Consider the following 144,179-nt stretch of genomic DNA (forward strand, 5'->3'; position numbering starts at 1 on the left):
ACAGTGTCACCAGCAAATGATTCCAGTCACATGCTGTGTTCAGCTCTGCCCAGCCCCTCCTGACGCAGGAGCAGGGACCCTCTCTCACTCCTGTCCCAGCACTCCCCAGGCAGGCACATCCTGCTGCTCACAGCCTGACCCTGGCCAGCACCACACACAGAGAACCTTCTGCTCTGTGCCCAAAGCACTGTCCTGTCACCAGCACTGGCCTGGAAAATAAAAGCAAACGGCAAAACAGCTAAAGAATATCTAGATGTGAGGAGTGAGAAGAGCAGAGATTTGGGCTCTTCCAAAGCCAGAGTGCTTTTCTTCAGACAGGCCAAAGCTCCTGGTCCTCCAGCAGTCTGTGAAGGCAGAGCTGGCCACACAGCCTGCTCCACCCCACAGCTGATGGTTACCTGCAAGACCAGAGGAGGGTTTTTAATGAATTTTAGGCCTTTTAACATCCATTTACTGGATGTTTGAACTAGATAACGGGATCACTCTACTTCTCACACTTCTTCTCCATCCCAAGTGATCCCAGCCAGGACTGCAAAACCACATCCCCTGCCTCTCTTAGGGGAGCCAGAGCCTCCTGAGGGACAGAAAGAAAACAGCGGGATTGGAGAGGGAGCCAGAATCTAACAAAGGTCCCTTGAAGTGCAAGGTTGACCCAGCATGGCAGAAGCCACTACACTTAACAGGACATGTCTGGCCAGGTGCCTGCACGGCCACTACGCTGTTGTGATGTCTCTCTGCCAGGTTTCTGCAAAGTCTTTACACGGCACAAATAGGGGTGAGGATTTAAAGTATATATTTACTGTCAACTTGAAAAAGAAAGTTCTACTGACCAAGTCTAATAGCATGTATTTGATATATAACTATTAACGTGCCATTCTGGACTCCAGCAAATTCCACCTGAGATAAATATTCAGCATTTTTGTTCATGCACTGGAAGAAGAATTCAAACATTTTGTCCATGACATATGCAAAGTAACTAATAGTTCTGATCTAGTATTAACAGTAAATATAGAACCTTAAACTTCACTGCAGTATATTAATATATATTACTTTAAGTACTGGACTGGAAAGACAATTCTTTTTTCTCTTTAAAAAAAACAAAAGCTTTGTTCAGAATGCAATATTTACATAGTCCTTTGACCAACACTTACATTTTTACACAATATATTTTGGCTACAGTTACCCCGTAGCAAAGGTCTGTGAGAGTCACTTTTACACACAGCTCACTCGTTCACTTACAACATTACAGCTGTTTATGGAGAGCTCTGAAGTCCCTGGTTGCATCTCGAGGCCCTCCTCAGCTTCATCCAGTTCCATGCTATTGAACTCATTGCCATTTCTATAACTGGTTAAAGTCAGGTCTTTCCCATACAAAGCTGTTGAGGTCACGTTCAGACACTGGTTCTGCCTCAGGGCTGATTTTTTGCCAGGCCTGTACTGGCAGCGGATGTAGTTGGAGAAAGCCCTGCGGTAGGTTTTGTTGAAGAGGGTGTACACCAGGGGATTGACCCCGGAGCACACGTACCCCACCCAAACAAACACGTCCAGCAGCTCACTCAACAGGTCTTTGTCACAGGCTTCCTTGCAAAGCACAGACATGACATTAGTGATGAAAAACGGGCACCACATGATGAGGAACAGAAAGAAGACGATGCCCAGGACCTTGGAGGCTCTTCGCTCGTTGTTGATGGACTGCATCGTTCCTTTCCGAAACAGCACTGCCTCCTTATTGACAGGGGAGTTCAAGTGGGAGGCCCCCTCGTGATTGTGAAGCATTGAAATGTTCTCTGTGTTGTTTTCCTTCTTGAGGCAGTTCACGCTGCTCCTCCTCTGCTTGGGCACCTCTCCACACATGAACACCGTGGCCTGTCTCTGCAGCACCTGGACAGTCAGGCAATACGTGATCACCATGATGATGAGGGGGATGAAAAACGCCATGAAGGATCCAATGAGGACGAAGTTCTCATCATTCAGGACGCAGGTCCCGTTTACAAACACCCGGGAGTCATCCTGCAAACCAATGACCGGAATAGGCATGGATATCCCTAGGAAAATGAAACCAAAAATGAGATTGTTACCCTTGGAGACCGGGCTCCAAAGAGGCAGCAGAGACAATGCAGGTCCTGCATGCATTCAGCCCACTGCCTAAAGCTGCTTGGAAGAGAAGTTACTGTGTCACAGACGTCTTTTATGAAAAATCCTTTCCTTAGGATTTTTCCTCCTGAGAATCTGGGAGGCCTCAGGAACAAAATGTAAACAATGGTTATCTGCTGCTGTGGAATGCAACAGGTGCATCTGTGATTGGTCTCATGTGGTTGTTTCTAATTAATGGCCAATCACAGTCAGCTGGCTCAGACTCTCTGTCCGAGACAGAAGCCTTTGTTCTTTCTTTTTCTTTCTTTTTCTATTCTTAGCTAGCCTTCTGATGAAATCCTTTCTTCTATTCTTTTAGTACAGTTTTAATATAATATATATCATGAAATAATAAACCAAGCCTTCTGAAACATGGAGTCAGAGCCTCGTCTCTTCCCTCATCCTCTGGCCCCTGTGAACACTGTCACAGTTACTGCTTCCAGGTGAAAGGGAAGCATCCAACAACACTCCTGGGAACACAGCTCCAGGGTAGGACACCCTCCTCCAGGAACAGCAGCAGCTTTGCTGTGCTCCACAGCTGACTCAGTGAGTGCAGCCTAACTCCTACTTTTCTAGCATTAATTGGAATTTGTGGGTGTAGGAAAGGCAGTCACCACTCTGCTGTGTTCCAGCTGACCACTCCATACCCACCAGTTTGAGGGTGGTAGATTGAAATCACTGTCATAGGGTAGAAAGGATCAAATTTTAAAGAGAAAAATGTTCAAATTATGAAAGCACTACAGCTATGAAGATTCAAGAGCAAGATTCTTACAGTAATTAAAATAACCCTGACAGAAAAAGAGCCACTTTTTCATGGCATCACAGACACATGGAAGCAAAGTTCTGGATCTCAGGAGAGTCGTACACAATCTCAGTGCAAACAGAAAGTGGTATCTGCAAGACATCACTCAAATATTTTTCACATGTACTGAGATCCAAACTTCATCCCTTGATCTGTGAAGCTCAGTCCCACATCAGGACGGACCCAAAACCTTCCAGAAGCAACAACATATTTTGGAATGCCACAACCTGTGTGCACAGAAAACACATGGTGGGCCAGATCTAGTTAAAGTATCATGGGTTCATCTAGTCCTGTCTCATATCTTTGGCAAGTACCAGAAGTTTAGGGCCATGGTACAAAATGGGTACAAAATGGGGCAGCTGTAAGCATTATACCTTAGAAAATTCCAAAGCAAGAATTTGCATCCAGATCTCATTTTTAAAATAACCTTTGAGAGATTTATCTTCATGATAAATCTTATGAATCCTTCATCTAATTTCTAACTCCACAATACTCAGTGGCATTCAGTTCCTCAATCTCCCTGTTTTTCATCTCAACCAAGTGCTTCTTGCTCATTTAAATTTGCTGCCTGATAATTTCCTTTGACTCCCCTCTGTACGTGTACTGTGAGAAACAGTGAATAATCACTATCTGGTCACCTTTTCCACCTTCTAAATGATTTTATAGACCTGTTATCATCTCTCCTGTCTGACTTTTCTTTTGGAGCTGAAGGATGCCATTCAATTCACTCTCTCTCCTCATGCCAAATTCATTCTGTGCCTTTGATTATCTTTCTTTATTTAAGTTGTTTTTTGCCCTTTTAAAGAAACAAAAAAGCCCTGCACACCTGAGCAGCTAGAGAGCAACAGAGTGAATTCTGTGCTCCCCTCTGGGCACCTGGCTGCCATGGAGCACCACTGCTCAGTGGTCTGTGTGTCTGTGACTGGCCATGCCCTGCTTGAGCTCTTCCACCCAAGAAATAACAACACTGAGGCCACTGTTGCGTCTGAATTGATTTTTTGGAGTTGCTGTGAACATCACAGGTTCAAAAAGCTAATCCTGTGGGACTCTAAATTTCTTAACAGGAAGAATTACATGCTTAAGAGATTAACCGGGGCATTTTTACTACTCCAGCGAAGTGTTTTTCAGGATTCTGGGGAATTCATCTGCAATTTGTCATTACCAGAAAATTACCATTTGGCAGTAATCAAGTGATGGAATTTCTTCTGAAAATTAAGGATGATAAATGCCTTCTGTGACTGTAGCATGTGTTTTCTTAGCTTAGTACTAGTTCCAGGATTTGCTCTTCCTTCCCTCTACATGCCAATGCTCATGAGTTCACCTTTGGCAAAGCAGCTGCCTCCTTTCTGATATGTTACCTGCTATCTTCCTTGTGCCAATTCCCTGCCACTGCAATAACCTTCACCTCAGAAACCCATCATTAGACATCATCCTAATGCCTTGGCTCCATCAAACCACAGACATTTGGGAGAGGGTGGAAGTTAGACTGAGCACTCTCTACACAAAGAAGAAATCTAAATTAGGTCCATGGCATTACACTGGAGTTATATTTGCATGTATAACTTTATGCTTTAGTGCCCTCTGTAACACCTAACCTTTGAAATGAAACTCCAAAATGAATGAAAGTTCATTCATGAAGTAGTCATCATTTAAGTTGGTGTTATTGCTTTAGCCAAGGGAAATGAGATGAGGTTTTGGGAAATGTTCACACATAAACTGACATTAATGTGGCACACATAAGGTACATTTGGGAAGAATAACCTAGTTCTGGGTTATGATGGATAAACAAATCAAGAGCACTGATGGCAGCCTAAAACTCTGCATGAGCATGAGATAGCTCAGCCTTAATGACAGGGAATGAGGGGGCAGCTGCTGGAAAAGTGGAAAAATGGAAAAGTATCTCTCACCTCTCAGATAAGAAAGTGAGATTTCAAACTGAGAATGCACAGAAGAAAGAGAGCACTAAGTCTTTATTTGCACTTTCTTCCAGTCTGGTAAAATCCCCTCATTAAGAGCAGTAGGAAGAAAGATGCCCTCAGGTGAGCTGGCCACATGCTTTGATTCAGCTGTGAGCTGGATTCAGCACTGCTCAGGGGGCAGCACTACCCTCATCTCTAATGCCTTCCTTCACCTCACACCTCTCCTTTGAAACTTGTCTTTAATACATGATTTATCACCAATCCACTGCACAATTGAGTCTGAAAGGGAACCGATTCTGTACCCACCTTGGGCACAGGGACTGACTCACAGTGAGAAGTGTGAAAGGTCTCAGACACTTCAGAGGAGGTTCCTTCATGGGGATTACTGCAAATCACTGCTACCACCATCCTAAATGCACTAATACCTGCTTGCACAACAGCTCACAGCCTGGCCCTGTTTCAGCAGGGGTGCCTTGATCACCCCTGAGCATTCCCAAGGCTCCTGGATGTGGATGAACATGGATGCCTGCCTGACTTGAGTTCTGCCCTTTGAACAAGTGCAGAGAAGGCATCCAGCTCCACCTGACTCAAGCAATCCACAGCATTAACAATGCAGATTTACCTGTCCATAATTTAGGAACTGAGGTGGTCAGAGAATACCAAACCCCACAGCAGTGCAGGAGGGTGAGTGTCCAATCAGGCCAGAGGCTCTGAAGCTGCCTGCTGTCCACAGCCCATTGTCAGTGCAGCCCCCTGAGCCCCAGTGCAGAGCATTTCCTGAGCTTCTCCCTGACACACATCAGGCTGATGTAGTGAGCCCAAGTCTCCAGCCTCAGAGGCATTTTCCAGTTGTGTCAAATAACCCTTTCTAACTAAGGTGGCAGCAAATTCCCCAAAACAGGCAATGCTGCTCCTAAAACTTGCAAGGTTTAAGTGCTGCACATTACAGTGCTCCTCAGAGCAAACCTGGTCCTGTTGTTTGAAGCCTGAGCAGTGCCTGGCACAGCTGATTTGCCCCACCAAGAAGACACTACCAGCCACTACCAGCCAGTAAGCCAAGAACCATGTCCCTGCTCTGGGCATCCTTCTGCCAGGCAGCAGCTTGAGCAGGACATCCCTTTACACCACAGCAGAGAAGGTGAGTGGGATTTTTTTCCTCCTTTAACTTGTTTGTCAGAGCAGCAGGAGGCCACAGAGAGAAGGATCCTCTGGATTACAAATCCAATTACAAATGTTGTCCTAACTGCTGCCTGTCAGCTTTAAAGATGTCCTTAAGCCAGTAGAAATGTTCACCAAATGGGGCTGAGATGATACTGTGGGCACAGAGTAACAGATGCTCTTCACAGATTTTAAATTAATAAAACAAAACCCAAACGACTACAAATACAGATTTATTAAATATTTACTAGAGAAAAACTTGGCTAAAAAGTCCAAATTTATGTTCACAGATACTTTGACTTAAATGAAAAACAATTTATTTTTTGTGTTTAATACCTTGTTTTCTTCAGTGAAAGCCCAGGAGCCTGACAGAGATTACAGAGATTACTGAATAACTGTGTCTTTGATGGCTATTTCCACTAAAAAAGGCAAGAGTTTCCACTCTTCTACATGAACACATTTTCTCCAAGGACAACTCCCTAACTAAAGAAAACAGAGGCATATGGGTTTACTCTGACTTTCCATGTGTGGAATTCTCAGGTTGAATACAAGAGTGGTCACATTTTGCTGCAGCTATGTGAGCTTGGGAAGGCCAGGGACCACCTCTCCTGGGGTCAGCACTGAATTCAAAGTCTGCTGTGTCCATGGGAAAAGCTCTTTGCACCTCACTGCCACTCTCCTGACATCTACAGATAATTGAAAAGGAAATAACAAAGAGAGAGCTGTGTGCCAAACAAGTCTGTGGCTGCCACAAATACACCAGTGTAAAAACAAGACCACTGCTGAACACTACATGTTCAAATCTACATCTTTAACCTCATATTTAAACAAACATATGTGAAAATAAACCTCATATTTAAACTAAAACAAATCTGTTTGGTTCCTTAACTGTCTCACAAAGTTCCTGCACATTTCTCTCATTCAGACAGCAAGAAGCAAACCCCACCAGCCAGCAGCCTCCTGCAGTGTGCAGGAAAAGACAGTGGGTTTAGAAACCAAAGCTTTTCAGAGGAAAATTGAAGAATGTTGGCTTCTGAAGTGTTCAAAATCACTAGAATTCCATATTGTCCCCATATTTCAGCAGACTAACTGCACTGCCTTTCATGTACTAATATTGCAACAATGCCCCTTCAGGGCTGGATTAGCTCCAGTTTTATCTGACCATTCCAATAAAACAATTGTGCCAGCCTTGTATTGGTTGAAAGCCAAAGATAAAAGGGGGGATGAACTCTGAAGGATCTCCCTGCCCACAGCAAACAGATGAAAGCCATTAGTGGCTGTGCCTGGATGAGCTGCTGACCTTTTCTCAAACCTTGGGAGAGCACTGAGCAACCTGAGCCAGATGGAAAACCAGCAAACAACAGTATAAGACAGAAGAAATAAATTACTTTCGCACTTGCCCTTCTATCTTGCTAAATGACTTCTGTTGGTTTGCACAGTTTCTGACTGTGCATTTGAAGGAGGGTGATGGGGATCCTGCTCACACCAGAGCCCTGCCAGGGCTGAGCTGCCCCAGGCAGTCCTGGACTGATGCTCAGGAGCAGAACCTGAGACACAAACATCAGCATCCCCCTTGCTCATGGGAACAGACCTGGTGGGATGCTCAGTCTAATTTCTGTCCAAATTCTTCACATACTGTCACCATCTGCTGCTGTCCCAGGCAAAACCTTTCACTGACATCCAGTGACAAGGTCAAACCAATCCAAGCACCCTGAAATCACCTGGAATCCCAAGGTACTTCCCTTGCTCTGAATTCAGCTTGTTACCAGCCAATATGTTCTTCCTCACCTTGATAACTCTTGGTACTGTGCTGGGGAGATCAATGACCCTCTTGGGAGTCATGGAACAAGCACTCAATCAAAAAAATGTCTATAGATAAAATAACTTTGTAGACAACTCAAACAAGTGGGAAACAGGCAGATGACACCTTAGTGTCATAAAGCAAATATTTCAGTCTCACCCATGACCAGAAGGCAGGTCTGAAAAAGTTTTGTGAGCAGAAGCCACCTCTACTGCTCCACAGGAGGCAACCTGCAGCCCAGCTTGCAATGCTAATGCCACCTCTGGTGAGGCAAACAAAAATTACCAGATCAGCATCACTGCAGCTCCTCTGCCTACAGGCTGAACTACAATCCCTGTTCTCAAGAGAAGAATTTTATTCAAACATACCCTGTCAGACATTCAATGTCAAATAGAAAAAGGCAAAAAAAAAAAAAATTAAAGCACATTAATACAGTGTATTTTAAATCTCCCAGATCTGGAGAGATATTAAGCTCCCTTAGGCATTCAACTATTTTCCCAGCAATATATGTGGTTGCTGGCCTTCTGTTCAGGCAGTGCTCATAGTCAGGAATGTGTATGTTTTTCCAGGAAATGGAGGGTGATCATCTAATCTCTGCTTTGCCAGTAACAGTGGTTTCAGCACTGCTTCCTTGTGTCGAAGTGATGAGCCACAGAGCCTGCCTGCTTAGTGGGAAAGGTTTGAGCAAAATCCCAGATGAACATATTTTTGACCTTCCATGGGCTGTCTTCTTTATCAGCAGTGGTTTGCCCTTTTCCCATGAAATCTGTCCAGAGGTTTGTGCTAACCTGAAGCCTGCAAAGAAATTCCTGGGGTTTTGGTCTTGTCCTAAAGCATGATCTGCCAGGAGCAGCTCCAGCCCAGCACAGAGCAAAGGGTGCCAGGAGCAAACACATCCCACCAGCACAGGAGCCATGGAAATGCCTTGCTGGGCTGCCCCTGGCCCCAGAGACACTGATGGGCAGAAATGCAAACCAGAACCCTGCATGTGCTCTGGAGCTGTGACCCCAGGGAGCTCTGAGAGCTGTTCCAGGCCCCCTTTGTCTCCATGCACCACCTGCCCTCAGCACATCCCCCTGCCCTAGGGGAGCACAATTCCTTTTGGATCAGTGGTGCCACTCCAGGATTGTCTCCAGTGAGAGAGGAGAAGGCTCAGCTGGTACCTGGAGGCTCTTGAAGGACATCATTAGAGCAGCTTGCAAGCATGAGGCTGCTCAGCCCCTGAGAGACACAAACACTCAGGGCAGAAACAAAAAGCTGTTAGATGTAAGTTCACTTAGGCTGAGATGAGTGTGTACTGATCCTCACAACACACATTTATACTTTTCATATTCTTCCATATTTCTATAAATAGATCTCCTAAATAAAACAATGAAGCACTATGAAAGTTGAATGGGGATTAAAATTTCATTTTTAAACCTGAATGGTTTATCATACACACAAACCTCAGGTACCTCCCTGACATCAAAATGATAATCTCATTAATGAGTCAGAGAAAGAATGAAAAAGTTTTCAAACATGCACACACACACACACACAGACACACACACACAGTTTGTGGCATCTGCCTATGGCACTGACACAGAGCAAAATTTAAAGGACAGCCCTATCTTGGTCACTTATGAACTAAATTGAAGTTACACTGCTTGTGAGGATGTGAAACTGTGAGCTGGAAAATTGGCAGCATGTGTAATTTCAGTTCTCTATAGCAAATGACCAAACCTTGAACACCCCAGGAAGCAGAGGAGAAGCCTTTTAACATATATTTGGGTCACAAGGAACTGAAGAATTAAAATGTTTCAGTTATTTTCATATCAGAAGCAATGTGTGTGTACCTCCACATCAGTGAAGTGCTTTCATTCAGATTTTCAGAGGGATATTTTGTTTATTTTAATGTTACCCAATGAACACTTTCTCCTGTATGACCCCGTGTGCTCCCAGGGTTTGGCTGCTCCTCACCACTGCTGATCCCTGCATGGGGACTCCACTCACCTCCTCACAGCAGGGCAGAGGAGGCTGTGAGATGGCCAAGTCCCCAAGTTACTGGTGAAAACTTTGAAACTACACAAAGTCTGAAATCTTGAAACAATACCAAGACTCTGCCAGCAGGCTCACACCTAAAATTGATTTTCATTTTCAATTGTGAGCATATTTCTGTTGCCTGTGTTTTATTTTCCAGCCTCAGCACAGTGCTATCTACCACAAAACTAATTTTTACAAGCCCAGCCCTTCACAGCCACTTTTCCTCTAACTGACTACAAAAATCTTGCTAAGTTATGTTTGCTAAAGCACAGGACAATTGTCTGTGATGTACTTTTATCTAGAACAAAGAGAACTTTGGAAAAGACCTATTCACAAAGAAATTGTCAAGAGACAGGAGGACTCTGTTATGTTCCCCTACTTTAAAACCTAATCATAAGTTTAGGCTTGTGCACCTTGACAAATTTGTAGCTCAATGAGCAAAAGAACCACTTTTATATTTTGCTGTCAGCATTAATACTTCAGAAAAATGGAATGCAAAGCTACTGAATTAAGATAAATTACATGCTTTTTACTTCTTATTTTGAATTCTGATTCAGAAACTGAATTCAGGATTCTTTGACTGGAATGCATTTAAAAGTTTCTTCATCTGAAGCAGGATTTAGGAATTGCAAACTGACCAGCCTGCACTTGAGCACTGCTTTGAATTTGAAGCTTAATCACAAACAGAAATGCCCAAATTCTTTTGTGAGACTTAACACCAAAGTGAGGATGAATTCATTTAACCTATTTCATCCTCCTGAAATAAGCACAGGATTTCACCAGGCCTTTCCAGGGTAAGGCAGTTAAGAACCAGAAAACAGCAACAATACACTTTGAGTTCTCTTTCATTCCATGCTCAGTTTTTTCCCTTGTCTGCCACATCTCTAAATTCATTTATGAAGTACAAATAGTTATGCTAAAATGAACTAGATACATACCAAAAGTACTTTTCTTTCTCCATTTAATGCACCCTACTGCAGAAAGCCCAAGTAAAAGGGTATCATATGCACTGGAGAGGAAATCTAACAGCATTTCAGTGCCCTGAACAGACTGTCTGGGGAGAATGGATTCTGCCTGTATCTTCAAAAAAATGAATGCAAGAAAAGGCTCTCCTGGGCCAGCAGTAGCTGCATCAAAGAGAATAAACTGAACATAAAGCCCAGATGTGCTGCACGTGCTCCCAGCTGTGATCCCAACACAGGAGGGCACACAGGCACAGCTGCACCTGGGAGGGAAGTGCTGCCCAGGGCAGCCCCCCCAAAGCTCTGTGCACCACAGAAATCCCACAGAGCAGCTGCTCACAGCTTCTTCCTAAAGACTTTGGGCTGCTGGGGAACAGCTGCAACAGCCATTGCCTTATGGAGGGCTGACAAACCATGTGCCTTGTGGAAAAGTGCTGTTTCATCTCCTTTCCAAGCTGTGTCTCCTAAGCTTCATTCTTTCACCTGTTTGAGATCCTATCCAATGCAGAGAGGTTAAATATCTCCTGAGGAAGCTGGGTAGGGGTGAGGTGTTTGCACTGTACAGCAGTACAGCCACCTCCCTTGGGGTGCAGCAGAGGTCACAGTTTTCCTATTTTCCATCATCATGAGCCCAATCGTCACCAAACAACTCCATGAAGAGACTGGCCTGTGTCTTTACTGCTTGGTCAGGCACCAGATTTCCTTACCAGTCTGCTGAATCAGTGAACCATGCATGAAGTAGCTACTTTATCCCTTGGACCCAAGTCCAAACCACAATTTGCTCCTCAAGGCACTGGTGCAGGCAGCCACTTCAGCACTAGCCAAAATTTCTAAGGATACGCCAGCAACATCTAAGGCAGCACAGGCAGAAATCTGCCAGTTAGCTCCAAAAATGCAAGCAGAACAGTTTTATTGCCCAGATTTTGCAATGTGATTTATACATCTCAGCCTGGGGGGGTGTCTGTCAGCTCTCCCTCTGCATTCCAGTGCAACGTGGAGCACAAATTCTGTGCTGACTCTGAGCCTGTGCAAACCAAGCCCATGTGAACTTGTCCTCATGTGACTGCTTATGTATTGAATTCAGTAGCTTTCTTTCCCATGTCAAGTAGAGAGCACAGAGAGTTTAAAATAATAGTAATTTCAAAAAAATCCTAAGTTAATTGATTAAACCAAATCCAATTTCACTGTGGATTATATTACCAGGGGAAATGGAGCAGGCCTGTGACACATGAAAATTTGTTTCTAATAGCTATTCTTGTTATATTAATGAGGAGAGAAAGTATATTTTCCCTATTTTATAATTTTTTGTTTTTTCTCATAGCCTTTTCCCAAGTCAAGCTTCTTCAAAATCAGCCCCTGTGGCACCCAGACATCCAGAATCATATTCCACTTCTAAAGCAGGCAAAAACTCGGGAGAAATTCAAATACCTGGAACATGCTTTTCCTTGCAGTACAGCACTGAAAGCAAAAACCACTTCATAAAACAGAAATGAAATGTTAAATCTCTGTAAGACTGCATTTTAAACAAGCACAAAAGGCAACACAGCAAATGGAAGTGGTCATACAATTCTGCCCCTGCCCTCAAATGTCTCTTTTTTAAAGCACATTTAAAGAGTTCTACAAAACAAAATTTCTTCACAAAATTCTCAGTATTAGAGTCATTTTGCCATCATTTTGTGTCTTCTTCCCTATTTTACTGCTGCTTTATTTATTGTGCTTTATCAAAGTGATACAAACGTGTCTTCTGTTACGCCTACTCCTCATTTACCTTCAAACTTGCTAGCTCAGTACCAGCAGCAGCCCAGCTGTGGCAGGGAGCAGCCCAGGCTATAAGGGCTGAGCAGGAGCAGTCAATACCTGGCTGACAGCCTGCCTCCAACCCTGTGCAGCTCCACTCAGACCATCACCAGGCCTCGAGAGAGCTCCACTGCAGCGACCGTGCGCTCTGAGCTGGCCGCGCTCCCCGTGCCGGGCTGTGCTAATGCTGTTTGCTGCTCTGTTTACACTGCAGTTTTACAGCACCACTTGTCCTGGTATTGCTGTTATCAGCACATTTGACAGGGACACAGCAGCAGTGGTGCTCTGAAAAATGACTGCTCCCACCAGCTGCAAGGAAAGGCTTCCATTTCCAGTTATTGTACTCAGGCATGCAGGCCAGGTAAATTAATTTGAGTATCCTCTTTAAAAAAAAATAAATCCTAAATGAAAATTGGAGTAACACTATCATTCATTCAGACACAGTCAAGAGCCACGTTGCTTACCTATGGATATGGTCCAAACTGCAGCAATTTTCATAATGGCCTTGGTGCGGGAATTGAAGCGGCTGTGCTCAATGGGATTGCGAATTGCTACGTACCGATCAAGAGAGATGGCACAGAGATGCATAATAGATGCAGTTGAAAAGAGCACATCTAGGGAAATCCATATAGGGCACAACTGTTTAGGCAAAGGCCAAGCATAATCTGAAACATAGAGAGAAAAGAAATGAAAGGAAAAAAAGGAAAGGAAGTGATTTGGGAAGCTAGGCCATCATTTCTGAGGAACTGTTGGGATATTTTAGGTCTGTGACACCAGTAAGGGGCACGTGCATGAGGGGTACACAGGAAACCTCTCATGGGACTTGTCTATGGGAAGTTCCTGGCTCTGGACACTCCATAAACCCATAGCCAGTTCCCACACATGTGGTTTCTGTGACCAGTAACTAAAAGGCAGTGCCTGCAAGTGGCCATTTTTGCACTGTTTCCCACTCTTAACCTTTCTTCCATATCTTTACAAAATCATATATTACATTCCTTTATAACTCACTCATCACATTGTTTTCATGGATTGCAAAGAACTTTTTGGCATTAACTTGACTCAGATCCTTTCTAAAACTTCCTTGACATATCAGTCTCAGTTTCTGTCTGCTGAGGAGAAAGGTAGCAGACAGTTTTTGTGCACAGTCTAACACATAGCTAAATGACACTACTTCACCTTTTCTCCCCAGGCAGTGTGCCTTGATATCAAAGGAATACTTGCCTCCTTAAAGAGCAGCTGGGACTGAGTGGCTGGAGTTCAAAAACTGTTCTGAAGGTAGAGTGGGGTGTTATTCTTTACAGAAACTATGTTAGAAAAAAGAACAAACTCAATAGCCACATCTGACTGCAGCTGGTACACAGCTCATTTGGATGCCGGCACTTATTAAACAGTTTACTCAGTGCTGAAGTGACCCAGAAAGATCCTCAAAGGCCACTGATACTTAAATCAAAGCTCAGAGAAAATTGATTTGTGAATGATATCCCCATGTCAGTGTCCAGAATGGATTGTGTGAGATCAATAACATGTCCTGCCAAGCTCTGGGCTTCTTACCAAAACAAATCAAGACTATCTATAGCAGCTGAAAACATGAGAGACTTCATAATAATTGAATAATGAGATATTCTTGTGTCTTCATTCAGAACATGAATGTCTAAAGCAATCTTGAAGTTTACCCCAAGGATCAGAATCATCACTCAGTAGAATCAATGTTATATTAAGAATGGTGCAGCTCCATCCTACTGATCTCAAATGGAAAGGATGAAACATTAGTGTCAGAAATCATAGTTTGAAACAAATTACCCAGCCAAGAGAGACCCAGGATACCTTCATGCAGAAACCTAAGATTAACTGAACCAGAGTAAATTATTATAAATGTCCCAGAGAAGCCGAGGAACCTTTCACAAAGAGCACAGCAGAACGAGATGGACACATTAGCTCATTTTACCAGTGGGAAACAAGCAGATGAAGTGCTAAGTACTCAGCAAACCCACACAGCCAGACCTCAGCTCTGGGGAGATAAGCCACTCATTTCAGGGAGTGTGCACCATGTCTATTAAATGGACTGGGAGTGGACTGAAATCCACAGCAGCAAGCATTTGAGAGGTTCCTGTCAAAGGGAACTAAGTAAAGCACTTTGTGGCTGGAGCATCTTTACTTTAAAATGCACCTCCATCTTTACTTTAAAAGGCACCTCTGCTGTACAAATGAATAGAGCTTGATTAAATATGACTCAGCTCCTTTATAACACTAGGATCAAATTCTCTGCCTCTTGCTCACTTCACACTTTGTTATAGCTGAGGACATCATTGCCATCAGCCTGCAATTGAGCTCAGAGCTGCAGCCAAGCACACCTTGGATTTGCTGGGCGATGCCTCAGTGAATGCTCTGAGGAAGAACAAGTCAGAAATCCCACAAGTGGGAGCTGTGCTCCCTGCACAGCCCCAGGCTCTCGCTGCCAACACACACCAAAGCACATCCATCACACTTTACCCCTCAGTGCTCCTCTGAGCTGCCAGAGCCAGCTTTGTGCTCAGGCTGGGATGAACCAGGAGCACAAAGCCCTGAGTGCTCCCTGATGGAGAGAGCCGTCCCTGGGAGCTTGGGCAGCGTGATCATGGCTGTGCAGCAGCCTCTGCAGAGGGAACAGTGACACTGATGGCTACTCCCCACACCAGGCAGATGGCCAGGAAACCCCCAGTGTCTCCAGAAAAAGCCAGCCAGCCTCCAGGCTTCCTGTGCGTGGGAGCCTCTCGGGCTGAGCCGCGCTGCTGCAGCGGGCACAGTCTGATGGCTGACATTTGCTAGACCTGCAAGAGGTTTCTACAGCAACCACCTTTCCAGCATTACTGAATGATGAACAGCCTCCCTTGCCTCTTCCTTCAAGCTATCCAAACACTTCCAGTGGCTTATTTCCCCCCTGAACAGCCTCTGCTGCTGAAGTGCACTAGCACACATCCCAGTGTGGGGACAGCAGACATCACCTGCTGCCAGCCCTGGCCCTGAGGAACCACAGACACCAACACACCCAAGCCATGCTGCCCTCAAAACTGCCCAGGCAAACTGGCACGATGCTTTTGAGGATAAAAAGTGAGATGGGAGTTCTCCTAATGCCAAATCCTGTTAGTCCTTCCCCTCCCAGAGCACTCTATTACACTTCCAGCTGAACAGGCACGAGTAGACATTTTACTGTCTCAGGAAGTTTCCTAAAATCATCTGCAATAACAAAATGTCACTCTGGAAATTTGTAGAATGGCAGCTTGTAACACATCACAGTAGCTCAATTGGAAGGGCATAATATATATTCTAGCTCGAAATGTAAGTATTTTTAAGTAAGCATGGTGCGTGCCTTTGAAAGACACCTACACAGACTACAAAGCCAGTAATTTGTAAAAAAAGAAAAACAGCTTTATTCTAATTCTGTTTTGAATAAATGTACAAAACATAGGAAATGTGCCCTGTGACTGTGCCAAGATGCAAACAAGGATTAAAAAAAGTCTGTTAACGATGTCATACCTTTAAAACAATTTTATCCTCAGAAACACTCTAATTACAGAGGGTAACATTTCTCTAATTTGTTCTTTTTTCTCTTATTTCATTTAAAAAGAATAGCAATTACCCTATATTTAGAAGAGCAGATGACTGAGTGAAATGAATTCTTAGACCCCAGCACCTCTAAGATATAGTAATTGCATTTCCAGTGAAAAATATTCATCTCAGTCCAAATTTGGCTCCAAGAAAGAAACAGTTCTAAATACTTGCATAAGCAAAAAAACAAATTCTTTGTAACAAACACTGATTTTTGTACCTTGAATTAATCTGAGCCCTTAAAATCATATATTTAATGCACTGGCAGGTAGACAAGTGTCGATAGGTAGACAGGAGAGTGCTGAAGGGAATTAGATGAATGCAGCAGATCAAAACAGAAGTTGGTATTTCTTTACACAGCATGTAATCAAACCACAAATTTTTTTTGCCTCCAGATATTTTGTGGGTGTTGAAATTGACACTGGCCAAATTAGCAGAGAAAAGTGTACAGAAAACTATTGCAGTGATATTACTTTGAGGTCAGTGCTAGCCTCTGGTTCTGATCAGAATAGAACCAGCATGCAAAAATCCTTGCAGGAAGGAAACTTCTGCAGCATATTGCCATCTCCTGGCATCTGTGGTTGATGTGGTTCCTCACAGCACACATGGGACAAACACTCATACTTAACCAGGAGTCATGGTTCCCAGGTGGATTTCATCTCCTGCCCCAGGAGGAAAAAGCAAACCACAGTTCCTGCGTGTCACTGAAGAGCTGAGATGAGCACAGACTGCTGGCAGAAAAACAAAGAAACTCAAAGCCATTTTGGCATAGTCACAGACCATCTCTGTGTGGAGTTAATTTGCTGTCAGATAAGAGTTCCTTACATTTTTTGTGTTTTTCATCAAGAAAGATGGCAGCTATGAAACTGAGTCACTTTTGTCAGAGCTTTATGCATATGGGTAAAAAGAGTTGCTTAGCACGGCTATTGGCATTGTTCAGTGCATGAGAGTCAGAATTACCAGCTACTGAAGAAGGAGGTGACTGAACAATCCAAAACACAGCAAATGGAAGCAAAATTAATTAAGTCAAATGGTAAAACAAAATTACTCCAGATCGTAGGAGAATGGTTGTACAGAAAAAGAAAAAATGTCTGTTTCTTGTACATGTTCAGTACTTCTACAATCTGCTCCAGGATATCTCCTGGGAAAATCTAGTATAACACCTAGGACAAATCTGGAATAACAGCAACAAAATACCTGCTTACACAACAATGAAGTGAAGAACTCTGTAAAATTTATCTCTGTATCTTCAAGAGTTTTTCATGAGAAACTCACAGCAATCTGCATGAATCATTCCTTTTCCAGCCGTGAACAGGAATTTGGAAAAAGTTTCAGCTAACATTTGTTGTGTTTAGCCAGTGCCTTGTATCTATTGGGATGGAAAAATGGATAAAAAAGTATCCTTCAAAATGATACAGGAATAAAAACTATATATTTTGTCTCATTATGACATTTGACATATATGCAGACCATATATACTATTTATAAAAAAGAAACAGAGCTAACACGTGCAAAATAAGTACTAAAGATGCTTATGTGTTCGAAATCCTTTTCTAAAATGTTCATTGGGTTGGCTAAAAACTAAAATATGTGTAATTTTCCTCATTTTAGGCTTCTGATATTTACTGTATTTACGATTCACTTTTAACTACTTTAAGGAATTAAATGAAGACAGGCAGCAGTTTTAGTAAATAAATCCCAGTACAAAGCAGAACCTCCCAGCAGTTAAAAAGGCAACACAGTGAGCTTGAAGCACCTTTATCATCCTGCAGCTGCCACAGGTCTGGCTCGGGCCATTCACTGACGCACTGCTCTGCAGAGTGCTCTGACCCTGGGGAAGATCAGCAGAAAGATCCAGGAGATGCCTCAGAAAACTCCCAGGGAATTCCAAAAGGAGCAGAGTGCCCCAAGCAATGACAGCCCTCACTTGGGTTCCCTTGCAGCAGCAGACAATGCAAACAGCAGCCCAGGACAGACCCCAAACCTGTCACTTTCTGAGGGGTTTTGCTGCTTTTGAAGATTCTTTCACACATCCCAGGGAAAGCCACTGTTGTGGTTTGTAGAATAAAGTTCACACTTTCCCACTGCTTCTTACCCCGCTGCACCGTTGATGCAACTGAAGAAATTTGTACAAACCAGACTTTCCAGTGTTCACTTTAAAGGTTCATAGCTGCCACAGGCTTTACAAAAATAGAAAACAATTACATCCAGTTTTAACATTATTGCATTGCATTATTCCCAAGGGAATGAAAGAATTTAAATTATTCTCTTCTCTCTCTCTTATCTAGGAAGTAAAGCATTTCTAAGTCTGAAATACCACACCAGGAAGTGTAAAACTACGTTATCTCTTCTCTGCTAGTTTGTTTTCCTCAAATTTACATAGACAAATGACTCAGAGACATCCATATCCCTCTGAGAGTCACACACCCAAGGGTGCAGAAAATCTCCATCGTGCCCAAGAAGTACAGAACATTTTGCTTGGTCCCCCACAGCCATCAGTGTTTATACTGTCCAGAGAGGGGCTCAGGGACATGCAGCCTCCTGGCTAAAGCAACAGCTCATCTCAAGGGCAGCACTGCCAATCCTTTTGATTTCATCATCAATAGAGTGGAATTTAAAGTTTTTCCAATATATCCAACTCCTGGGCATCAAGTTACATGAGAAATCATGTTTATCTTTAAGTTTATAGTCTGCATTTTCCTAGAGCAAAAGAAGGCTGTCCTAAGGCCATCTGGATCCCCTAAACATCACATGCTCCAGCACAGTCAAGCACAGGGACATAACCTACACACAAAGAATGATGGTGACTTTTAGCAGAAGGATTCTGTTCTTCAGTGCTGCAAGTTCAAAAAGGCTTGAATGTCCCAAGGGGCGCTTGTCGCAGACATTTTTTTATGAAAATCCTTTCTTAGGATTCTTTCTTCCTGAGAAGCTGTGAGGCCTCAGGAACAAAATGTAAACAATGGTTATCTGCTGCTGTGGAATGCCACAGGTGCATCTGTGATTGGTCTCGTGTGGATGTTTGGATTTAGTGACCAGTCACGGCAGAGCTGGCTCTCTCTCTCTGTCCGAGCCAGCTGTCTTGGTTATCATTCTTTTCTATTCTATTCTTAGCTTAGCTAGCCTTCTGAGATGAAGCTTTTCCTTCTGTTCTTTTAGTATAGTTATAATGTAATATATATATCATAAAATAATAAATCAAGCCTTCTGAAACATGGAGTCAGTGTTCTCATTTCTTTCCTCATCCAAGAACCCCTGTGACCACTGTCACAGGTGCTGAGCAGAGGATGGGCTCTCAGATGATGGGATGGCCAAGGGAATGGAGAGACCACCAAGCAAGAAAAGCAGGTGATGGGATCAGTGTCCAGGGAGACACTGCTGGCATCCCACGCTTGGCTTGAACATCTGGGAGTAGGGGATGCTGCTTTGCCATAGTGCAACACCACACTAACTAGGGATTTATTTGGATCTGTGCCACTGCTCACATCCAGCTGGGCTGTGACACTCTTCCTGAGCTTTGCTTTTCCCCTGAGCTGTTTGTTTTACAGCTCCTGGAGCTGTCAGCATGGAAATGGGCATGGAGCAGCATGATCTCCTCTGGAAACCCCTCACTACTGAGGGAAACTCCAGAGGAGATGAATGGGCCTCCAAAGATATTTTGGTTCTTGTCTCACAAGTTACAGTGATTAATTGATGGGACTGTATTTTATTGCAAATTAAACAATTGCACTCACATGCTGTTACAAGAATTTTAGCTGGTATATTTTTCTTTCTATCCAGTATTGCAATGACTTGCAGTCTTGACAGGACGTGTAAGAAAGAAGGAAAATTAAAGCTAGAACAGATATAATTATCTGAGATAGGGAAAGGTTGCTTGAATACCATTTAAGTACTATTGTAAATGCAAGGAGCCAGTTTTCCATATACTATACTTGGAACAATCCTGTTAATAAAATGGGATGTTTGCTAAGAAGCAAAGCTAGTGAATATTGTTTTCATCCCAATGTCAGCATCTCTTCTCTTATGGAAATATAAAATTATTCTGGTGTGATTTGTCATTCCATAACTCCATGTGTTATATTAATTTTTTCATTTATTGGCAGAGACTAAAATTATGTTTGAAGCCAGAGGATAAATTTCGAGGCTCAGTGCTGTTCTCTGCTCACAGTTGAAGCATCTGTAGCTGCATCTGGAATTTTTGTATTGAGTGATATGGACAGTTAACAGAGCAATGGCACAATTAATTGAATTGTTTCAGCAAGTTCATGTAAAGAGTTCCTTACAGCCTTTTAACTCCAAAAGAGCAGTGATCTCTTCACACATTTCTGAGCGACATGTTTTTCGCAGTAATTGATCTCAATGGAACCACTGCCTAATAAAATATCCATAACAGTAAACATTTTCTATCCACTGATGTTCTGTATGTCAGCACAGCATCAGGAGAGCATCCTCTCCTTCAATTACCTTCATGCAGCTCATAGATCAGCCTTCACCTGTTATTTAAACATGCAATAAAGCAACAGTTGGATGAACACCACACTGTAAGTAAGCCCACAAGCAAACACAGACCTCACACAAATACCTTCTAAACATGAGAATATAAATATTTTCAAATAATCCATCTCATTACAAAGTGCACAAACATGTGTCAGTAACAGGTGGTTTTCCTCGGTTCTGATGAAATTGAGAAAGATTCATTATCATAAGAAATAGCTGCCAAAGCTTACAGATCATCTGAGGAAACTAAAATTCAGAACTGAAAATGATGTGGCATTATTCAATTACAGCTGTCTGCTGAGCAGAAGCCATCTGCTTGAACTCAGAGTTCCTAATACCAAATCAAGTTTTTCAACTCTGCCTCAATCCTAGGACTGCCTCTAGGGCTAGGGAAAGGACACAAAACCATAAAGAAGAAATTTTTTAGGTATTTGGTTTTATTTCAGCATAACCCAGTGGCAACTCAGATGTCTGTGCTATGCTGACAGCTGCCTGGGAGCCTACATGGGATTAATCCTCCTTCTCAGCTCGGGCTCCCTCCTGACAATGCAGCTGGACAAACTGGCTTCCAAATCATGATAAAATACCTGATATCAGTAACAGATAAAATATTCCTTGGATATGAAGGGTTCCTTATTCAGAGAACATAGATCTGTCATCTTTTACTAGCTAACATTTTTATTAAATCTTCCAGGAAGATGACAAATTTGATAAGAATTTGCATACTCACTGCAAACTTTGTACTGCAAACTAGCAGTGCTGGCTTTGAGCATAGGATGCAGATGTTTGGTCTGCTCTACCTGCCATGCCCACTCAGTATTTTTTACCTACGTCTTGGGCTATAGAGCATGAAGTGAGATCTGCTGTTTGAAAAGCGTCAGTGATTTTGCCTCCCTCTTGCTGCAGGCTGCTTGATGTGCCCAGGATGTGATCCTTGTTCTGCCCCCATTCAGTGCAGCCCTGCACCTAAGCAGAGTGTAACCCACACTCAAGAGCTTTGGGGAATTTAGGGATATTGAAGGAGTTCAGTGAATCAGCTTTGCCACTAGGGACAGTGGGTTAATGCTCTGCTGCACTTCATGCCAGTGGGAGGCACAGTTTGCTGTCTGATGAGGTCAAAAGCCAGTACAAGCAGTTGGTGAGACTGATGCTGGCAAGAAACCACTGCAGCCAAAGGAAAGAAGCCATATTTTGGTCGTGCTTAGAGATAATAATTTTCATTCTTGGTGTTTCTCAGGATTTGCAAAACACATGCCACATTTAGTGTCCTCCAAGGAAGCTGATTCCTCCATCTCTGATTCTAAGTGATTATACAGCTAGGAATGCCAGTGTGAGTGTGTTCCACAGCAGCCACTGCCAAAAGCAATTACTTGGGGGTTGCTCAGAAGCCAAGAAATTCTGGTCCTCACCCTTAGTGCCATCTACTGTCCTGCTGTCACTGCATCCCTTGGGTGCACACCTCTGATGTCTTGTGAAGGCTGACCTAGAACAGAGGCTAGAGGGAGTTAAATAAAGTAGAGATTTATTAAAAGACCTCAATGGATCCACCTTGGGCAGCATAAGAGCCCAGCCAGGGCTACACCCAAGATGAACCAAAATGGTCACAAAATGGACAACCAAAGTCATGGGGTCTCTCATTTTTATAAGTTCTGCTGCATTTGCATATTGGTGTTAATTGTCCAATTCCAGCTTTAGGTTATAAAGTCCCATCCTTCTTGTTTTTCTCTCTTCAGTCCATGTTGTTTGTACTCTTGGGTCTGAAATTTTGATAATTTGGCCTTGGTCCCCAGCTGGAGCAGGAATTGTTTTGTCTCCCTACTCTGTGAAGAGAGCTCACTACCCCCTAATAGGAAGCTCAGAAGTAAACACTAAAGCAGCACAGAATCTGAAAAATATAAAAGCTGAAACCTGAGGCATCATCTCCCACTTGCAAAGCCTTCCTGCCGCTGTTCCCAGACCCCTCCTAACCAAGAATACAATTTTCATTACAGCAGAAATGTCAGGCTGGAGCTCAGCACACTGGGAACAGCACCTTCAGGGGCTCTCCCAAGGGAATAATAATAATAATGATAGCTCATTTGCTAATGAACACTGTTCCATGTGCACTAATCCCAAGGAAGTGTGTGAGCATATGAGCAAGTGTCACTTCTCTGGGAGTCTGTTGATCACCATGCACCAGCTCAGCAGAGAAATCTGTGCAGGTGCAACCTGCCCCAATTAAAAGGCAGCACAAGGAAGGATCATGGGCATTCCCTGAAACAGGAGTGGAGGACAATTCATCCTGTGTGTAAGCAAGAGACAGACATTTAATTAAAGAACTCTAACAGCAATCTAGAAAATGCCTGTATTGCTATCAGTTCTGTACTCTATAGCAATAACCTGCTGAACCATGCATGTACACAAAATATGCCCAGTTTGCACCCAGAAATGCACAGTTATCCATGAGGATTCCTGATGTGTGGTGTGGCCCAGATGAAAACTTAGGGAATTTTGCTGATAACTGTCTTCTAACTGAAGAATAAGATGTAGAAATGAGAGGAAGCAAACAAGTGCCACCATAATTTAACTACTTGATCTTGTCTCAAATCTTGAACAATACTTGAAAAATATTATTTCAGTAGCCCTTATCTTCTAGCACAATGTTTCGAAGTCTGAAGTTAACATCAGTTACCTAGCAGTCCTTCTCCACTTCTTCCCCATTTTCCCATAATTCTTAAATGTTTCCTTATTTTGCCACACCATTGAAACCCTGGAGGCTTCTTTCACAGGCCTGAAAATAATTTTCCACAAGGAGACAGGGTCTGAAAGCTTTATTGGCTGGTGATCCTGCCAGGGAGCTCATTTCTCTCAGCAGCACAGGAGGCTTTCCTGGACAGACACCCACAGGACATGGGCAGAGACAGCAGAGAGCTCCTGCTGCAAACCCCCACCTCTGTGGTAGCAAAAATTACCAACATTAAAGGCTCATGATGGGGTGTGTGGGCAGAATCATGGCCTGGGGATGTCTCTGCATCAAGCCTTGGAGGGAAGAAGGCCTGCAGCCCTCACTTGGCATGTGGCAGTGCCTCCCTTTGCACCTGCCAAGGCCTGCAGGATAATTCCATGTTCAGCCCAGGAGCACCAGAGCCACAGGTAAGAGGGGGCTCAGCTGCTGGCCCTCCTGTAGGAGTCTCCATTCAGACTAGCATATGATATGATATGATATGATATGATGCTCAGATAAGGCTGGCTTGTCCCAAGCCCCTTGCTGTGAACAGAGCAGGTCACCCTGTCACAAGCACCCAAGCATCCAAAGCATTCCCTGGGGTCTGGGAAAGCTGTCTGGGAATGAAAACAGGGCCCCTGCAACTCTTCTCATCCCATGCCCTCCCAGAAGAGCTGTTACACCCCAACCAGCCTGATGAAACATCATTTTAAATCATCCCTTTACTCCCAGCAGCAGATTTGTCATTTACTGTCACAGTCCAACTGGTATAACCACGTAATTTGACACTGAGGATTTCCATGATTGTGAGCATTTTGTGCACACCTTGTTACTAGCTAAAACTGCTCATTTCTCTCAGTCGGTTATAAAAGAAGTTGGATGTGATTTAACCTGAGGTTATGGTGTTTTCCTACTGCAGTGCTTACAGCCCATTATATGCCCACTTGTTGTCAAACTGTTGGATGAGGACACATAAGAGTCAACTCAGCACAGCTTTTCTCACAGATCCAAAGGTTTAGAAACACTTCAGACTAAGCTATCACATGTACCTCCATCCTCACATCCTGAAATTCAGGTGGCATCCTCAGCCAAAAAGGAAACAAACAGGCAGCAACACCAGTCCTGCCTGCCTTTCTGTCTCTCTCTCACAAATGATGCAAATACCCAGTTTTGAATCCTGAGAAAATTAAAAAAAAAATCTGCTGAAAACTGCAGTTCAGGACAAGTGATCCCATTTCCCATAGCAATGTTTTGGCATGTGGACCCTATTCCCCATGGGTAACACCAGAGAAAGTGCAAATTAACCTGTGACCACCCTCTGGGTGCAGCTGAACTCAGAGCTCTGAGTTTTGCAGAAATTGTGGACCTATTGTGAGTCCATTCACATGAAGTAGAAGTTTAATTTAACATGGATAAATGAAGCGTGGGTGTACTGATATATTAAAAAGAATACTATTACCCAGAAAATTATAGTGGTCTCATGAGGTGGTAAAGGAAATTAAAGAAATTATATTTAGTTAAGTTATACCATTGGGGGTTTTGATAGTCTTGTTTTTGCTTTGTAATCAAGTGCAACATTATTTTATTATCATGGTTATACTATTATTACTGTGTAATCTTGCACTTGATTACAAATCAAACCCAGTGATAACTACAATAATAAAATAATGTGTTAACATAATAATCTAGCTAAACATAATAAAATAGGTGCTGTTCATCAGGCACAGCATTGCCAGCCAGTCAAGGGAGGGGACTGTCCCACTCTGCTCTCACCTTGAGCTGGGGACAGCTCTGGGTGCCACAAGAAGAGGAGACTGAGGACAGACCTCACTGGGGTCTTCAGTTCCTCATAAAGGGAGGAGGAGAGGCAGACACTGATCCCTTCTCTGGTGACCAGAGACAGGACCCAAGGAATGGCCTGAAGCCATCAGGGCAGGGTTAGGATGGAAATTAGGACAAGATTCTTCACCTGGAGGGTGGTTGGGCACTGGAAGGGGCTGCCCAGGGAAGTGAACACAGCCCCAAGCCTGAGAGATCTCGTTTGGAACAATGCTCTCAGGCACATGGTGGGATTTTTGGGGTTTCCCATACAAGGCCAGGAGGTGGACTCAATCAACCTTGAGGGTCCTTTCCAACTCATAGGATATTCCATGATTCTAAAATTCTAATTGTTGTCTAAAACTTCACAAACACAAATGAATAATATTAGTGCTATAGAACAATTAGCTTTTCCCAAAGTACAAGAGGCACCTATCCCAATATGGACTAGAAAATCGAGGAAAAATCATTATGGAAAGTAGATAAAGTATGGTGTAAAAGTTATATTTCAAGGACTTCACCCTGAAAGTTGTTTTTCCTGTATTCATGCTTGTCAACATCAACTTACTGTGTTCTATCAATCAATTAATCTTGTTCTGCTGCTGTGCATCCTGGATGGACACAGACAGTTGGATTTGAAAGAGAAAGTGACTCACTGCTCTTGGCTTCTCCTGAGTTAAAATGTAAATCTCCCTTTCTGTTAATTTCAAATTGACTGATCAGAAGAAACCAACAAAAGTCCAACTGGCAAATTCAAAATTTTAGCCAACAAATCCAACAATTAGATAGTGGAGAGAGAAGTAATTCCCATTCAGAACAAGTGCAAAGGCAGAAGGGCAGAGCTCTGCTGCCTCCCAGCCCCAGCCATCAATATTCACAGGTGTCAGATATTGCATTTGCTGGGAATGTCCTTAAAGGCAGGAATGATGCATCTGACTCCATGTTCTCAGAAGGCTAATTTAATACTTTATTATACTATATTATATTAAATAATACTATAGTAACTATACTAAAGAATACAGAAAGGATACTTACAGAATGATAAAAAGATAATAATGAAAACTCATTACTCTCTCCAGAGGCCAAACACAGCTTGGTCCTGTTTGGCCAAAGAGTCCAAACAACTCCCACCAGAATCCAATAAAACAATCTCCAAACACATTCCAATGGAGCAAAACACTGGAGAAGCAAATGAGATAAGAATTGTTTTCCTTTTCTCTGAGGCTTCTCAGCTTCCCAGGAGAAAAATCCTGGGTGAAGGACTTTTTTCAGAGAATGTGAATGGCACAGTCAGACACATTTACAGGCTCCTGCATCCCAAGCCTGTCATGCAATTTCATATCTCAGCAACACCAAGACCTTTCCATGCAGCTGCTGCCTCTGATTGAGGATGGAAATAGACGTTTATAAAAACAAGCAAAACACCCCAATCTTACCAAAAATAAACATGTTGCAAAACAAATTATACATCAGAAGATGGAGAGGTGTTGGTCTGAGTAACAACTGGTCTGTCCTGATAACTCCAGCACTGCTGGAGAACTGAGGCTCCCACCAATGTGTCAACAGGAATGGAAATCAAGCCCCCCAAAAAAACAACCATGAGTCAACAGCGCCTTATCAGCCACCCTGCCTTGCCCATTAAATCCCACACCTAAGAGCTGATAGAGGAACACTTCATGTTTGTATATTACTGATTGAACTTTCTAGTCCTGAACCTTTTTCATCTAGGAAGCAAGACAGCATCTTGGGTGAGTGATTCACTCAGTGAACCCACGGCTCTCCCTGTGCTTATCAGACTGCCTGCAGGAAGAGTAAAACTTTTCCTACAAGAAAACTTGTTGCGAGCAGAAAACACAGAGTGGAAAAGTGGAATATATCTTTGAAATTAATGCATGAAACCCAAATTTTGACATAAAACGTATTTTTAATCACAGCCTAGGCTCCATGACAGGTTCATGCACAAATTCCCCTCATGCCATTAGCATCTTTAATGAGAATTTTGGCAGAATAGCCAGTAAGAATGCATTTGGTTCCTCTTGTAAATTGTCCATTCAGGAAAATATTGGATTTTGTCAATGAGGCAGTGTGCAAAATAGTGCAAGGCTGAACAACTGTCACGTGGCCCTCTTCCATCTATATAATTTTCATTTCATTTCCATGCAAGCAGATGAATTACAAAGAGCCTGTTTCCCAGCATGTGCTGATAAAACACAAAGTAGGAACTTACTGCTACTTTTACTGTTATGTGTCAGGGAAGTGAAATAACTTATGAGGGTATTTTAATGAATAATAGACAACTCTAGAACCAGAATTTCAAGGAATATGTTATGTCAATTGGATAGAGACAGTAAAATCATAATTTGCTGAGTAGAATTTAACGATATCAATTCAACTGACGGATGAGAAAGGAAGTAGAATGAAAAAGCTGAGTTAATTCTGAGTAATTACCCCAATCCTGGAAACACGAATAATTTAAACTAATGTTTTACTCTGGAATATTTGTCTTACAACATATTCAGGGGAATGGTAGAGATTTAACCTCACTTCTCTGTATTTCTTTGCCTGTTGTGTAAAGCAGCTGTCTATAGCTGTACTGGCCTGCCTAATGGCAGTGATTTCCCCCATATTTTTGAGCATAAAGGCTAAGCTGGCCCATCACATCCATCTCTTCTAAAAATGCAGCAAACTATTGATCAGGTCTTGGCATTTCACCAGCATTCAGGCTGAGCCCTCAAGGCAAGAAATTATGATATTATTGTATTGATCACATAAAGTTACCATGCACTAAAAATAAATCTTACTTATTTTCACACAGTGCTTCCCATAATATAATACAGCAGAAGCACCAGAAGTGTTAGGATGTACACAAATACACCAAACAGCAAAATGCAGATGAGGCATCCATTTATATCCAACAACAAATGTCCTGAGTGGTGAAGCAGCTTCAAGTTGTGCCATGGGAGGTTTAGGTTGGATGTTACAAAAGAATTCTTCACTGAAAGGGTGGGTGAGCATTGCAAAAGGCTGCCCAGGGAAGTGATGGAGCCACTGTCCCGCTCAGAGAGAGGAGGATGTGGTGCTCAGGGACAGGGTTTGCTGGTGCCCCTGGCTGTGGCAGGTTTATGGTTTGATTTGATGATCCCAGAGGTCTTTTCCTACCTGGATGATTCTGTGGACACAGAACAGACACTGAACAAGAAAGAGCTGTTCAAGGTGAAGCCCAGACAGAGAACACAAACACAGCTGACCAGCCTTGGGGTTCTGGGTTTTCCCTCAAGTTCCTGCTATCTGCAGGTGCAGCCAGGGAGAGGAAGCCATTTGTTCATCTTTACAGCAGACTGCAGTAGGACCATTCCTGGAAAGTGTGGCTGCTCCTTGACAAGTGTGGAGAAACACATCCTACTGACTATTTCCTCAGCCCAATTTCACTCTGCTGAGAGCAAGTTCTCAGCATAAGATAATATGTCCCAGATATTTGGTGCATGGAAGTGTTGCTAGATTTAGCTGCAGACACCTTCTAGGAAGGAAAACAAGGAGCTTGTGGGTAAGAGAGAGCAGAAGTAAAAGCAAAAACTGGTGTGGGGTGTTCAGGATGGGCAGAGTGGCTGAAGTCAATGAGATGCACTTCCCTGTCACAGCTCACCCGTGATCACAGCTTTGTCTTAAAATCTGGGTCACAAATATGATGATTCTAAGGGGGGAATATTTTATTTCTCACTTAACTAATATTAGGGTAAAGATTAGGAGGAGTTGCTGTTCTCTCAGTCAGGTGCAGGCAGCAGCTCCCTGGGCTGCTGGGACACCAGGAGTGAACATTTAACTGGGACCTTCTCCAGATGAGGAACAGAGGAACAGACAGGTCAATCTGTGTGTACAGTGACACAGACTAAAATTAACTCAATCTTGGTAAAATGTTTGCAGTTCTAGTTAAATCCTTCCTCTTGATTTTAGATTTTTAAGGATGGGGATGAAACACACCCAAGGAGGACTCTGGGTCTGTCTCACATGGCTCCTGTACCTGGAGCTGGTGCTGTTCATCCTCTCAGATGAGCTATATCTGTCTGGGTGAAACACATTACCTGTCTTCATTTTATTTGGTATCTCCATGATCTGCCTGGTGCCTTTATGAAGCACCAAATTTACTGCTGGAACCGTTTATCATCAAAGAGTCTTTCTTTTTATACATGACAATTCCGGTTTTCTCATTACCTTGTATCAATTTCTGGGTTGCTACAAAGCATGGGAGTTTATATTTCTTTTCAACTAAACTCATAAAAGTTAATTACAATGAGGCAATGCACTTACAAAACTACTCCTGGATCTAACAGGCCATTGTAATAAAAAGTAAATAAAGATTCATGCATTTTAAAGCACATTTAGCTTCACTGATCTAGAAGCAAATTGGGCATGAGAAGATTGCACTGACGGCATTAAAACTGCTGCTGTATTTAAATTGATATCAGTAAAACAGAGATCTATAAAACAGAAATGTAACTATACACACTGCAGATTTTGGGGACTTTACACTCCTGTGAGTTATAAAACCTGTTGTATCTTCCAAAAATTTTGAGCAAAAGGAGGAAATAAACACTACAATTGGATCTAAAACTTTATTTGCATTAAATAAAAACATTTAAATGAGTGCAATTCAAAATTATTCTAATGAGTCATTCTTGCACATAAAAGATTTATTTTGGTTGGGCAATTCTCAATTTCACCAAGCAAACAAGACAGACCCATCCAATTTGATGTCTAACATATGAAAAATAGCTCCCTGATTGGATGCAGCACATGAGCTGTGGGTAAACTAGAAAAAGATATGGCCTTATGTTCAACAACTGAAATAATCTGAAGTATTTTAACATTTCCCTTCACCTCTTAGGAACAGGCAGGGCAAGAGTGGATTCTGCCAGTTTCTTCTCCACATTTTTAGAGGCAGCATCCCTCTAAAAAGGAAACACCCTGAGATGCCTGGGTGATGGTTTTGCCTCTTAGGAAGTACCAAGGTGAATGAAGGCTCTGTTTTTTCACACTGCAGTGTTAGGATTTTCTACTTAAAAACTGCTTCTTGCAAGAAAGGTAAGGGGGGTTTGATTTCATAATAAGTTACCCAGAGATTTGTCCTGGCTTTCTGTTGCTACACACTAAAACACACATTTTTATCCTCAGCTTCCCAAAAGAAGACAGCTGGAAGGAAAGAGGCTCTGGAAAATGGAAGATATAACTGCAGCAGCTCAGTGATTTAATGATGCTTGCTAGCAAACAAGGACACAAGAAGTCAGAAAGTTCTTTTCAATCCTGCATTCCTGTGGGACAAGGAAACTCCCCTTGTGGTCTTTGTGTTTGCTTTTCCTTATTTGAATTATGCAGCTCAGCACAATATTTTTCTAAGGTGAGTTTGCTTCCTTTATCTTGTAAATATTTTTGGCTTCTAATCAAAACCAATGAAATTAACAAAAACCCCTCAACAATCCCAGCCAACCCAGAAGAGAGGAGTTCACTCCTTTCACAGCAGGAAAAGCAAACCCCAAGTGTCTCAGGGAGAGCCAGCCTCACCAAGCCAACATAAAGAAATGCTTCATGCCAAACCACATTAAGCAAATGGATGCCCACAAAAACACACTTCAGAATCAGGCCCTGCACAGACCAGGAGCACATTTCAGCACTGAGCTGAGTGTTCCACACTGTGCAGCTCTGGGTGACCTCAGCTCGACAAGTGCCAGCTCATTTCTCTCACCTGTATGTTCCACACAGAACTCCCACAGGAGAGTGCCTTGTGCTCTGGATGGTGGTGCTGAAGCCAAGGAACAGCAGTACCATGAAAGGAGCTGCACTGCAGTGCCAGAAGAGATTTCCTTAGGCTCAGAGGAGAGCAGCAAAACATCTCAGACCCTTCAGGCTGAGGGATGCTGCTGCAGTCATGCCAAGAGCTGCAGCCATGGCCAGGCAGGAGGAGAGTAAAGAGGTTGGAGAAGAGAGAAAATTGCCCTGGCAGAAGTCCTAGGCTCTCTGCATGTCCTGTCAATGTTCCCACTGGCTTTAGCACAGTCAGAATCTCCCCTCATGGATGTTTTAGGAGACCATTCCCCAGGTCCCGTATGCTTACAGTTATTTACCTGCAGCCACTGAGCAAAACAGAGGAGCAATCCATCTAGAAAATAAAATCTAAGGTGCTCTGTAGCATTCCTGGTTTTCAATTTTCCATATTTAAGGGGGGAAAAAAGAAAGCACTGGATGTGTCCTTTTAAATCTCAGAAACGAGGTCTCATGCTCCCATGCAGGTCAGAATAACTGCTTTTGTCCAGGCCTTTCTGCAAGAACCTCTGTCTGTGAGAGAACCTGTCAGACCCATGGGGCAAACACTGAGTCCCTGCAGAATCCCTTGGCAAGCTGTGAAAATCTGGGCTTCAGATTTTCCTGGGAAAGGCCAGGCTGAGCCCCCAGTGCTACCACATGCCAAGGCTGTGGCTCACACACTCCTGACCTGCCCAGGGCCAGGCTGGGATGCTGGCACAGCCCCTCATTCCCTGATGTGGAATGCAATGGAGTGTTGCCTTATAGTGCAAGAGTTCTATTGTCATTACACTGCAAGGTTCCATATTGCCAGAGTTTCATACCTCCTTGATGTTTCTTGTAGGCAGCTCCTCTGGGCACTGACTCTTCCTCATCCTCACAGCAGCCATCTGACTCCAGTTCCCACCAATCCACTCTTTTATAACACTCTTCTTATTGGCTACAGCTGTGCCTGTTAACATCAGGCCTGCTCCTAATCCTTAATGACTGGCTCACCTGCAACTCTTTAGGGGGTAAGATTACTTTCTATACTACCTTTATTTACTCATATTCTATCCCCCTGCAATGGAGGGCATACCCAGGGCCTTTGGGATCTCTGCCCCTCTCTAGAGGGGATATTGATCCAAATCCAACACAATCTGACTCAAAGGGTGTGCAACCTGTACATTTTATTGCAGCCATACAATCTTCTCCAAGCTTCTCTCACGATAGAAGCTACCAGAAACAGAGGCTGCTGGAAGTGTTTGTGCTCTGCTCATCTGTGCTGGACTGAGCAGCCTGAGCTCCATGGGCAGCAGCCTCGTCCCTGGCAGATCACAGGCTAAAAGTCCCATTAACCCACAGCAGGCAAAGGAGCTGGCTACTTAACAGCAAGAGGTTTGGCAGAGCAAAAAAAGCATGTTTACAAATGTGGAATGTTTATTGTTCTCTGATGTTTTCTCCTAATGCTGGTGGATTGACAAGATCCTCTTGTCAACAGGAACAAACACAGAGGGGACAGTAAAGAAAATCTCTGCCTGTTCCAAGAAGCCAGCCAGAGTCAGAGCTGGATGATATACAGGTGGCACAGGGTAAAGAAATAACAAGAAAGAGGCAGGTGGTAAAAAAATTAAATCGCAACGGCTCTGCCTTTTTATCTGACAGCAGAATTTGGTCTTCAGAGTCCTATAAACTAATCCTCCAAAATGTGGATAATGGCTGAGCTCAAATGAGTCACAAGGACCTGGCACAGAACTGCCAGGCCCTACCCACAGCAGTGAGCAAGGTGCCATTGAAACTCTCTCTTAAACTGGCATTGATTTATTCCAAAAATTATCTTTGCACCACAAACCCTCTGCTGCATCATCCAGAGCTCAGCAGCAGAGGAAGCAAGATCAGAGACCTAAGGCAAGGGGTCTGCTGCTTTCCTCCTGGAAATAAGAAAAGATTTGCCACGTACAAATGGCCTTGAGCAAAGGGCAAGAAGTTGTAGGGAGCAGCTCCTGTGTGAGATTGGGCACTATTGTAAATTTAGGTAACTTCGATAAGGGGGAGACTGATGAGGACAGCATCTTATCAGAAGGCTAATTTATTACTTTATGATACTATATTATATTAGAGAATACTATACTATACTAAAGAATACAGAAAGGATACTTACTGAATGCGAAAAAGATAATGATGCAAACTGGTGACTCTCTCCAGAGTCCTGACACAGCTTGGCCCTGATTGGCCAAAGAGTGAAAACAACTCACACTGGAGTTCAATCAAACAATCTTCAAACACATTCCACATGAGCCCAACACAGGAGAAGCAAATGAGATAAGAATTGTTTTCCTTTTCTCCGAGGCCTCTCTGCCTTTCAGCTTCCCAGGAAAAAACCCCTGGGTGAAGTTCAGAGAATGTAAATGCCATAGGGCACCTGGGAGCTCAGGCAGAGCTGCTGGCAGCCCTGCCATGTGGGCATACTGAGTCCTTTCCTTGGAGGAAGGTGCTTGCTGACCACAGGAAGCAAATCCTGGTCCCCACAGGCTCCTCAGAGCTGCCCAGCTCATGGCTCACACCAACAAACTGCAGCTCCATGGCCCTGGAGTGGCTCCTGCTGCTTGGACATGCTGGGTAGAATTTGAGCTTCCCAGAAGTGTTACAGGGTTGGAAATTCATTTTCAGCATTAGAATAAATGTGAAAGTTACCAGATTTTTGCAAGAAGGAAGTTATATTAAAAATATATACTTTCAAGACAGAAATTCTAGTTTATGGCTTAAATTATAGTCTGATACACCCCGGTGATTATGGTGCTACTGGCTAAAGCTTTGATTTTTTGCAACACCATAAAGCTGGCAGAATGGGGACTTGGGCTCCACATGCTGCAAAGTATTTTCACCAGCAATGAGAATAACCCATCCCTCTTCCATCTTCCCAGGAGAAGGGCTGCAGACAGGGATACACTTCCACAGCCTCAACCAGAATTAGACAAAAGCACTCTCAACACCTTTATTTGCCATGACAAGCTCCTCAGGATGCCTCCAGAGCAGCAGCCAGAGAGATCCCCTAATTTCCCACTTTTTCACAAGACACCCATGGCAAAACAGAGCCCAGGCTCCCAGGAGCTGCAGGGGAGAGAGGCTGCCCTGGGGAGAGCAGTGGCTTCCAGAGCATCCAAGGAAGAGTAACAGCATCCATTTCCAGAAGGAAGGAGCAGAGCAGAACACCTTGAGGAACGTGACCTTCCTGCCCAGAGCTGGGCAGGGCAGGACACAACAAGGCTTTGCTGAGAGGCCAGGAGGGACATGTGCATTTATATTATATTATATTATATTATATTATATTATATTATATTATATTATATTATATTATATTATATTATATTATATTATAGTTATTAACCCCATGTCATTCACACTGCCTCAGCTAACACACATCAGTGCAGGCAAGATTCCAAAATATTCCAGCTGTCTGCAGCTGGCTTTACCCAGGAGTTGTAGCCCCAAACACTTGCTCTGACTTTGGTCCCTGCACACAGCAGAGAGCCTGGGCCAGGGTTTGGGGTGGTGGCACTCCCACATGGGGTGGGGGAAACACTCAAACCATGCTGCCAGACAAAGCTGGGGCATTGCTGACACCAGGGGCTGCCTGCTGTCCCTCCTGCTGGGGCACAGGGGTCTGAGGATGCAGCTCAGGTGACACTGCCTGCTCCTCTCAGATGTGCTCACATCCTGCTCACCATAACACTGCACATTTACCACAGCACAGAGGGCTGCCAAGGGAAGGACAGATTGTCCTGAGGGAGAGAAAAGAGCATCCATACCATCCATACAGAAGACTTATGCCAGGTCTCCATGGAATTTTTAGGAGGAATTTGCAATTCAAGCTGAGGTTTTACTAAAATCTGAATTTTTATGGGGCTGGTTCTTATTACATTAAAAGTGACAAGCTTTCTAAATCTGTCTGTACAGGTGCAGCATAAGGAGAAAAAACTGCTCAGCTACCAATAAGTACATGACCATCTGCCCAAAGAAGTGATGGCAGGTCAAGTGCTGAACACTGCTATAATTTAATCTACCAGCAGACAGACAGATCTAACACCTGCAGGTGTTAGAAATGAAGAAAAACTGCTTTCCACAAGATCCACTCTGTAGCTCTTACAATATCCAAATGTAGAGACACTGTTCAAAAGACAAATACAAATCCATCTAATACTTTCACATAAATAAAACAAACCTCCAAATGGACAACAGTCGGTTTGCAGACAGCAGAGACTTCCCTGACTTGCTTTCCTGAATTTATACAATTTATTTATGGACTGCTCCATTGCTTGCAAGTCTTGTAACCAAAATCCACTCCCAAAAGGAGGAATTCAGCAGAAAGCAAGCCAAGATATAAGCCTGACCAGGGAATTTTCCCCTGTGCCCTTCCCAGAGCAGAACCTCCCTATCAGTGCTGTCTCACCCAGCACAGCTGCAGCTCCCCATGGAGGAGGTGGAGATGACTCTTCTCCAGTTCTATGGGCTCCTCACTTTTGCATCTTTCTCAGCCTGGTGAGGACCAAAGCTTCAACAGGGATTAGAAAGGTGTGTATGAGGAAGCCACTTCAGTTAAACCAACATTCCCAGACAAGAGGAACAATGAGCATGAGTGTTTTTTACATTTTACTTCATTGAAAATAAACACAAATAAATATAAATAAAATTAAAACTGCTTTAAGCACCATGTCTGCATCATGGGGTACCTGTGCCCCCATAAACAACTTAACTGCACCCATGGTTTTACACCATTTCTGCCTCCCCTTCATTCCTGGTCAGCCCTCACACATCAGGGCTAACAAGCTGGTTTTGGGGTCTTTAGCATAACTACTATAAAACTGTAACGTGCCTATAAAACAATGTCTAGCAGATTTTTCTATGAAACTAATTGAGATAAAAGGAAAGAAATGGAAAGGAGTAGAAAACATTCATGTTAATTTGCTAATATCATATAAAGTATTTATCTCAATGGAGAATGCTGCACTAGAGCCATACACAGCCTGGCTGTCAAAAAAGTCCTGGGGATGGGGCTGCTCCATGGATGAATAAGTGAAATTTTATCAGTTGGACAAAAAAAAAAAAATATATGTATATCACGTCCAAATGACTGCATCCACCTCATATTGGTGTCATTCTGCAAATATCAAATTTTGCTTCTCATCTTTCATAACAGAAGCAAATAAAAATCTTGAGGAGATTTTCAGACAAGACATCACTAAAACACACACATCAAAATAATGAGAAAGAATAACAAAAGGCTACAAGTTAAATTGCTCTGACAATTTTTGAAAGCAATTCTGCTTTAATAAGACTAGAGAGAAGATGACTTTCAAGTACCATAGAGCACTGTGGTCTTTCCTTCAAAGGGCTTTGCACTCCTCAGATAATGACACTCATCTGGCTTCCAGTCTTTATTGTCCAACATTAAAAGTATAAAAAAACAAAAAAAAAATTAAGTAAACTAGATAAAGAGCCAGACATAAAGTATAGATAACCTCAGATAAAATAAAAAATTACATTAAGAGGAAATTTATGTGTGTGGAGAAAATCCAGCTCTGAATATGACAATTAAAAGCTCTGAGTCAAATGTTTTTGAAGAGGGTGATGCAAATATAGGTTTAATAGATTTAATCACTGCTGAGAAAGGGTGTGGAGCAGCATTCCCTCCTCTTGACAGGTATCATCACCCTCTCAGTGCTGAGCTCTTGTGCTGATTTCAGCCCTTCAGCCTTTGACTCTCACTTGACCTGAAACCATCAGTTTTCCCCCAGTGCAAGCCAAAGCTGTGCAGGTTCCTAATGCTGTTTCCAGCAGGGAATCATCATAGGGTGCCACATTTTCAGAGGCTCTGAAAAACCCTGCAAGTTAACATTTAGCTGCCTCAAGGTATTTTACAACCAGGGACCCACATTCAATGAGGTACAGAGAGTATCCATTTAGTATTCCCCCCTCCTCTCACTCTAAGCACAATTTAAACCTTGAGTAGCAGAAAAGAAAGTGTTCTATGGATTCAGGGCACATCATACAGAGATTTCTTTCCCAACAGCAACACAGACACACCACAACTTAATCCCATTTGTCACATCAGGTAAACAGGCAGTTGTTCATGTGGAGAAAATTCAGTAGCAGGACACTCAATATCTCAGCTAAAGTTTGCTATGAATCTAATAATCTGGAAAGAGGGTAAATAATGATGTAGTAGGATTTTCAGATTTCAATTATTTAGGTTAGCTGAGGGACAAGAAAGCTTAGGCACTTGGAAAGAGAATAAATGCTGCTGGGTGAGCACAGAGTGCAGCAGCCTAAGGATCCTACTGATAGCAAAAGATAAACTCACCCTTCCTGTTGGATATAAATTTCAATGCACACACCCCAGGTCCAAGGTGTCATTGGAGAGAAAAAAAATAATCTCCTCTCTGAATTTATGACACAGATAGTGCAAGCAGTGTAGGGGTTTCCATCCACTCACACCCGAGCAGAAGAATAAAATGTAGTGGTTACTTAGCACAAATAGAAACATAACACATTTAAAACTAACAGGAATAAATAATAAATTCTGAAAGTAATGCAACTGTCAGCTGGAACTTGGTGTAGTCAAGACGCATTTAAACCCATGACTTGATCTGGTCTTTAAAATGCCTCATCATTTCCAGATACCTGAGTGTCACATCAAAGAGCTGAGCTGCCCTGCTCCCCCTCTGCAGGGAAACCAGCACCAAAGTGTGCCCCAGTGCCCAGCACATCTCTGCCACACACCACAGTGATGGCAATTATCAACAATAACAACACTGTGGGTGTAAATCTGCTCTGGCAGCTGGGGCTGGTGGATTCTGCATCCAAGAGCAGCCCCTGGCAGCTGCCTCAGCCCCGGGCACCACAAGGGGAGGGAGAGCAGAGCAGAGCAGAGCCTGCCCTGGGAGTGCAGAGGGGCTGCTGCCCACTCCTTGGCCACACTCTGGCAACTTCTGCAAGAACCCAGAAAGCTCAACATCCTCTGCAACTCAGATCAGCTGAGGGGATTCCCTTGCATTCCTGCACCAGCCCTCTCTTTCCTGCTCTCAAACCCATGACACCATATAAACCCACTGCTGCTTGTCCCTAAGTGCTCGGGGGTGAGGAGACAACCTCCACCTGCTCTCTGAAACTCCATCATGTGAGAGATACCTGATGCCTATCAATATTTTTATAAAAATACCAGTATTTTTAATTAATCAGGCATTTCTTCACTGAGATGAAACACTGTGTACATTTCTCATTTACTCTCCCCAATACATGCTTATTAATTAGCAGACTAATTTGCTTACTTCTTTAGGAACTGCATGCCAGGGAAAATGTTCTCAGCTGTCAAATGCAACCCATCGATTACTGTAAGACACTTAAGACTAATTGATAAATATAACCAAGCCCTGATTAATTGCTGCAAAATCCATCATGCTGCATTCTGCTGTCCTTCCCTTTATAATAAGACTCTTGAATTAATTTGAAACTTGATTTTCCCTTCTTTTAATTAAGAAAACCACCAAAAACCCGAAGTATTTGTGGAGGGTGTCTATTCAATTTTCTGGTTATGCTTGAAGTGAAATCTACTTCATTTACCTTATTAGCCAAAAGTAAGGAAATAGCCTACTCTGAAATTAGTTACTCTGTCAACTAGAATTTATCTTTGGGGCTGAGAGAGCTGATGTGGAAACTTGAAAGCAATTTCTTCACTCTTCTGTTTGTTATATGTATTTTTTAAGGTTTCTTTCTGATTACATAAATTAAAAGTGACTTCTACAAAATCTGGAAGAGATGTGCTGCATGCCCTTCTCAGTACAGCATATGGCAGCCTTTGAAACAGCCCAGTGTACAATTATGTAGATTGTTTGGAATGAAAAAGGTAAAAGTTACAGAGTAAAAGCGACTGAACGTTCACAGTGATGTTTCCAAGCAGTAACCCTCTCCCTGCTCAGTCCATGGCCATGCACCCCTGTTATTCTCACAAGAATTCTGCTGATGTAAGAACATTTTACTTCCACAATTTGGAGCTTAAATAGTATTTAAAAAATTATTTCACTGGGGTCCTACTGAGATCAATCCACAAGTTCCTCCTGAGGCTCATTTTTCCCCAAATTGAACTTTTCCTCCTCCTCCTCCCCTCACAAAGCCTGGAGGCAACAAGCTTTGGTCCAGCACCCAGCACTGCCCCAGCAGCCTCCTCATTCCTCAAAGCATTTCCACAAATCTTCCATGAAATTACGATTTTTGCCAAAAAATCTATGTAGTACTGTTTGTCTGTGGAGAAATGTTTGGGCTATCACAGGCAGTGCTGGTTCTCTGGCAAAAGAGGAGGATAATTACAATGCCTCTTGAAATCAGTGATATTTCCTTGCTGCTAAAAGGGTGGCATGCTTTACACCTTTAAACTACCTTAAGTAATCATTTTCTAGGCAGAACAGAAAATCCATTTCTATTAGTTTCCAAAGACCTTGAAAGTATGGATGTAGGAAGACCAGTTCCATAAATTCACCTTTTTAGAGTCACTGGCTAACACAGAATTTATGCAAGTGCAGGTCTGTCACATAATTCAGTATTTATATTCTCCCTTTCAAGCTCCAGGGAGCTGGAGTAAAATGCTAAAAATAAAATACACATGTTATAATACACACAAGATTTAGAGATGGAACTATTCTGACAGTTCAAACTAAAAGATCTTTGTGCATAAGGTCTCCATAGCTAGGCCTGTACTTAAATCACATATTGATTTAACTCACTGTAGACAAGCTATATAAGCTTTGGAATGATGTATGCTTGATCAATGTGTTTTAGAAATTAATCTCTGCCAGATGTACTCATTTAGGCAAGTGAAGAAGTCAGATAAATATCCCTACATTTTACTTTATAGGACAGTAAACCAATTACTAATCAAATTTGTAAGTAAACAACATTATTTGTTTCCAAGAAATATCAATATTAAAATACCTTTCTAAGAAAATCCGAAAACAAGACTTCAAAAATTTAAAGTTTTATCTACGAAATTCACAGATTATAAAATTGATACAAGAGTATACAAACATGATGATCAGAGATACAGAGGAGAACAAAATGCTCCTTTGAAATAGCCAGGGACGGAGACTCCTAGCACCACCCTGAACAAAGGGATCTGGAGTCTCAGCCAGATGAAAGATGTGTTTGATATTTTACTTCTTTGAAGTGCTAACAGTGGTTCCACACCAGAGTGCAGGAGTGATGCCCCACTCCATTGCAAGCACACTGACCCTGACATGGGGAGAAATAAATGTTTACAGCTCTACAGGCAGGCTTTAGAACAGAGCATTCTCCCAGATTAGAGACAGGGAAACTGAGGCACCCCCTGAAAGGCACAAGGCAAGCTGAGCTACAAATGCCAGGAGTGAAGGCTTTATCTGAATGCCAAATCTACTCATGCAAACCTCCTTTCTGATCCATGATTTTACTCAAATCCCGCTGATCCCAGCAGTGACAGCTCAAGGACAGATCCTGACCCGGCTTAGAGCTGGGCAGCTCATGAACAATAAATTAAAATTTCATTACTTTTACAATAAATAAAAGTTAATTACTTTTCTGTGAGCTTTTGTGTCCTAGCTCGGTTTTGGGACAGCCCAACCCAAGGTGAAAAGCTGCCTCTCTGTCTCAGACTCTCGCGTGGCCCCAGCAGTAAGAACTCCTCAGTGTGACATTATTCACAGGTCACTCCTGACACTGAACACCAGAGAATGAACCTCAGCACAGAGCCACGACCAAGGACACACTGACACGCCCCAGGCCACCAGCACAGGGACAATCAGGCTGCTGCAGCCTCGGGGGACTCCCTGCAAAAGCAAAAATTCAAACAAGGAGGGAAGGCACTTACCGTACAGCACTGCAATGAGCGACACGGGCATGACCAGGATACCCACCAGCATGTCTGCCACTGCCAGAGACATCAGGAAGAAGTTTGTGGCATTCTGCAACTTCTTCTCCAAGGACACAGCCATAATTACCAATATGTTCCCCCCAATGGTCAGCAGGATGACAACCAAGATCAGGAGGGCCGGCCAATTCTTCTCCCTGACGGACATCCGAGAGACTTCGCCCTTCTCAGAGGTGTTGAGAGGATCAGATGTAGGCAAACTCTGGTTCAGAGTCAAATTGCTGCTCAAGGACCAAGCCATCAGACCACCATGCAAACTGAAATCCAGTGTAACAGACACTGTTGTTAAGCTGAGCAATATTCCACTGCTACTTAAAGTGCTCATTGTCTGGGGCTGGTTGCTCTGTCTCTTAACCGTGCCTCAGAGACGATCCCTTTTCCAAACTCCAGGTCCAAGGCAGATCACAAAACCTGAGCCAGAAAATAATTTGATCTTCCATAGTGAAGCAGAGCTTACAGAAGTTAGCGTGGAGCTCCTCTGCTTTCCTTGGGTGTGGTAGAGGATGACCATTGACCACCAGCCTCAAGGGAAAGGAGACTTTGCAATCTCCAGCTGGTTTCCAAGTTCACCATTCTGAAAAGTAAAGGAAAAGGATATTCTTCACTGAAACCACAGTAAACACAACACTTTCTTTATTCCCCATGCAACTGACATCCTTATTCTTCCCCTTCCTGCTGGCTAGGACATTCTCCAGACTGCCAGCAATTTATCTGAAGGGTACAGACTATGCCTACAATCATGGGGGAGAGAGGCAGGGAATCACATCAGTGTGCTCTGGCTGGTTAAAAGCTGATTATCACTAATTAAATGTTTTGTGAAACCTGCAAAAGCAAGTCTGAAGAGCAAAATATGTTTCAATTGATATCCACTTCACAGATACTCTGCTGCTGTGTAAAATAGCAATTGCACAAAATTCCAGCCAATCCAGATAGCGCAGCCAAGCACGGGGTAATGCATCACCTTAAATGGAAGGGTTTGGATATATTTTACATATTCTGAGGTGTTGTAAAAACCCTCAGATATTAATGATCAAGTCTCCTATAATAACAAATAATGTTATATAGTATACTGTATATAACAGTATACTGTTATAGAGTTCAATTTCTATTGGGAAATGAATGGTGGATAAGATGCAATATTACTAGGCAATGTTATATTTTATTATATATATAAATTATCAATGTTATAGATATATAACATATCTATATGTTATATAGCAGTATATGTTATATACTGCTATATAAAATATACTGTTATATAGTTCAATTTCTATTGGGAAATGAATGGTGGATAAGATGCAATTTTATTATCAGGCAACATTGTATGATCCTTCTGGAACAAAGAGACAACAAAGAGTTAAGAGAAAAGAAAGGACAAACTTTCATAAAAGCTGAGCACTTATTTCTGGTGTTCATCTATTTTTGTGCCACTGTTTCCTGCTGATCATGAGCTCACAGCCAGGCCAGCCAGCCTAACCCCAGCATTCTGCAGCTCAGGACCACTGTCCCAGCAGCCCCATCCCACACCCAGAGGGGTCAGATTTCCTCACAGCATCTCACTCGATTTGTGCTGCCTCAAAAAGGAGCTGACAGTGAGGGCAAGGCTGATCACCATGCCTGTAACACAGGCCAGAGAACATCATGCTGCTGCTTCTGAGCTCCTTCAGCCTCATGCATTGGGCTAATTGGGTAAATTAAGTGTACTCCTGACTTGAGGCACGTGCTGCAGCCACTGAAGCTGAGGGCATGCATTTCCAGTCTGGTGAAATGAACTCGGTAATCCTGCCTGCCAGTCCTGTCCGGCTGAAGAGAAGCAGCAGCTTTGCTTTGCTCTGCTCTGGGGGAAGCTCCTGACACCACGAGCAGCACAGGGCTGGGAGCACAGGAGGAAAGCACCTGGCCAAGCAGGGGCATGGAAGTGGACAAGGAAGAGAATAAAATCAACAGCAGGCAGCTTCATCTGAGCACGTCTGTGACGGTGTTCACAGGGGTCTTATGTTGAGGGAAGAGACGAGGATCTGACTCCATGTTCAGAAGGCTTGATTTGCTATTTTATTATATATATTACATTAAAACTATACTAAAAGAATAGAGAAAAGGTTCCATCAGAAGGCTTGCTAAGAATAGAAAAGAATGATAACAAAAGCTTCTGTTTCAGACAGAGAGTCCAAGCCAGCTGACTGTGATTGGCAATTATTAGAAACAACCACATGAGACCAATCACAGATGCACCTGTTGCAATCCACAGCAGCAGATAATCATTGCTTACATTTTGTTCCTGAGGGCTCTCAGCTTATCAGGAGGAAAAATCCTAAGGAAAGGATTTTCCATAAAAGATGTCTGTGACACACATCCTCAACTTTTTGTGCAGCCCACAGGAAAAGAGCTGTTCTATCACTGTTAAATAAATAACAAAATAAAAGCCAAATTTTAGCTGTTGAATGCACTGTGGCATACATCTGACACAGCAATCCAGGTATCAAAAGCTAGATGTGATTAATGAAATTACTTTAGATTTCATTTAAATAGGAGGTGCTCAGAATCCTATAATAAAATGTTTAACATTCATGAAGGTTTCAGAACTTTTTTAATGGGCTTTGTGCACAAAAATATTTCTTAAATGAGCAGTTCATACAATGAACCCAGATTTGCTTCTGTATTGTAGTTAATTACTCCCAGAGGGTCTCTAAACCTCATATTTAGGAAGGAGTTTTGCACAGCACAGAAAATAATTTTGCAGCTGCACATGCAGATGAATGAATAAGTGGTCACTGGACCATTTATTCTTTCCAACTTAGCTGGTCTCAAAAACAAACAAAAAAAAGTCTCTAGAAAGTTTCTAAATAACTTCAGATTTTTTTTTCCAAAACACAGCTTTTAATTCAAAGCTATGAGGACAATTTTTCCAAATCACCTTTCCACATTAAGGAGACACTGGGCAGCCAAAGGATCACGGACAGGACATGACTTAACTCTAGATCATGAAAATAAACCAACAACCCCCAAACAAAACCACACCACAAAGAACAACTCCAAGATAAGGCTTCTGAATTAAAAGTGCCTATTTTTGTCACTGTTCATGTCTGCATACTGAAATGGTGAGTAGAGTAATTCTCTCTTGCATTTTACATATTCAGTTTGAAAAATCATGTGGGAATTTGATGACAGGAATGCTCAAGCCTGGGCTCCACCTTCAGAATTAACTGTTCTACTGCTTTGCTAATACTCTTGTTATTACTTTACACAGATCCTGGCTTGAAGTCATCAGTTTTCCTTTTCACTGCATCCCTCAGCCTCCTCAAGGTAAAACTTTGTGACTAATTCCTTCAGCTACAGTCTTCTAAGCACACCACTATACCAGAAAAATAATTCACAATTTATTCATGGATTCTGCATTTATTTAAGAACCATCTCCATAATTTTAAATTGAAACATGGGCCCATCACAGATTTTTTTTCCAATAGTAACATCAAAGTACACATACTGAATTTCGTGGTCAATCGTCAATTCCAGTTCAATCTACTACTGACAGTCCTTAAGAATTATAATTTAAACATTCAGCAAAGCCAAATTCTTTTCCATGCGACTCTTGCTTTTTGATAAAGTAAAACAATGATTTCTTTTGGCACATTCTTTCCTTTCACTCTTTAAGTCCAGTTCAAAATAAACTGAAGGTAAAATATACTGAAGGAAAAATAAAATTACTGAAATAAACTGAAGGAAAAACACTTTTGTCTATCAAGAAACGATTAATTATTTAAATAATAAATAATAACTAATATGAATTATTTAAAGCAGAGGTTGATATGCTGGAGATTTTGGATGTTCCAGAGGGTTAAGCTGGAGTGAAACGGAAGCTGCAATGGTTAATAAGCCTGTACTGGTGGGGCACTGGGTGGGCTCACGTGCCTTTGGGATTATTTACCACCATTACACTTGCTAAAAGGAAAAGAACCAAACCTTTCTTGGAATAAACACAATTATTTTTTCCTTTGAATTAAATGCATTCATCTTTAGCTGTTTTACCCTTCAAAGCTCAGAGCACTTGTTCCTGGGGAGAGGCAGCTGCCTGCTGAGGCTGGAGCTGTTCCCCAGCCCCAGGCAGGATCCTGCCTTTCCTTGACCCTCTGCAGAGTCCTGAGCCCTCCTGAGACACTGAGGGAACCTCTGCATGTTACCAACGTGCACCTGAAATTGGGTGAGAAATCAAGGATTGTCAGCTTATCCCAAAAAAACCAACCTGAGTTTCAGGCAGGCTGAGGTAATACATTAATTCATGGTGAGTCTTGCTGTAAAAAATACCCCAGAAGCACTTAATGATCAAAAGTGATGGCTTTCACCAATTCCCACCCCAAAAAAAAAACCCAAAACATCCAATGGCATCACAAGTACAAAGGCCACATGCAAGAGAGATTTTCTCCTCCCAAAATATTGTCAGTCTCCAGTTCTCCAAGTCACACTCACATCTCCCCAATTACCAGATGAAAGCAAACAAGCTGATAAAGAACAAACATTTGTAAATAAAAAGTTTTTCCTTTAGCCTTGACTTTGATGGTAGACCTACATCAGGGAAGAAAATAAATCTGAAGTCAACTAAACTGAACTGTAAGCACTGCAATTTTTGACAGGAAAACAGTTGCAGATAGTTCACAACTATCTGAGCCAGATAGTCAGATGACATAAATTTTTATAGCTCCATGAAGCCCTTTTCAGAATGGCAAATAATTTAAAATTATATAATAGAATACACAATTTATGTTCAGGAAGGCAGATTTAAGGCTTCATTCTTCACTCTAAACCCTGCATTTCTTGCTATTTGCATCTTTATTTTTTTTTTAATCCATTGCCAATTTAATTTTCCCTTTTTTTTGGAACAGAAGGTTGCTTTAAAATACAGATTTTCATGGCAAACTTGCAAAGGGCTACTTTCCTCTTAGTGATTCAATAAAGTCATATTTTTATATTAAGAGAATTCTATATTTTGGGCAGTTGGAACTCATCTTTCTCCTTTTTGTAGCAGCACTAGGAAACATTCCTATTTCTGTGCAGTTCTCAGTGTGTGAGAATGCTGCAAGTCCAATGGAGATGACCAGGGTGATGTGGGAGGAAGCACAATAAATACTGGGTTTGGTTCAGCCCAGAGAAAAAGCTCTGAACAGGGATGGATTTGCTGCCTACATCTACCTGCTGGTACTTCCAGAGGAAACAGGAGAATTCCAAAAAGGAGAATTCCAAACAGGAGAATTCCAAAAGCTGGGCAGCAAAACAAGAAGCAATTTTGCCAGTGATAGATGTAAGAAAATTGTGTATGAAGTAGGAAAAAAAAGAGATAAATCTCAGTGCAGGTGGCCAGACAGAGACTGTGGGATGTCCATCCTTGCAGAAGCTCAGAACACAGCTGGGATCTAACCCCAAACTCCATCTAACCTGGAAGTCAGCTCTTCCTTGAGCACCTTGAGGACTAGAGACCTTCAAAAAGTCCCTTTCAGGTTGAATTATCCTATAATTGGATCAGAATTGTGTTTCTAAGTAAAGCTGTCCAGCATGGGGATGTTTTTGAGCTCCTACCCTTGGATGCACCCCCTATGCTTGTCAGATCAGACCAGCACATCCTCTCCCCTTTCCCCAAGGCCAGAAATAAAAATGTGCTGCCAGGTGGGCAAACAGAGCTGTGGAACAAAGGGAAAACCAATCCACAAAGGGAAAACCAATCCAGTGTGCCTGGTTTGGGATCCAGGGCCCCAGAGCTGCCCCAGCTCACACCAGGGCCAGCTCCTCACATTCCCCACCTGTGTCTGAGGGTCCCACAGCTCAACATCCTCTGAAATGTGGCAGTTTTGGAAAGCCCAAATTCATTCCAGGCACATGGCAGTATCAGGAAATCTCCTTTCTGTTGGAAGCAATGCCTCCAGTGCCAGCACAAGGGCAGCATTTTCTCAGTCCCTGCAGGGGGAAGGAAAAGTCAAATCCCACTGATTATTCTGTAGATACCCACTGCAAATTAACTCAAGTTGTAACCCAGAGAAGTGGTTATGCCTAATTTGACTATTTTCCTGAGCTACTCTTGAACTTGGGAATATATTATTAGCTCTTTGTTTAGAGATTTTCTTTCCAAGGGAGAATTTGATACGTCTTCTTCTGTTTTGCAAGAAATTCTGGAATTTTTCCCAATAGGAATTGGACATAAATCAGCGTAAAAGCCACTTAATAAAACCTTAGGGAAACCTCCCCAAATACAGCTTTCTACCAATCTTTTTTAATTCTGACACAGAAAATAACTATTTAATTACTTGCAAATTAAAAAAAAAAAAAAAAAAAAAAAGAGTATTTAGTTTTTTCACAGCAAGGGGAAAATGGATTTTCTCAGATATGAGATCAAGCACTGATATTTTGTAGGGTCATAATAATGAATCACTACCATTCTGTCCAAAAGCAAATAGCATCAATTTCCCTCTCTGTATCTTCCCTCATACTGAGTCAGAAAGGCATAAAGGCATTAATTTCTTTTCCAGACATTTCAAGGCAATACAAACACACAGAGAGATCTTAATCCACCTTCTGGCTGTAAGACCAGCATCCTTTTTTATTTTCCCTTTGTGGAAGAGCACCTGGGAACCTCACAAGAAGATGTAGATACTCTGCCACTCCCTGCAATGATAAACTTTCTCTCTTGGCTCAGGCATGCAGAAACACCACAACAGAATAAATCTGAATCTCATCACACACTGCTCTAACTTCTTGGAATGATTGTACCCTAGTTGTTCATATTTTCTATGGGTAGATATAATTCCAACCTGCCTCCTGCCTCTCTGGTTTTTTGTTTCTTTTTTTTTTTTTTTTTAAATCCACATGTCCCCAGTGGCTGAAATCCGAAGCACATATTAACTCTCTGCAGTTAGTGCATTTATCATGGCAGTCCTGACCCTGCTTTCCTGTTGCTTCAATAAATCACTTCATTCATGAATCTGGATCATGCAAAGTCCGGCTGAATGCAATCAAACCCACATTCCTGCACTATTTGTACAGCTGTGCTCCTGGAAGTTCTTACTGAGCTTGACCAGCCCCATAGTCAGAATTGGCTATAACCTGAATTTGAGCCCTGCCTTGAATTCCTGAGACCCAGCTGGAACACAAGGGACATTTATCTTCTGCCAAACTTTTATACCCTTAATGCAACAGCATTGTGGGTATCTGCTCCATGGAGCTGTGAGAGCCCCCAGGATTCCCAAGGCAGCTCCTGTGGTTGTAAGGACCTGGCTCCTGCCTCCACTGCAGTGACTTTCCCTCTGTCCCTTTTAATTCAGCTGCACAATGTGGCAAACATCACGTGTGGCATTGCTGGGAAAATCCTGTGTGACAGCTTTTTTACACTCAGCTTTTCAGGCTTCTTGTAGCAAACTACTTACTCTTTCTAAACTTTTTTCTTACTCTTTCTAAACTTTCTCTCTCTCTAGAAAACCAATTTTTCTTCTCTCAAATGTTTTGCATGGCAGCTCTTTGTTTACATCATTAAAGTCTGGAAGTGAGCACTTATCCAAAATGAAACATAATAAACCAAAGCAACAAAAACACTTGCTTAGGTTTGTTTACCTACCTTTTTTTTTGCACGTTTTAAAGCCAGGCTTACTTAAAAACCAGAAGACTCCACAATTTTCAGCAGTTGCTGATGTACAGTGCTCTATCCCATGTGTGCTTGAATAACTTCATAGCTCTAAGTGCCACCACAACAAAACACATGTAAATACGTACATGCCTCTAAATAAAAAATACTCATCAAGTGATTTACACTCAATTCATGTTTTAGGGGAAATGTCACACCCAGTATCACTGGGATTCTGTAATGACTGTGCATGGTTTGCAGCAGTGCCAGAGAGCAGCAGCAGCATGGCCAGGAGCAGGTGAGCACAGAGCAGCTCTGAGTCACAGCCTGGCACACACTGAGCACACCCACCCTGCCTGGGGACTGCTGCTGACTCACTCTTCACTTACTAAGTCACATTTCTTAATCAAGCAAGAAATCCCTTGATGTTTCTCTCTGAGCTTTCTCTTCATTCCAGCTCTCCGTGCCCTCTGAAATCACAGCTCAGGACCCCTCATTTTCCAGTGAAGACACAATTTTCTGATGCTGTGACATGGTGCTCACGCTGCACCTCATCCCACATGAAATCCAGGGGAGAATCTCCCCTCTGAGCCCTTGGTACATCTCCAGCACAGGGCTGCTCCTGTGGGGGTCCCACAGCTGAAACAGCTTCTCCCCCAAATCTGTTTTCCCAGTGTGTAGTCATGGTATTTCATGAAAAATCTCTTCTTTAGGATTTTTTTCTCTTGAGAAGCTGAGAGGCCTCAGGAACAAAATGTAAACAATGGTTATCTGCTGCTGTGGAATGCAATGGGTGGATCTGTGATTGGTCCATGTTGGTTGTTTCTAATTAATGGCCAATCACAGCCAGCTGGCTCAGACTCTCTGTCTGAGCCAACAAGCCTTTGTTATTCATTCTTTCTTTTTCTATTCTTAGCTTAGCCTTCTGATGAAATCCTTTCTTCTATTCTTTTAGTATAGTTTTAATATAATATATATCATAAAAATAATAAATCAGCCTTCTGAAACATGGAGTCAGAGCCTCGTCTCTTCCCTCATCCTTGGACCCCTGTGAACACGGTCACAGCAGTGAGCACCTCACCCTGCAGAACTCTCCAATTCAAGCCTCAGGGAGCTCAGTTTCTCCCCCAAATCTGTTTTCCCAGTGAGCACCTCACCCTGCAGAACTCTCCAATTCAAGGCTCAGGAGTGATTTTTTCATAGAGGTCTCCTCCCTGCTGTGGTGGTGCACTCTTAACATAGGTTACAGAGTGCCTCTCCTGTTATCATTGCTGTCCAAATGTCTCTAAAAAGAATAAATTGCAGCATCAAATAAGCCCAGGAAGAGGAAAACAAAGCTCAAAGCATAATAAAAAGTGTGCCTAATGAACTGACAAATGGCTCAGGGCTTTTACTGTAATAGCTTAATTAAATATGTGTTTTCACATACCTGTGCAGTGTCAGAGAAAGGATTATTGAAACATTCATAAGTTAATTGACTTATCTTTATCTCATGCATAGCAACAGTTGATACAATAATTACATAGAAAATGCTGCTACTCATAGGGGGTTTTCCCTTTTAATTTCCTTTTCTCTTTTTTTTCACTTGGGAAACTGACCCATAAAAACCCAAAATGGAGTGGCTGACAGGATAAATTCAAAAAGCCAACACTTTTCTGCTCTAAGTATATTATATATACAACCGAATATCCTGATAAATCTGTAGTAAGGGAAACTAATAAAACAGATAGAAAATAAAACTCTTAAAAACTGGTCTTAAAAAAAAAGCCAGGAAAAGGACAAAGAAGATAAGACTGAAACAATTACAGCAACTGGTATTCATTTCAAGATAGAAAATGATCCACGCACTTATAAATTCTTAGTTTGACCTTAACCAGGCAAAAATTCAGAACAGATTTAAAAGGAAAATTTGAGACACAAAAATGTGTGGAAAGTGCTGTGAAAAGCAACATGAGTTTCCCAGATGTACATTGTAAGTCTTGGCTTGGTGTCTTGGGATTTTGCTCATCTGTTCTGTAACACTCCATTCTTTAGGAAAATAAAATAAAATAAAAAAAAATTAAAAAGGCAGTGTCTGTAGCTCACACTTCATTAAACCATTTGATACGGTGTCACCAGGGAAGTTATTATGAAAACTCCAGAGAACAAGATGAACAGAGCAATTGTGAAGCTGCCACGGTATTGGCTGCAAAGGAGATGAAAATGGATTAGACTGGAAAAACAACCCTGGTCTGGAAGGAAGGTGTCTGTTGAGGTTGGTAAGGTTTGATCCTGATAGTACATTGGGATTGGTTTTTTTGTTTGTTTGTTTTAATGTTGCCTAACTAAAACATTTACTTTGAGAACTAAATACATTGATAAAACCAAACCAAGATTCAGCACTCACATCAGTAAAGGTTGGAATGTAACACAGGAAAATCAGGATGACTGAAGGCTGAACAAATCAAATAATAATGAAATATGATAACACAATGAATGTGATAACACAATGAATAACTAAAAGAATTTGGCTGTAAACTTTGAGTTTATCAGTCAGAAGCAAAGATAATTAGTTCAGCATCTGAGCCATATGCAGGCACAAGTGGGACATGAAAGAGAAATACAATCCAAGCTATAGATATAGCAAGCAAGGGATTTTTGTATGCTCCATCACTCCAAAAGCAAACAAATACCTGCCTCCACCCTGTCACACATTGACTGTTTGATGCCATAAGAGGCCACTTTAATCCAGATGCCTTATTCCAGATAAATTCTGCATTGTGATGCTGCTCACAGACCAAGCTAGGGGACACCTCTGAGCTCTTACACTATAGTAAATCACAAGTATTTTCAATTAAATGACAATGCCCAGGGGGCCAGACAGAGCTCAGCATAGTCACTCTTGATTTGCACTAGAAAACAGGCCAATTGTGTTGAAACATCCTCAATGTGATTAGAAGCAGACTCTTTATTTAGGGAAATAATTAAATTTTCAAAGCATTTGACAATTTTAATAGACATCATCTATGAATAAGTCAGGGTGTGTAATATGCCTGGAGCAGGAAGGAAAAGGCTCATTAGCTTTGAGAGAATAGACAGATGGGCAATGCTGGGGCAGGGCTGTGACAGCTCCCACATTATGTAAGCACAGGAGAGAGGAGCCTGTGTGCAGGAGGCATTTCCATGGGAGCAAATTGCACTGACACAAACTGGCATCTCTGACATCAATACATGACTCAGGGAAAATGAAGTGAAGGAAACAAAGCATAATTGAAAATACTTCATTTTCCAGCACGAAATGAAAGGCAATGGAGGGCTGTAAAAGCTGATGTAATTTGGATTAACCTGATTCTCCGTGTGAGCAAACACATGGAAGGATTTTGAACAATTCAGATTCTGTCCCAGCCAAGGTGTGCTGAAGCTGCAGCAGAGGGAGCAGTCCTGAGGTGCTGAAAAGCAGCAGGCAGGTGCTTGGCTGCATTTAACAAGATGGTTAGGAGCACTGAGAAGAACACGGAAATAGGAGAGAAGCTGCAGACAAATTCAGTGTCGCCATGATATTTTCTGAAAAATCCCTTTGCCAGGACTTTTCTCCTGAGAAGCTGAGAAGCCTCAGAGGAAAAGAAAAACAATAGAAAAACAATAATTACCTGCTGCTGTGGAATGCAATAGGTGCATCTTTGGTTGGTCCATGTTGGTTGTTTCTAATTAATGGCCAATCACAGTCAGCTGGCCCAGACTCTCTGAGAGTCACGAGCTTTTGTTATCATTCCTTCCTATTCCTTTCAAGCCTTCTGATGAAATCCTTTCTTGTATTCTTTAGTGCAGTTTTAATATATAATTTTCTTTTAATATAATATAATATCATAAAATAATAAATCAGCCTTCTGACACATGGAGTCAAGATTCTCATCTCTTCCCTTGTCCTGGGACCCCTGTGAACACCACCACAATTCAGCAACAAAACAACAGAGAAAATATGAAGGTTTAAGGCTAACAAAGAAATGTAAAAGACAACCTATAGTCTCAGTGACAGTCTAAGAAGGAAAACTTGCATTTAGAAATTCAAACAGGGTCCAAAGCAGCCACTTCCTTTTTAAAAGGAGTATTCTTCCTACATTTCCCTAAAATGTGGGTGAAATCTCTGAGATGCATTCCCAGACAGGCTGTGGGGTCACAGACCAAGGGAGCTGTCCCCATGTGAGCAATGTGCCAGGGACCAGGCTCTCCTTCAATGGGAGGACACCAAATGCACTTTTATTCAACCCCAGAGAGGAAAGACAATGAAACTATCATAGCAATTTATACACGAATCAGGTAGTGTCTGCGTTTTAATGGCTGAAACAAAGACAGCTGAACTCTAATGGTGTCGATTTTCTCTTGTAAGTGATTACTAAATTGCTTCCACTTTGTCAGCAACGTAATATCTCTGTGAACAGCTCAGAGTTAAGGAAGTGACAAACCACCAGTTGTCAAGTGGAGAAAAACACACATCCACATCCACTGAAAGTAGGTTTGAAAGAGAAACACTTCTGTTCCTCGGGAAACAGCAAGGCTTTCACACAAGGGAAATACTCCATCAGAAACAACAGGGCAGCTCCATCATTCCTGGCTTCTGACCTCCAACAAATTCACTATCACCACAAACCAAAATAATTTGGGTGCTGGCACCATTGATTGTAAGTGAATGAGAGTTTTGCTGTGCCCAGTGAGTGCAGCAAAAGAGTGTTTGGAGGCAACATCTGAAGTCTTTGAGCAAGGAGTGTGTCCCTTTCTTGCCAGAGTTCAAACACTGGAACAGTTTGAGACAGAAATTGCTTTAGTTCAGAAGCACACCTACAGCACACAGCAAGCAGTTCACAGAGAGACATCAAATGAGGCTGGGGAGCCAGGGAATCAGCATCAGAGAAACCTCTCTGGGCACTGAGCCCATTAATGGTCAGTTTTGGGGTGAGGCTCACACCACCCCAGCCAGGCTGTGCTGGGACTGAGCCCTGCCAGGGCTGAGCTGCACCCAGGGGAGTTTGAAATTCCTGATGCACACACTTTCTGACAAACAGATACAACTGCTCTGCGGGCTGGGTGAACTAATTACACTGACTGCTGATCTAAAAAAGCCAGGAAGCAAAAGCCCACAGCCCTGATTCCTGTATTGCTACCAATTTTTGCCCATTTCCTGCACATTACAGACGAAGGAAGGTCTTGTCCCCTGTATGAGCCAGCTTGGAACAGTTGCAGAAATAGAGCCTGGGTATATTTATGCAATAATACAAACACCTCTTGAGTTCTGTGTCAGTAAATTGTATCCTACATTTTCATTTTCCAAAACCACTACAAACAAATTATCATGGAAATATCTAAAGTAACAATATTTTAAGCAGTTTTACACCAGGCAGTGTAACCTTTACAAACACACTTTGATAAATAGTAGTAGTCTAAAATGGAAACAATTATGTTACTCCCATTAATTAGCAGGCAATAAAATACTTTCCTGTTCAGGTGACCTAACAAATATCATCATGTAATTTAAGAATTACACTGGCAATGTTTTTCTCCCACACACATCTGACCCTCAGAGAAGATTTTGGTATAAAGGGCAAAAAAGTAGCCAACACCTTTTCAGATCCAGGTTTTATCAAGCTAAAGATAGAAATTAGAAATCCCAAATAGAAATTAGAAGTAGTAACCACTCAGTGAGGCTGAAATCAGCCTCATCCACACAGGTGAACAGGAGCCTGTCCCAGCCTGTTGATGTTGGGAATCAGTTTGTGGGGCTGAAATTGTGCCCTTCAGTCCAGGGCACATGGCACAACACCCTGCTGCCACCACTCCTTGCTGTCTCCTTAACAAGTGAGAGCAAGAATCTCTGGACCATCATGTGGCTGATGTGTGAGATGCATGGTTTGAACCTGTAGCTTGCAGGGCCTTTAGTGAACCATCTCAGGATACCCCAGAAGTAAAAACAAATTCCCTCCTTTGATATGTGCCCATTCCTTAAGGCTGGAGAAGGTGGGATGCAGAAGCCCACACAGGACTACAGGAACATCTGAACTTCACTGCAGGAAAATTGTGTGCCACAAGCCAGGATTCCAGTTACAGAGTTAAAGCTTCCATGACATTGCCCCAGGCAGAATTCTCTGCTCCAAATTATAACAGACCTCTCAATGTCCTTAAAAATAGTATCTTACTTAAGCACTTTGTTCTGCAAGTCTGAGCTGTTAGAAAGCCAAGGAGCTCAGTACAGACACAGACACAGAACAGGAGGATGCTCTGTGATGGAAAACCCCTCTGGGCAAGAACATCATCCATGGTGGATAGCAAAATCTGCTGGTGGGGATGTGCTACTGCACAACTGCTACACTTCACAAGAGCTTCAAAGAAAGCATGATCTGGCAAAACAGACATGGGAACATTATTCCAGGGCACTTCCAAAATGTGGGAACAGCCATCATTGCACCAGAAGGGAGGACTGGGTGAAGGCACACATGTTCACCAAAGTGGGGAGCACCATATAAGCTGTTAAAAACCTCAGGGATGGATCAGACAAGTAGTTGATGCCTCAGGGTTTAGCTTTTATATTTTTCAGATTCTGTGCTGCTTTAGTGTGTACTTCTGAGCTTCATATGAGGGCATGGTGAGTTCTGTGCACAGAGCTGGGAGACAAAACAATTCCTGCTCCAGCTGGGGACCAAGGACAAATGATCCAAATCTCAGGCCCAAGAGCACAAACAACGTGGACTGAAGAGAGAAAAACAAGAAGGATGGGACTTCATAACCTAAAGCTGTAATTGGACAATTAACTCCAATATGCAAATGGCCCAGAACTGATCCAAGTGAGAGACCCCATGACCAGCTGTCCATTTTGTGACCATTTTGGTTCATCTTGGGTGCAGCCCTGGCTGGGCTCTTGTGCTGCCCAAGATGCATCCATTGAGGCCTTTTAATAAATCCCCACTTTATTCTTTAGCTCTGTCCAGCCTCTGTTCCAGGTCAGCCTTCACAAGGCATCACAGTCATTAAACACAGTGGGTAGCAATATCAGTTTACAGCTTGTGAGCAAAACTGAGCATTTCAAACTTAGCTTCAGCCTCAGTGTTTATCTGTGGCTGTGAGAGCAGTTGAGATGGAAGATGTTAGAAACCAAACATCTCTGAAACACTGGAGAAAGTCACCTATGCACAGCTAAAGCAAACCAAGAAATCCTCTTGCAGCAGTTTGTATCAATCAAAAATAAGCATGGGACATGAGAGGATCCTGTCCGAGCTGATGGCAAGCACAAATTAAGACATTAAATCTCTTTCATTTCTAAAGTTGTGAGACTTTACATTGGCTGAAGACCAAGGGATGATGCAGGTATTGTTACCAGAGCATACACTGATGTAAGGCACAGAAACTTCACCAAATGTAGGGATCTGAGCCCCACAAAACCCACAGACAACTCTGTCCTGGGCAGAGAAGAGCTCTGAAAGTAAAGAAACATTAACTTAATCCTGCTTTCCTTCTCCAGCAAAGCTGTGTGGGAGGATATTGTTCAAGCACAGAACCAAGGATGAAAGCCAAAAAAAAACCCACTACCAAAACCCAGAGCTTGTAACTTCATTGAGGATTCATAAGGCATAACAACACCAAACAAAAGTTTTTCTCTTTGATGCTTCCATAGCATTAAACCCATTTAGAAAACTGAAGCAGATTATACTTTGTGCTTTGCAGATAAAAGCACCATTGTAGTGATTTGGATGCAGAACGGCTTTGCTCTGCCAACAACACCATCCTGGTGGCGCAGAGCAGAGCCCTGAACCACGAGCCCAGCTCTGAATGGGAGCCCAGGGCTCGTTGAGGACCAGGGGCTGCACTCCCCACCCAGAGCCAGCAGAGATCTGCTGCTGCTGAGCAGGGTGGGATAAAACCATCACCCCTCTGAGAGCTCAGGGACAGCATCACTCCTCACCCTGCCCAGCAAGGGCTGCGAGGCTGCACAGCCACAGCCACCAGTGCAGCACGGAGGGCAGGCTGGGGAAAGCTGGGAAAACAAGGCTATTCCTTGAGAAGCAGAGCTATTTTGGTGGCCTGCTTGTTGCAATAATGTACTTCTTTAAAAACGTAAGAATAAAGAGCAAGGAAAAGCAAGAGCTTACATCAAAGCCAAATGCTCCATCCTGCCTTCCCCAAGAGGGAAACAGAGATAGCCCCTCACACTTCCGAGTCTTACACATAAGAGGAAAACACAGAATAAGCTGTTTTTACTGAAATGACTGAAATACAGGACAAGGCTGAACTTCAATCACAAAATTTATTTTTAAAAGATTATAAGGAATTCTTGCAAACAACTTAAAATACTTCTTGTTTTCACTTGCTACTATTTAATACCAAATTATTTTTTTTGCTTCCTTTCTTTTAAGCTGCAAAAGCCCAGACCAGCTATAGCAGTAATGGCAGTGGGAGTTTTTCCATCCCCGCTTTCATATTGCTTTGGTCCAGTACTGCAAACTGCCAAAGGTTTTCCTTGCAAGTCTTTTAGTGTCTTGTGTTTTGGGTTTTTAAATTCCAGTCCTTTGAAACAGAAGGTCTCGGGGCTGCAGACAAAACAAGAAAAATACACCTCCTAAAGGCTTCAGAAACAGAAAGCAAAAATATATTTAAAGGCAGGGTGTGTTATCTTCTGGATTTTCTGATCTTGGGCACTTGACTCATGTTTCTTAAAGTTATCTTAAGGCCAGTGACTTTGCACTCAACAACTTCAATGAGAGATTTTTTTCAAGCTCCACTTTTCTTTCTTTTTTTTTTAATATTTGAAAAACATAACAGAAACCTTATATGAACCAAACTCCACAGAGCCTGAGTAAAACCACAGGTTATACCCCCTAAAAGAGGAATGCGTTTGATCTTTCTCAGCCTTTTGCCTACAGATGTTGTGTCAGCAGTCAGCTGAACATTTCCTTGCTAGTGAGATCACCTCAGATTAGAACCATTTTGGAGAATAAATTCATCTCTGCTGTCAGCATCACAGCAGAAATTAAAGAAGCCAAAATAAAAATTAGAGACACATAGAAAAAAAGGCAACCCCCCAATCCTAACCTGTGCTTTGGGATCACCAAATCTGCACTGACAAATAACAGCACTGCACTATTTCACCCCAACAGCACCTCCTGAACACACTGCACCAGAGGTGAACTCCTGATTGCATTGTTATTTTCCTGACATTCTTTGTGAACTCAGAAAATAGGAGGCCCTCAATGACACAAACTATAGAAAAATAGAATACATGAGCAAAACTCTAATCCTAAACAATTCTGGACAAGACAACAACTAGAAAGAATTCAACAAATATTTTCTTAGATAAATATTATTTAGAAAATTTCTTTATCAATACAGGTAAAAAGAAACACATTTGCTGAGGTATACCTCACACAGAGCCATCAAAAGCAAAGCCATACCCAACCCTGTGTGCCTGGTGTGCTGATTTTTATGAGCTTTAGCCTGATATTTGAGTAAAAATCTCTGTGCATTTAACCACCTTCCCCTCTTCCTGCCATGCTTCAAGGTGCCTCACATGCAGAGCTGATCCAGTGACAGCAACAAATCCCCAGGGAATTCCTGAATTCTTCCATTCCTCCTGCCAGGATATCCATTATTTTATGAGTTGGTTTGTTGGGTTTTGGTTTTTCCGCCTTTTGGTGCTTTTGAGGTTTTTCACAGAGTACCAAGCTCTGCACTGTGCTTTGTGATCTAAGAACAGAGCCTGCCTGCCCTACCAGAACACTTTGCCATGTCAAACTAAGATTTCTTCCCAATTTATCATCATCCAGCTCAGGCTGGAAGGTAATAACTTTTCTGTACATGTATGTGAATATATTTATATATATATAAAAATATATATATATATGTAATCCATGCATGGTTTTGATCTAAATCTACTTGTCATTAATAAATAACTCAGTAATAATTTATTATTCTAAAAAATTTAAGGGCAAAAAAATAAAAAAAAGGAATAACAGCAGGCTTCTGGGTTTGGGTCATTTTTCTTATCACAGTCTCTGCCTTAAATCCCTGTTATTTGTGTAAGGACCTTTCCACTGGAAAAGGTCTGGGAAGAATTGAATGCTGAGCACCATTTTCCTACATGACTTCTTTTTAAAAGTAACTTCCACCCTTCCTTTTCCCAGTGACAGCTGTATCCTGGGGTAACACCAGGTTCTTTCCAAAACAAATGTGGAACAGCTGCTATAATTTATCTTCACAGCTCATAGCTTAGAGTTACAGACAGAAAATACACTTAACAAGGGAATATTTCCACTGTGTGTTCCCACATGCTGCAGAAGTTTCCTCAGTGCAAATTGCCTGAAAGGGTTGGAGCAGCCCTACAAGTGAATAAACCCACATTATGTTTCTCCACAAAATTTGGAGGGTTGTACCTAGTTTTGGTGAGTTCTCCAGCCTCTGCAGCAGGAAGAGTTTCTTTTTGCCCTAGGCAGAGGAAAAGGCTTCTGCAAGTGTGAATAAACCAACAGAGAGCTGCAGGAAGGCTTGGCTGGGCTTTCTAAGAAATTACCTCATAAAATCCCTGCAGTAAATGTCCCAGGTCCAGAAGATTTCATAAAACAAGAGTCAGAAAAGGAACAGCTCTTGCACATCACTTTCCTCTGGCACTGGCTGCGTTTTAGGGGTGCCAGCACCCTCCAGCATCTCACTCACAGATTTGCTCACCACATTTGCTTGCAAATGCTAAGATGGAAGGAAGGAAATAATTATTATTGTAGCTGCTTGGGAATAGTTCCACAAACTTCTTTCTAGTTTACATAAGCCTTCAAACATTTTTACACATTCTGAGATTTCACTCAGAAAAAATAAAAAGATGGACTCCTGAAAAAACAGCTGTGGGCTAGAAGAGCTGTTTGCATCTAGCACTGGTTGAGTTATTAGGCTAGCAGGGAAAGAGAGAGACACCATGTTACTCTCAGGATCCAACAGCTCCTTCTATCACACCAAGATAAAAATGTGTGAACATCAACCACATGGAACACAAGTTCTTTGTTTTTCTTTCCCTAATGAACTCTGCAAAGAATGCAACATAATTATGCCTCCAAAAGAAACTACTATGCTATCAGAGATACTAAAAAAGCTCTGTTCTTTGGCTGGAACCCATCTCTGCAAATGCTGTCACAACAGACTCCAAACTGTCACTTCAGCAACTGCCCCTCACGGGAAAAACATATTTCTTCTAATTAGGCAAAATTCTAACTCCGCATCTGAAGAGTATAATTTGATCTTTTCTCTAGAAACTCATTAACCACTTGAGCTCAATTATTAACATTTGCATTAATAACTCACTGAATTAACTACCCATTGTGTGAGTGCAGCTCCTGCCTTGGCAGGATGATGCTCTGAGGAGCTTCCAATGCTCTGGGGAGGTGGTGAGGGCCATGTCCACCTCAGGAACTCCTCTGAATGTTGCAGAGATGGAGTTCCTGCCTCTGGGGCTGCCATCAGCTCACCAGATGGCTTTGGGCAGCTTTTCCTCTTTTCCTTTCCCTTCTACATCTGTTTAAGACAGCGAACCCATGAGCAGGGACTTCTCCTCCTTCCCTCCCTCCCTCCAGGATTAATAAAGTGCCCAATACAGGACACCAAGGTAAAAATTGCAATAATAACTCCTGGCAAGGGTGAAGGGTATTAGCACCCAGCTCCCAATGCTGGGTCTGGTAACATGAAGCTCCCAATATGAGGAAAAAATAAATAAAAACTTTCATGCCTAGGTAGTGCTTAATGCCACAATTATTCATGCTGGGGCTCCTGCAGGGCCCAGAGCAGCAAGGAACCTGCTGAAAGCCCTGGGGGTTCTGAGATAAACTCAAACTACACTGATTCCTTGATGGAAACCTTTCATGGCAAAAGCAACCCATGATTTATTCAGCAAGAAACAGGTTTTCAAGCAGTGTTGTAAACACTGAACACACAGACATGCTTGCACCTGGCCCTGGTTATGAAATGAGATGAGTTACAAATCCAGGGCACAGTGGGGTGAGGCACAGTACAGCCTTTCAAATGCAGAAATGTATCTTCAGAAAGATATTTCCTCCCAAAGGCTCCAAAATTTGAGTTTAAAAGGGGAAGGGAAGGGAAGGGAAGGGAAGGGAAGGGAAGGGAAGGGAAGGGAAGGGAAGGGAAGGGAAGGGAAGGGAAGGGAAGGGAAGGGAAGGGAAGGGAAGGGAAGGGAAGGGAAGGGAAGGGAAGGGAAGGGAAGGGAAGGGCAATATGCACACACACATACACAACTAATTTCTACTTTTGGTTTAAATCAGATGGGTATGTACATTCCACACTTTCCCAAAAGTAAATGTTCTACAGGTCTTTGTCAGGTAATTTCCCACAACATTTATGGGTGAGTACCTCCATGTTAAGGATTTCCAGAATCCTTTTCAATTCTCCGGCTGGTATTTCCTTCAGTGTTTTGGATATGCAGTAATGTGTGAACCTCAAAAAGCTGAAAGGCTCCAGCACCAGCTCTCTGCTATTTGGATATTAACTCAGACATTTTTGCTTCACAGCAAAGGAATGTAGCAAAAGTCAATTTTTGTTATGAGATTTGACACACTTAAGCAGCCTTAAAAAAAATTTAAAAATCAGTGCTATAAAGGAGCTAGCAGAAAAAAGAAACCATTCCAAATTGCCAGTGCTATGAGATATTTTCAGATGAATAAAGGCACAAACTTACGCAAGAGCTTCTACACAAACTGTAATATCGGCTTGCGTGAGACTCGGCTGCTTTTGTTATTCCTGCAGTTGGTAAATTCAGGCTTAACAATTTCTGAAGTCCTCTGGCTTTTACAAACAGGTGTGATTGACAGCCTCTAAATGCTCTGCTTTTCATAACAACCATGATTGACAGCCCTTTGGTGCACAGCCCAATAACAATGTTATTGTTCTCTAATAATTACCTGATAATTTATTTTTTCAATGCGTTGCCGTTAGTTATGGTTCAACTGAGAGTCCTCTGAACCTCCCAGAAGTTTATTCAACTCGCACAGATTTGGGGCTGCCTCTCTGGGAGCCTCCTTCTGTGGTGGCACCGGGATTACACACGCTGCTTCCCAAGGTGCGCAGGCTGTCACTGTGCCTGTAAGCAATGCTTTCCCTGGCACACCGAACACACCAGAGCCCCAAAAATGTGACAATCCATGTGTCATTCTGGCACGTATCACCCACAAAGTTTTTGTGCAAAGAGAAATGTTTCTTAACCGAGTATTCCCTGGAGCACGGAGAGCACAGCTCGCAGCGTGTGCGCGCCCAGGGCCAGAGCCCCGCGTGGGATGCTCAGCTCCACTCACCACAGTTTACTGCCTCCAAGCTGCTCGAGATGGCAACTCGGTTAACCTCTGCTGAAAGCAGTAATTGAGGTTTTTCCGCTACAGAGAGATCATCCTCGAGAACACTCAGCCAGGGAAACTGACTTGTGTGAATCACATGAAGAAAATCATGACCTGGCAGGGTCCCTTTTCTGGTAGCTACAAAATAAATGTCTGAAATTGGAAAGTGTGGGTTTTTTTCATCTCTTGATTTTCAGATAGATGGGATGGGAGCAGGAAGGAAGCAGCAAAATAAAAACCCACATTGCTTCCAATTTCTGAAACTTTGTGAATATTTTTTTTCTTGAGTGTGTTGAAAAACATGATAAAGGCCACCTACATTGCAAGAAGGGCAAAAGAAAGATTTCTGTCAGAGGGCTATTGGAAGTATATTGTGATGCATTTAGTTACTCTTAAAAGGGCCAATGAAATAAAGAGAACCCTTAAAGAAGGAAGCAAGCTCAGTCTTAGTTTTTCCAAATATCCCCAGTTTTTCAATGAGGGTACTGAAAAAGTAAATAGAGAAGGAGAGAGCTGGGAATTTGCTCTTCAAAACCACAACTGCAGAACTTGAGCACAGCTTTGCAGTTCCCTTGTTGGGTCACCTCTTCAAGAGCTAGTCTGAAGTTTGGCCTCTGCACCAAGCTACCCTGTGCATCACCAAACACCCTGCAGACCCAGGGCATGGATTTGTGTGTACAATGCTGTAATACAGAGAGTTTGTGCAAATTTACTGCAAATGGAAGCAAGGACACAATGTATAGACTGCATAGCCAAACGGGCTAATTCTGCTCATAAACATTTGCTCACAGAGATTCAGGGGCTACACTGGGGCAAATTGAATGGTTAGACCATTGCTATTTGTTAATTTACCTTTCAGTACTTCTGAATTTTAGCCACATATATTTACTGAAGTGGCCATTTCCATAATGTATTAGCCATGAGCACAATCTCTAATTATCTGCTGAGCTCATTTCTTTACTGAGTGTTTTTCCCATCCTGTAAACCTATTGGGCATTTTCTTAAAGTTGGGTTTGGGATGACAAATCATGTAGAGAACAACAGTGAGGTGATGAATCATTGCAGTGACAGCACTGTCTCACTACAGGCTGAGCAAAGTATTCCTTGCATACCAGATACAAAGCAGAGGACAAAAACTCAGCCATCTGTAGCTTATGCCAACATCATGAGCAAGAGCTAAAAACAGCTTCCCACAGATCTTAAGTCAATGGTGTCTCTGACACTTTTTTCCAAGGACTTTCAGGATGCATTACTGAGTTCTCAGCTCAGCACCCTGCAATCCCTCGCCTCCAGCTCAGGCTCAGAGGCTCAGTGCACTCATCTCAATTGCCCAAAGTCTGGTTTGGCACCTAAAATTCAGTTTTTCCACATGCACACAACTTCTGCTTGCTCACCAAAAGGCAGCTCAGAGAACAGAATAATCACTGTGGGGAGAAAACCCTTTAGGGGTGCAAGAGGGTGGAAAGGACCATGTGAAATGGAGATCCACCCCACTGCTAGGAATAAGAATAAAGTCTCCAAACAGATGAGATCAACATCCTTCTCTGCTCTCAAAGGCACAGCAATGTGTGAGAAAGAGGCTCTGTGAAAACAGCAGAGGTCCTGGTTTGCAAGGGATCTCTTGCAGATCCAACACTTTAAAAGAATTATTACAGCAATGGGATTTCTTCTGGTGTTTCATATCAGATTCCCAGACATTGTTTTAGCACAAAGTGACCCCTGCTAGGCACACAATGCCATGGATCCTGTCATTCCTGCCCTTCACAGATCAAGCAGCAGTAGGTTGGCCCTGGCTGGATGCCAGACATCCTCCAGAGCTTCTCCATCTCCCCCCTGCAGCTGGACAGGGGAGAGAAAACACAACAAAGGGTCCAGGACCCAAGGACAGAGAGAGCTCTTGGCCTTGAGGTAACTCTGCACAAAGAAGAGGGAGATGAAGGAAGCACTTCATGTATTTTCAAGATTAAAAGTGAGCATCAGAAGCCACATCACTAACTGTGGTATTCACATTCTCTAAAAAAATCCATTTGCCCAGGATTTTTCTCCTGGGAAGCTAAGAAGCCTCAGAGAAAACGAAAACAATTCTTATCTCATTTGCTTCTCCTGTGTTTTGCTCCTTTGGAATGTGTTTGGAGATTGTTTACCCACAGGTGATTGTTCCATTGTTCCATTCCGTGTGAGTTGTTTTCACTCTTTAGCCAATCAGTGCCAAGCTGAGACTCTGGAAAGAGTCACAAGTTTTCATTATTATCTTTTTAGCATTCTGTAAGTATCCTTTCTGTATTCTTTAGTATAGTTTAGTATTCTTTAATATAATATAGTACAATAAATTAGCCTTCTGAGAACATGGAGTCAGATTCATCATTCTCTCCTTCATGGGGACATCCCAGCAAACACAATAACCAGCTGCCCACAAACACCATGAAGACAACCCTACATGTGGAAGAAGAGTGGAAGAAGAGTTAGAAGCATCTAACAGCTCACACCAAGCAGCTGCAAAGCACAGTGTGTGCTGTATTTGAGATACCAAACTAAGAGAAATTAATGCTGGTATGAAGTTTCTCCCCTGCAGCGGGTGGGACAAGCTTTTCCTTCAGTTTTTGCTGTGTTTCAATTCATTTACCTCATCTTGCTCTCACCAATTCTATGATGCAATCCCCAAAATCCCAGATGAAAAAACTGTCCAGAGAGATTATCCAGAGAATAATCAATAAATTCATTTTTTCTTATTCAATACAAGCTACTGATTCATCTAAGTTTATTCAATAATTCATGGCCCTCAAAGCAGTTTTGATGACCTCCACTTTCATTTCATAACAATGGAAATCTTTCCCTAGCACTGTTTCACTGTGGGAAAAAATTGAATAATGTCAGCTAAGGACATCTTAAATCTTGAATAAATTACTTTTACTCTCTCTAATAATTACTTTCCAACAGATATACTTCCAGCATCCTCTTCCCATTCATATTTTCTTACATTCACAATCTAAAACCAGATGCTAATAAATCAGCATCTCTCTGATTTACAATTTCACTAATTATTTATGAGATCAGCTAAATCACTTTCATTTAGAATTACAGCCTTAGTTACTCGAGGCAGGATTTTCTCACAATTAACATTTTTTAAGCTGCCTTAAAGTAAATAATACAATAACATTTAATCTCTGTTCAAGGTCCAAATATATTATTAATAAACTATTTTAAACTGGCAAGAACATACTTAATTCTAGAGGTATCCTTTTAATCCAAAATGAATTAAACAAGAATGGAAAAATAAAAACGAAAATAAAAATGTGCTATTGAGCTAAAAGACCCTGAAAAATGCATTTTTACATTCCAGTGATAACACAGAAACCAGCCTAGGTTTGTATCTTCTAAATGCTATGAAAATGAACAAATTAATCCTCTCAATAAATTAGATAAAACTTAAGGTGCTGAAAGAGGCAAAGACCTTCAGCTGCCAGAGGTTAACTCCACAGGGGAATGTCACAGCTTTGGCATCAGAGCCCAGCAGGTGACACTGCTCCACATGTCACACCAGCTCCAGGAGGGGCTCTGCCCCACTGCTGACTGCACAAACTCCCTTAATCGGATTCTGAGAACTTGATAAAACTTTTTTAAAGTGTGTTCGTATCATTAAAATAAATTATTTTCCACTCTGTCAAACAATCACCTCTGCTGCCCATAGGTGCAGTCCCAGCCTTCAACCACTCAATTTGGAGAATTTCCCCAAACTCCTGCTCCATTCCTCTCCTGTCCTGACCCCTTCCTCTCTTTCACACACTAAATTTTCACAGATTAAATAACCTGAAACCACATCTTTGAAGCAGCACCTTCCCTGCAGCCCAGGTTTCAGGTCAGGAGGTTCTGGGTGAGTGCTGGGGAGTGAAGCTGCTGGGTGTGAGCAGTTCCAGATCCCCAGCCCACCACCAGCTCCTCCCGAGGCAAAATTCACACCACTTGCTCCTCACAGATTAGCACTTGACTGTTCAATCCATATTCCTCTGCTTCAGTTCTCCAAGGAAAGCCAAGAACTGAGGGGTTTTGTCAGTCACCCTGAATCCTGTCATTTTTGACAACAAAACCACATTGCTGAGAGTTTTTTCCCTTTGGTTTTGTGGACTGTTTTTCTAGCCTGAGGATTTTGGCCAGAAAAATTCTCAGCAAAGTGAAAGAGAATGGAGCAATGATATTACTTTTGTCCCATTTCCAGGCAGAGTGGCAGAGAGCCAGTTCTCAGAATTTTTCTCAGAAGCCAATTGATTCATGTTTGTCTCAAGTCCCAGTATCCTTGTGAGAAGCTGTCAGAGGGCAGCCAAAATTGCTTCACCTACAGATGAAAGGCCACTCCCTTTCAATCATATGCAAAACCAGGCAAGTGCCACAGAGCAAACAGCTTTGCCCAAAATTCAGATTGCACCCAGAAGTTCACCAACCATTAGTCACTGCTGTAAATCAGCATGACTAATCAGCTCAGCTCCACATCCTGATGACACTGATGGATTTTCAGCAGCCCCAGGACCCATCCAACAGGGCCAGGGCAGCTCTGGTGAGCTGCACAGCAAGTGCAGGGTCATGGTGGAGAGGCCTCCCCAGAAAATGCTCAGCAAGTCTTGCTTTAAGCCAAGCTTGAAGGTGTCCTGTGACCAACACAGCCAGCTTCCCACTTTCCTACCTGGCCAGTGGCTGGAGCCATGCAAGCTGTCAAACTGGATGGGAAAGAAAGAGCAAAATGGAGAACACCACAACCTGGCTTTGCATCTTGGAAATCAGCTTGTCTTAGAGAGAAATGGGACTACATTTTAGACATTCTTCAGGTGAACTAATTCACCAGACTATATCTCAAAGTATCTTTATAACACCAATATATAGGTATATTCGAAGGAAAACTCTTACAGAAAGCCTAACAGCTAATTTTGCATGATTCCTTCATTACAAGTTCTTACACAGCTTCTCTATTATCTCAGGCTCTCAAGCAGCTTTTCAGACACACAGTATCTGTACAACATGTAAACACACTTATGTTCACTTTAAAAGCAGATAAATCAAGGCCTGATATCTTGGAAATAAAACCTGGGAGAAGCAATGGAGCAGACACAATGCCCCAGCTGGGTTCATCCTGGATCCTCTCTCCAGAAAGCCTGGACTGAATACACCCAAGATTTTCACTCTTTTAGCTCAGCCACGAGAGCAAAGCACACCTTTCCATCAAACTGGAACTCTTTGGTAATCACTCTGCTGGTCAGACTAGAAGCAGTAACAGAAAGAGGAGATGGCAAAATTAAGACAGTCGTGGCTATTTCACAGAACTTTCATGCTTTGGTGCTGTGCCATCAGACACCGAGGGAAAACAGGATTTTGGGCATGTTTTGGACTGGAAATTCATCAAGCCTGAAATTCAGCACTTTGGAATGAGCTGTATCAGCTCACTAGCCTTTTTCCTTTTTTCTGTCTTTATTTGATTGTTTTTTCTCAGCTGGGAAATATCCCAGCTAATTAATGAGTTGAAATAGTCACTAATGGATTCAGTGAAGGCAGAAATTAATGCAAGAGGAGTGGTGGGATCATAGAGCCATGAGTTAAGGCAGGGTGGGGGAACCTGAAGAGAACCCTTCCTTTTAAGAGCAGCTAAATGCTCAGCAGTTAATTGAGCAGAGGAGCTCAACCCATCTTATTCAACTACAATGCAACCTGAATATCACTGCTGTCTGTGCAACACTGCAGCTGCCTGGCACAGCCTAAGCTCGATGCCTGAATTTCAGCACTCAGTGTGAATGTCTGAAAACAGTCTGATGGCTCATGGACCATTTCTGTTGTGAATTTAAAGCAATTGTAATGTCTGAGGCAGTTTCTTCAATGTCCATAACTGAATTCAAATTAAAAGCAACAACCAAGAGACATGAGTCTAACTATCTCTGCCTGAGGCAGAAGAATTGATGTATTAACTGAAGGATAAGGTGGAACACATTGTTCCTCAGGAAATGCATTTGCTCCAAAACACATTAAGACTGTCAACAATTTGGCTTGGATGTTCACAGCATGGTACACCAAAAAAAAAAATCATTACTGTGCCCCAGTATGCAATAAAACCAGGCTTCAACACAGACAGCAATGCTCTAGAGAGAAAAAATACATGGCCAGCAAATCAAAGAAAAATATTGGAATCATAAGGGATTAAATTTTGTGGTTGATTTGGTGTGACAAGTTCCAATTAGATGCCAAGGTTCCTTCTGGCATGTGAAAGCAGTGCTTGATCCTGGTGCCCACAATCCCCATGTCTGCATCTCCTCTGCACCCACCCAGCACGTGGGGACCAAGGCTGCCTCCTGCACACCCTGCCCATCACAGGCAGCCCTTCCACCACCCAGGCATTGCTGCTGCAGAGCCCACATCACCTGGGTGAGGAACAGAACATTATGGACAAGAATTCTGCTGGAAAGGCAGTGCTGGGCTCTGGCAACCAAAATAAACCCAGTACTACAAACTGGGACTTTGCTGTGTCTTATCACCAACCAAAACACCTACCTAAATAATTATTTAGTGTTCCAGGACTTGCTTGTTTTACTTATAGCAACATTAAAGAAAGAAAAACCAGGCCTGGACAAAAATGCAGTGCATTTTCTATGCAGGAGAATAAAATTTGCTGCTTGCTCACCAAATGACAGAGTGGCTGGTGTTGGAAGGGACATCTGGAGTTTATCAAGTCCAACCCCCCTGCTCAGGCTGGTTCACACAGAGCAGGTGTCACAGGAGGGCATCCTGGCAGGTTTGGGTCTCTCAGAAGGAAACTCCACCATCTCTCTGGGCAGCCTGCTCCAGGCTCTGTCACCCTCACAGAACTTTTCCTGCTGTTCTGATGGATCTCCCTGTGTTTCAGTTTGTGCCCATTGCCCTTGTCCTGTCACTGGGCACCACTGGAAGGAGCCTGAGTGGGTTCTTGTACACAGAGCCCAAAGAAGTCAAGGGGAAATGGCTTGCTGCCACTGAGGGGCGGAGCTCACCACAGATGAGAACAGAAACAACTTTGGATATTTAAATGACACTTTTTTTGCTGCTGCATCCAACCTATTATGTTAAAAAAAATTCACCAAGAATGGTTGATAGGTCTTCTGTTTACCTGCAGCAGATTATATTTTTTGGGGTAAGTGGAGTGTTTTCTGTAGAGGTTTTAAAGAAACTAAAAAAATCATTGAAGCCAAACCAAAGCAGAGCCATCAACTATAAAAAGAATTTCCTCCCTTCTTTCAAGCCAAACACTTTGCTAAGAAGAAAAAGTCCAAATTTTCAGTCTAAAAGTATCAAATAATGGGATCACAAGCTGAAGTTCATGCTGCACTGGAAATTTGCTGTGCCCTGTGAAACCACTGGGTCTGTTTCCTGCATGGTGTGACTGCCTCACTGTGAGCTGGAGGCAGAACAATCTGGTGGGTGTGATGTTTTTCACTTCTCTACAGTTCCTCTCCTTGGAAGCTTATCTTCCCTTATCTTCCCTTCTACTTACTCCTTCAGTGACCTTGGAAAATAGAGATAGAGATCACAGAAGCAGAATCCTGAAAGGATTATGGCTTTTATTATCTTACCATTGGGAAGCTGATTAAAAGCACATATCCTTTCACAGACTACCCTGCCATTAGCACTTTCAGCTCTCTTAAAAAGGTCACTGAGCAGGATATTAAACACAATCTTAAGTACTGAGCACTCTTTATTCCAGTACAGGTGTTGCCATGGCAAATGTTGTAGGAAGTTGTCTATCCCTAGTTCAGGAGTCCTATCTTAATTCCTACACAACACAACAATGGCAACAAGGATTGTGATAAGAAAACCTCACTGGCCTGATAGCGAGGCAAAGAATTGTGCTGGGTGATGGATAGTTACATAAATACTGCTGTTTTATCTGCACAATTTCAGCCAAATCTCTGCTCTGTGATGGCCCCTGAGCCACTGCCCAGGCCACAGTGACAATATGCTTGACGTGGTCTGGGGCCATCAGCAATCCAAAGCCAAAATCACAGCATGAAATCCTGCAGAGATCACCTCACACCTCCACAAGGCCAACCCAAGGACATTGTACAAGGTCTGAAGATGGGGCCTGTGCTGCCTTTCCATTATAATAGCAAGCTGCCTTCTAATGGCATTTCTCTTGAATCTATCAGCTGCTTTGGCATCAAGCAGGGTCTCCTGATGTCTCCTGCTGCCATGCAGAATGGCAAGGTGTGAATTCAGAGAGTCTCTTAAACCCAGCCAGAGGTCAGACAGGGTAAATAATGCTCCCAGCCTCTCCAGGCTCTTCCAAGTACTGGTTATAAAACCAGTGTATTTAAGAATAGACTGCAGCAGTCATCTCCATAAGCACCTAAGTCCTTGTGTGTGGTCACACATCCTCTTTAACCCAGCAGCTTTTATTCCATACCTGGTCTGAACAGCACCAGATCTGCTGGAACACCAGGGCTCTGTGGTGTTTAACTGAGGGAGAGAGCACACTGCCAAATGGACAGAAATAACTCTCAGGAGCAGAAGCTTTTTGTTTTTTTGGCTGACATTAATCCATTGCTGCTCTCAGGGATGAATCCCCCACAAGTTTGCAGAGCACTGAGTCATTCCCATCCCTGGAGTGGATCTGGTGAGGGTCCTGCAGGGTGGGCACAGGGAGGGGAGGGAGCCCTGCTTGCTGACAGCTCTTATGCAATGCAGATCACCCATCTTCCTGCAGCCACTTGTGGGTGTCAGGAGAAGCCAAGAATAAAATAAACCAGGAAAAGCCTCTGGAAAGGTCTGCTGAGCAGTGAGCTGAAAGGAATATCTCTCAAGGTACAGCGAGCACAACCTGTCTTCAGCTCAAAACACAGCCTCAGGTGACCTCTGTTTTGTGATAATCACACATTGCACTCAAAAGTACTGATTGACCTGCCCAGGATGTGTAAAAATCAGCACAAAAAATAGACATTAGGAAAAAATACTTACAGTCCTGTCCATATGGGATAGATTCAAGCTCCTAAGCTAAAGAAAACAGCTAGGTGCCCCCTCCTGCTCATTAAAGGGAGTTGTGAAGCAAATTGCAACATTTAAGATCCTGCTTACCCACAAGCCAGATAAATTCCAATTTCTTTTTCTCTTTTTTTCTTTTTAACAGCTTGTCTCAAACAAGCTACAACAACGTGCATCTCCAGCAGTGAAAGCAGGTCAGCACTGCCATCCAGAAGGAGAGATGGTCCATTAAAAAAAAGAAGCCAATTAAGAGGCAATTGGGCACTCCTTGTTAGGAAGACAAAGGAGAAAAGGAAGGAGATAAGGAACATGACTGTCTGAGAACACCCAGTGTCCCCAGCAGAGGCTGGAGCAAACCTGGGGCTGTGGATGAAATTCATTCATGTCCTTGCCTGCAAACTGAGGAAGCATGCTATGATCAGACAACAGAAATTCAAAATAAAATCAAAATCCAAGCAACAGCACTGTGTTTTTGTCAGCTTTAAGCTTCTGGTTTTCCTTGTTAACAAGATCAAGAAATTTCTTTGCCAGAGAAAGCTCTAATTCTGTAAACTTACAAAAGTTTGTGAAAGACAGCATTACTGATTAACTCCTGATTAATGCTGCAGCTTTAGGGCAGTGTAGCAGCCAAATTAATACTTAAACTGTACATGCAAGATTGGAAACCAACTGTTAACACTCCTGAGTCTCCTGCAAAGCAAGCTTGCTCTCAAGATCTTCAGCATAAGCATAATAGTCAGGGTTTGGTCCCATGCACTGTAAGCACAGTGAAATTGTGGCCATAAAAACCCCTGAGAACAAGGTGAGAAGGAAGCCCAAGCAATAAAAGGTCAGGTCCCATGAAAAGCTGGCCTTCACTTTGCCGCAACTGAATTTTTGCAAAAAAGAAAAAGTTGCAATCCCTTTCAAAAGAAAATGTAAGGTGTAACCTAACCCACATCCACTGCCAAATCAAAGGTCAATAATGTGAAATGTACCTTTCTATATTTTCCAAAAAACCTGAATATACTGGATCTGTTGAAGTGTCTAGTACCAGCTAGAATCAAGAACAGCAGAAGGTAAATTTGGATGAAAAGTCTCTTCTGGAATGTACCAGATAAGGCTTCTTGCAATATCATAAAATATATGGAGAAGAAGCTTTTAATTCAATCATCATTACAGAGTTTCAATTAATTCCAGAGGGGGATCAAAAAAACAAGCACATCTCTGCTCAGCATAAAAAGCAACAGTCTTTGTAATGGAGCAGAAGGACTCACACTTTTCTCTCTTTTTCAGAAATAAAGCTCTGTAAACACTGGGCCTACTGTCAGTCTGTACCTTCATGAATGCCTTGGTGCAATAACAGCAAAGCCACTGCCCTGCACTGCTCAGACAAGGCACACAGCCTGCTTGGACCTGGCCTCAGAGCAAATCAGGAACAGGACATGGCCTATCTCACCATGGGCATGTTTGGAATTTGAAGAAATTACCTTTCTATTTTAAGTTACAAAAACGATCATCCTAAATCTGCATTCGAACTCACAAATGGTACCTAATGGAATAACATGCTGATTAAGTCATCAAACAAAGCACTCTGGTGCTGGGAGCAGCAAGGCACCAGCTGCTTCTGAGAGCAACTGTGTGTGTCAAGGGCAAAAAGTGACAAGTTTTCAGTTCACATCCAGCTACCTGTCCTTTTCTGCACAAGAGGACACAGGCACAGCTCACTCGGTCAGAGCCTGGGTTTGATCCCTCTGTGCCCTACACTCTTTGATCCTTGGGGTCCCTTCCAACTCAGAATATTCTGTGATTCAAATGTGGAATCAGCAGGAATGTCCCTACCCAAAGTGCACAGAAGGAAAGGAACCTCTGCTTTTCAATTAATTATTTAAATCACTCGATGCAACCCTTATGTTCACAATCTGCAGCGACACCGAGAAACATAAGCAGTCCAAAACCTCTAAGGACCTTAATCATTACAGAATATGCAGGGGGAACTTGTTGACAACTGCAGCAGTCATTTAAATCTGCTGGCACTTTTGGGAACAAATGGCTCTGTATAAAATCCAGCTGGAGCTGGCTTCTCCTGCTCCTGGTCCAGAGACAGCAGGGCCAGCAGGACATCCCCACCTCCAGGGCAGGCAGTGAGTCCTGGACACCATCAATGGAGCACACGGGTGTTTTCTCTCCTGAGAAAAGCACAAAGCAATTCTCCTGCAGCTGTCACTGAGAAATGCTTCCCCCAGACACAGCTTGTGTTGTTCTTCACAGCGTTTTCACTGCTGGACAGCAACCATGGGGTTTTTTGTGGAAATAGTTTCCCCTCTCCAAAATTACAATTCTTCACTGTTAAAATCCACGAGTTTGGTGATGTTAAAGCTTTCTGTCTCCCCACCAGAAAGTTATTTTATTGTTAATTTTTTGTCAAAGCCCAACAAATCAATCCCACCCATCGGAGGAGGATGTGCTGCAGCAGTCTGAGACTTCACAAGGCTCCAATCACCAGTGAGACTTCCCTGGAGCCTTGACCTTGTCTGCAGACCTTGTCTTTCTGCTCAAGTGCTGCTCAAAACATCCTTCAAATAGCTACTGATTTTATAGTATGTAAACTTCAAAACATGTCTCTGAATTTTAAAGGACAAGGATAGTACAAGAAAAATCAAGAGGATGAAAGACAAGACCATGCAAAGGAGATAAACAATTTCGCTATCTTTTTTTAGGTTAAGTGTACAGAGTGTTTATGAAGCTAGTGAAAATCTTCTAGATGAGCCCTTAGGGCACATCAATTTCGAATTATTTTCTTTCTGCTCTCTCCTTACTAACATTTCTCAAAAACAGTGCTGAAAATAGTTGCCAGCAATGTAATTGAGCCTGCGAGAGGCACCATAAAGGCTTCTGTACCTCAAGGCACATCACTTCTGCTCCTCCTTTTATTTTTCCATGTATTTAATTGAACTTGGCAGTAACCTTTAGCACATGAAACCAAGATTGCAAAACAGTAGATTTGATCTGTGTGCTGAGTCTGGGCTGCCTTGCTGTGAGCTGCTGGGGGAAGTGGTGCCTGGAGATTCCAGGGTTTGAAATGGAGACGTGTAATAACCTGTCCCCCTGCTACCACTTGGTGGGAAATTTAGCCCCACATCTTTTCCATGTAGCAGCCAACAGCAAAAAAACCAGGATAGCACACCTCTGCAGGGATTTTCCCTAAATGACATGTAACTGTTGATAGGGAGCACTGAGTATCTCACTAGCACAGACAGAGGAACCTGATCCTTTACCCTAATCCTTAAGCTTTCAAAATATTGCAAACCATGGGCAAACCAAATAAAAGCAAAAATATAAACTATCCATCCAAAACTTTGCATTAACATTATATCTACAGACCAGTCTCTCCTTCACTTTATTTTATGCTGTGTTTCACCCCAAACTTTATGTTTGCCAGAAAGATTTTTCAAAATGAAATCAGTATTTTTTGTGTTTGGCTGAACTCCAGCACTGCAGGACATCCTTCCTGGCTGGAAGGTACAGAAACAACTCTGCTAAATGTGCTCAGGACCACAAGCATCTTCCCATTTGCACAGAGAATAAGGAAAACCTCTAAGATAAGGGCCTGAAGTCTGAGATTAGATTAAAGTTCTTAAGACTCACCACATATATCTAATTAGCAGAACATAGTGTACAGCCTAAGAGAGGGCTAACCTTGTGTGTTTGGGTGAGAATGCCCTGAACTGGCACAGCTGGAGGGCAGGGAAGGACACCAGAGACCCCCGGAGCCTGGGCTGTGCATTGTGTGGGCTGGCAGGCAGGGGCTGCAGGAAACACCCCCAAACTGCCCCTTCTTCCCTTTGTACAGGAGAGCAGAGATCAGGGTCCTGAGGGAGGATGGACAGGGCTGGGAGGACAGCAGCATCTTCCTCACCTCCCAGTGCCTTCACTGCACTGCAGCAGCTCAATGTCCAGCCCTGCAGCACCAATCTCAAATTAAAAAACATTTCTAGTGCACAGGATCATAGAAGATGGGGCAAAACCAACTCGGTCCTGAAGTTGCAGAGGAGAAGAAATTCTGGCAATAATGGAAGGACATAATCAGTATTATTGTCATAAAATGTCTGTAGTTACTGCACTGGCAATTTTTCCAAATGGGTTAGCTTAGAGACTGGCCTCTTGCACTGATTACTAAATTATTTTCTTTACAAAGGTCTAAGTGGCTCTGTTTTCCAGATGAATAGCCTGAAGCCACTTGGTTCAGAGCTTCAGTCCCCTGAGATTCATCTTGGACAGTAAAGAAATGAGACAGATGAGCACTAAACTACCCTGTGTACAAATGCAGCAGTGGCTTGGCTGATGAGAACACTTTGTGTTAAGTACCACTGAATATAAAACTAAGACAGAGGTGAACTGAGCCGAGTTGAAAGTTAGAATTAGTCAGAAGCAGTATTTGGTAACAAAGCATTTCTAACCAAATAAAGCTTCCTGAAGAGAATTTTGGCTTCACCACATCTCACTTCATCTGGGAGAGCTGCCTTGCCAGGCAAATTAGGAGCAGCGTGCTGGAGCTGGAACATTCCCAGCCCAGCCCTGCCAGAATTCTGGCGTGCCCTGCTCCCATGGAGCAGCAGTTTCCTCACCTGGACACACAGTTACACATTGCCCCAGCCCTTGCTGAGTAAGCAGCACTTACTTTTTTCTGGAAGGAGAGCACCTGTGCTCAGGGAGGGGAGCTCTCTGCAGCCTCTTGCACATCTGGTGGGTGGAGGAGCAGCTGGCAGGGGCAGGAGCAGCAGAGGCCGTGGGTGAGCAGGGCGAGGATCCCACAGAGGCCCAGCTCTCCTCCACGTGGAGCAGATGTGGCAGCACACAGGAACAGGGGATGCAGCCCCTCTGAGCTGCTCCAGAGCAGGCTGGTGATGAGCTGGGCAGCTTGGGGGCTCAGGGCTCTCCTAGCAGGAACTCAGTGGGCTCTTCCCAAAGCACTCAGAGCCTGGGGTGGCACTGGGCTGAGCTGCTCACCAGGGAGGAGACTCACACATGCCAGGGAGACCTCTGGGGAGAGAGATGGAGAGAGAGAGGTGAACAGAAAACAATATTTATGCTTCAAACTTAAATGTCTGTGGCTTTTCTAGAGTATGTTTGAAACATCCCAATTAAATCAGTCCATTAGACAAAATCCCATTAATTGGACAGCTTGGTCAGCTGTGGCTTACTCAGAATTTGTTCTGGTTTTAGTATTTTATCATTAAACATAGTTCTGAGTGATTCAAACCTCACAACACCAAGGAGAAATTGCCCATAATTAACATATCCAAGTGTAAGCAGCTTTCATCACACAAACACGACAAGTGCTCACACCACTCTCCCCCACTCCACTTCACTTGTTTGTTTAATCTGAATTTCTTCTCTGGGCTCCACTAAAGCAAACTTGCACTGGTTTGAAGGGTTCCTCTGCAAACACAGCAAACCAGCTCCATACAGGAAGGTTTAATCTGTCACCAGAGCTTTTCAGCAATCAGATCCATAAGCATTAGCTTTGTTAATTAAAGTAACACATCTGAAAAATTAGCAGAAGGGAATACACTGGCATATTTCTGTGCAACAGGGAGAATTTATATCTTCAGCAGTCACCAGTGGACTGAAAAAAGCCAGTAGAGCATGCCACATGATGCTGCAGCACCCCTGGGCTAGAAAGGCAAGTAATATGAGTCATTTAAAAACCAGAAACATTCAAAAGATCATTGAAAAGCTACTAAACCTCACAAAATCAAATAAATACATGAATCAATTAAAACCTCTATGAAGCATCCTAATTGAATTTTGCTGTAGTGGTGTCACATGGCTTTGGAAACTGTCCTTCAGTAATCCAATCAAAAACTGGCATGTTCCCATCCCTGCTTACTCTCTCTGATTAGTCAAAAATCAGAAGGAAATAAAAAGCAAGGTGGAGGCATTCAGGAAAAATAAATACTAGGATTTCAAATTTGTCATGTTTTTCTTACTTATGAATCTTAAACTTATTTATCCAAGACAGTGGATGGCATCCTTCTGCAAGAGTGAGTTGTGGCCATGAGCCACTACAGGTATCATGGAACACAGAATCAGAGGCAAGGGGAATCATCTGACTGCAAAGGAGTCTCATGGAGATTTTTATGGCTTTAGGAAGAAAAGTCACCTGTGCTGGCTTCACACAATTCTTCTCAAGCAAGAGTGTTACAATCCTGTTTAAAACAAAAACTTATTCCTTGCACGAGGGTTAGTCAGCTGCAAAGTTTTTCTCTTGTAGTCCTCAAACACGTAAAAATATTTCTTCTATTTGTTCTAGTCTCTGAAAGTATGCCTGCATAGACTGTAGTTGCATTTTTAACACAACATGGACACTGTATTAGATGATTTTTTTTTTTTTTTTTTTGGTTTAAGGGACAGAGTTTGATGTGGGGGGGACAGGCTGTGTCTGCCCTTTACTCCAGAACTGGGAACCAACAAATAGAACCCTAAAAACCAAACAAACAAACAAACAAAAACCCAAGCAAACAAACAATCAAAAAATCCCACAAAACAAACAAACAAAGAACCCCAACCAAGCCATAAAAGAAATAATAAATATTTAAACCCAGTTTTGGTAATTCTGAATGTTACTAACTAAAGCAAAGGAAAATTTGTATTTTTCAGAGTATGGCTTCAGTTTTCCTCTGAGCAGCTTTGTGGTATGTAAAGGCAATAAGAAGATAGCTCTGTACCTCTGGAGGCCTGATTTAAAAAATCTCTAATTCACAACCAACAGCCACTTTCTGATGCAGAAATAAACAGCCCAGCACAAAACTCCAACTCAGCACCCCACAGCAGAGCAACATACACACACAATCACAAGAGGGCCGAGGATTAACTCTCTTTCTGATCTTTTGGTGAGAAAGAGCAGTTTTGACACAAAACTGCATTTTCTCCAGTGGACACCAAAGAACTCAGCACTGTCCAAGAGAGGATTTTCAAAACTGCCATCCATCTGACTTTAATCTGCTCTACCAATTCAGCTGGTGACATCCAAAGCCCTAAGGCATGAGCACACTGCTCCTTCCCTGCTAAAGAGCCAGCACAGACAATATAGGATGTTTAAGTATTTTAGAACACTCTTAGGAAAGAAAATTAAGCAGAGCCAGGAAAAGCCAGCAATAATATTTTCCACCACAGCAGAATTTTCATTCCATGGAAGTTTGGCACTGGGTGCACAGAAGCAGGCTCTCAGCCAGCAAAGTGGGGTACAGCAAATACATTAAACCCACAGCAATTCCCCATGGCTGCATCTTTGCCCTCTGCCATTCTCCTTTTTCCTGCAATCCTTCACATAGACAATGAGACAAATGCCAGCACCACCCTTCACTCTGTCCCTCAGACACCTCTCTTCTGGCTTAATGCCCAATTAGCATTCCTGTTTTATACCCAGTATATCACTCATAATAATTTTAGTGCAGTCAAACAGTTCCTCCCCAAATGAGAGGAAGGTTAACGACACTTCCTGTGGCTGTCACTGTATGCTTTGCATAAGAGAGAGAGAGGGGGTTTTAAATAACAGGAGAAGCCTCTCCTGGAATGTCCCTTCTTCATCACTGACCTTCAGCTGCACTGGCCAGTTTGACAAACCAGGAGATGCTTTTATTTCTGTCCTGGCACTCTTGTACCCTTGTCACAGACATCTTTTATGAAAAATCCTTTCCTTAGGATTTTTCCTCCTGAGAAGCTGGGAGGCCTCAGGAACAAAATGTAAACAATGATTATCTGCTGCTGTGGAATGCAACAGGTGCATCTGTGATTGGTCTCATGTGGTTGTTTCTAATTAATGGCCAATCACAGTCAGCTGGCTCGGACTTTCTGTCTGTGCCACAAGCCTTTGTTATCATTCTTTCTGATTCTATTCTTAGCCAGCCTTCTGATGAAATCCTTTCTTCTATTCTTTTAGTATAGTTTTGATATAATATATATCATAAAATAATAAATCAGCCTTCTGAAACATGGAGTCAGATCCTCGTCTCTTCCTTCATCCTCAGACCCCTGTGAACATGGTCACACACCCTGGGCAAGCAGAGAACGGACCCAAGTGTCCTAAGGCCGGATCCTTGTCTGAAACAGAGCAAAAACTGCCTTGAAAATGGAGCCCAAGCACCCTGGGAGTGTCTCATTCCCTGCAGGAGCAGGCACAGCTCAGATCCTCACACAGCCCTGGGGTCCTGCTGCTCTGGGGCCAGGAAAGCTGACAGCAGTGTCAGGCCCCTGCTTCACCCCCAAACAATGCGTGGGGAGCCCAAGTCATGTACTCAAACACAGAAAACATTGGAGGGAACACAGTGCACACAGGAGGGATGATCTGAATAGGAGTTTGACTTAGGAGCCACGGACTGCAGCCAAAATATTTCCATTTAAGTAACTGTTGTTAATCCTATTGTATTATTCCTGTTCCTTGTTAATCTTTCCCCAAAGAAAAAAAATAATTCTGATTGCCTGCCAAAAGTTGTCACTGGTTGTGGCATTACAGTAACTTCAAATATTTTATGCTAATAGCACACCATGTCAGCAACTATACTTTTTCTTATTTTTTACATTTCTTGTTGTTTAGATAATTAAATTTTTAGCTCCAACTTATGTCAAATTGCTTTTGAATCAAAGTTGGAATTCAATTCACAATGCAGGAAAAAGTATTTTAATAGGTGCAGTGGCTACAAAAGAAACCATTGAGTTTACATTTAAAAAAGAGCACATGAAGAAAATTATCTACACAATTAGTGACTTGAGGCAATTATGGCTAATCATATTATGATCAAAAGATTAGAAAAGGCCTCTCCTCATCTTTACCTAAGAAAGGATTGATGATAGCTGCTGTTTTCATGAACTACAGTTGTTTGCAATTAAGTACATTATTTGTGTGTTTAGCCAGAGAATTCCATGGGTTCTAGCTTTTTATACATGTTCATAGGAAACATCTTAGGCTTAAATATTTGGTTTATCTGAACTTGAGATACTGTAATGGGTTTAAATCTTAATATAGAAATTATGCAATGCCACTTTAATTCCGAAGGGGTATATTTCAAACATTTTTATGCAAGGTTTAAGTTAAAAAGACAAAACCAACCTAAACAAAACCACCAGCAAGCCTCTCCCCCTCCCCCAAGACTTCACATTCCCAGAGATGGAACTGATTTGAATGATGCCATCAACAAGGAAGGTCAGCTTCAAAACTTAATTCTCATCAGAAGCAAAGCAGATGGGACAGGAAATGTAGACCAGCACCCCCACATAAGCATTTCACAGGGGCAAAGGGGTCTTATCCAAAATAGGAGACAGATAGGCTGAGCAGGATATCAGCATCATCTCACTCATCACAAGCTCCAAACACCCACCCCTTCAGTCTCTGCTTCTCACTAGATCCCACTGGCCCCACTGAGTGGGAAATCTCTCTGTGTGCTGTTTGTGATGGAGAATTCATCATGTCACTTTTACATCACAAACAGAAGCTCTGCTGGTCCCAGGAGAGCCCAGATGCTCAGCAGGATCCATCCCCACACCAGGCTGTCTTTTACCCCAGCACAGCACAGCCCCTGCTCAGGACTGAGCTTCACAAACACCCCACAACCCCTGGCACAGGGCTGAGCTGGCCAAACACCCTCCTGGCACAGGGCTGAGCTGCCCAAACACCCTCCTGGCACAGGGCTGAGCTGCCCAAACACCTCTGGCACAGGGCTGAGCTTCCCAAACACCCTCCTGGCACAGGGCTGAGCTGCCCAAACACCTCTGGCACAGGGCTGAGCTGCCCAAACACCCTCCTGGCACAGGGCTGAGCTGCCCAAACACCCTCCTGGCATAGGGCTGAGCTCCCCAAACACCTCTGGCACAGGGCTGAGCTGCCCAAACACCCCCGGGGCTCCCTCTGTGCCCAGCCCAGCCCCTGCCCCAAATCTGGCCTGGGACCTCATTCCCAGTGCCACAGCCATGGGGCAGGCAGCTGCAGCTCTGCAAAGCCTGGCTTAAGCTCTGGCTTTAGTTCAAACAGGAATCAATTCAGGGAAGCCCTCAAAGATCCCTTTTGCCCTTAGGAACACTTAGAGCACAAATCACTGCGTTTTGTCTTGGTGCCAGGCTTTGTACTCACTTTGTGTCACCATGAAGGGCTGCCAAAAGGGAAGGAGAAGGAACTGGGATCCATTAGGCAGACTTTACTTTTTCATGATCTTCCCAGAAGTGGCTGCCTAGGCTGCTCTGGTGCATCTGTGCAGTTCTCATCTCACTGAAAGCTCAGCTGCAGCCCTGGGGTATCTGCAGCCTTTCATCCTGGGTGACAGCAGCACAGCAGCAAAAAGAGAGCTGGTCCTGCAGAAAGGATGAGTTGTGTGTCACCTCACTAGTGTCCCCATGGGATGACACACCCTGCCCAAGCTGCAGACATCCCATGAGCTGCTGGTTCTGAATGTGTGGCAAATGGAGGAAGTGGCATTTCTATCAGCAGGAAACATTTGGGTCCAAGTTAAGACAACTGTTCAGGAATTACAAGTGTGCTTATCCAAGAGGTCATAGCAAGTGAATTTTGTCACCTAAAATTTAATGGACCATTCCTACCAAAAGGGGTGTGCTTTTTTCTGCCCTTTCAAGGGGGACTCACCAAAATAATCTGCTAAGTGCTCACAAAGAGGGGAAGAAACACACACCAGGGCCTCTGTTCCAGCCACCGCCTTCACAAAATGCCTATTTAATGATTAATGGCTCTGAGGTTACACTTTGCACTGTCAGCTTTGAGACCACCCTACCCAGGATGGGAAAAGTGCAGCTTATTTAAATTAGTTATTTATCTTTCAAAAAAGACTCAGGAAAGGAGAACACTGAGCAATACCAATTAATAATATCTGAGTCACTGGGCTGGCTTGATTTTAGACATTAAGGGATTCTCTGTGGATTTTCCCATTTATTAGTATTTTAAATTTTTTTAGATTAGAACATTATTTTTATAACTGCAATTGGGAAATAAATATTTTAAGAGAGATTTTTCCTTTTAATGCAGGGTTACAAAGTGATTTACAGTGAAAATTATGAAGACTTAATATCTGAGTTTCCTCTGGAACATACTGTTCCTGCAAGGTCAGTTACCACTGAATAGTATTTAAAACTCATGGAAATACATGTCTGGTGGGGCAGCCAAAATGCTGCAGTCCCTAATGACCTGTGCCACAGGAATAAGAATCAAGCAGCTGCAACTGCCAGCAAAGTTTTGGGCACCAATTTGGGAATAGAAACCCTCCTAAACTGATTATAGCCAAGATTTGCAGGGACAGCACAAAGGGCACCTCTTTCCCTGACACAAGTCATTACCTTGTATATTATTTGTTTTCTATGTTTTAAGATCACCCAAACACTTTTGAATTAACTGCATTAATGCAAGTAAGGGATAAATGTAATTTGAAAAAAAAAAATCACAGGACTCATTTACATTTCCCAATCACCTTCTAATGAATAATTTCACATGCAGACAGTGTCCACTCAAAGGCAGGGTTTGAACAGCCACAACCCAGCACTTTAGAAAGTGATCACAGCAGTCCCTATGCCTGCATTCAGCCAAAAATACCACATTCATTTAAAGGTTTGCATCATTTCAGAAGGCTGCACAATGTCTCCCAGATAAGCAGTACTGCAGAGGAAACAAAGGCAGGGAAAGGGCAGGCACAGGGGACAAGGACTGGATCCACAGGACATCCATCATGGCATAACAAGCACTGCATTCTTGGCAGCTTTATCGCTGCAAAAAAGGAATTAAGAGCAGCCTGAAGAGCCACAGCACACGGCAGCTGCCTAAAGCTCCAACTCCACACCTGGATTTACTGATGTTGTAAATGTCCACGTCACGAGTCCCACAAAACTCACACCCTGTCATCAAACAGCCAAGTGAAAATTTAAATTTTTGTAATATTGGGGGCAGAAGGAGGGGATTATTCCCCAATAACTGAAAATAGTGTGATGCTAAATAAATAAAACTTACAGAAGTAGTCAAAAGAATCATGAAATCACTCAATGTAAAGGTGCTGAGTAAAGTTTTTTTGAGTGTGTGCCAAGACTGCATTGCTCAGAAAACAGATGAACTCTTTACAAAAGATCTATCATAACTCTTCTGAAAATAATTTTTATTTCAATTTACTTGACAAACTTCCCAGTAGGGACAGTTGGGAATCACACATCCAATGCCATGCTGTGGAGCTGTATACCTAATGCCTGATCCAAATCCCTAATGGACATCAATTATTATATAAGATGAATTAAACATGAAGATTATTTATTTCCCTAGCACATTTTAAGTATGTACTTGCATGTGATAAAAATTTTATTGTTTGTGCTTGGGAAATAAAAGGGGCAGGATGCCTAGTGTTAAATGAATTTTCTAATTGAACTTTAATGAGCCTTGTCAAATCTGTTGATGCAGCTTTCTCACTTCTGAGGATCACTTGGTCCTTATCTAAAGAGTGAGCCTGCATTAGCTTTTAAAGGCAGCAGGGCTGTGCATGTGGAGCCTTAGCTTTAACCTCAGGCAAAATATTTTTCTTTTAAAAATTAGCCAAACAGAATTAGCTAATGGAATTAATTTACATTATTTTAGATAATTTATGTAATTTATTTACATTATTTCATTTATGAAGGAAAACACTAAGGAAAAAGAATGAATTAAAAAAAAAAAAAAACACAAAAAAAAACCTCTGCTAGTTGTTGGCAGATTAAAAGCAATAGCAAATTCTACATTTCAGAAGTTTTCCCCAAATTTCCCCTTGAAAACAAGAAAATTTTTCTGTTTTTTCAAAAAGAGATCCCAATTTGACCACTTTGCTATGACCAAGGTCACTGCCAATGCCTGAGAACCAACAGTACATTTGTGCTGCTCACACTGCCAGGAAACTGTTACCCAAGTTTGTAAATTTTTTTTTAATGCAAACATTACTATAGCAAAGAAACACTTTGTGTGATTCAAACAGAAAACAGTTCCAGGGAAAGTGAATTCCAGAGGACAGAGTGGTTGTGCTCCTCTGGATCTCTCTGGGCTGCAGCAGGTCCCAAAGCAGAGGGGTCCCAAAATATACCCAATTTTTAACAATAAAACACACATGACTTCCTAATCTCACACACCTCTTGGAAACTTTCTCTTCATGTCAACCTTCTCCTCTTATACACAGCTTTTCAAGGAGGATTTTATAGCCACTGCATCTGGTATTGGAAATCTGCAATGCCAGATCCAGCTACAACAGGGCAGTGAGTTATTCCTGTCAGTCCACATCACAGACTCAGGAGCTCAGATTGCTGCCACTGTCAGTTTATGAGTAACCCTTAGTTCAATTTAATTACCTTACACCAAACCAACTAGCAAAAACCATGGCTTCAATCCAGAAAATAGAGTATTATCCATCAAAGTGTAAGAGCTCTCCTAATCTGAGGCTGGGCAACCACTTACTCTTATGCCTTTGTGGTATCAAAGGCTTCTGTCATTCAAAAGACATTTTCAATTATGATGTATTCCTATTCTTTTAAAAAAAAGGCACCCCAAAGATATAGAAAATCCTCAATTAATTACATCCCTCCCCTTACAAGCCCACTGCTGCTTTGTAAGACTAAAATTTCCTAGATGTTAAATAGGAATATCATTCCAAAGGAAAAATAATGTCAAGGATAAAACTTTGTTCCTGAAGAAAACTAGAACTTCACTTGGTATTTTAAAGACTTCATTAACAAAACCCTCTGTGGGTATCTACAAATGTTAAATTAAGATCAAGACCTTAAACAGTTTGTCAAACAGATGAGCACATCAAAGCATTTCAAAAAGGAAGAACCTGAGACTTGAAAAGTTGTCAAGAGAGCAGAAGTGAGAAGAAATAAAGGCTAATGAAGTAACTGCAATGCCTGAAGAAATGTCTGGAATAGGTTTTCCTCTACATTATCATTTTAGAGCACTAAAAATGAGGCTGAATTCATTTTATGAGCCTGAATTCACTTCATCACATTCAATATTTTATTACATAGAGATGCATCTTTCTATAAAGACCCATTCCCCCCTTTCTTAATCTCTTTATAACTGAAAGATCTCTTTGCTGTTATTTTGATGTAATTTGTCATGTTGGGAAACAGAGGAGAAAATATTGCATCCATTCCTGCACAGCTGCTGGAAGGTGCCACAGTCCTGGTGCAATCCCTGGGCCAGAGATGGGGGGGAAATATGACAAATTTATTGTGGGTAATTAAATGTAATTTAGGCAAATAAATATCTACAAAGATCCAGAACAAATAAATCAAACTTTTCTTTGTCTATAACCTAAGGCCCAAGGAAACCCACAGCATCCTCATGGTGCAACATCTTCAGGCTTGAGGCTTTAATTTGGGGAAAAAAGCACCTGTTCAGGCATTCAGATGGTACAGCTCTGTATGTACACCTTTCATCCCCAGCAAAGGCAGGTGTAACAAAAAGTCCATTTATTGGCTGCCTGCTGTTCTGTTGATAGTAAAGGATTTTTTGTTAGAAGGAAGCCAAGTTAACAACTGATGTCAACTCTAAAACTGCAGAGCTGTGTAGTCATCTTTGTATCTCCTCTATGAGCTCATAAATAAATAGGTATAAACTGTTAAACTACTTGTCTTAACTTTTCAAATAATATTTTTTTGTACACATCATGTTTTTTAAAGAAAGTCCATTTTTATCTTGTGTAACACACACTAGGCCTGCAGTCTGCCTGCTAATTATTTCAGAGCCACAAGGTTTGCATCCCACATGGAAAGAGCTAAATCTTCTGTGAGAGTTGGAATTAATCCTTCTGACTTGGAAAAATCTATTCTCAATCCTGCCTCCTTGTATTCATTGCAGTGTTGTCCCCCAACACAACCTGAATTTTAAGTGTACTTTCTGTGACGTTCCTGGAAGATGATGTTTCAGTCGCCTATTTTATTGAGTGCAACACTTCCCAAAATATGATGGGGTTTGATGAATGATTATTTGAAAGCCCTACTTGTAGGATAAAAGCTAAGCCAACAAAGCAATGCATTTCATTGAGCACACTCTGTCATATTCAGAGTTTCTGGAAAAATCCCTTCGTCCAGGATTTTGCTCCTGGGAAGCTGGGAAGCCTCAGAGAAAAAGGAAAACAATATTATCTCATTTGCTTCTCCTGTGTTTTGCTGCTTTGGAATGTGGTTGGACATTGTTTACCAACAGGTGATTGTTTCATTGGTTTCATGTGAACTGTTTTGACTCTTTGGCCAATCATTGCCAAGCTGTGTCGGGACTCTGGAAGGAGTCAAGAGTTTTCATAATTTTCTTTTAGCATTCTGTAAGTATCCTTTCTGTATTCTTTAGCATAGTTTAGTATTCTTTAATATAATATAATAAAATAATAAATTAGCCTTCTGAGAACATGGAGTCAGGTTCATTATTCCTCTCTGCCACGGGGCACCCCACAGATACAATACACACTCCAGTTGGGAACTGCTGGAGATGCACCTGGAAGTGCTCATTGGTACAGCAGGGGATGGCCATGGGCAGACCATGAAAGGACCACGAAAGGACCATGGCTCCTGCCAGCAAAGGAGGCTGCAAACCCCCAGAGCCAGGCAGGAAACCTCCTGCAGCCCAGGGAGCCTTGGCCACGTTTCCTGCTCTGCAGGCTCAGGGTCACCACCACAGATTCCTTGCTGGATTTGCCAGCCTGTGGCCCCAGGAAGGAAAGTCCCTGCACCCCAGAGGACAAATATTCATGGGCCAAATCCACTTCTTCAGGTTCTGGAGCCCCACCCTCATGAGGATCAGAGAATGTGGTGCTCACTTTTTATAATTAAATATATGCAGGATGAAGACAATTCCTTTGCCACCAAGGGGAATTCATCATCACAGAGTCCTGCACAGTCACCTCCCCACTGCCATCTCCCTACAAGTTTTCACAAAGACACTCACACCTGTTTGCAGGGGCATATTGATAGATAAAATACCCCTGACATCATCTTCCCTGCAGAGGAGCACAGGCAGGGCTCCCAATTACCAAAGAGTGTATTTTTTATCCTAACGCTTAGCAAAGCATAAAGCAAACACACACTATCAGAAGCAAAATGCAACCACAGACCAGTGTTGATGCCTCTTGGAAATTATGTGATAAGCTGCCTGCAAGCTCATTATAACCCAGCTTTCAAAATATATTAGAAATTTTCAAAGCCAGAAAAGATGAATAATCAAGGAAATTTTAAAATGTCATTTACTGAGGGAATAGCATTATGAAACAATCTTTGCTGCTGCTACAAACTGACTTTAGCCACAGAATTTATTAACCACTGATAAATGTCAATCACAGTTTTCCTCCCCAAACTGAGAAAATATTTTTTGTGTTCACCCTATGCCCCTTAGCTGGCTCACTAATGTTCTACTTAAAGCTAGGAATAAAAAGGATAATGGGATTCAAAATATAGAATTGTTTCCAAAGCTTAATAAAAGGAAAGTCACCGAGTGCAAACCTGAGTAATTACTTGTACTCAGAAGAAAATTACTCAGGCAGTTCCCCAGTTTAAAGCACTCAGAGAAAAAAAAAAAAAAGCTATGCTAGGGCTTGTTTATATAATTGAGCTGGTTTTGAGTGCATGACTAAATAAGTAACTTCTTCAAATAAGAAAACAGCACCCATGCTGCTACCACTCATTGCTTTCACCTGTATTTACTGTATTTTTTACAGTAATAGTTACTGTAAAATATTTCAATTTTAATTTTAAAATTATATCTTTCTCTAGATGTACCAGAAAGCTTTTCAGTTACTAGTTGGCAGAGTTTCATTGAGGTTAACAATATCAAAGAAATCTCTCTTACAGTACCCTGAGGAAAAAAACTTCTGAGTAAGAAGCCCCAGATAGCAGTAAGACAATTATTTGTTTAAAATTACACCATATTGCCATAGGTGAGAAATAGCAGGTGAGTAAAACTGCTTGAGAAAAGACACAGGAATGTCACCAATTGCCTTTCTCTGAAGTGGGAATTCTGTCAATAGACATATTGAATATTGCCTTTGGGGACAGGCTCTGTGACAGGATAGTGGCTGTGATCCCTTCCCACAGGAGCTCAGTGTGTTCTGGTCTGATTGTCCCCACCCCAGGGAGGGACAAGGCCAACAGAGCACAGATCTGGGATGGATCCTGGTTGGTGATGGATCCAGATCATCCAGATTTGGATGGTGTCCTGGCTCTGGGTCAGTGTCTGTGACATTTCACCAGCTTCCAGGTATTCCTCCATGACTGACAGATTTAAATCAGACAGGTTTATTTGCAAATAACCAGCTGCACATGGGGCCATTCTGGAGGCAGCATCATCTGCAGGGGCTCAGCATTTCCTTACACACACAAAACTTCTGATAATGACATTTCTCCCTGCTGCCAGGCACTGCCAGGGCCACAGCTGGGAGTATTTGGTATTTCTTCACAAATTAGCGTCATCTCCTGCTGCACAGCTCAGGTGCCTTGTCTCATGGGAGAAAACTCTCTCATTTTCCCCTTTACTCCTTTGGTTATTTTTCTCTTTTCCCAGCCTCACCCAGCAAGATGAATCAGACACCCTCCTAGATGCATCTTACAATGCCACAAAGGCACCCCAAAATGTTTGAGCTCAGTGTTTGCCTGTCTCAGGAAAACCTCAGCTATGCCAGAGCCATAAACCAGCTCTGACCCCAAAACCTCCTGGGTGCTACCACAGGGCTCATGATCAATGCCCTGTGACCTCTGAGGGAAGCCCATCCATCCTCCTTGGTCTGAGGGTTGGTTCAAACTGCAGCCATGCCAGAATCACTGAGCAGTTTGGGATCAAAGAGCCCCAAAACTGTTTATAGCACAAACAGCCACTGCAGAGAAGCTGAGTGATAGCACCCACATATTTATAGTTGAAGGAAGAAATAGATCTTTTATGCAAACCAGAGCCAGGAGGGCTCTGCAGAACATGTCAAGCTCCACTGATGGAGATGGGTCGGGCACAGATGAAGTAACTGATAAAGCAAATAGCTGCAAAATGGATGTGAAGGTCCCATACACCCACACATGAAATACCACCCTGCAAATGAAGCTGTTTATTATCTCCCAGAATGCTCAAGGAAGTCAAAATGCAGGGAAATGTGATTTATTTTAAACCACAACAACCAAAAGAGCTCTCACAGAAGGGAAAATATCCGTGGTTTTAAGCATATCTACTCCAGTATTTGTGCTGTTTTCAGGACCCCCTGTGTGCACAGTGAAAAATTTAATAATTTCCAAAGTCACTTTGCATGGCACTACATGTAAACCATGTTCAGATGCCTTAACAAAACCTGCTCTTTAGTGCTGGGCATTACCTTTTGTCTCTGCTGTGAATTTGGTAGGCTTGCACATGAATTCCCTCCCTTGCTCTCAGATTTTGTTGTATTCCTACCTCCTTATTGCTATTTGTCCCACTACTACAGTTTAACTCACCAGCACGCTGCCAGCTGCACACCTACACTCAACAACTCCAAAACAAAGGGATTCTGAGTTACAGGTGAGGAGGGAAAATGTCCTTTTGCAATCAGTCTCTCTCTGAAGTCTCTGCAAGTTATTTTGTTGATTTCTGTGGCACCAAAGCAAACAGCCAGAGATCAGAGATCTCACTGGCGCTGAGATCTTTCTGTTCTTGGAGAGATGACAGCAGTCATTTCTGTTATCTATTCATTCATACTCTTCAAAATTAAGGGCTGTGTTTTAACACAGGTACATCCCCACTACGAAGTCTGTGTTATGAATGAATTAATATTTACATTTTCTCAGGCCTTGTATGTAGAAATCAGCCATTAGCTATTCCTCCTCAGTGCATTTATCATATTCTGAATTCACACTGGTTGATAGTACCCTAACTTCTGCATAAGCAGACAGGTTTTAAATTTCTACTGGTGTAACATAAGGCATGTTTAATTCCTATTGGTGTAATATCAAAATGTTTTGCTCCACCTGTTTCAGGGCTGGGTTCCAGTGCACTGGTGTGGTGAGACCAAGAGCATTTCATGTGAGCGGTGCTGTGCTCCCAGAGCATCCTGCTCATCCTGCCCTGCCCTGGGGAGCACAGGCTCCTACAGCTCCTGCACTGAGGTCTGAACCTGCTTTTGTCAGTAATGCTGCTTTAAGAGCATGAAAGAAACACATAATCCTGAACCCAAACCCAGTGATTTTTCAGCTGACCACCCATCCTATCAAATCAATGTTCAATGCATCTGAGGCTCAGAAGGAGGGCATCAACTGTGGATTCATATGAGAGAAGGGCAAGGGTGTTTCAATCCCTCATCAGCACTGCCCAGGGAGAAGATCAGCTTCCATTTCCTACTGTACAGGCTCTTCCTCCTCATTCACAAGACCTTTGGGACCCAAAACAGACCTACAAACTTCAGTCTTGTAAAACTTCTGAATAATCCTTCCAATGGTTCTCCTGCAAAGGGATCTGAACCAGCCCACACAAACACATCTGCATTCTCAAAATCCTCTGCAAGCAATGGAAATTTACTTCACGGTCACAAGGAAGCAAACAATAGCACAGAAAAAAATTGAATATCCAGCTCAGTGTTGCACTGTGCCAGCCCCAGAGACAGGGAGACAAACCAGAGCACAGGGACAAACTGCAAAGGAGATGCAGCTTCAGCTGAGCCAGGGTGCCATACAACATAACAAATACAGGGTCTGCAAGTATTGAAATTGCCACAGTGATCCACCTAACTGAAAATCTTCCACCAGTCCAACTGTTAGAGGTTCACTAACCCCCATCAATGGGTGCCACATTACCAGGTGACTCTTGATTATCAGGTCTACAAGAATTTATGTTGTAGGGTATAACAAGAAATATTATAAGGTCAGATCTGCAATGCTTCCATAAAGCAAAAAGCCCACAGAAATGTTATTTAATAATACTTGCTAGGACACACAGTTCCAGAAACTTATAACTCTTTGGACAAAATGCAGTGCAAGTTACAAAGGGAATATTCTCCAAGCCCTTCGAAACCTTTACAAACTATTTAAGGATGCAGCCTTATTAGGGTAATAGTAAAGATGCTTTTCTGTTAGGAAAATATCCCAAATTCTTGTTTTAAAATGTTTCTTTATAAAAATACATGTCTACTCTTAGGAAATTATTAAAAATAAATTTTGTTTTGATAATTTGAAAAAAAGGACAAAAGAAGGCCCAGGTTTCCCTCTTACTTGAGCTTGTGAATGGCCTTTTTGGTTTCCAAATTTGTCATCTAAAACCCGTTCTTCTCCTTCACATCTACCAGTCCTTGAGTGCCAACTTCACTCTTCAGGTGAAAAATCTTGATTAAAGAATAATCTTTTGCCTGGAAGGAAAATAAAAAAGGCCAGTGCCAGGACTAGAAAGGGGAAATAGAAGTCTTTCTCTCTGGGCTATAAGACTATAAGCTATTACTAGTCTTGGTGTTGTCCCCATGGCAGGGGGAGTCCTCAGTGTATCATCTTCCAGCCATGCAATCCAATGAACACTTTGTGCCCTACACAGCCTTGGCCAGGTCAGCAGCTCAGTTCACCAGGTGCACAACCCTGAGGCAGTAAAATGACTCTTACTGGACAGCTTCCCATATTAATATACTTAATAATCAAATCCCACCCACATTGTTTTGATGTTTGTATAAAATCACTTTCTGTGACTTCCACAATTGGGGAAGGGAAGATTCTTTAATTAGACAATATAAAAATGAAAACATGAAGGATGAGATCCTCTAGGCTTGGTCATAATCCAAAATTCCACTGACTGGGCCTTGAGAGAGCTCAGCTGGTCATGCCCTGCTTGCAGCAGAGATCTCCAGGGCTCGTCTCTGGTCCGAGCTGCTCCATGAGTGTTTATGGCTCCAAGAGCTTGGACTTTACTGATTCTGGGTTTAAATCCAACTACGCTCTAAACTTGCTTGGGATAGTTTCCCATTCCAGGTAGCAGAGCAGAACTTTCCTATAATCCATGCAGAGAACCTTCCTCCCCTCACTGCAAAGCCAGCTCCTGTGCCAGCCCATCCAGTTTGGCTGCACTGCCTGCCTTCCTCACAAGCTGCAAAGTTAAGATGACCACCTATCCCAAATTTATGAATCATCAAAGCCCTGAGTGAGAAATGCCTGGCAGCTGCAATTTCCCACCAACTCCCTCACCAGACAAAAAAAAAAATAAAATAAAATTACGTCACTTCAATTTTTATTTTTTCCAAAGTTGTAAAGGAAGGAAATGACAAAACATCATTGACACAGAACAACAACAAAAAATTCCTCCTCCAGAGCTAAAGCATCTAGCTCATATCCCTCCCTCTCTGTAAGTGAAAACTGCTGGTACTGAGGTAAACAGGATTCCTTTGTGCAGGTGCCAGTGGTCTCAGCTCAAGGCTGGAACAGGCTTAGCAGGGCATCCTCCTCCCCTGGGGCTGGCACTGCAGTGCCCTGGTCCAGCACACAACAAGCCTGCTTGCCCTCCTGCACATATATTTACATACTGCTGCCTGATTACCACAATCCATCCTGCAAATCACCTGCTCCTGCTACAGCCTCCCAAAGACAACAGGTAAAACTTATGTATCACGTACAAAATATTAAATGTATGATCATCTCATTAGATTCTTCATTGATAATTTGGCAGGAATGTGACACAAAACTGGATGATGATCTGGTGAAGCTGACAAGTGAAGGCTCTGTGTGGCAGCACCTCCCTTTCCCAGCCTTGGCTCACAGATTCCTCCTGGGAACCCTTCCCAAATGCACTGAAGCCACAGCAGCCCAACATCCTGCAGCCCCCCAGGGCTGAGCATTGGCAGCTGTGTCAATGCCTGAGTTTGGCCTGCAGGGAAGTGAAAACCAGTTAAAGTTACATTTAAGAAACAGCAACCAGAGGCTAAGGGCTCATATAGCATTACCACAGCTCAGGTGATCTGTAAAACTAATCATGAACCTGAAACCTTTTCTATTTACATTGCAGTGATGATACCCATCTGTCCAAAATCCCCTGGAATCAATGCAAACTCTCTCTGCATTCAGTGCCTCATGTTTCCTGCTACAGCCACATTATTTACTTTGATTAATGATCACTTTGTGTACTATTAGCTGAGCAAGCAAAGAGTGATGCTGAGCATCTGAAATAAGACCAGGGAGATATTAAAGCCCTATAGCACAATCAAATGGCCTTGCAGCTCCCTGCCCTCTCCTTTCCAGATCCTTTTTAACCAGCTATGAACTACACGATTTATTTCCTAAGAGCTATCCAAAAAGGTCCCATCTTACTACTGAAATAAAAATATTTAGAGCTCTACTGGGCTGTTATGAATAGCCTTCTCCAGCTATTCAATTTCTTTCAGACTAGAAAGCTAGCAGCACTGGAGCAGTTAGCTAAAATGAACATTTAGTTTATTGAACAGAATATTATAGATAAATTGCCATCCATTGTTTGGAGAGTCTCACAAGAAAATGGGGGACTAAATGTTCCCATGGTACCAAGAAGAAATAGCCTAAAAAAAAACAAGGTAGGAAATTCTAGCACTACCTACCTATATTTAGTTTAATTCACAGGTATAATGGTTTGGTCTGATGCCTCATGAAACCTTCATGGTCAGTGTCCCATAGTCCTTGCAATAACATGGTCAGTGTCTTAAACTCCCAGTGAAAATTTTCAGTGATCTTGTTGGCCCCTTTCAGTTTATTTAAAGACCATATACAGTGGTTATTCCCTTCTTCTTCCCCAATACAAAAACTACCAGGAAGCATGCTTCTGTAGAAGAGTTTTTGTCATAAAGTTTGTTAGCAAAAAAAAAAAAAGTGTGTCCCAAAATCAGCAGATCAGATAAATGCAATGGATATTTATGAAACATGCCAAAGAGATCAGCAATCAGGCTTTTCTTTCTGGAGGAAAAAAAAATAATCATGCAATGAAAGCTTTGTCTTTAGTCAGAACCAGGAGTGGACTTGCAGCTGTCCTTGGTCACAGTCCGGGCTTTTTCCATCCCTGCACACGCTGGATGACTTTGCCCAGCGAAGCTTTCTGATGGCTCAGAGCTTTAGGCAAATTCCCCAATGACTTCTCACTGAAGCATTTACAGATTAAAGGGGTTAGCTGCCCTTTTGCTGCCAAGGGAAGGAGAAGCATGGTAAGGTTCAAGCTTTTTCAACCTCTATCAAGAAAAGCTGCCAAAATCACGCTGCAGATCACAGCAGCTTCCTGGCTCCTGCTACTGGCAGCAGATGAACTGCTGAGAAAAAACAAACAAACAAAACAAAGCAAACAACCCAAACACGTGAACAATACTATTTTCAGGAGTTTCAGCAGCTCTGAGAAACAGAGACTTGGCTGAGTATGCTTCAAGATCTGATCTGACCTCTCTCATTCAGCACAGGGAGTTTCACAGAGAGATCTCCAGCAGATCTCCCTGCTCCCCTTCCCTGAGCACTCAGAGCTCTGCAGACACAGGGACAGAGCAGAGAGAGCCAAGAACTGCCCAGAGCCCAATGCAGAACCCACCTGCATTGCATGCACCACTGGCCTGCTGCCACCATGCAGACACAAGGTGTCCACAGCCATTCTCCACTCTCAATAATTTGCTGCAGATTCAGGAGCCTGACAGGTCAGGGTCACAAGCAAGTGCTTTCCAAAGCCACCTCTGAGAGGAAAACACAGAGCTGCAGCTTTAATTTATAGCTTTGAATCAATTCTAAAAGTCTCTCTATAAAAAACTCCAACAATTTTGTATTTGAGGATGGATCTCAGCTTTTAAGGTATCAGGATGATTTGAAGGACTACCAAAATGCCTACAGACACGTACTTTGTTCAGAACTGCTAAACCTGGCTCATAGTTTGGACAAAAATAACCCTATTTTAAAAACTGCCAGAATATATGGATCAGAAATCTTTCAGTTTTTAGAAACCTAGCATTTTGTTAAGGTGAAGAACTCTCAATGTTCTATTTTAAGTTTCGAGAAAAGCAAGCTCTGGAATTCATAAATATCATCCTTTGATTCACAAGGAAAGTATTCTCCTTTTATCCCCTTGTAATTCAGAAAAAGGAAGGCATTTAGAATATTTTCCTCCAAAATAGCATTCCCCTGGTTATCTGGATCAGAGGTCTGCCTACAAAAGTGATAATGAAACTGCAGAACTATTTCAGTAGAAGCTCTGCTCCAATAAATTACATGACTACTTTAAATAGATGTTATGCATCAAACTAAAGTTCTCAATCTTTAGAACACCATATTCCTAGAATATTTTATCTCCTAGTTATAGATTAAACTTGTAGTTTAAATCAATATATAAAGGAAAATTATTGCAGGCCTTAGTTACTCTTGTACAAAGCAAAATGCAGAAGATAAGTTCCTAGAAAGCAAAATGCTGATAAGAACAGGGGACATTTTGCTAATTTATTTTGAAACTATGTTTGATCTTTTTTGCTTTTGCATCCTTTGAGTCCCGCTAACATGTAGATTGTTCTAAATGCTCTTCCCATCCTGAGGTAAATTTTGGCCCTTGGAAGGGGATGGGTGCTGGTTTCTCCAGTTCTTCACCCAGCAAACATGAGCAGATTTCACAGGGAGGTATTGCTGGTTCTCCTTCTTTTCCAGGAACATATTACAAGAAATTCTAGATGAAAGGAGCAAATCCTCAAGCAGAAATCAAATCTGAACCTTAAAAACCCCTTTAAACCCCACTTGGAAAGCTGTCTGCAAGGCTGGAGTGGCAGGGCAGCTCAAGCCATGAAGGTCTGTGAGCAAACCACGAGTCGGGCATGAACAGGGCAGAGCTGAATTTCCAAATGCAAAAACAGAAAACACGAAGTCAAAAAACACTCAATGAAAGGAGAAAGAGAGTGTTTCTCAGTGAGCTTCACAAATCAGCATGCTCCAGGGAGGTGATATTCACATCCAGAGCATGTGGGGGTGGCAGGGGGGCGGCTTTGTTTGGAGAATTGTCATCTTTCTCCTGGCAGCGGTCACACCACACAGGGCCCAGAGCTTTGATGCTTCTATTTGCCACAAAGGCTTCAGCACCGCCTGCTGCCTTCCCTCCCCACAGAACAGGCCTATGAAACCTGCTGGCACCTCTCCTCCACCCCTTTTACACCACTTAATTCATGGCCTGTGCAGGCTTCTCAAAACTTCATGGAAATACGCTAAAAACAGCAACTTAAGGCATGCATTGAGGGCTTTAGCTTTAAATAAATTATTTTTTAAACACCAGAGAAAATATAAGGTCACAAAGGTTTAAGTAGCAATTAGCAATGAATATTTTGTTACTGAATTTGGCTTTTTTTTTTCCTGCTTGCAAAATATGTAGGAGTAAAAAGGTGCCATAGTCAGCATTACTTACTAATTTCTATGCAAAATATTTGATACAATGGTATTTTCAAACCTCAAGTGAAAATATGCAGCATACAAAGTTTAAGGCATGCATTTCTGTCATGATTTTGTTACCAATCAAATGCAATACCAATCAACACAATACAGGACTTCTTCCCAACTATAATTAAATATATATGTTGAATTCACATCCACAAAATATTAATACTGGAAATAAAGTTGATTTTACATAAATGTGCCTGCTACAAAAAAAATACATATCTCTAGGCAGTGAATTTTAAAATACTTTTTCCTTTAATATTCCAAAAGAAATGGCAGTACTTTAGACACATATTGTCAATATACATATCAAAAGCCTGGGCTTGCTGAGTGCTTGAGAGCAATAGTTTTCACAACAGACAGATTATAATTACCAGACTGCTGATTTGCTTCATCTAGCAAAAGTCAGTGGGAAAAGACACTGTTCTACTTCCAGGGTTTCCCCCTGGGGAATATGGACATTCAGTTTTGTTCAGCTTCTGGAGGCATTGCTTTCAGAGGGGAAACACAGACACCCTTTCCCATGGCTCCTGGACAGGCAGGGCCAAGGAAATCCTGCTGTGTGTGAACTGGAAATCCCAAATTGACCCAGGCCAGGTGTCTGTGGTGGGATTCAGACAATCACTGCCCTTAAAAATGACCAGGAAAGAGAGGTGGGCACGAGCTCCTCATGGCCTCAGTCAGCTTGGGCTCAACACATCCCATCTTCCCTCTGCTGACATCCTCTAAACTAACAGTCAGTGAATAAAACTTTCTCATGGTCTGTGAACTGGGATTCCTTAAACAAGTTTTCTAAACAATTCCAAATCATGGAAGTTTTTAAAAAATAGAATTCAATCTGATTCAGACCAAAACCCAAGGAAAAGAAAGAAATCAGACAGGGGAACAGGTGAAACCCCTCAAAACCAAAACCCAAATAAAAACCTCACAACCCACAATCCTGCTATTTGGCCTACTTCATGCTTATGCTTAAATTTAGTGTCTGAGAAATTCATACTCGACCCACATTTAAATGACACTAGTATTTTGAAGAGATCTCCATTGCATAAGCAGCAATGTTCAGTTGTTTGAAAGGCTCTTGGAGCTCAAAATGCATTTGCTGGGTTCTGTTCATAGTAAGTTCATTTAGCTTGGTGCACTGGGCCTCACCCCAAATGTCAGAGCATGTGAGCAGGCAGAACACAGCTCCTGTTCTCTGTCAGCACCCTGAGAGCTCCCACTGCAGCAGCACACATCCCCTTGACAAGATCTGTCATTCTGAGCTGACCTGGAAATGACCCTCATGCTGCTTTATGGCTACATGCAAACAAACATTCTGAACACAAAAACCCACAATTCTCTCCAAGGGAGCGCTCAAAGCAGAAGAACTGCATGGATTCTGGCTCAGAGCTCTGCTCCAGCATGCTGACCTCTGCTGTGGTGTTGTGAGGGTCCCCAGGATAAGGTGAGAGATGAGAATCTGACTCCAAGTTCTCAGAAGGCTGATTTATTATATTATGATGCTATATTAAAAGAAAATCATATACTTAAACTATACTAAAGTAAGGGAAAGGATACGTCAGAAGGCTAGAAAAGAATTAATAATAAAAACCCATGATAGACCAGAGTCCCAACACAGCTGGACTGGGATTGGTCATTAATTAAAAACAATTCACATGGAACCAATCAAAGATGCAACTGTTGGTAAACAGCCTCCAGACCACACTCCAAGCAATCAGATAATTATTGTTTACATTTCTTTTCTGAGCCTTCTCAGCTTCTCAGGAGAAAAATCGTGGCAAAGTGATTTTTCAGAAAATATCATGGTGACAGAGTTCCACTTACACTGGCCAAACTAAAACCATGACATCACTTTGTAGGTTATGTACATGTGTAAATGTTCACTTATTTTCAAGCTCCTAAATAACCCTATAACTATCATACTTTAGATAAGGTTTCAGAAAAAGTCATCAGAGCCTTTTTGTCCTCTGACACCATGGAACGCAGCTTCTCCTCCTAAAACATCAATCTGCTTTTGATTTTTCCCTCGTCATAGTGCTGGTCATAAACAAACTCCTGAGCATCAGCTCAGAGAAACTCTGTAGAATACATTTATTTTGTCACCAAAAGAGGTTAAAAAAAAAAGAAAAACAAATAAACCTCTCACCCTTTCCCCAAGCAGTAACTGAATCAGAACTTCTGACTTTCAAAGTATTCTAATTTGCCCAGGGCATTTCTGACTCCCCATGCCCCAGTGCTGTGACATGGATGGCACATGTGGAACTGATCATGGAAGGCATCCTGCTGCAGGCTGCCCATCCTGAAGAATAAAACACTTCAACTTTCTCCTTCCACACCTCTAGAAACTTCTTCACTATTCCAGCTAGCTTTCCCATCACACCTTGGCTGTTGTAAACACTTTAATTTGATGTGATCTGACGTTACTTTGTGCTTTGTTCTGCTCTGACTTGCTACAAAGGATTTAGAAAGGTGTCTGATAAAGCATTAATACATTTATCTGTTTTTACGCAAAGAGAAATAGCAAACTTCCTTTTTCATGCACTGGAATTAAAGTCAACGTGATCATAAGAATATGTTAACATAGTAAAATCTCTGATGAATAATTCAGGCTCTTAGAAGTGAAACACTGAAGGAGACAGTTTCAGATGACTGTGTTGACAGGCTCTGATGTCCAATATGTTCAGTGCAATAGAGAATGAGTTGGAAAGCCCATGAATGTAATTTTTCTAGTTCATTTACTTCTCAGTAATAATAAAGGGCATCATGTTTTCATTTAAATTCCATACTGGAGAGACTGGAACACTCATGCTAGAAATGAAAAGTGCATCACAATGACGTCAATACCCAGATGCAGGAATGAGTCAGTCGTGTGCTTCTAACTGAGACAGCATTGAGAGGAGTCAAGAAAAAATATCCCAGTATGACCACAATATTTACAATGAGAAGTCACATGTGAGTTAATACCAATGTGAGTTTTCCCCTCTGCTGGCAAGCTCAGGTTGGTGTGAGATGCTTTCTCTAATGCCTTTAAGGTACGTGCTGGGCTCTGGCCAGGCTGCCCATCCATCTGTAAACTCCAGTAAATAACTCCTGAATTTGTTTACATGCAGCCTTTTATCCCTCCCAGGCAAAGATTTCAGAAAGTCAAAACAGCTTGCCTGCATCTCAAAGATTTGAAGAGTTGGCCCACTGACTGATTTTGCAAACAGAGACCAAGGCAAAGGCATTACAAACATCAACAGCAAAGCATTCAAGTTAAGCTTTTTTGTGCCAAACAAACCATTAAAAGTTTTCCTCCTTCCCACAAGATGCTCAGTAGTCAAGCTCATAGAATCACAAGCATCACTTTAAATAATTTATAATTTATATAATCAGGCACAGGTCTATTGAGCACAATTAACCTCCAGTGCTAAATCTCTCAGAAAAAAAAAACCAAAAACACCAACAAAAACCCACCAAACCTTTCCCTATTACACTTCTAATTAGTAAATGGCAGATTTCTCTAATTGCTAGAGAAACAAAGCTTACCTGTCACAGCAACAACCCTGCAGGTTGGAAGCACAAGGGAAAACAGGCAGCACAAGAGCACTGCACAGACCTGAAAGAGCAGAGTGGACACATCACACAGCCCTGTATCACCTGCCCCAAAGCTGCTCCTCAGGTGGGGACATCTCACAAGCTGCTGAGAGCTCAGACCTCTCATTCCCTTGTTTTCCTTCTTGGCCTTTCCCTGCAATAGCAAAGCAGAGCTGTAAAATGAGGGGTGTTGCCCAGCTGCCTCCAGTGCCCATCCGTGGCTGCTCAAGCAGAATAAAAACCTGTTCCCTCTGCAGATCCACTCAGGGATTGCCCCTGGGCTGCCCAGGACTCAAGGGCCATCGGCACTTCATTGGGGTGGTGTTACCCATCAGAGCAAATAACCATTTTAAAGGAGAAAATCAAGCTCCTTGCCCCCTTCTTAACACTGAGAACTTCTCCCAGTCAGCCCAGACTCATTCTGGCAACTTCCGACACTCAGGAGCCTCTTTCTGTGTGCAAACTCCCAGGCTGAGCTGGCTGGTGACATGAAAGCTGGTTTGCAAAGTTCCAGCTCTCCTTTGGCTCCAAGTCTAATGCAAACAGAAAATGTGACACAAATCCTAAAGCTGAAGCACAGACCAGTGGTTTATGGATTGGTGCAAGATGGAAGTCCCTATAGACTGGATTTTTAAAGGCATTTCCCAATCAATGCAATATTAAGAGGCAGATATTTGCAGCTGAAAGCCCTGCAAGGATCTGAAGGCCTGGCTTGGCAACTGCCCACATCAGTGCCCCATGAGAAATATTTTGAATTTAGCCTCCCATGCACAGAGCTGTCTCTCCAACACTGCAAAATTAAACTGCATCAGTGCTGTAGGATAAAACTAATTAATGTTTTGACCATAAAGCCATAACTCTGACAAAGATATAAGATTTAAAATTACCTTTTGTATGATTTCAACAGGAGCTTATTATCAAAATGTCAGGTGCAATCAATAACATTACTTTTTGGTATAACCCAGCGTACATGATTTATTTGCACTGATGTTCCATAATTACAACTAATACAAAACGACTCATCAAATTCACATTCTGACACTAGTTCATCACAGATAAAAAAATCTATACACAACTTCCGCCCTGTTGGCTATTTAACATATATTTAAAAGCAGTTGCGTGATCTTTAAACAAGTCAGTGAATCATGGTCCTTCATGTAGATTGTTTTTTGTTTTCTATCTGTGTGTGTGTGTGTGTGTATATACATGCGCATGGGGAGCTGACCAATGCTTTCTGTCTGGTTTTACAAACTTGAAAACTTCACATCAGGTGAAATGCTTGACTATTTGACAAGTGACAGAAAATAAGCCAGCTTCTACTTCCTTTCAGCTGGTGTGGTTTGTTTTATTGGATTACAGTTATTAGGAGCTGGAGGAGGGAGGGAAGTGGGCAGCAGCAGGGGATTGGGTTTGGTTGTTCAGCTGACAATAACTTACTCATTTTGGCACAGACTGCCAAGCCTATTTTTACTGAGCCCATGGCTCCACTCTCCCCAAGATGTGCCTGCACCCACACACCACTTGTGCGCCGTACAAGTCACACTCCTTATGCAATGGCTCTGGGTTGGGTGCCCAGGCTGGTGCCAGAGCGGGTGGAATTGGAGCAGAAAGGAGCCAGCTGGAGCCTGGGACAGCTCCTGGGGCAGGGTGGGAGGCTCCCAGCTTGGGGGCTGCTGGAGAGCCCCAACAGAAGCAAGGATGAAAAGAATGAGCATGGCCAACACAACCTTGAGAGCGCAGATCAAAACCAGCCAGCCAAATATTTACAGCATGAAAGTCTCTTTCCCTTCATTTCAAATAGCCAGTGGAATTTTTCAATCTTTTCATTTCCTCCTTTTTTTAAATACCATACCATGGTATTAGTAATATATTGCTATACTTCCGTGCTTTGGAACCACCAACTTTTGCTCCCTACACATAAAAACAAAGTTTAAAATTAAAGGGAATCTCTCCTTTTTCCTATCATTTAAAAAGCTATAATTATAAAGCAGATATTTTCAACTTCAGTCAGTCACATGTCTTGCTCCCTCACATTATCTAAAAAAGGATCAGTTTAGAAGAGAAATGCGAAGTGAAGTCAAACCAGTCAAATGAGGGGTTTTGGCAAAACTATACACTGCTATTTCCTCATGTGAAAATCTTAATAGGAAGTTAAAACTAGCTTAACAAACCATTTTACATTATGAAACTGTTCTTGAGTACATGTTGAATTCATATAACCACTTAAAATTTCCTTTTCCTTTCTGGCACATTGATTAACAAACACAATTACATCTCTTTTTAGAAATTCTCATCAATTGCATTCTAGAGCTCTTAAACAGTTCATACACAAACTACAAAATATTAAAATTAATTGTATTTGTCCTGATGCATTACTGATATAAGAAAAGGGGTGGGGGACGTGTATACCAGTATAGAAAAATACAGAAATATGTTAACTGTCGGAACCCAGGAAATCCCTCTGGCTGCCCTGGAGGACTCAAACCCCTGCCCAGGGGGCTCAGAGACCAAGACCCCTCTGTGCCTTTGATTTAGCCCTTGGAAAAAACAATTACCAACCTTATATGAAGAATTACAAGCCACGGAAGTTGAAGTAGAATAATAGTGAAGTTATCACAGGGTGGAAAAATAGATTTTTTTGGGTTTTTAGAATGGGGGTTCAGGGGGCAAGATGGAGAGATCTGGGCGTGTCCAGCCTTTCTCCTTCTTCTTGGCCTCCATCTTCTGCTGTGATGTTGGCACTTACAGATTGGTTTAGAGTAAAAGCTCACTGTCTGACACAGGTGATGGGTATTGGGAAGTAATGGTAAACATTGTACACGGAGTTTTTAGCATAAAAAGATAACACCGCCCCAGGGGCAGGCAGACTGCGTCTGATTGTCCTGCTGAACAGACCTTGGCAGGCCAGAGACAGAATTTTATAGATAAGAAACAATAAACAACCTTGAGGATGAGAACAGAAGAGCTCTGACTCCTTCTTTGACTGCCAGGCTGGGAAAAGAGACTTTCTAACACATCCCGGGGTCACTGTGAGCAGCAGAGATTCCGAGAGTTAACCACCAAACTTAGATATCTTATAAAAGGACAGAAAGCAGTGGAACTGGAAACACCCAGGACCTCAAAGTCTGTAGGGTGACTCTCATCCCTGTTCCCTTGCCCTGCTGGCTGCTCAGCAGATCAGCACCAACCTCTCTGCACAACTCCATTACAGGACTTCCAAAGGATTTATACACAAGAGATGAGATGCATGGTTGTGTTGTCCACAATTACTTTGCAAATTACTGCAAACCAGATTCAGCACCAAATACATCTCAGAGGAAGGTCAGTTAAACATGCTAAAATATTAGTATTAAATGATATAATAATTGAGATGACAAGCACAACAGACAAGCTTTCAAGACTCCCCACAAGGAAACCAGCAGGCTTTGCTGTGCTATCTAGGGAGAAAAACATATAAAAATAGCTAATAATAGTAAAGCAGAGTCATTGACTAATTCAAAAGATATAGTGATTTTCCTTCCTACAGAGATTAAAATTCTACAACAAAAATAAGATACTAACAGGCTAATTCCATCATCATCATTATTATTAGCCGGTACAGTTTATGCAAATGTTAACAAGGGTTGTCAAGATAGTTCAATGATAAAGCATATGCAGCAGACAGATTGGTTCAGTTTAGCATCTCAATTTACATCTTACTAAACAGAACAGTTTAAATATGAATTTAATTTGAATTAAAATATACAAAAGTATTTTCATAAACTGACCTTGTTCCCTACAGATCTACACAGTCATTTTAGCAGATTTCTTTCTAAAAAGACATGAGATGGGTGAGAGGAAAGTGAATGAGCCTAGCAAAGTAAATCTTCCTCTTCATGCTCTGCTTTTCCCAGGGCCATGGACAGACTGCGGACATGGCAGGACTCTAGAAACAACCCACAGCCCAGCAGGGGCCTGTAGACTACAAAAATACATGATTTTTGTAGTTCTTTACTTAACAACTATAAATTGAAACAATGCCTGGGTTTCTGAAGCCCTGTGGAGCAGTGCCAATATCCTCCAGGTCTTTTTTCTATTTCTGAAGAAATCAAAATATCTTCTACAAAGTCTAGACACAATTTTGTCAATGAAAGCTCTAATTAGACACCAATATTGCTGTTTCCAGATGAGACATCTGTTGTCAACAAAACAACACTGTGCATCTGGAACAATTTAATATATTATTTAAATAGGATTTTAGTTCTAGATAAACACAAACTCAAGTTCAATTCTACAGATACAAGCTTAAGTCCAGTGCTCTGGATATAGAAAATCTGTCTGCCTCGGGCAAACAGAAATGCTGAAATGTTTTGTCATTTCATTATTCCCTTGGAATAATATTGGTTTTCCCTCCATACATAAAGCATACTGCAGAATAAGATTGCAAGGTAGGCCGTGAAAACAACAAAAAACTACCTCAAAATGAAATCAATGACTTCAGCACTGTTTATTATGAAGACATGGAAAGACATCATTCATTCAGCCAGAAGAAAAGATTGACTGGAAGGGAAATAACCAACTAACTGTGGCAAGACTCAAAATGGAAACACACCAAAAAATGCAACATATTTTTGTGGCACTTTAGTAAATCAACAGGGATCTGTGGAAATTGTACCTCAGGACCTGTGGCATCCATTGGCACCTCCCCAAGGGCTCCTCTGCCGCAGCACAATTCCACAGTCACGTGCAATTGCTGCTGCAATGAAGTTTCTTTTTTCCATTAAGGTGACTACAGCTGTTTTCCTACCATTCATTGCAAGGCTTCACAGTGTGAATGACATCACAGCACTAAATCTTTTTTCTTACTCTAACTGCATAAAGGAATAAAATTGGGATTATGCATGCTGGCACACACACACACTCTGCATCTACAGGTCATAAAAGCAACAAATCCAGTAAATTGCCATCACTGTTTTGCCAAGCAAAAATGAAACACATCATCACTTCCATAAAAAACAAACCTACTAAGTCTTGAAAGTCAGGGCTGTATTTATGTAAAAAGTGATCTAAGTATTAATCTTCACAGACAGCATGAACTTGAGAAAAAGGATTATGAATTTCAATGTTTATGCTACTGATACTTAGCAGTAGTTTAAAAGTATTCTGCACATTTGCTGAATGTTTTTACACCATTGCAAAAGAAATGCTGTATTACAGCTCATTACTGTACCCTGAGCTCAAACTGTACCTTTCTCACAGTTGCCCCACTGTAAATATTAATTTGGTTGGTTGGTTTTTCAGCAACAACCAGAGTGAGGGAAAAAGTGCAAATAAACAAAAAATGTCCTACTGTGCATTTCAGAGGGAAAAGTGATCTTAAGCAAGAATTGTGACCTGTTGGAAAGCAAAGATTATTCATACATGGATGTCCAGTGGGGAGCTGGGACCATATTGTGGGCATGGAGATCCAGGCAAGCAGTGAGAATTGAATTGAACTGAAAATAGTAGCAGAGAAATCAAAATCAATGGGTCAATGGGGGGGAAATACCAAACAAGAAAACAATCCACAGAGAACACACAGAATAAGAGGAAAGACTGGGAAAACATGATTTAGGAGGGCACCAGAAGCACAGAGAAACCCTTCTTGGGGTAAGGAAGGCCATGCAAAGACTCCCCTGGCACTGAAGTTTGGTTAAGGTTTCATGGAGACACCTACAGTGATTTTATAATGTATAATTCAGGTGGGAAAGAAGAACACAATTGAAAAGAAAACCAAAACAAATCACCAAACTCAAGGTGTTGATCTGGAAAAAGCATATCCTAAATGTTCTGCTCTCACCACTGAGCCAGGACAGTTCAGTTTGGTGACTACAAATGCACAGACATTGTAAGACAAGGGGAGAGATTCTGAATTTGAGCTTTGCTTTCCTCCAGAATGCAAAGTTTTCCTAGGACAACAGATGCTTGCTAAGATTATTGTTTTTGTAGCTGCACTAATTTTCTCTCAGATTTGCATTCACATTATTATTTGTGGAAGAAAGAAGAATGACATCTTTAAGAAGAGAAAAACAAAACAAATTCAGGGAATTTATTATCATGGTCTATTAACATATCTCAAGAGCAAAGCAAGAAGAAGGCCTAAGGGAGGCACTTCACCATTTGAATTTTCAGGCTCAGTTTCCATTTGCAGGAGCTTGTTTGGAAAAGCTTTTTGGAAAAAAAATTAGAAAGAGACAGAAAGGAAGATTTGCTCATTAGCAATTCCTGCTGAAGCTGCATAAACCATAGATTTATAATGGCAATGTTTTCTGCTTCCACAGATATGACAAATGTAGAGCTTGTAATTACAAAAATGAGATATAACTAATGACACAGTTGAGTTTTAGATAATGAGATGGTATCTTGGAAAGCATAATTACAGGATCAAGGGTGAATTTAAGGCCATTTCAGTGCCACTGCTTTTCTAATAGCTCCCAGATTTCCATTCATTGATACAATAAAAACATTTGAGTTAAGACCCAGTAAAAATTCAAGTTGAGCTTTCTTCATATTTCTGAAAATCCTTCTCCATAGGCCTGAACAAGGGTGCGGAGCCAGTAAAAGAAGTGGAATCTTGTGACAGTGTTCACAGGGGTCTGAGGACCAGGGAAGAGATGAGGATCTGACTCCATGTTTCAGAAGGCTGATTTATTATTTTATTATATATATTACATTAAAACTATACTAAAATAATAAAAGAAAGGATTTCATCAGAAGGCTAAGCTAAGAATAGAAAAAGAAAGAAAGATAACAAAGGCTTGTGGCTCAGACTCTCTGTCCAAGCCAGCTGACTGTGATTGGCCATTAATTAGAAACAACCAACATGAGCCAATCACAGATGCACCTGTTGCATTCCACAGCAGCAGATAATCATTGTTTGCATTTTGTTCCTGAGGCCTCCCAGCTTCTCAGGAGGAAAAACCCTAAGGAAAGGATTTTTCATAAAAGATGTCTGTGACAGAATGTGCAGTGCCTGCCAAGGTGCAGAAATGAAAGAGCAAAACCAAGGGGAAACAATGAGTGAGACCTGCAACACAGAACTACCAAAAACTACCAAACCATTTACCAAAATCATTTTCCAGCCCCACTGAGGTACACTGGCACAGGAGCCCAAAGATGCTCAGCTGAGGGCAGGGCTGAAATCATTCAACAGTTAAAATAACCTTAGTGGTGCAAATCCAAAATTCCCCTTAATCAGTTAGTGAAAAAAAAGCGCAATGAAAGTGAACTCCTTGTGAAAGCTTATGGCAAGTCTGAATTCAGACAGTGTAAAGAGAAACAACTGCAAACGAGAAACTGAGATTACACAGCATCTTCCTGGCTGCCTTTATAAACTCACAACTCTCTGTGATGGTTTGGCTTGGGGGAAGTCCATCAGGACCACTTTGCACTCTGCACTGCACCATTCCTACAAAGGCAGGTCTATTATTTTCCATAAGTAACATTTATTTTTCCTCTTGGCTGATGGGATGACTGCATACGGCAATTTATCTTCATCTGCAGAAACACCTCCTGACACTGCTCCATGACGTGTCCTTTAAATGCTGGTACTTTCCACTCTTCCATTATCTCTCTCAGTGCACATCAGCGCTGCTCCACAGGGCTCTCCTCCTGCTCTTCTTACCAGGCAGGACTCCAGCAATGCCTCTAGGATTCCCATATGAGCACACTCACTGCCACAAGAGACATTTTATTCCTTTATTATTGAAAACTAAGAGGGAAACAGTCTTCCCTTTCCCACTTTAGTGCACTGCATTTAAAAGCCACAAATATAATTAAGTGCAGGCTTCAAAGCCTTTCCTCTTAGTTCAGTCTCCTTCCCACTGTTCCTCTGGTGTGGTGGAGGATTATTTTATTAATTTTTTATATCAGGAATGTTTTTTACTATAAGGAACTGGACTAAATCATCACCTAAGTGATCTAGAGAGCCTGCTCACAAACCTGAACTGTCCAGGGCAAGGGTTCTCTGTGCCTCACGAAAAAGTACTAAGCAAGTTTCCCTTTACAGTTTGAGCAAATAGTTTCCAAACAGTCAAATGGTTTTGGTTTTGTAAACATTTAATAAAAGTTTAATTAACTGATGAAAAGGGACAGGAGTGGGAGAACTATGAAATGGAAATATTTTCTGTGAAGCACAGCTTCTGTTTGAAGACACTTATAAAAACAGTCACTTCCTAGGATCGAGATTTCTGCAGAACAGCTCCTTTGTGACCCATTGAGAAAGCACAAATCTAGAAAATTCATTATAGCTGTCTTGCATGTGGTTCATTTCCCTGAATTTTCAAGCATAAATGAATCCATAAGGGGCAAAAAGTAACCAACCTCACAAAAAAAAATCTAGAACTACTTTGGACAGATTATTTTCTATATTACTGACATTTGCATAAATTTTTGGAAGAGCACAGAACGTATGCTGGAGGAAAACTAAGGAATAAGCTGCCTGCATTCTCCCTGCAGTTTGTCAATTTTATCACTTTGACCACACCATATTCCAAACCAGTATCAGCATCATCAGCAACTTCTGCAGTACATCTGATTTTGTGCAGGTCTGTTGAACTCATGGAAAAGTATCCACTGGTAACTGTGCAGTCCCAGCTATGACTCACTGCCACTTCTAGAGATGTACTTTTAGACAGCAACAGCAGTGATGTTGTACCCATAAAATAGATTAATGGCTGGATATACTGATTAGCATCCCAGTGTGAGTCCTTACACAAAAATAAGTAGTCCAGAGGAGCTGGAACAGCTACAAAACCAGAGTCAACAATGTTTTGCTTATTCATATTCACATATTCAACCCATTCTAGGTGTCCCCCTAAACCATGTATTCATTTATTAGTCTAGCAATCTATATTTTACTGCACAATATTTTTTGCCCATATTTAGCCAATGTAGCTGTTATTATTATCACTTTGTCTTCTTGCCCTCCCTGATGCTGAACATGTTCTTTAACTCTTGTTTTCCATTGTGTCTGTTGAGAGAACCAGCTCACAGACCAGAGTCACTTAATTCCAGTGTTCAAGCTTTCCTCTGACCTCAGTTGATGTGTGATTTAATTTCTTGGCTCCTGTTCCTGGCCTCAGCTCAACCCAGCTCTCACAAGGGCCACCCTGCTAATCAGGTATGGCCCACCCTGCAGATAACTCCCATTTCCTACCCTAGAAAAACTTAAGCTTGAATCCCTCAGCAGCACCAACAGGACAAACACACCCCTCATTTGAGGAATCAACACACCATGGCTCTAGCGGGGAGCTTATCTAAGGATTTATGTGAGGTCCGAACTGACTGGAAGATTTTTTGTTATTTGTATTCAAATACTTTCAATTTTAATTCAAATATTATTTTATTCATTTTTAATAGAATTTTTATTTTTTTTTTAACATAAGTTTGGTAACCCAATAAAGCCATGCTACAAAATCCATTTTCAGCTGTGCTGCACTGCTAGAATTGCCAAGGTCCCTTCTTCTGTCACATACTGAGACTATTCATTCCCGACACAATCATTCAATTTCCACTTTGATTTTATTATACTCAGATATGATGCAACCGGTATTTAACAATGCATTACCATTTTCAAGGGCAAATATTTTTCTGTAATCCCAGCTATGTCATTATTCTCTTTCTATTACACATACTTTAAATGTCAAAATCCATCTCCTAGAACTAATCAAATATAAAACAAACCTAGCAGGAAAAAGTGAGATTGAAAGGGGTATTCCAGATGAAATAAAACCTTACATGTCCTTTTTTAAAAAGAGACCTTGCCTATTATTTAATTCATTTTTTCAGGTTTGGAAAAGATGTCCCAGGGACAACATTTGGAAGACCAGGTTTATGCCTGTCAGAGCTCTGTTGAAATTACCCCAAATTTGGGGCAGTACATGCTACATGCCTCAACACTGAGGAAGAGTTTGAAGAACATTTTATAACCTGTGTGTAATAAAAGAGAAACACACTGCCACCATCTCTGATATTAGCTTTTCTCTCCAAACAGGCACCAGGAAAAGCAAAGTACAAAGAAAATAAGAAAATAAGCTCTTAGTTATTCATTGCTGCAATGAATAACTATTTTATGAAAATGGAAGTGTCAATATCAGACCTTTAAGCTGCAGAGTTACATTTCCATAAATTCCTATCCCTCTGCAGCTTGCCAGAACTACTTTAGTCTCCCATCAGTGTTTTACTGCTGGGATAGTTGGAGACCTGTCAGTGGGGTTGTATTAATCTTACATAATGCACAAATAACTGAGTATTTTTAATGCAGCTGTTGAATTTTATCTGGTGCTGCAATACACAACTAATTTTACATTTGTAGAACAAAAATCTTTCTGGGGGTTGGTTTTGGTTTGTTTTCCTAACAAGAAGTCCTAAAGTAAAGCCTCTCTTCATGTTGATATAATTATCTTTAAAGTGCTGAGTGATTTAAATTGCTTTTTCTGTTTGGAAGTTTTAAAATTCTAAACAAGTTCAATACATAACTTTTATTTTTCAGGACTTTTAATCAGTTCAGAAAACATTTCCCATTGGGGCACAGCTCAGTTTCTGAAAAGATGGACCAACATCACAGTATCTGGACTGGATAAAATGAGTAAATTCCTCTGGGATTCCAAAATTTCCATGCAATTTAACACAGTGAAATGTTCATCTCTTTTTAGCATCTAGCTCCTTCAGCAAGTATGGAAACACATCGAGTCTCAGGATATCTGGAGTTTAATTCTAGGCTGCAGCTGGAATCTTTGTTCCACTCCCACCCTGATCTGCTCATTTACATTTCCAGTGAGACCCCGTGCCTTGGTCTCCAAATGCTGAATAACACCAAAGTATGTTTCTGCCCAATTTACCTCTTCCTTGACTCAGATAAGAAATTTGATATATACTTGCAAGGTTCTTCATACTTGAAACCTATTTCAAACATTCATTGACAAAAGGTAGATTTATTTTTGTAGGACATCACAGATAAGACTAGAGCTGTCCTGTTGGCAGAATGGCATCTAGTCCTGTGCTCACCACCAAGTTTAACACTGGCTTGCTTTTCTGGAGCAGCAGTGGTGTCATATTTGGGTGCTCTCACACAGATGGGCAAGAAAATGATACCCTCTGTAGTGTTAATTAAGCCTAGAGCAGCTCTGTAAATATCTGTTCCTCATCTTAACATGCAAATGGAGATGAGTTAAAAGAGCTGACAGTGACTTCAAGTGGCTGTTTCCCTTTCCCCTGTTCTGAGGCAGGATAAAAAGCATATATTATCTGCCTTTACTATAAATCATCCAACTGGGCTTTAACCCACAGTGAATTAATCAGTGAGGCACATTTCATGACTTCCACAAGCAACCAGCTCTAATGTTTCACAGTCTCTGTAGCCTGAGAGTATTTCCTAAGTCAAAATTCATTATTCACTTCTCTTATTTTCTGCAACAGCCAGATAATAAGTAATGAAAATTTTCTTCACAACAAACCTTTACATATTGCGCAGTCACAGGAGCCCTTTTTAGTCTAAAAAATCCCACAGCTCCCTCAGCCTGTTCTCAGCAGTTACATATTCTGTCTCTCTCTCTTTCCACCCTTTGAACATTTCCATTTGTCTGCAGATTCCCAAAAGATGCAGCATGTAATGTATCTCTTTAGCATAACACCCAAACCTTTGCCATCACCACTCCAAGCTGTTTTAGCAGCACACGAGGCAGTTTATTTATATCTGCATACCATTTACAATGTCAAAGCACCTAAAAAAAGAAGGGTTTTCACTCTAATCAGTAAAGCCTCTGCTTAGGGCAGCCCCATGCTGGGCAGTCGATGCTTTTGCCTTTGGCAGATTCCCCACTGTGAGTTCCTGCTGCATTTACAGCTCCTTCTAATGCACACAAAATTTTCCTGGCACTCCAAGCCTCCCGTGCTACAATGGAGATCTTTATAGATGTCCCCCTGAGGTGCAGTGAATCCAATTACATCACTGCACCTTCTTCCTCAATAAATTTTGAGATACAGACTTGTAAGACCATCTACAGTACCACACAAGAAATTTGTATTTTTATATATATATTCCAGACTTCTGTTAAAAGTAGTCTTCCTCTTTAACCTGCCCACATTAGCCCCAAGTGCCCATTTGCCACAGCTGTTTCCAAAGACAGACACACATTCCTCAACTGAATGAAATCAAGAAATTTTGGGCAAAAATAAAAAGGTGTTCCAAATTTTACATTTCTTAAATACAGTAGATGAAGAAGACAAACACCTTTATTTGCTTCCCAGGAAAAGGTGTTTTCATGGTATAAAATCCTAGCACCAAATACACAGAGATCCAGGTGAACAAACTGTTCCCTTTTCACATAATATAAAGTTTCATAATATTTCACATAATATTAAGCTTCATTTGTTGGTTTACACACAAAATTACACACACAGTTGCCATAGTATCCAAAGGAATGGGAAGCACTGTTAAAAAGCAGACATTCCTAGGATGGAGAAAGATGATCCCGTGTCACTTTAAAACCAGTTGGAGTTATTATTCAGCTACAAAACCAGGCAACTTCAGGGGGAAAAAAATTAAAATCTGACATGCTAAACAAATTAATGGCAGCAGTTTGCACACTTGGGAAGATCTCTTTTTATCTGAGGTTTCAACAAGTGAGTTTTGAGAAGCTCTTATTTATGGAAAGATAATATTTTTTTAGACATAAAAATTAGGTTGGGTGACCTGGCTTTCACACCAGGAATTCCACAATCTGGAACTGAACACAACACACTTGAACATTTCTCAGGTTACATTTGGCAGTTAAAAAATATACACAGATCACACCACCCATACATGTACAGCAAAATCACACCTGAAAACATGCCAGGGACAAAGCAGGAGCAAAGTACAAGGCAAAGGAGAGAGGCAGCCAACAAGGATTGGAAAAATAATCAAGCTGAAAATACTGGTGATCAGGGCTACCTGTCCTTAGTCGACACTAAGATAATTTCTATTTCTAATCATCTTCTCACTCTTAAACCTATACATAAAACATGATACATGTTTTGACACCTTCAGAAAAAAACACTGAAATTTCAGTGGAAATTGGACTGTTCTCCAAGTCAGCTCAGTTTTCAGCCAGCTCTCCTCCAATCCCTGGGTTTAGAAAGGCCAAATTTCTGCAGAGCAGTTTTGGAGCTTCTCAGGGACCCAGCACTGCTCATGCTGCAGAGATTTAGGTCCCCTCATTGCTCACCAAGAGTGCAATGCATGCTCAGAGTTATCAGTGCAAGAGAGAAAATTACAGAGAAACTGATGAGAGACTTGTTGATGAACATATATTAAAGAAAAGGCCCTTAATCTGCCAACTCTGTCTCTTAGAACAAGGCAAAGTAAAAGGTGGCACAGTGAAAAATATAATTACTTACCTTCCAGCTGAAATAAATTATAAGCTCTTAAGCTTAGCTGACAGTTCTGAGGCCTGTGGAGCAGGAAGTAAATGAAAGGTAGATGCTCTGCTAGCTAGCTAGTTCTTAAATCTCACTTCATTCTTTTCTACCCTTCTTAAAGTTCCAAAAGGGACTAGAGGGTCTTCTTGAAAATCCTAACAACATAAAATACAGGGAGCCCATCAAGAAGAGTGTTCTGACACAAGTTCTGCATCTCTGTTGGACCTATTTTTCCTTCAACTGAAGCATGTGATTAATAATTTTAGGAGATGACTGGATGGAAATGGTCTTCCTTCACTGCAGCACTGAGTCAGCAGTGACATGACAGTAAACTCAGTTACACACTGACCAAGGGCAGCTCATCTCACTCAGCCTCATTTGCTTAGGTTGGAAATGGAGTGTGTCTTCTATTTGCGTCTGTCAGAGCTGAGGCAGTTATCCGCTGTTCTTTGGGCAGTTTTATCTCTCCCCCAGCCAACCCTCCCTGCAGGAGATCTCTGCTGTCCATGGCCACTGAGTGTCCCTGCAGGGCTGATCCAATCCCAGCATCCCATGGGGAGATGCTCCGCCCAGGGGAGGAGCCAAGCATTCCTACCTGGATACAATCTGAGGTTTGGGACACCACAGAAGCCTTTGCCCCCTGCATTGCCAGAGGAGCAGCTTTCTGCTGCCCTGCATGGCCAGAGGGAGCCCAGGCCCATCTGCAGCACTGACTCTATCAGTATAGGGTTTTTTGTACTATTGCATTTGTAATTTTTAATTTTCCTAGTAAAGAGCCGTTGTTGCTATTCCCATATCTTTGCCTGAGAGCCCCTTAATTTTAAAAATTATAACAACTCAGAGGGAGGGGGTTTATATTTTCCATTTCAGGGCCGGCTCTTGCCTTCCTTAGCAGACACCTGTCTTTTCAAACCAAGACACCCATCCACAGGTTGTGGGCAGGGAGGGATAAATCACCTTTCATTCATAGCTGTAAAGAAAACTGTCTCAGGGAGCCTAAAAGGAGTTTCACCTCCCAAATTGAACAAATGAGCAAAGGATAATTACTGAGCCCCAGCACATGCAAGAAAAAACAGCCTAGTGAGGCCCATGGATTTATGGTGGCTGAGGAACCCTGGACATCGTGTATTCCCTGGCAATGAAAAATATCAATTCCTTGTTTCACTGTCGTGCTTTGAATTACCATTTGAACCTAAATTTCTGCAAAAATCCTTGATGTGTCAGCTATTTCCCAATGGGACTGAGAAGGAGAAAAGAGCAAATCAAGTGGTGCTGAGATGCAAAAATGAAATGGTTGAAGAACTGACATAAACCTGGCAAAATTAATTACAAAAGTGTCATCAAAAATGTCATGGAGAATAGAGTCACGCGTTCTTTTGTTAAAGAAGGGCTAATACTGAATCAAGAGAAGAAGGAGAAAGAAACTTTCAACATTTCACATGAGGTGGGAGCTAATCAAAATGCAGCCATGAAGATGGCATTTCTTTCAAATGAGTTTCCCTTCAGCTTGTCAAAACGGTGATAATTTTAAGCAGATTGTACTTCACAGTTTGTGTACTACTGGGTTTTGTTTTGTTCTTTGGTGCTCTTTATTTAAGAGTAGGTATTAGATTAGGCATCATAACCATCCTTCTCCCCTTAAGACTTGTTTTTACAAGACATTAGAAATATTAACAAAAACTTTTGAAAAGCCTAAAAATAGTGTGCATAGCAAAACTTCTAAATAGAGTATGAGTGAATATTCCAACATTTATTACATACAAACATAAATTAGATTCATCATTCTAATAGATGCCTGGGCTTGGAACCACAAGGTCACAGACCCTTTTCTCTTCCACATGCTCTGAGTTAAAGGCATCAGTGTTCATTAACTGCTGAGTAAAACTTCAAGGAGCTGTTTAGGAAAAAATCAAACCAGGCTTGCCTTTCCAAAGGAAAATTTGGTGCTGAGCTCCATCTCACACCAGAGCAGCACAGACAGAAGCCCAGCATCTCTATGAACTCCTGAAAGGGAGCCCCAGGAGACTGAGAAGAAAATAGAAAATAATTTAAAAGTCAGGGAATATACACTGTTTGTGTAACCTGTGAAGAGTAGGAGTATAAAATTCGTGTTCTGAGAAGCAAAGCTTTATCTTATAGTAAATTCAGTATTTTTTTTTAATTTCTTCATTGGAACAAGAGTTAGTGTACTATAACAGATTATCACTTCTCCAGGAACCAGGTAAGTGAAATAAAGGACAGGAAAAGGAAAGCTTTGCACCTGCCCTGTGCTCAGCCAGCTCAAACTGAAGCTCCAGGTTGTGCTCATGAGCACCCACATCCTGCTGCTAAAATACTCAAGGGAATGGCTGAAGTTGTGTCAGGGGAGGTTCAGCTGTGTATTAGGTACAGGTTCTTCCCCCAGAGGGTGGGAACACTGGAACATCTCCCAGGGCAGCGCTCACAGCAGCTCTGGCAGAGCTGAATAACCTGGACAATGCTCTGGGACACATGGTGGCACTCCTGGGGCTGTCCCGTGCAGGGCAAGCAGCTGGATTTTGATGATACCTATGGATTCCTTCCAGCTCAGGATATGATATTCCATTCTACTCTGCTCTATTCTCTTCTAACAGCAGAGTTTTCAAAGCATGCACCTTGAAAAGGAGGATAATCATACAGGATCACCACTCATTAGCAGCTGTCTCTGAGGACATAAAAGGGATAAAAAGCAATGACCTGTGGAGAGGAGAGAGAGATATTGTCACCAAATGGTCTGACTGACAGCAAGGTGACTTCCAGTGCAAGTTCAGGTCCACCTTTAGGACCAAAAGAGATGACAGCTGAGCCTGAGCCCCCATAAAAATGGCTCGTTGCTATGGTTTTGAAAAGGGAAGAGCTCGCTTTCCTCAGCAGCATACTCGAACAAGGGGACAAGCTACCATGATTACAGGCAATACAGAAATACAAAGGTTTAGATTTTAAAAATGGTTTTCAGTGTCTAAATCAGACACCTTTCTCCAGCTCACCCTGCACCAGGAAAATCAGCAATTTTGGGCTGCTCTGAAGAGGAGTAACAGGAGAGCTACAACATGCATTTTTTGACAGAACTCATCATCTCTTGTCTGCTGTTCTTCATTAGCTAATTTCAAAGCTATTTACAAAAAAAGTTCCACATCAACAGGATACTGATGGCTCAGAGAAAGGAGGGACTTGTCTGTCAAGAGGATGTGAAACATGGGGAATTTCAAGAATACAGGGATGCCTACTTTAGTAATTTTTTACTTGTGTGTGCCTGCAAATCTGATTTTTAGTTTTAGTGCACAAATGCCCTCTGTCTCTTCTGTGATTTTGCTTTCAGCTACAATCCTTAATTTCATGAGATAATTGTAGAGGTATACATGGATAAGAAGTTACCACAGTAATTTCCAAATATTCCGAGCTGTTTGCATGAGGAGTAAATCAAGCCACAGCAGCTTTTCACACAGAGCAGAGCCACAGCAGTTTAGTGCTTATGTACAGTCCCAGGTATCTATGGTAACAGCAAATTCTATCCCATTGCCACAGCACTCATCACACTTGTTCCTTCCTTGCCTTTTATGTGATACATTGGCTGGGACTGAAGAGTCCCACGAGAGCATCCAGTCAATACCTCTCCCAAATGACAATCAAAATGGAGCATCCCATCATGCAGCATGTTTTCCAGAGCTCAGTATTGAGGCAGGGAACACCTGCCCTTACACCTTTCTGAAAGGATTTCCAAATGTTAGAATGCCTTTTGGTAAGCAACTCATTTTTTATTGACATTTTTTTCGACATAGTTTTACCTCCTCTAACCTGAGCTCTCCTCTCTGTAGAAGGTTTTTCCCTTGGCTCTGCCTTTATCTGTGCACACACCCACACCAGAAATGCCTCTGTCCCAGAGTAATCACAGCTGCTCTTAACCCCCATATCTCCCCTAGTGCTTTTCTAATGTTGAATGAAATTGCTATTCCAGATCCTTGCTATCACAGCCAGCAGTGGCTTCTGCTTCATTCTTCCAGGACTCAGCACTGACACATTATTATAGTTGTCATTTCTGCTGCTTCATCATGTCACACAGTCATGCCTATTTGTCAGTCCTTTATTACCCTTACATCTCCCAGAGCTTTACTAGCCTTCCCCCTCTCAGCTCTGATTTATTTATCCTGGATTACAAGCCCTAAATTCATTAGCTTGTCCTTTCGTGGATTGAATCTCGAAGGAGTTTTTTTGGCTGCACTTGGAAGGTCTCTAGATACCTTTGATTTTTTTTTTCCTTGGCATTTAGAGAGTCATCTAATTTACTATAATCTGTCACTTCTGATACAGCACTGTTCGTTCACTCTTTTAGATCAAGGGACATATCAGCATCAGGGGGAAAAAAAAAAAAAGATGTTATTGGAACTCCCTTCAAATCACCTTACAAGTGAACAGAACATCCTCTTTTCCACACAGCTCAAGTTGCTGAAGCATTTTATGGACATTAATCCAGAGGAGGCCACAGTCAGTGCTAGCTACAGGTATGCTCACAGACTCCACAGCAGTTGTCCAGAAATCTTCCCAGAGAATTCACACATATGATTTTGCATTTAATTGCCCTGATCCATAAGATGAGTAACAGAAAAACAGATTAAATAAAAGTGTAAGCTTGGGATTGAAAACAAGAACTCTGTATTGAATACATTTCAATTTCAGTTGTCAAAGTAAGGTCCTGTAAGCCACAAGATGGTATTTTCTTAAATATTCAGAAGCAGAAATAAGTAATTAACTCTGAACATATCAATGATGTTTAGAACTCCTTAGGAATAATTGAGGAATTCTCCAGGGCTTGCCATTTAACCAGTTATGAGTGATTGCAGTGAGAAACACACCCTACAAGACAGTGTTCAGTGTGCAGGAGTTCTCACGTGCTGTGCATTTTGAAATGACTCTCCAGGAGATGGGAAAAGCCACGTGTTTTCAGAGATAACTGAAAAAATTCCAAGATGAAAATATCTTGCAACTCTAAACAATATATAAATTAAAACCAGAGCCAAGAAACCATCCAAGATAACTGACAGAACACTTCTTTCTGAATATTAGAATGACAAGATAATAAATTATTTTCAGTGATAGACCAAGGCAGCAGCAAACAAACACAAAAATCTTAAAATAATCAAGGATAATTGACAGTCACTCAAAAATACTTTAAAAATGTTCATTGTTCACCTGGTCAGAATGGTGATTAACAGATTACAACACTGCATCCAAATGTTGCCAAGCTGCAAGTTCAGATCCTCCAAACTACTCCAGAAACCACCAGATTTGTGCAAACTAAATATGAAAGAATTTTTATGCTCTCTCCTTGAAACTGGAGAAGAGACTAAAAACAAAATCTCACAACTGGTGACAAGGCAGGCAAGAGCTAAACACCTCTGTCAGCAGACAAGGTGTCAGGAATAGCAGAGGGTATGGTTCACCTTCCAGCTTTTACAACAACTGCCAAAAAGCCATTTTCCCCAGATTTTCTACAAAACATTTTGGATTTCAGTTCTATTGAATAGTAAACTGCCCCTTTAATCATAATCCCAAATGACAGGCACTACATAGTGCTGATGTTTACTTCATTTCTCCTCATTACTGGCCATCTTAAAATCATTACCCTTTCCTCAGTTTTATCTATGCAGCCCATTATCTCCCCACCAATCAGAGCAGAGTCACAATTCTTCAAAAGCTGGTTTAACTAATAGGTGAAATTGTTATTTACTGACTCCTTGTGCCCAGCTTGGCAGTCTGTGAACCAGAGCAGACTCAGTTCTCAGCCCACTTTGCCTAAGCCTGCTTGACACTGACAATAAGGAGCAAAATAGCATTTCAGTAAAAATAGATTTGAAAATGCAACTGCCATGGCTTTCATGAGTTTGGAGAGTCCGAGCTGTCAAGTGCCAGTAGGGTGTAAGGCAATAAACATCTAGAAAAAAATCAAGTTTCTGCCTACCCAGTTTATTTGCTGCTCAAGTACTTCCCCTGCAGCACACTGTGTAAGTGGGACATTAAGTCAGGGGTAAAAAAGGAGAGACATGACAAAGAGCAGGCAGAAGAACAGCAAAGAGAACAAGTTGTTATTTCACTACAGATTTTTTTTTTTAATTCAGCTTTTTTTCCAAGGAAATCTAAAAGTAACATTTATCTCTGTAAAGTCACATTGCTGTTCTGTGAAGATATTTCTAAAAGCCAGCAGCAGTGTCCCAGAATTTGGCAAAAACAACACAAAACAAACAAACAAACAAACAAAAAAACAAAAAAAAAACCAAAAAAACCCCACAACAACATCCTCACCAACAGTTTGGAAATACGGCCTTGCTCTCATTGTATGTTCAACAATGTTCTCCCATCCACACATTCAACCTAATGATCTGTGTCTTAACCATATGATCTATGTCTTCAAAAAATTAATAACATTCAGAATTAGATGGTTCTATAATAAACTGTGGGTACCAGCCATTTCCAGAGATCACAGCCTGATCCATCTTTTCTGGAATGGCACATACCACATCCATGCACAGCTCTGTTATATATATAGCTAAATGATATAATAAATATATATATAAATATATATAGCACCTAGAATAAGACTTCCTTGCATCCTGAAGGAAAAACAATGGCAGTGTTTCTTCATCTAATTTTAGCAAAAAAAAGGGCCTTTATTTGAAACCCTTGGCTGGGTAAAATGTGGGTTTTTTGAAACCCGGGGCTGGGACTTTAACTAAATGTGCCCTTTCTGAAGTGTAGTGCAGGGAGGCAGGGGCGAAGCTGCACAGGAACACCCAGGCACAGCCTTTGGCTGAGAAGGTTTCAAGCACCTGCCCAGTGATGGCAAAGTGGTGGAAGCAGCTTGGAGAGCTGCAAGGGCTTCAGTCCTGGCCTTGAAAATCAGACAAAGTGCATGTAAAGCCACAAGATTGCATATTCTGCATTTCGGATCAGCCAGAAAAGCAAATTGAAGCTTTAACCTCTCATTTATTCAACAACTTGAACTCTGCACTCAACCCCAAACAGTGCACAGGCATTAAACACTAAAGGGAACACGCAGCACACTCTGGGAAATCTCTGGTCTTCTAAAGTAACATATGCCATGGAAAGCCATTTATTGAACTTTTTGAAAACTTGGTTCAAAGCACACAGACACGGTGGAAAATTCCTACACAGCTTGCCATCCAAAAGCATGCTCCCCTCCGTGATTTGTGATAACCCAATGTGCCTGGCAGCAGATCATGCCCAGGCAGAACACTCACACACCATATTTAACGTGCCCAGAAACACAAGAAGTCATTCTCAGTCATGGGGAGCATTGACTTCCAGGGTCATTCCAAGTCAAGAAGGAATTTCTGGAGAATGACCAACCTGGCTAAGGAGACGGGATTGAAAAATAACATTTTCTTTCTATCTAAGGAAGACACAAATGAGAACAGAAATTTTCCAATGTTGCAAGATGATCTTAGATGTCAAAACTAATTAGTCAAATTAAAAGCCTTTTAGTCCTGCTGAGGGCTAACCTGTGAATGGAAGCATTTGGCTGAAGGTAAGATTACCTCAAATAGAGTAAGTGGAGTCCTGAATTTCCAGGAGATCAGGTCTGTCCTTGAGGAATTCCCCAGGGATAGATATAAAGGGAACACTGCATTCATACTGGCACAATAAATACATACTTATATATATCTCACATATTTAAATAAAAATATATACACATGTTGATGGATGGATGTGTATTTTAAGAACCCACAAAAATTTTTGGTTGGATATTTTAGTTCAATATCAATTTCAATATCATCCTTTACCTACAGTGGAACCAAAACACAAAACATTTAAACCAAGTGGTGTTTAACTATTCAGCTCTTTTATTCCCCCAGTGGCAGCAGCATATAACAGATTTTTGTGATTACAGACTTAATAAATCATATTCTATATCAGTGCTCCATTGCAAACCCCCATTGGATTTATTGATTTGTTCTTTTTTTCCTTGGGTCAAGTTAAAACTTTCTTGGGCGGACAAATATAGATTCAGAGCTAAAAAACGACCTGAAGCACATTCAATTTGAGGTTTCTTTCTCCATACTGTGTTGTAGGTTATGCTACCTCATGGCCAAAATTGAGAAGCCAAAATCCATCTTCAGGGATAATTAAAAAAATTCAACTGTGAAATGAAACTATCAGCATGTCACCTTTTAACTAACAAGATTAGAGCTACAAAAGCTGTGAGCTTATACAGGTCTCACCAGTGTAAGTCCCTGTGGAACTGAAAGCTTTATAAAGGATTTCAATGCAAACCCACAATATTTGAACATGCCTGAAATACACAGAAGCAAGTTATTTTATTTTATTGAGGCATCATAGCAGGAGACACCACCAGACAGTTCAACATGAGGAAAAACAAAGACTTGTGGGAACAAGGAATTTAAAAGCTGTCATTGCATCTGCAGCACGCTCCTGAAACCTCATTTTGTGCCCTCACTCTTGCTCTGAGCGGGTTCAGTGATACAGTGAAATGAAATGCACAAAACAGGGTTTTTCCATGCCCCACTAGGGCCAAACAGAACCTACTCAGATCTTTGTACACAAAAACCATTATGGAAATAAATGCTAAAGCTGTGCTGAATCACTTTATCAATTACCACTGGTGCCCTAGCCAGGCTTCTCATCTTACTCAGGAGAATCCAAACACTTTACTTCTGCACAAGGGCTCACTGCATCTATCTCAAAATTCTAAAAATTGAATTTTCATCTTTGATTTATAAAAGTAAAATCTAATTCTTCAACTCTGTGGATACATTAGAAGGAAGATTTCTATTTCTAAGTCTTTAGCTTGCAAAGCACCTTTTTAATGATGCAGATTCTGGAGCTCCTGGAGAGTCTGAAGTAAGTAGTGAAGGGTGCTACTCTGAGTGTAACTAGAGGCTATGGGCCCTTGGTTTGCTTGGTCCAGAAGGAAGAATGAATTGTCACCCTGGTTTTTTAAGATTTTCTAAGCCTTCTGATGTTGACGTTCTTGTAGTGAACTTTCTCACACTTTCTGTAAATAACTCATTGTTTTGCATTCCTTTATGGAGGAGGAGAAATTTGATGGACTGTTGGTTTGTCCAGTGTCATTGGCAAGGTGGCACTGTCACCCTCCAATCCACTGTCACTTTTGGAAAACTATATATGTTGGAGTCAGAAAATAAACTGCCCTTTTTTCTTCACCCTGAGAACAGTGGTGTGAGTTTGTGTTCTTTTGTGTCCTACAGTGACAATGAATCCTGAAGGGATATGAAATTACTGCACTTGCAACACTGCCAGCTAGAGGGGATCCTCTGCCAAAAGTTGTAATTTGGGCATAGTTCAACACATGCAGCCCTCACTCCTGGAGTAGGCTGGGATAAAGAGTCCCAGTGTAATCCTTAAGGGCCAGAATTTCCTCTCTGAGATCCCACTGCTCTGCTGCAGCTCTGGAAATCACCTCTGCTGCTCTGAGCTTTAGTGCACAGATGTCAGGAGCCCACTCATACAAACCCTTGAGGCACAGCAGTGGAGCTAAACAACAAAGATCAGTAGCTAGAAATTACTACTGAGGGAAAACCAAAACTGGGATCACACAGAAAATCTTCACCATCTCACAGAAAACCCCTCTTACAAAGGGCTTGCAGGTCTCCAGGTGCTCCTTACAAACAGCCTTCCCTGTAGGTGGGCATAGAGCTGCTCCCTTCCAGCCCAGGGGCAGCTCCCCAGCTGGCAGCACAGCTGGCAGGGATGGACAGTGGCTCAGGGAGCTCCTCCAGTGCCCTGGGATTCCCCCCCAGCCCAGGACACTTGTGCATGTCACTGACCCTCAGACTAAGGGGATCATTCTGCTCCCCTCTCTCTCTTCCCACTCTTCTTCTGGGGCTGGGCACCACAGAACCATTAAAGACTGAGGCAAAGAGGGCATGAAGCACCTCAGCCTTTTCCTCATCCTTTGTCACTTTTCCTCTGGCATCAGTAAAAGTGGAGATTGTCCACAGCCCACCTTTCATCACTGATGTAGTTACAGAACTATTTTTAAAGTTTTTTTACAGCAATAGCACCAGATTCGGTTCTGGTTGGGTTTGGTCCTTCTAATTTTCTCCCTGCATGCACTCATGACATCCTTGCAATCCCCTGATTTGCACACCTCTTCCTCCAGAAACCATAAACTCCCTTTTTATCCAGAGTTCCACATTTTGCTGCCCCACAGTGGCTCCCTCACCCTCCTGTTTGCTGCCCTTGCTGTGTGCACTGGGGCAGGGGCTCTCCAGTTGGGCTCCAGTTCCTGCCACCTTATAATTCCTTTGTGACCATTCTCAGGTGGATCTGTGGTGTTTAAGACAACAATAACTTTGCACCTTTGCTGCCACATGGATCTGCAGCCCCTACCTGCAGAGAGAGCAGACCCAAGGACCTTGCCAGCACATTATTCCTCAGTGGTGCTGTGCCCAGCACCATCTCCACCCACCCTCTGGCAAGCCTGGAAGCAAAAATCCTCACTGAATCAAGAGGAAAGCAGGGCCTCCCCCATGCAGTCACACTCATTACAAACCCCCATAAAAAAATATCATTCTCCAAGCAAGCAACATATCTTCTCCTCAAAGAAGAATTTGCAACACAATGCCTCTTACAAACTCAGGGAAACAATTACCATGGTTAATTAAACAATCCATAATAAGAAAATTACGTGTTCTGACATGCACAAGGAAAGTGTGAGTGCTCAATACCACATCTGGTCATAAAGAATAAACAGTTTGCACATTCTGTAATTTTAATCTTGGAATTCAGAGCAGTCAATGAACACACTTTGGGCAAAGGTAAGTGGTTACCTCACAGGGAAAACAGAAAATCAAACTGCTGAAAAGGCTGCATGCCAGGCAAGCACCAGCCAGCAAAAATAACACACTCAAGTGGGAGCAACAGGCTGCCCTGAAAACTGGAAGTTTAGTTTTGCTGAAGAAAAACAAAAATAAGTATCCTCAATTATTTAGATGCCATCTGATACCCATGAACTTTAATTCTAGGTTGCTAAGTCAGAGCTATTAAAAACCAGGGTTTCTTGAAGCTATTTAGCGACTTACATGGTTCTAATTTCAGCCCAAGTTGGCAAGGTGAACTGGGGGGAAAAAAGCAAAGAAAATATCTGGTGCATCCATGTGATCTTATTTTTGCTAAATAAAAATTAGTTCCCACACATCAAGTCAGATTCTGAAGTGCCACACTCATTTTTTGCTCCTAGCAACTGTTACATAGATCTGGTCCAGACACTGAGCAGTATTTTTGAAAGCATTTCTACAAAAATACTCTTTTGTCTGTTCCACTTCAGAATTGCATTAATATGAAGAAAAATAAGATTTCTCAGAGACATCCACCTATGAAAATGTGAAATTTCATTGAAAACATGCCTGTGACAGCAAATTTTTTACAGCTTCACTCAGCTCCAATAATTGGGTACTAACAAGAATATTTGCTTTGCTTTCTTAAGGTACACCAAGAAGATTTCATGTCTTCAAAAGTGGCTGAAGACCCAAGATCTTGAGCACAACCATTTACAGGCTCTCTCCTATACAAGCAGCTCAGTAGGATTTACTTTTGCATCCTTTACATTTGTATCCCCCAACCTTTACTTTTATCACATATAATATTCTGAAATCACACTTCTAATCAGACATTTCCCAATTCTCCTCGTGCTCCAGCCCACCCCCTCAAACAATCCAAAATAGAAAGATTGGGAGAGGAAGAAATGAAGCCAAAAGCAAACCTTCTCAGGCACAAATTCTGGCTCTAGCTCCTTCCATCCTCAAGGGCCACAGCCGCCCAAGGGTGACACAGCAGCTCTGGGGCTTCTTCTCTGTGCACACCCATCAAACCTCAGCAGCATCAGGAACCTTTGGCCAGCAGGTTAAAAACAGCCAGGAAGAAAACCTAAATCATGTGTCTAGAGCAGAAGCATAAGCTCATTCTCAGACATGAGATGATGGCATGAAGCACCCAGCTTCACCTTAATGGTATGAATCACACATTTGGCCCTCAGACAAAGTTCCTGTCTCTCTTTGCTGTTCAATGTGAAAGCACTTCTACTGAGAAATGTGCCCACAGCCAGGCCATGCTTCTCTGAAACCTTCCCCATGTTCCAGGTAAACACTCAGGCACTCTGCTGAGCTAACACACAGCCTTTGTGAGGGAAATAATGCAGCACAGGTGAGATACTTTGGAATACCTGATGTTTCTCCCCAGAAGAAACAGTAAGAAGACTTCTTGGACTAACTCAATATCACAACACAGTCACACAAACCAGGGCAATACCAGCTCTGGAGCTTTACATTAACACTAAACTGCCCTAAAAGCAGATGGTATTCAAAGAAAGCTAGAAATGTCATGATCTGTGAACTTACATAATAAGTGGGTCAAAAGAACACGTGGCCAAGTCTTTCCACAGTCAGTGATGGTGGGAGAATAAATTACCAATGACATTTCAAAGGCCACGCTTAAACAACTCAAGAGGCTTCCCTCCATTTACAAAAATGACAATCAGCACAGAGACACAGGAATCAGAACCACCTGCAGGAACAGAATCATGAGTGTGGCACCTTTTGGCAGCCCCAGATGAGCTTTGAGAGGACAAATGTCAGGTAAGAGCAGCATGGCAGTGACAGAGTGCAATGGGAACTGCTTGATCCCCTGGTTGGTGCTATTGCCTGAGCACATGGTTTGGTTACCTTCACATGGTGAAATGTGAGAAATGTGACTCTCTTACCCTGTTCAGGACATGAACAAGTCTAATGCAGGCATTATTTGCCATAGACACACTTCTGTCTCTACCCTGTGAAAATGCTCTCTCATGCTGTCAGTGCTGGGACCTGGCAACACAAATTCTTCCCATGAACAGGGCAGGCTGTGATGAGCTAAATCGATTCCAACCAAAATGCAGGACACATGCCTCTGTGAAAGGCTTTTCTCAAAAGTTCCCAAGAATGGGTATGTGGAATGGAAAGCAATTCAGGAACACAGGAAGGGATAGAAAAGAGAGAGAAACAGGGAACGATGGCATCTCACTATTTCACTGTAGGAAATGCAGTAGAGATGGGGCTGAATGAGCCTACACCACATGCTGAGCGTGCTACAGCTCCACAGAAAATACCAAAATATGTGACAGACACGAAGGATACAGCACACTCCCCTTAACTGCATGGCATTTTGGTGGCAGTCTAAAACAAAAAAGGAACAAAAATGAAAAACTCACTTCATCCATAGGCTTGTAATAAGAGCCAGGTCCTTAGGTTTGTCAGGCTAAGAGTGTTGGCACTGCCAAGCCCCAGCAGTGCTCTCCAGAGAAGCAGGGAGCACATTTCCAGCCTGCCATCACCAGGCTGGTCTCCCATGGCAGCTCACAGCCCTGGGCACAGCTGCACCCTGAGCTGGCTGTGCTTGGTGTCCATGTGAGGAGGGATGCCTGGTCAAGAGCTGCCTGCAGCCACACAGCTGGACAGACTGCCCTCAGGATAGACCCCATGCACAGCCAACAAACCAGCCCTGCAACAGAGCCTTCAGGGCAGCAACAGCCCCTCATATTCCCACACAAAAACAGCTCTTCCATCTAAAATAGGTTTAGACATGACAAACTCACCATCCCTGCAAGGCTTGGAATTACCTTAGATTAGGGTTTATTGGTGGTTTCTAATTCCTGGCCACCCTGACGGCTTCATTTGGAGAACCAGGCTGATTTCCAGATTAGCAAAAGGAGACAGAGGTGGGGCTGGAACTTCTGCCTGTTCCCATGCCCAATGAGGTCTCCAAGGGCTTTTCCTGCACTATCCCTGGGGAAATCCACATGGACAGGGTTGCTGCATGGACTCACCCTGAACTGCCATTACTTTGTTCCTCTCTCCCAAAATACCTGCTACAGCCTAAGCATGATTCTCTTGGCTCTTTGTAATCTGAGCTTGTATCTACAGATGTCAATATATTCCCTCCTACCCTCTTCTCCACAGAATGATGCATATGCACAAGCCCTTGCTTTTTTTTTTTTCCTCCCTCAAATTTCCACCTCTTTACTTCTATCAAAGTACTTCTGGTCCTCTCACCACCTCCAGCACAGAGCAGCACTACATTTTTAGCAGGCAGCATTTAACGTCACTATTTGTGCCTTTCTTTTTGTTTGGTCTATTACATCTATGGAGAAAACATTTCCATTAATGGACATGGTGTCAATTCAGAGACAGAACATGTTAGATTTTGCAGCTGCCTCGCTTGGAGCCTTCTGACCAGGATCCCACAGCCAGCTTCTCTCAAGAGCAGCCTGAGCCCTGCTTTGTGACTGTGGCAGGCCAGGCCAGAAACCCCAGGCACTCCCAGAGCTCTGCCAGGGAGGAACAAGCACTAACAGAAGAGAGGCTGCCAGGATTTCATCCTCCCCGAGCTGCAGGAGGATGCTAGCACAGACAGATCAAATCCTTCTCCTTTAACACCTCCTCCCTCCCAGCCCTAAGGCTTTATGATGGGCACTACCCTGGCCATGAGCAGCCCTACAGTGTTCCTATACCTTGTGGGGATTCTTCCCTGGCAGGGGCTGGCAGTTCTGTCAGCAGGAGACAGGACAGCATCCCCAGGAGCACAGGAGGGAGGGAAAGGTGAGCAGTGCTGAGCTCGACCTGTCCCCTCCTCACTCTGCCCATGCACACACCCACAGCAGGCAGGGGGGCAAACAGAGAAGGGGCCTGAGAGGGAAAATGGCAGAGCACATCCACACTTCACACTGTTGGGATGCTCAACAGCAAAGGAAAACAAGAATAATCTATATTCAACACACATGTTTCCTCATATCTATAAATTCTGTAGCAAATCTGACATAGAAGAACTAAACCAATTGAGCAGTTCTGCAAATACTGTGCAGATGTCTCAAAACCCCCTCCCAACAATTTATACTACAGTGAATTCTGCTTTACTCTTGTGGTTTTTTGCACATTTTTTCACACAGGTCTTGAGTGCTGTTTCCAGCAATATACTTTGATTTCAGTATTTTCTGCATATGGAAAGTACCAAGATAATGGGCACCTTTGAAATATGTCAAAGGAATGAGGCAACACGCTGACTGGTTAGTGCAAACCTTGAAAATTCAAGTATTCCTTTAAAGCCATAGATGAAATTACTAGATAAAACAACTATTGCATTAAGACAAAAACATTAATGATTATATTTATTTAGGACAGAAGCTTCAAGAACACCAGGGTTGGACAAAACATCAATTACATGTGGTTACAGTCCTTGCAGGGCATGTCTCCTCCCCTTTTTCTGCTGAGGCTATAAACTGTTTAAACTTTCCATTAGAACACATTTTCTGAGCATTCTACCCTCAGAAACAATGGTGCCATCACCCTGGCAGTGCCCAGAGAAGCAGCTGGGCTGTGGGGATGCATAGGCCAGGTGCAGTGCCTGCTCTTGCTGCCCATGTCTTGTGTTAACAGCAATGTTCTCACTCTCCTAATGAAGACAGGACTGAAAATTACTGTGTCATCTTCAAAATTTGAAAAGTGCCTGACTAAAATTCAATCATGATAAACTCTGTTCTTATCCTGTTAAAGTTTTGATATGAACTTTAAAGGAGAAGTAGTAAAATTCTTACTGTACCGCTGAATATCTGGTTAACGGCAGCTCCTCATTCAGTTATTTTGATTTTTACTTTGCAAATAAAAATCATTCTCCATGCATATTCTATCACACTACCTCTGAATTCCCTGGACAGGGTGTGGACAGCAGCAGCAAGGGAAATTTAAACAAGAAAATAATTTTCACAGGGGCTGTGAGAAGTCGGAATAGCTGTACTGGGATGAAAACGTGTTGGAATGAATTCATTGCCATCTGTCTTTATTTTGCTAACCAGCTCAATCAGACACCACAAATTTACTCAAACATGAGAAAAATATTTAAATTATTTGTGTTCTGTCCTTTTTCAACACATAAATCTCAGTGTCAGTGTTTTTGTCAGTTCGAATGCTCATCAATAGCAGTGAATTCATTTGTGCACAGCCTTTGGGGCTACACCTATGCAACTTCAAATCCACATTATCAGCTTAATGCAAAAAAGCCCACAGTGAAAGTTGGACTATTACAATTTTAAAGTTGTTCAAGGAAGCATGACAAAAAAATACAAAAGAAACTTTGTTCCTCATTGACAGAGTAATTAAAAAGCCCTACAGCTTTTCTAATTGATGGATAGGAAAAAGCTCAAACCAAAAATATCTTGCAGCTCCACCATAACATTTCTCATGCAAAGCATAATCCAATAAGAGTGAGGAGGAAATGATGGAGCAAGGGGAAAAGAGAGGAAAGAAAACAGAATGTAAGAAAAATACAGAAAATAATGATATACAATCTGAAAACAATCACAAGAATTAAATAAATGCAGAGCTGCAGGAATGTGCCCTGCAAGCCACCTTCTCCCTGGACCCTGTCCCTCAGCCTTCACAAGCAGCCCCAGTCTCTCCTAATCCTAAATCTCCTTTTCCTAAAGGAAAGTGGCCAGCAAGGACTGCTTTGAGGAGAGGCCACATTGCCCAGAGACACTCCTGGGGAGATGACAATTTCTAGACGAGGTCAGCCTCAGCAGCTGCCCAGGGACAGCTCATTTCTGTCCACCCTTCAGGCTGCAGGGCAGCTTCAGCCCTCCAGCCTGCAGTGCAGGGAGGTGGAACAAAAGCCAGGAACGTTCCCCTGGGCACAGCCTGGACCTGCAGATGTTCCTTTGGCTGCAGACAGGACTCAGCAGCAGTGTGGGGCTTTGCAGTACCTGAGGCAGGAGTTACTGCTCAGCAAGTGCTGCAGAATGAAGGTTTAGTGGACTCAATGATCTTAAAGCAGCTTTCCACCCTAAATGCTTCTATGATTCTATATCTACTCCAGAGCTTGGCTTTGTCAAAAAAGAGGTCCAGCATTATAAAGGTGAAATGCATCCCCTCCTCCCAGCACACCACCACACCAGTCCACTGCTGTTTTCTCAAACACCAGCAGGGCAGGAACCAGCACCACACACATCAAACACTCCTTACACACACCCACCTTCCTCTGCTCAGTGCTCCCCATCCAGCTGCTCTCCAGCAAGAGAAAACAATTAGAAAGGTGCAGAATGAAAGGCCCCCAACAGCAGGGCACACTCACGAACCTCTGGGCATGGCAAACCTGGGCAGGTGAAGCAGCCCCCTCTCTGCAGAGGCAGCAGCACAGCAGCCAGGGCACAGCAGACAGTGAGACCCTGCTGCCCCTGAGCTGAGCCTGCCCAGCAGCTGCAGGGCACAGGCTCCCTGGCAGAAGGGATTTATGCACATAAAGGAGCTTGGTGGCTCAGATTCCTGCTCCACACCCAGCTTTAGGGAAGGGGACCAGAACATGCGGAAGGTAGAGGTTTGCAGTGCTGTTCTTTAGTGGTTATTTAGGGCAGCAGGCAAAGTTTCAAGATCTCTCTGTATTCCAGGCTTCAGTCCCATCACTTATTCCCTTCCACCAGCCCTGCACATGTGAAAGGCTCCTGCTCCCAAAAACAAGAGTTGAGCAAGGCTGTTGACAGCAGGAAACAAATTTCATACTGCACCCAGCAGAGCTGCAAGCGTGTTAGCAGTGGAAAAATCAGCACTTCACTGAGGTTCAAGACTTCTACAGTGGAAACACATGAAGGAACACTCTGCTGAATCTCTGCATTTCTCTTTTTTTAGCCCTTTTTTCCCCGAGTTTGTATTTTTCCACCACATGCAGACAATACTAAATTTGGAATTCCTGAGCTGTGCACAGCAGTAAAAACATGTAGTTCTTTAATGCTACCTCTTATGAAATCTCTTTTTTCTGGCACAGCATCTTTCTTGCTAGAACAGACTAGAGATACAGAGAATTCCTCAGCGCAACCTAGAGACTAAATTTATTTTATGTAAATAAACATTTTGAAATAACTTGGACTAGCAGCTGGTGCTGCCATCAGGCACCCCAGAATGTAACATCACTGCCAGGCTGAGCACGAGCAGCTGAACCCCAGCACAGAGCAAGAGGAAAAGGAGCCAAGGGAAACACAAATCAGCACCTGCCTGGGACACCAGAAACACTGGATGGAGAACAGAAAGCTGCCCCAAATCAGAAATTCAGCATTGCTTCTGACACCCCAGAAAAGTGAAGCCTAAGTTACATGGGGCCATTTGGAGGAGAACAAAGATCACAAATATGCTATTACTGAAAGGAAAGATCAAAATATCTCCATGAAAACAAACTGGGAGAGCAAATCAAGGAAGGAGAAAAAAGAAAAACCATCAAAAAACATACCTAAACCAGAAAGGAACATCAGAAAGAGCTTTTTCTTCATTGAAAACTCGCTGTAGTAAATGGACATTTGGGAGGTAATTTGTTTTCATCCCTTTTGCAGTTTAGCACTGATGCTCTAAATGATTTCATTCACTGCTTCAGATGCAAAGCTCATTTACCATCAGAGGGCCAAATGCCACACACTGTCAGGTGAAAGATGTTTGAGTCTGCAAAGTTGAGCATGGTCTAGGTGGAGGAGATTCTGAATAATGCAGTTTGAGAGTCATGCAGGTCCATAATTTTTCATCTAAATCCTCCATCAGGGAATAAGTATTTCAGCAGCCTTTCCTTCACAGAAAACTCATTTCATTCAAAACACCAGAGACAAAATGAAACACCTCCCATTTGCAGAAACCAAAGGTCAAAGAAAGTTTCAATCTTCGGAGTAAAAACAATAATAGGTGACTCTATCCCCTCAATTGATTTAATTATAAAGAGGTAATTAAAAAGTGCTCCACTCAAAGAGTGACAAAGCAGGCTTGCAAACTGAATACACAGACAATTGCATGCCTCTAAGCTGGGCACATGGCATGAAAAATGGGATGGCTGAGAGCTGTTTCAGTTTGCCATTTTTCTTTATCCACACAGGGGTTTGATGGAAACTACAAACACAGAGAGGATATTTGATAAGGGAGTATTCATTATGAAAAGATGGCTTAAGATGCAGATGTTGAAGACTGGAATATGCCTCAATCCTCTTACAGAGGTGATTCCCACAGCCCTTGTGCCCTGAACAGTCTGTCACAAACTCTACTTGCTTTTACAGTATCGTTAGATTAGCTCTTAAAAACAAAGAGTTTTCCTGAAATGTGAAAAAACCAGGATGCCTACAGAGCATGTGAGAGGCGGGCTGCTGTGGACAGCTTCTGGTGTGCACATAGATGAGAGGCAAACACAAGCAGAAGTTATCTGCAATAAAATATTCAGTAACTGGGCCATTATCAGGCACTTTCATCATGATAACAGCCTCCCAGCTGAGATTGGGGTATTAATATTGGTAGGTTGATACCTTCCTCTAATAACTTTGGCCTAAAAACATAAGCGGCTTTTACATTTTTAATTACGGCCGGATTTTATTCTGAGGCTATAATCCTTTTCCAGCAATTGGATTAATGAAAATAGCGATTTATAGGGAGGAATAAAAAATAATCCAGTGAGAGCAAAACTACCCTGGCAGCCCTCAAGGATGCAGTGGGACACTGCAAGGAGAGCAAGGTCAGAGGAGCTCCATCAGCTCCCACCAGCCACAAACAACACCTGCAGGACTGAGCTTTGAGGGGTCACATCCCAGCTCCTCTGGGGAAAACACCTGGAAGCAAAGCAACTCTCTGCACTGGGTACACTTTTTTCTTTAAGCATCAGAAACTAATTCTCATCATCTCATGGCAGGTCTTTATTTGTATTCATGTAGGCTCAGGAGAGGCAATGAGATGAGGATGCTGAGGTGATACTCCCACAGTGCAGCTCCCCCAGGAGAGTTGTTGGTTGGCACATCCTCACTCACTCTGAAAATGTGTCCCATGCCACCACACATCCCTCCTTTCCAAATTTCAGAACAGAAAAAAGAGCACAGTTCCTGTTCTTAGCTCCTGAAAGCAGATTTTGGCCCACTACAGATTGAGGCTTTATCCAGCTGAGAATGGACTTTCATTTTTGCAACCTCCACAAGTCACCTCAGGTGCAATATTTTGCCCTGCAAAAATTTTCACTTTTAAATATCTAATTCCTTGTATTTTAACACTTACCAGGGGTAACTGCTATTCACACAAATGCTGAGTTTGTCAAAATCACCTAGTGAAAAAAGCCATAATTTTAAAGTGTTAATTCGTGGCAGAGAAAACATGGAACATGGTTCTGTGTTTGCTACTGTAGATGAGTGAGTAGAACAGCCTGAAATAAAGAACATTTAAAAACTTCTCATGGAATAACATTGTAAAAAGCTAGGGTACAAATGATAGGGTTTGGGGTTTTATTTAAAACAACCAGATATAGTTTTGCTTGGCTGTTTTGGTTTTTAAAATAAACCACCAAACAAAAATAAACACAAGAAACAACAACAACAACAACCCCCTAACTTAAATATTGATACAAGATTTACACAACAATTTCTTGGTACATGAGAAACATAGTTTTTTCCCCCAAATTCTCAGTGATAGTACAAAGCACAGAATGTGCAAAAAAATGAAACACCACAAAGTAACACTAATAGGGAATACATGTACCCAAAGTGATTCACCTTGCTGTTAGGAGCCAAAATTAGATTCCTGCTATTATTTAAGTCCTGCAAAAAAATTCTTTTCTGGGGATCTAGAAAGCTGCAATGACCCTGTGAGGACTAATACCTTATTTTCTTGTATCTGCAACACAATTTTTGGACGAGAACAGCATACATGCACACCAAGGAAGCTTTAAAACACCACAACAACAACAAAAATAAAGTATCCAAACCATAAGCAGGCCCACAAGATCTCTTGCAGGTACTTTTTATGTTCTCAGGTGGCCATTGGGCTCCATTATGTCCACATTGCATGCGCTGTGTATGTGCCAGATACACACAGCATGTACAATGAGGACACCATAGAGCCACCGTGGAGGGGTCACAAAGATGCTCTGTGCTGGTGCTCACAGGGTCCCAGGGTGAGGGAAGAGATGAGAATCTTGACTCCATCTTTTAGAAGGATTATTTATTATTTTATGATATATATTATATTAAAAGAAAATGACACACCAAAACTATACCAAAAGAATAGAAGAAAAGATTTTGTCAGAAGGCTAGAAAGGAAAAAGAATGGAATAATAAAATAATAAAAAATGGAATAATAAAATAATAGAATAATAAAAAAAGAATGGAATAATAAAATCTTGTGTCTGCTCACAGCTTCGACACAGGTGGCTGTCATTGGTCACCAAGTAAAAACAATTCACATGCTGGGTAAGCAATTCTCCAAATCACATTCCAAAGCAGCAAAACATGGAGAAGCTGAAACTTCCCAGCTTCTCAGGAGAAAAGATCCTAATGAAAGGATTTGTCATAAAATATGTCTGTGACAATGCTCCAGAGAGGAGAATCAGCCTCTGCTGGCCCAAGCCCTGCAGCAGCTCTGGGAAAAGTTCTCTGCTGGAAAAAGAGGTGATGCAGCCAACTGCAATGCCCAAGAGTCAACTGGAGAAAGGAAGAAACTGCTTCAGAGCTAGTGAGTAAAAGAAAAGGGAGCACATCAAAAGAAGAAAGCGTACGGAAAATAATCTAAGTTTAATTGCAATTACCAATACTTCAGTCTAATGGCCCTGCAGCGTTACTGGAAGCCAACAGATTTATCAGAGCTTTAGCAGAACTTTCAGAAACAGCTGCACTTGCACTTTTTTATTTTCAGCACTTGTACTATTACCTGGATTTTTAAAGAAAACATTATTGACAACCGCTAGGAGCACTGCAAAATAGGAAAAAAAAAATTCCTCATCCCCTCAACCATGAGTATTTTGAAAGCTTTTGAAAAGCAGCACTAAATGTATACTCTCAGAACTCTGCACTTCAGGCAAATAAGTTCATAACAAATAAAACTTTATTAAAGCCCACAGATGTTTTTTATGGATATTGCAACAAGGTATTTGTAAAATCACAGCAGAAAAGATGATCTGGAGACATATTAGCAATCTCTGACAAAAGATCAAACTACAACAGATACAATAATAAAGTTTAAAACAAGAAAGATCAGCAAAAATAAGATTAAAAATAAAGCAATATCAGAACACATTTCCTTCTTTCACATGATCCTATGTTGTCACTGACATTACAAGAAAAATGAGGTTTTTCCACATGCCCTGAGAGCTCACAGAATTATTCTTCCAGGCATTAGGGTAATGGAAGGGTGTTTTCCAAATGAAATTGTCACAATAAATATTTTCCAGAAATTTCTTCCCATTGACACACCATAGGAAGTGTTATTCTTTTTCATCCTAGTGGAGAGTTATTTCATACAGAAAGCAATATAGGATTCTTGACCTCACAATATTTTCAACACCAGCCTCAGTACTCTCCTCAAATAATTCATTAAAGCCTTTGCTAATATTACACTCTTGCTATTTTCTCACCTTTCAGAAAACTCCTTTTTCACAGTATTTTTTGTTTCACCTCCCATTATGCAGAAATAAACAAACAAAAGCATCTTTATTTCACAAAAAGGGAATGCAAGGTAGAGAATTTAGTTTTTCATGCCATTCTTCACAACCTTTTAAAATATTCTTCAAGACAGCTTTGAGCACAGTCAGCAGCCTAAATATATGTTCACAAATCTGACTTGCCATACAGTACCACAGCACAGCTATTCTCATACTCTTCAGCATAAAATAAACTGTTTCTCTCAGGCAAGTCTGATTCTTGAGAATCAAGGATTTGATTCTTTTTTTTTTTTTTATTCCCTTTACCTGAAACAAGGTCAAAACCTCGTGAGAAAAGGCAGAACCTTGCATGTTATGCAAACACCATTTGTTCAATATTTGGCTTAATTCAGGTTTTCTAATAACTGGGAGATTTCTAACTCATTGCACTCCAATGTTGCTATGGCAGCCTAAGATATATTATAGCAGTTCCTATGAATGCAGACAGTTTCCAAAATGCAATTCTTCTTTCCAGGTATTAATTCATAGAATGATAAATAAAGTCTGATTAAAATTCTTCCCTTCACACCAAACACAGTTTCCTATTCTTGACCTAAAGGAACTGCTTGGGCATTGGCAAAATAAAGTTCACTGGAGTTTCAGCCAATCTCAGCCATAGTGTGAGTTCAGCAAAACTGCTCCTTTCCCTGGTATCCTTCACCAGCTCAGTGAACCGTGCTCCTTCCTGGCTCAGAGCCTGGGGTGCAGAAATCACAAAAGCCAAACAGAGGGTTTTTTTCAGCAGCTCCTGATCCTCCTGCCTGGTCAGCACTGGGAGAGCACCAGCTCTCAGCAGAGACACACTCAGCACTGCACAGCTTTTACACCAGGGAGAGCTGTCCCTCAGAGTGCCCCAGTCCCACACAGATGTGCCAGCCTGCAGGAAATAAAATCACATTTTTTATATTGGGTCAGCTAAGCAGGTGAAATATATACTCCTTACATTTAAAAAACAGTAAAGAACACATTACTATCAATATCATCCACGTCTGTGTCCACTTCAGAAAAACACTCAGATGCTTCTGATGCACAGAGGCTGCAATCTCTGCAAGGCAGTAAAACACAGAGGATGATTCAAAGAGCACAGAAAGGATTGCTGGAAGTAGAGAACTGACACCCTGCTTTGTGCACCAGGGAGGTGGATCCTTCTTTCGCCCACAAACCTCTCTTTCATGAATTCAAAAATTCTGAACTGAATCTTCATGAAATGCGTTGTTTTTTACCAGACCTCTTGGCAGAAGAAGATTTAAATTTATATCAAGTGTAGGCATATGTAATTACCCAAGTATATTTTCTGTATCAAGCTGATAATAGGTGCTATTGAATATCCATTACATTTGAATGAACAAATACAACCACTGAATGCCAGAAGTAGATTCAGAATATTTAAAATTTCATATAGTGAAACCACTGACAATTTTTGAAATACTGAATTATGAATCCTTAAACACAGCTGGCTCAGGGAACAGAAAATGATGATCAACTACATAGGTTACAAGCTAATTTCAAAGGTTGATTGAAAACTTTTCAAGTTTCCATAAACTACCAGAAGGACAGGAAGGAGAACAATCAAAGTCTTCAATATATATTAAACCACCATGTTCCCATATACAGTATTCACTTCTCAGTTATATAATGCCTGTGCACATTCATGTTCTAATTTTATAAAAGAGGCAGGTCTTATTATATCTGAAAGCATATCTATCTACAGGGCAGATTAACCGTTTGGTTACTCTCAGACCTGCTCATCAATGACACAGGATCAGACTGACAAGCATTTGGCACTGACACAATTTGTTTCTCTGGACAGTTTCAGCAATGGTCCAGGGACACTGACAAGTTTTCCAAAAGAAAAGGGGAAATCCTGGAAGCTTTCCAGCCCTCTGCTTGTCAACACATGCCCATACAAACCTGTTATGTGCCCAGAGACTTCCCGGCCCAAAACTGGAGGTGGGACATTGCTAAGGTCATGCGTTCAGACTCCAAATGGCAGAGAGTGGTTGTACCAGGGCAGCTGGAGAGGGGTCCTCAGCTGCAAACAGGTCCAAAGTGCTACCTCAGATCCACACCTCAACACTGAGCTGAAAATCAAAGCCCTAGCAGCCCTAAAAAGGTGCTAGTGTGAGGGTTCAGAAAGCCAGGAAAAGGCTGAGCTTTTACTGTGGTCAGAGAGGAGATGTGGGGAGAAAGATGACAAAGGGAGCTGCCATCACAGCTGGTGACAGCCCCTGTGAGGCAGATGCTGCGGCAGAGTGTTTAGAAATCCATCAAGGGCTGGTCACTGTGATCCTCTGCCCAGTGCAGCCACAACAGTGACAGGGGCTCCCCAGGGTTCTTTAAACTCGCTGGCCATGCCAGAGCCAGCACCTCCACCAGAGCTGGTCCTGTGTCCCCAAAACTCTCCTGGTTTACAGCACTGGCCTCCAGGGTGCTCCATCTGCCCAGAGCTGTTCACAGCTCCTGAGCTGAGGCATTATTTTAGAAGGAGAATTATTAATGAAAACTGGAAAACTAACACAGAACTGGTTTTTCTTCAAGGGCATGAATCCAAACTCTGATAGTTAATGTTTCCAAGCACCACTTGAAGTCAGCTCAAATTTTACTAATTAATGAGCAGCAATGCTCCTTACCCTTTAAAGCATGCTGGCAACAGAAATCCCCAAATCCAAAGCTCTGAGGAGGAGGTCATGCCCAGCCTGTCACTCACTCCAATGAGCACACTTCATCTCCAAGGCTTGGGGGAGCACCTTTTTCCTCTTTGAAAGAGTGCAAGGCTTACTTGGAGGGCACCTTTGGATGGCATCTGCTTTGGGACAGAATGCAAGCCAGCCCTGCTCCTAAAAGAGGGGTTTTAGCATCTCCTGAAGCTGCACTGTGGCCTTCCACCCCCAGTGCTGCATCCCTCACCTGGGAGTGGGGATGAGGGCACACCTGCACTCTCTTCTCCTTCCACCTTCTCCAGCTCTCTTACCTGCCCGTACTCCTACCAGGCTTCCCTGCTCTCCAGGAGATGGAGAAGCTCAGAGTAGTCCAACATTTACTTTTATGAAAGCATGTCATTTCACACAGAAAATAATGTCATATTATAAAGAAAGAAAACATTATTTTGAGATCAACCTAATTTTATTTCTGCAAACAAACATTAAAAAAACAAGGACTGGGAATGCTAAAACAATTCTCACTTCTGCAATGGAATTTGAACGGACTACTATGAGTAAACAGGATTTCACATAACTTTTTTTTCCCCCCTAAACTCCTGTGCTATCAAGCCTTGTTAGAAATTTTACAGAGGCCAAGTCCCTAATAGTTTTTGTCTTCTTACTGGGATTTCATCAGACCAAATTTATTTCTTTGGATAAATAATTTATCATACTACAAAGCATTTGTTTGAGTAATCTTTTAAAAATAAATAAGTATTTAAAACACTCAAATGCCATGCCCATACAATCCCCAACATTTCCATTACCTTTGTAAAGCCTCACAAAATCCTCAAGCAAATACAAGCTGCCACTCCTCCTTCCAATAACAGAATGTTCTTTACACCCCGATTTCCTTTTCTTCAACTGCATTTCTGATTCTAAAATAAAACCAAGAACTTCTTGCAAAATGTGCCTACAAACAGGCCCCTAATAAAACATTTCTCCCATGTTCACAACCATGCACAAGGACAGAACCAGAGCATGCTCAGCCCCTCTCTGAATTTGTCTTGTGACTCTGTCAGACGTTGCTCCTCTCAGAAAATATAAATGTAACAGTTTCAGCCCAACTTGAGCACCACAGGTGCTCATGAGGCAAACAAAAAGGTTCAGCATATACAACGCTCTCCATTTTTAGCACAGGAGACAAAGCTTTAACAGATCAGAAGCAGAAAAAGCAAAGTTTCTCCTCTTTAAGCAGAACACCTATGTGCCATCAGGTGGAGGACAGTCAAATATTAAATGGGCAAAGCAAAACCGCAGAAAACCTAAAAGAAAGCTTCATATGCACAATTACCATTCTTTCAGAAAACACTTTAGAGAATATAGCTGTTCTGACAACCAGCTACTACCAAGATGTGCTGCATTTTAAAAGTTACTATCTGAGCATCTGGGGGCAAGATGTCTGCAGGGTGAGACACCACGGCTGCGAGATTTAGCTGGAGAGATACTGAAAGCATTGGAGAAGTGCAAAATCCTTAAAAGAATTTATTCCTGCACAGCAGGAGAGCTCAAGGATGTGTTTTCACTGAACAATAAAAAATGACAGTAAGCAATGCACAGAATTGCATCAAAAATGAACTTTGCACAAGCACAAAGCATCACCCAGAGATGAAGGCTCGAATACTCAGTGCCCTTCCCCAGACATCACAAGGGCTGGGGTGAGAGTCAAAAAACCCCTGCAGCTCTGGGTAAGTTTGGGTTTCTCATTCTGCCTCCTCACTGCCTCCACACTACAGGCAGAGCAATGTGGAACTGGGACACCCAGCTGGAGGAGGAAGAGGTGGAAGGGAAGAAGGGATGAGCAGGACATTTGGCTGATGTGAATGGGGTCACACACGATGCAGTCACACCTTTGCCTGCAGCACAGGTGCTCCTTGAGAGCCTGACACTTGATGGGCATCAGCTCCAGTGCAACATGGCAATTTGTATTGCTGAAACACAGCTCAGCACCTCACATTTGTGCTGGCACAGAAGCAAAGCCCCAAAAGGAATATCGTCATTTTGATGGCTGGAGCAGATATTGATTAAACACTGAAACCATCTTAGAGGTGGTCATAAATACAACAGCTGCTTCACAAGTACACCTTTGGCAAAATGCTGGCCAGGCTCAGACCTAACAGTTCTGTATTTATAGCCACCCCACACTATACACTCTCTAGCAACAATAAAGCACCTGAAATGCTCAATGCTTGATTTAATGCTTCCTGAAGGAGAAAACTGCTTTGCATAATCTTCTGTAAACTACATTTTATAAAATCTCCTTATAAGCCCATATTTTCTCAGATTACACCATGTTTGGTACGCTGTATCTTTCGATGCTTTTTAATTCCATTAAATTGCAAACAACAGTGAGATAATGGGAAAGCCAAGGAAACTCAGCAGTGATGTACTACTCCAATTAATTAGAAATATCTCCAAGTCATCATTGTGAAATAAACCATTTTAAATATGCAAGGTTTGCAGGTTTCAGCCATTTGTGTAAAACTATCAAAGACTTTATTGCTATAAAGCTTTAATTCCCATCTCAGAAAACTTGGAAGCTAACCTACTTTTTTCATTATTAGGTCAGGAAACACACCATACAAATTATCCTGGATGAATGTGCCAGTATTTCCATATTAATAGGCTGCATCCACAATGTATAACATCATCTATTGGATAATAAGAAGCTTTGTTATTATTTTTCAATGCACTGGGTGAATACATATACCTAGTAGCCCTATTGAAATGGTAATTAATTATACTTTAATAGAATAAACTGAGATGTTGCCTCTGAGCTACAATACATATTGGAGTTAGGTTACATGGTATTACAGTACTTGGAAGAGATCCTTTCCTCACAATTAAACTACTCACAACCATCTGGACATCACGTGGTGCTCCTGGAGATCAGGGTGAGGACTGGGGAGTAGGGAAGGAAAGGATGAGCACATTTTATTTGGAACACATTTTATTTTGAACACTTTCTGTTCTGCCTCAGTTGCACAGTAGAATCTGAATCAGTCTCCCCACACTGGCAAGTTAAATCAGCCTGGAGTCCAGCTCAGCAGGGGCAGCATCCAGGAGGGATTTCACACAGGGTGGCACTGCACTCAGTATAGCATCACTGAGGAACCCTTGGTGGCCGCACACAAGAGGGAAGATGTGTCCCCTGAGACTAGAAATGAGGAGGGACCTGGGATTGCAAGGCTAGGTCCATCAGGAGCCCTGCCCCACGAGCAGATGCCCCAGTGAGCCCAGCAGCTCTTGGCTGAACACCGAGAGCCTCCCTGTGCCAGCAGGAGCCACTGCCTGGTGACTGCAGGGTCCCCTGCTCCTGCTGAGCTCTCCCTGCACAGCCCAAAAGCCCTGGCTCCCTCAGAGCCACAGCTTTGGCCACCTTGTGTCACCCTTGGAGGGACTCAGCAGGACCAGTCAACCCCAGACTCCCAGCAGAGCTCCCAGGGCAGGCTCTCCCTGCTCTGAAGCTGCACAACTGTGCCCTGTCCCCATCCACAGCTGCCACCTCTGTGGGGCACAGAGAGGCAGCTGTCACCTGTCACTGGTGACATTAGCTGTCACTAATGTCACCAGAACCCTCCCACATCATCCACTGGATCTCTGCAGGGACACTGAGGGTATCACCCACATTAGGGAGGAATTACTTGGCTCACTGGCGTACACAGCCATGGGAAAAAGAAACACGGAGTTGTTCAAAACAACAAGGGAACAGTGAGCTGCTAACTGCATTCCTCATGGGTGCTGGTAAAACCATCTTTACTGAGCCAACAACACAAAGTATTAGAGTGATACTTCTATAATTCCAGAGAAAAGGTGAAATACGGTATCCCACTCAGTGCTGATCAAATGATGTCTTCAAAACCACTCAAATCTAAGAACACAGAATTTCTCTCCATTATAGTATTCATATAACTCTTTGCCTTTCACTCTACTACTGCATTATAATTTTCTCAAAAATTATTTCTAAGTCACAGCTTCCAATTCAAACATTCTCCAAATTTATTTTACCATGTAAGTTAACTGGAAAAATGCACTTTTAGAAATAACTTCATTCCTGTATGGTTCTGTGGTTTCCCCAGTGGTTGCACAATATGCAAACATGTATTTTAGGACAAAACAAAATGCACTCAAGTAGAGTAAGCCTAAAAGAGCCACCAAATGCAATTACATCACATACATTACCCAGTAAATTCAGAGTACTTTGCAGATGGGATATCCCTACTAAACAGGGTTGGTCATTCCATCCACAGACATGGAGCCCATTATCTCAAAACTGCTCTTTTTGGAAATACAAGCATTTACTCAGCAAATTGGGAAGGACAGAAAGGAAAGGGACATTTCCAGATTACCAAGGAATTGCTGTTGAGCTTGTTGTGTACCAGAACTCACAATGCAGATTTCAAATCAAAGAGGTTATCTGGGGCATAAGAGGCTTTCAGATATTCACTGGTGAGCAATTCATCCCAACATCTTTGAAGTAAATCACCATTCAGTTTGGAAAATTAGGAGTACATCAACATGATACAAGAGCTGGAAGCAGCAGATGAATTCATAATAGGTCAATAGAGAATGAATGTAAATCAATAACTTAGAATCACACTGGAAATGGTTGGTTGGGAATAGGGGCTCTTCCAGCTATTGCAATGTCCCTTTTGATATAAATAGTGTCAACTAGTACACAGATGGTGCCACACTGGGTACGTTTTCACACAACAAATTATGCAGTTTGTACATCATTGTTTGGAATGTTAACTAACAAGGTAGAACAAAGGGCTATAATTTAAATGATGGTTTAATTTCACAATTTTTTTCTTTTCTAATTTTACCCACCAGAGACTTACCAAGCAATCTGCAGACTGTTACATGTCTACACTACTGGAAACACAAAACAGTTTCAGTCAACTCAGTCTGTGGAGCAATACATTCCCATTGTAAGCAAAAGAAACTTATCAAAGACTTACTTGCTTACTGATCACAAATCCAGAACTACATGGAGATGATCTTGAAAGTCACCACACTAAAAAGCTGTACAAAATAAAGGGTCTTTTTGAAACTGCAGTGGCAAGCATTTTTTACAGAAGATGATGTCAGGTGAAAGTACCAGGGGCTAATAATATATCCCTGATATTGGAGTATGCCTTATTTACCTTACAAAGTACCCTCAATATGAATACAGTGCTCAAAACACCACGCAAAAGCTAATCTTGCACTTTACAGGGAGATGGCTGATAAATCAGATTAGCAAAGAGGAGAGGAGATGGAGGCACGGAGCGAGGCAGAGATGAAGCTGAGCAAGGAGCATTTCTGAACCTGTTCCCAGAGCTCATCAGCTGGGAGGGATGGGGAAAGCGGCAACAGGAGCAGCACACACCTCACAGCAAAACATCCAGGGCTTCATCCTCCTCACAGCAAAACAATACAGCCAGGGCTTCATCCACCTCACAGCAAAACATCCAGGGCTTCATCCACCTCACAGCAAAACAATACAGCCAGGGCTTCATCCACCTCACAGCAAAACATCCAGGGCTTCATCCTCCTCACAGCAAAACAACACAGCCAGGGCTTCATCCACCTCACAGCAAAACAACACAGCCAGGGCTTCATCCTGCTCACAGCAAAACATCCAGAGCTTCATCCTCCTCACAGCAAAACAACACAGCCAGGGCTTCATCCACCTCACACCTAAACAACACAACCAGGGCTTCATCCTCCTCACAGCAAAACATCCAGAGCTTCATCCTCCTCACAGCAAAACAACACAGCC

The 144,179-nt window shown here is 42.1% G+C and overlaps 1 protein-coding gene across 1 annotated transcript; it reads right to left on the bottom strand.

Moving 5' to 3' along the window:
- Positions 1-262: 262 nt before the first annotated feature.
- On the bottom strand, positions 263-75,567 carry HTR2C (5-hydroxytryptamine receptor 2C). The gene is made up of 4 exons (XM_059483019.1): positions 75,514-75,567; positions 40,866-41,499; positions 13,059-13,259; positions 263-2,045 (listed from the first exon to the last, which is right to left on the bottom strand). The coding sequence occupies exons 2-4, from the start codon at positions 41,248-41,250 to the stop codon at positions 1,213-1,215; spliced, it is 1,419 nt and encodes a 472-aa protein (XP_059339002.1). The 5' UTR covers positions 41,251-41,499; positions 75,514-75,567; the 3' UTR covers positions 263-1,212.
- Between the last annotated feature and the right edge of the window lie 68,612 nt (positions 75,568-144,179).

This window comes from Ammospiza nelsoni, chromosome 15, assembly GCF_027579445.1.
Source record: "Ammospiza nelsoni isolate bAmmNel1 chromosome 15, bAmmNel1.pri, whole genome shotgun sequence".
In the NCBI taxonomy this organism is placed as follows: Eukaryota; Metazoa; Chordata; class Aves; order Passeriformes; family Passerellidae; genus Ammospiza; species Ammospiza nelsoni.

Bases quoted from the DNA above. Each gene is read 5' to 3' on its own strand.
- HTR2C (XM_059483019.1), bottom strand. From the start codon at position 41,250: ATGAGCACTTTAAGTAGCAGTGGAATATTGCTCAGCTTAACAACAGTG. The intron at 13,260-40,865 runs GTAAGTGCCTTC...TCTATGTTTCAG, and splicing joins GCTCATTGCAGTGCTGTACG to ATTATGCTTGGCCTTTGCCT. The intron at 2,046-13,058 runs GTAAGCAACGTG...TCATTTTCCTAG, and splicing joins AGTTTGGACCATATCCATAG to GGATATCCATGCCTATTCCG.